The sequence below is a fragment of the Somniosus microcephalus genome, chromosome 10 (assembly GCF_052327205.1).
Source record: "Somniosus microcephalus isolate GS21.2 chromosome 10, FLI_Smic_1.0, whole genome shotgun sequence".
NCBI lineage: Eukaryota > Metazoa > Chordata > Chondrichthyes > Squaliformes > Somniosidae > Somniosus > Somniosus microcephalus.
Genome location: NC_140996.1, coordinates 179,148,221 through 179,292,399, shown reverse-complemented (window position 1 = coordinate 179,292,399; position 144,179 = coordinate 179,148,221). Strand labels below are relative to the sequence as shown.

Below are 144,179 nucleotides of genomic sequence, written 5' to 3'. Positions count from 1 at the left end.
TATCCTTTTACAACCTCTTTGCATCCTCCTCGTAGCTTACTTTCCCCACCTAAAAATAAATTGTAGTCAGCAAACTTGGGACATATTACTCTTTCCCCTCATCCAAGTCATTGATAGCACTAGTCCTTGCAGCACTCCACTAGTTACACTCTGCCATCCCGAAAATGACCAGTTTAGTCCTACTGTTTTGTTTGTTAACCAATCTCAATCCATGCTAATATATTATCCCCAATCCCAGGAGCCCTAATCTTGTGTAACCTCATGTGGCATCTTATCAAATGCCTTCTGAAAATTCAAATATACTACATCTATAGGTTTCTTCTTATCTACTGTGCTAGTTACACCCTCAAAACTAATAGATTTTGTCAAACATGATTTACTTTTTATAAAATCATATTGCCTAATCACATTGTGATTTTTCAAGTGCCGTGTTACCACATCCTTAATAGATTCTAGCATTTTCCCTACTACTGTCAGGCTTACTGGTCTATAGTTCCCAGTTTTCTCTCCCTCCTTTCTTGGAACATTTGCTACCTTCCAATCCATGGGGACCGTTCTAGAATATAGGGAATTCGATAAGATCAAAACCATTGCTTCCACTATCTCTGCAGCCACATCTTAAAATCCTAAAATATAGACAAGGTCCAGGGGGTGTCAGCTTTTAGTCCCATTCATTTCTCCGGTATTTTTTCTTTACTAATATTTTAAGTTCCTCACTCTCATTAGACACTTAATTCCCCACAATTTCCAGTATGTTGTGTCTTCTAATGTGAAACGATACAAAAAATGTTTGTTTAATGTCTGCCATTTCCTTATTCCCCATTTTAATTTCTCCTGTCTGCCTCTAAAGGACCCATGTTTACTTTCACTAATCTCTTCCTTTTCACATACCTGTAAAAGCTCTTACAATCTGCTAGTTTACTCATTCTGTTTTTTGCCCTCTATCAATTTCTTGGTCATTCTTTGCTGATCCTCAGGCTTACTACAAAAGCAAAATACTGTAGATGCTGGAAATCTGATATAAAAACAGAAAATACTGGAAATACTCAGCAGGTCAGGCAGCTTCTGTGGAGAGAGAAACAGAGTTAGCGTTTCAGGTCGATGACCCTTTTCCAGTTCTGACGAAGGGTCATCGACCTGAAACGTTAACTCTTGTTTCTCTCTCCACAGATGCTGCCTGACCTGCTGAGTATTTGCAGCAGTTTCTGTTTTTACCGCAGGCTTACTCTTTTTGGCAACATTGTAAGCCTCTTTTAATCCAATACAATCCTAACTTCTCTAGTTAACCATTGTTATACCACTTTTCCAGTGATGTTTTTAATTCCTCATGGGAATGTATATTCATTGAGAATTATTTATTTAAATTTTACCATTTCTTATTTACCATATCTTTTAATCTAATTTCCCAAACTACCTTAGCCAACAGCCTTGTACCTGTGTAATTGGCTCAGTTTAAATTTAAGACCGTAATTTTGGACTTGACCACATCACTCAAACTTAATATGAAAATCTATCATATTACGACCACTCTTCCCCAGAGGATCCTTTTACTACAAGATTACTAATTAAAGGTGAGGGGTCCGCTGATGCACACTTACTGTATTGGCTCATACATGAAGATATACCAGAAGATGACCAGCAGCCACAGAACCATGCCACAACAGTGTGAGCAGGGTGAAAGTTGGCAAAGAATGCACAAAGTTAATACAAAATGAGAGGCATAAAATTTATTTGAATTGGTAACAAAATTATGCCATGAACTCGTATGGAATTGGTTCCAGCAACTGTGGCTTATTAGCCTTGGTTCGTACGAAGTGTGCCTTTCTGGGCTCAGCAGGCTGCAAGTAGAAAATCACCACATTAGTTAACAGGTATTGATATTTTGATATCCAACCATATTGACGTTTGATAAATCAAGATTTGCTTAGACATGAGGCATGAAACGAGTATATCCAAATCATAAACCAACCTGCTTCAAAAAAAGTCGCTATATTTAGCTGCTATTTTTGTATATACAGTATTTGTGAATCAATGAATACCATACCTTTCTCCACTCCACCCCCCCCTTTTAATCATCCAAGTGTTCATTGAAAACATTCAGGTCTTGTATAATACAACCAGCTGCAGAGTAATGCTCTGTTATACAGTATAGTGTATTGCAGTGCCAGGAGTGGAATGTACTTCATGCAGAGAACGGGAACAAACATGCTGAATTCCCCACCACTGAAAATAGCACAAATTTAGTCCCCCACTGCGAATAACTAAATATTTTGCTCGGTTCCACACCGTTTTACCCTAAGCTACACTATGAATACAAAATATTTGAAACCGTGCATATTTAACAATTTTTAGTCCAGCGTTTCATTTGCCATCACCTCATCCTTCAATTTTGCATTACTGCCTTGAAATCAACCAACATGAAATTGGAGTAAAAAATTGTATGTCGCTGTCACACTTAGCCACAAGTGTTTTTCACCCTCTCTGTTGTGCTTAATAAAACTGATTCAGTCGAAGTTCATTTTTTCAATTTTCCTATAAAAAGGAAAACTTTTCATGTGCTTCGGCTCAAAGTCAAAAGATCCACTTAGTTCTGTAGTCTCAGGCTAGCAGTGCAGCTGTGTTCAGAAGTCAAAAATTCAAACACCAACCCCCGCCCCCCCTCCAAAATGATCTTCACATCATGCCAACACAACCAGGATCTCTTTCCCCAATATCAACAGGTAGACTTAAGTGATGAGCGAATACGAAGGCCATGCCTTCAGGCATCCGGGTGTGATGCAGACAATCTTCCACTTGTACTTCAGATGGTCACCTAAAATTGAAGTCACCTTGGTGCCCTTACCTGGCGCTTCAGATCAACCCAGGTCCCCTTCTCCTTAGCCTCTCTCTTTGCCAGTTCATTTGCTTGCACACGCAGCAGAAAGCTGTCCCTGCTTTTTGAATGCTTGATGTGCTCAATACGCACATTAATTCTTTTGGCAAGGATCTTGCCCCTAAGGTGCAATTCAAAGCAAGAGATTCAGAATGTCACTGGAACTAAAACCATTGTCTAAAATTCATAATTGAAATGATTGCCACCCTCTATGGTACAGCATAATATAAAAATGGTATTTTATTTTTAGGGACAGCATAACTGTACATTAGAAGTCCATTGAAGTTAATCAGCTTTAAATTGTAATGTGGATTTAGATTTATATAATCTCATGTGACACCAGTCCCAATGAAGCTCTTCATTGCAATGTCTTCTCAAATTTGAAGTTCCAATACCAGCATTATATTCATCATGCATATACTTGAATATTTTGGAAAAAATTTCCTTTCATACTAAGATGCATATTAAACTTACAAACACCAAAAATATACTCAATACTATTTAGAACTTCTTTTACAACTGTTCAAAATATACAAGTACAGTAGTGTCTCGCTCAATAAGTTGGATGGTACACTTATAATCCACTGCACTTTTTGAATAAAATTAAAAATTCAAGAAAGTATCACCTTGGGAGAGAGAAGCTTTATCAAAACAAGTTTTACAATCTAGGCTTAATGACAGACCAACAAGAAGCCACAGTAACTTTATTCAGTATTAAGTGTCTCCTCTGACAGGAACCAAGTCAAATATAATAACATGCTTGGGTTTTTAAAAGGACATTTTACTCTACCCCACTTGAATGACCAATAGAGACACCTGTCTTATTGGCAAAGTGAAGAGGGGTGGCATGAAATAGGTTACACAGCATCAAAACAGAGCCCAAGCCAAATAAATCTACTAAGTTATCCCTCTTAGACTTAAAAAAAAATTCACAGGATGTGGGCATCACTGGAAAGACCAGCATACATTGCACATCCCTATTACCCTTGAGTGGCTTATCAGGGGCAGTTAAGAGTCAACCACATTGACACATAGGAGTCACATATAAGCCAGGCCGGGTAAGAATGGCAAATTTCCTTCCCTAAAAAGGACATTAGTGAACCAGATGGGTTTTTACGACAATCCAGTATTTACCTGGTCACCATTACGGATACTAGTTTTTTTATTCCAGATTTTTTAAACTGAATTTAAATTCCCCAGCTGCCGTACTGGGATTTGAACTATTGTCTCTGGATTATTAGTCCAGGCTTCTGGATTACTAGTCAAGTAACATGACCACTATGCTACCATTCCCTATACTTCTGCAGTCTTTTAGACTGTCGACCATACAATCCTCCTCTAGTGTCCAGCTGACTGGGACTTTCCACCTCCTGCCCTGGTATTAATATAAGAGTTTTCCTTTATTTTTGTTTAATTAATTCCAATCGTAGCCAAAGAATCTCCTGCAATGACATCTCTTCCCGCACCTGTACCATTACCTCAGGAGTTCCCGAAGGAGCTATCCTTCACCCCCTTCTATTTCTCATCTTAATGCCGCCCAATGGCAGCATCACCCAAAGATATGACGTCAGATTCCACATGTACTCCAGCAATACCCAGATCTACTTCACCACCACCTCTAGGCCTTTCCACTGCTTTTGCATGGTCAGCCTGCTTGTTTGTCAACCAGTCCTGGACAAGCTGCAATTCCCTCCAATTAAACATTGGGAATACCAAAGCCATTTTCTCAGCACCAATTTCATCCACCTCCCCAGCCAACCACAGGTTGAAGCAAAGTATACACAACCTCAGCATCCAATATTACTGAGTTGAGCTTCCGACCCTGTATCTTCTCCATCACAAAGACAGCCTACTTCCACCATAACGCCACAAGTCCCACGATAAGCCCATCTTCAGCTGAAACTCTCTCACACACCTTTGTCACATACAGACTTGACTATTCCAACGTTCTCTTGGCCAGCCTTCCATTCTCTATCCTCCATAAACTTGAGCTTATCCAAAACTCTGCTGCTTCCTCCAGCCCTCCAAAACTCCATCTTACGTCACTTACGCATCCCCACTCCCTTCACCACACCATTGGCAACTGTTCCTTCAGCTGTCTAGGTCCTATGCTCTGGGATTCCCTCTTTAGATCTTTCTGCCACTCCACCAGTGTCCTCCAAGACATTCTGTAAACCAACCCCCCCCTCCCTCTTTGACCAAGCTTTTAAGTCAACCTCCCAATACTTAGCATTGGTGTCAATTTTTGCCCGATTATGCTTCTATGAAGTGCCAGGAGACATTAGAGGCACAATATAAATGCAAGTTATCGTAGCCAGACCATCTCCAGCTTCACTTCATGTCCTGCGACCATTACCAGGGTCCCTGAAGGATCTATCCTTGGTGTCCTCATCTACATGCTGCCCCTTGGTGACATCATCCAAAGACATGGGGTTAGCTTTCACATGTATGCCAGCTGACACGTAGACCCTTCTCTCCTGATCCACTTGCTGATGCGGCGAATGTTTGCCCGACATCCAATCTTGGACGAGCTGCAATTTCCTCCAATTTAATATTGGGGCGACCATCATCTTGCGGCCTCGACCACAAACTCTCTACCCTTCCACCAATTTAACCACACCACCCACTTTCTCAGGCTGAACCAAGCTGTTTGCAACCTCTGTTCTATTCAATCCCGAGCCGAGATCCAAAACAATTCCCATTATGAAGACCACCTACACCCAACTCCGTAACATTGCCCGCCTCTGCCCCCATCTTCCGCTGAAATCCTCAGCCATGCTTTTGTCCCCATCAGACTGGATTATTCTAATGTTCCCCTGGCTGGCCTTCCACCCTCCATCTTATACAAAATTCCGTTACCTATATCCCATCTTGTACCAAGTCCTGCTCACCCATCACTTCGCACTACTCAAACTGAAAATCTTCATTCCTGGTCTTCAATCCCTTCATGGCACCCCCTCCCCGCTGCATCGCCAACATCCTCCAGCCTTACCAAACTCTCCATTCCTGACTCTGACCTCTTGTGCATTCTCTCTCTATTGGCAGTCTCATCTTCAGCCTCTATGGCTCGAGAATTCACCTCCCTTTCCTCTTTTAAAAGCCCTCTTAAAAATCCACCCTGCTCACCAAACTTTTGATCAGCCTTCCTTTCATGGCTTGGTGTCCACTTTTTGATCAGGCCTCTGCAGTGCTTTGGGACTTTTTCCCAACGTTAAAAAGCACCATACAAGTGCAAATTTTTAACTTTATACTCACTTGACTTGCTTGTTGACAATAATGCCTACAGCATGCTGTGTAACATTATAAATTCTCCCAGTCTTGCCGTGGTAACATTTGTGGGGCATGCCCTTTTGTACAGTGCCCGTGCCCTAAAGAGAAAGACAGTTTAGCTCTTACCCCAGTGAGTTTTGAAATAGGGTCTAATCTATTAAGCATGGTTAATTAAAACCCAAATAGAAGAGTTTAATACAACCAAGCACAAAAGATGCTCTTTTTAAACCCATCAGTTTTTTCTGGTATCAAATATTGGTTGTACTCTGTGCAGGAAATGCAATCTCTGAAGATGGCTCAAAATCACTTCGCCGGTTGTACAGAAATACTTGCATGTAGGCTGAGATATAGGTTTTAAGCAGTGTGTGGAGGGGTGAAGAGGCCAAGTGGTTTGGGGAGGGAATTCCAGAGCTTAGGGCCTAGAGAGCTGAAAGCATGGCTGCCAATGGTGGGGCGCGAAGTGGGGGATGCATAAGAGGTCAAAATTGGAGGAATGCAGTGCTCTTGTTGCAATGCTGATTTTCACACTACAAGAATATTTTATATTAAAATGTAAAGCAATGAAGGGCACACTGCTGCTGTAGATTATTCCACAAAATATTGGTGTCACCTGGAAAGTCTTCTCATTTTCAGAGAAAACACAGGCAACTGTAGCCCCATTAGTCTTACTTCAATTCTAATATACACAGAATTGGTCGGTAGTATAGCGAACCAAACTTACAATAACTAGTAAACAGCAATAAACATGGCTTCAGAAGGGGGCAATCATGCTCGACAACCCGCCTAGATTTTTCTGTGGAAGTGACAAGCCGCATGGATCATGGGAAATCCTAGACTTCCAAAGGGTACTGGACCAAGTTCACAAAAGGCCACTAGTTAAGCTCAAAGAGATGGGAATTCAGGCTAAATCTTGGGAATGGTTATGTTAGTCAGAGTGGGAGGAGATTCTGCACAAGGTGCTGCAGAGTTTAGTGCTGTGGTCACCGATTTAAATCGCAGAGGTGACCTTACAGGAGTATGATAATTAAAGGAGTAGAAAATATAAACTCAATATTTTAAAATCAGGAAGTTATTCACAGTGATCAATATACTGAATGGATTGCCAGACAGAACAGCGGAGACAAAAACCATGGAATCATTTAAGAAACAATTAGATGCTTAAATTTGGAGATGGAAGGGTTTCAGCAACAGCAACCTAGGGTCTTTCTGAAATAATAAAATAAATCATCTGTCATTAGCTTATGAAGCACTACTCATGAAGTCACTCAAAAGTACTGATAATAGCAACACTATCAGTTTCCAGAATACACTGAACACTCCATTTTACTGTACAGTACTTGAAATCTAAATGAATTTTTGAATCAGAAATATTACAAGTGCCCACTTTTCAGTGATAATTTCTGCTGTAAAAGTAAACAATAAAATGGCTTATAAAACCAGCCTTAAGATTACATTGAACATCAAGACTGTGTAAGAGCAGTATATTTAATAAATACCTTGATGTCAACAATATCACCCTTCTTGTAGATATGGAAGTAAGTAGAGAGGGGAACAGGCCCTAAAAAAAAATACAATTCCATTTTTAATTTAACTCCCACAATTAAACAACTAAAATGAAGACAACACATTTTTATTAAAAACTCATGTATTCTATTTATACATAGCCTATGAATGTGGTACAACTAAGTTGTAATAGCCATATAGAAGAACCATAGGTTCAATTCCTGACCCATTCTGAATTAGCTAATCTCAGTCAGCATGGCAGTTGGGCTACTATGATTTGCCTTGGCCCACAGAAGGGAACAATCAGGCAGCATTCCAGCTCCCAATTGCTATCCAGTGATCTTTGCTAAAGTGTACGTTCGAACAGGATAATGCTCAGCTGTGACATTCCCCCATCCCTAAAGATGAACATCCTGACACCACCCATCTAGGTTTCTCATGGAAAATAGCCACTTACTTGGCTGTGGTCATTAGAATCATATCCCAAGATCAGTCAGGCCCTTCAGGAGGATTATAACCACTCAACCATTGATTGCCATGCCTTCTGTTGCCTAGGCCCCAAGCTCTGGAATTCACTGCCTAAACCTCTCCGCTTCTCTTTCTTTAAGACGTTCCTTAAAACCTCCCGAGTCACCTGCCCAATTTCTCATGTGGCTCAGTGTCAAATTATGTGTCTTATAATCCTCCTGTGAAGCACCGTGGGACGTTTTAAAGGCACTATATAAATATAAGTCATTGTTGAGAAAAATGATGGGGGGGGGGGGCGGAGAAAAGCTGTATTTCAAGAAGTAATTAATTGGTTGCAAAGTGCTGTGATGCCCTGAGAACACAATCAGGTGCTTATAAAAGATCTTTCATTAACTATTTTTACATTACCTCACTCCCCCTGCCCCCTCCATACAAGGAAATCAAACTAATTTGTCTAACTACACCTTTCAAACAAAATTAATCTAAAATTTGTATTGTACTAAGCAATTCTGGTGTGCTCTCAGTGCCGGTGAAATAACTTGCTCACCTTGCCTCATAGGGCAATCATAGGAGTTCAATCATCATTGAGCACCAAATACATCTGAAATCCACATACCAGCATAATCAGTTGAACATAATAAGCACATCACACTGAGATCTTATCCAAGAGTCAAGATTTCATGAAGGTCAACCATCCCTCCACCCCAGAACCAGAAATCTCCAAGTGCCATGTGGTGCAGATCGCAGTTTTACTTCGTCTGTTGAGTAGCAGATTTCAGCCAACAATGTAGAGTTGCACCGGACCCTACCGTCGCTGGGTTTCCACACCTGATCTCTAGCCATTAACTTCTGCTAGAAAATTCTCATAAGTGAAGATCAAAGACGGGATTCATTTGATTTACCCAAAATTCAATAATCAACCTATAGGAAGTCAGCATAGCCGATTCATAGCCCAGCAGCGGGTAGGAAGGGAATCAACACTTGGAAGAAATGTCTACATCAAGTAAATACTGCATCCATCAACGAAACAAATTTTCTAAACAAATAAATTCCGATTTAAGAAATCGGTGGTTGTAGAAAAATTGAAGGATTCTCACCATGTTTACGGAAGGGCCTTGCGAACATATATCGCGTTCCCCTCCTCTTACCCCTGGTGTTAGTCATCTTGAACCTTTACTAAAGAAAAATAAATTGTTATTTAATTTAACTTAACGTTCCTAAATATAAAACCCGAAACCACTGCGCGGAACGGATAGAGGATATTTAAATCCAAGCGGTTACGAGTGAGCAAATTAAATGAATTGTCGGATGCGGACAATACTTTAACCTCCCGTTTAAAACCTGCTCCTTAACCCGGACCCGATTTGACCCCGAATCGCAGCCCTGGTCATGGAACCCTATCCCAGTCCCTCACTTCACCCCACTTTAATATGAAGTTAACCATTTGAGTCTCTCTTTTCCCCCCGCCGCCACATGTGCAGGACGCGGCAGCTACGCCGCAACAAGGGCCTCGGGAGCGGGTCAGAGCTCGAGCGGCAGACAACCAATAACCCGTCCAACACCCGGCACATTATTCCGCCGCAACCCGCACTCTACAACATTATGGGCCGTGCGCGAGGCCCGGGACCCGACTGTCGCCGGGTTTTTTCCCCCCATTTTGCTGACAATCCGAGCGCAGCCTCTGCCGCCCGCTACCTGCAAGATGGCGGAGCTCGGCGGAAAGGGCGGCCGGGGGCCTCACACCCCTTACATGGCAACCGGGGCTGACTAATCAGTGCCTAATCAGGAAAACGCATTCATTTCAACGTTATTTCATCTATTAATAAATATATTAACATTGAATTCATAACTCCACAAATATGTAGAGGTGATGACCATTTTTTTTTAAATTAGGTGGCTAAATGATTTTAAGGACCCACAACGTTGAAGGTCACGTGACTCAAGGTCAGGCAAACAGGGAAGTTGAGCTCATTGGTTCAGTTATTAATTCATTGGCGTGGATCTGCTTTATATCGGATTCGAATAGTTAATGATATAACATGCTCAATATAGATTGATCAGTTTTACACAACTTGGTTCAAATTATGATTTTTTTCTTAAAGTTCAATTTAGTAACATTCTATCAAGTATAAATATTGCCAGCGTTTCCTCCATGCTGACAGATCCATGTGCAGTTCCTTAATATTTAAAGTGGAATTGTTTATAGTGAAGCAAATCAAATCTTTACTGATCTTTTTAATGGGTGCGAGCTAACTCTTAAGTTTAATTTCACGCCTATTGTGTAAATCAGTTATGTACAAATAGGAATGTAGGAAAGTGTTTCAAATTCATAACAAAATTAACTTATCGTCACTATTGTCAAACAAGCTTTTTCTGTGAAATTTCTCTGCCCCACGTGACTATCTTCATGCTTCAGCAGAGAATTCAACTGTGGGTGAGAGAAATCCCAACTGGGCACAATATGCTCTTGCAGATACATGCACTTTTTAAAATTCATTCCTGGGTTCAGGGCATCACTGGCAAGGCCAGCATTTATTGGCCATCCCTAATTACATTTGAGAAGTGGGTGGGGAGCTGCCTTTTTGAACCGCTGCAGTTTGTGTGGTGAAGGTACTCCCACAGCGGTTAGGTAGGGAGTTCCAGGATTTTGACCCAGCAACAATGAAAGAACAGTGACATATTTCCAAGTCAGGATGGTGTGTGACTTGGAGGGGAACTTGGAGGTGATGGGTGTTCTCTTGTCCTTCTAGGTGGTAGAGGTCAGGGGTTTGAGAGTTGGTGTCGTAGAAGCCTAGGTGATTTGCCTCAGTGCATCCTGTAGATAGTATACACTAGCCACGGTGCACCAGCGGTGGAAAGAGTGGATGTTTCCCAGAGGAGGCACTGGATAGCAATCAGGAGTGTGAATCCTGTCTGATCTCTTTCATTTCCTACCCAAGTACAAGAAAGACTTGCATTTATATAGCACCTTTCACATCCTCAGGATATCCCAAAGCGCTTTACAGTCAATGAAGTACTTTTGAAATGTAGTTGCTGTTGTAATGTAGGAAACACGGCAGCCAATTTTCACACCGCAAGGTCCACAAACAGTAATGAGGTAATGACCAGATAATCTCTGTGAGTGATGTTGGTTGAGGAATAAATATTGGCCAGGACACTGGGGAGAACTCCCCTGCTCTTTATCGAAATAGTGCCATGGGATCTTTTACTTTCAGCGGAGAGGGCAGATGGGGCCAGGGTTTAACGTCTCATTTGGATGATGGCACCTCAGAGAGTGTAGCACTCCCTCAGTACTGGAGATCCCAGCACCCAAAGTCCAAGTGAAATTGCTAATTACAGGCCTCAGACCGAAGGGCAGGCCAATGCTGAAGAAATTGTCTCTGCAATCTGATTGGTGGTACTTCGTGGTTCCAGATTACTGGGTTTGAAAAATTCAAGTAATTTGATTGACTGGTTTTGTGGCATTTGTTCATTGTTGATTGCAAACATTCCTATCTGCCTACGGAGTTCAACTGTTTTCTAATTGCTTCAATTTAGTGAATGGGATATTTGAATCAATCAGCGCAGATAACTGAGCAGAGAGTGGCTATTTGAGCCAATCACAGTTTTTTTGTCTATGGACATGCAACACTTTTTGAAACATTACCCGAGGCCACATTTTAGCTATAATGCTAGGGACTCCCACTAGACACAATGGCCCGGATTTCATGGCCCGGATTTCGTGGTCAGTAGTGAAGTGAGGGCACTTGGCGCTGACCTCAAAGAAAGCTGCCCACAAAGATCAAGTGCTCTCTGTGGCGTGGATTTCATTCTGGCATCACCTATAGGGGATCTCCAGCGTCCAGCAACAGTGATGTCATCAAGCAGGCTAGGCAGCTAATCACACTGAACAATTCTCAGAGAGGAAGTAAAAAGCACTGATTATCCTTCAGTTTTTAATCACTTTACAGAGAGTGAAATAAAGATTGGGACATACACATGGGATTAAGATAGAAGCTGAAATATCATAATCTTTATTATTTAAAAAATCTACAGGAGTTGTATCATAATGGAGAAATTTAATAATCCACATATATAAAATTAGTGTTTCAGGGCCAGAGAGGTTGTTCAGCAGTACGCTGTTAAAACTCAATTACACCTCATTAAACATAGCTTAACCTTTTTGGGAGCTTTTGCGTCGCGATTAGAGCGTAAAAAGTTAGTGTGTGTCAATTCAAGTGATTTTTAAGATTTTCATTTGCGAGGACTTCCACAGCGCACCCTGTGGAGCAGCGGGGGATCACCGACAACAACTTCTGGATTTATGCGTTTAAACGTGCATGTGCGGACTCCAGAAGTTGCTGTCAGTTTAAAAGAATAATGACGGCAAACACTAACCGTTTTCGCCATCATTACAATCACAAATTCTGGGCCAATGGCTTAAGATTTCTGCCTCCCCACAATGGCTTAGGTGTTCTGCCTCTTTGCACACCCACTCCTGTCAATTTTTCAGTAAATCGGAGATAGGCGGAAAGCAACTCAGGCATGTGTTCTGCTATGCCATCATCTAAACCATAGTTTTCCGCGGACCAGGATTGTCGGGCAAACTACAACCACACATATGCATGCGGGAGAATGGTAAAGACGTGCAAATGAGGGAAATGCGGCCTCCGCTGTGTTTCCCGCCATTCGCACACTTTCAACGCTGGATGCAGGGGCTGGCTGTTAGACTCCAGAATTCAGAGATTTACAGAGGGGGCACTGGGGCAAAATCTGGAGAGGGGCCTGTGCAAGTGCCCCATCACCTAAATTAAGAATTTTCTTGAGAAGGCAACATGCTGGCACCTCTAATTTCTGCTGCAGCAAACCCCAATGGTCTTCTGCAGCACGTGTCTGCCTCCCCAGCAGAGGTTGAAGAGCTCGTCTGCCATATGTAAATGACCCCAGGCCCAGAAATACAAATGGGGCATCACTGGGGTGGGTGGAAGTTCTACCCCCTTGGAGTTGTGCTCCAATCAAGGGTGGGAGGGTGGAAAGCCTAGACCAATATTTTTAATACAGATATATATATATATATATCTGTGAATGCTAATGTTTTTTGTACATCCAGGACTGCTACTGGTTCACTTCTGTTATATAGAAGCCCATTTTAAGGCCATAGTAAGAAAATTCTGTGAACAATTTTCTGCCTGTTTCTACATTTTTTTTTCTGCTGCCACATAGGTTTTCAGAAGCCTTGTGGCAATTGGTCTGCCCCTGCCTTTGTTCCCCTATAGATCCATTAATGCCACAATGAATCTCTCAATGGGAATTCTCCTTCTGGAGGGAGAAGAGGGGGACCAGTGAAGGGATGCAAGGCAGGTCAGGCTGTATCAGAGGTGTTCTGTGCTCACCCACCATTACCCTCACACCCACATCTACAGACAGAGGTGAAAATGCTTTGCTTTGTCAGAGGATTAGTGCAGCAGAGACTCCAATTCCCAAGGTAGGCTGTGACAACAGACCCCATGGCACAAAAGTGGTATGTAAAGGGCTGAGCAACCTTAATGCTAATGGTTCTTCAGAAGGACCCTAATCACGATGTGTTATGCTTTACATGGTACTGCACAAAAGAAGCCAGTGTAGGAATTGTCTCTAATTCCTATCTAAGAACCGAGTTCGACTCAGGCGTTCAAACAAACGAGTTTTAATGCAGAACTAACGAGTTTAAACAGTTTGCACAGGAGAACCACGAACACAGATCTTTGCTGGTCGGAGGCTCCACGAGGACTGCTAGGGCGGTCCCGTGGATGGCGTCATGACGTCATCGCGTTTACCTGCGCTTTGCCGCAGTCTTAAAGGGACCGCGCCCCGTGCATGCAAACAGTATGTACAAACACAGAAATCACTAACAGACTGGTACAGGCTTAGGTTGGAGTAAAACCTTGTTAAAGGGAATTATGTACAGTTGCTCAAAGCCCCTCAGTGGCTCCGTCACATGCGCCCCCCCCCCAGAATTCTCTTTTACGGAAAAAGTCAAACGGTGAGGGGGTCTAACAAGCCTGTCAGAACGACTCCTGTACTCCCGAAGCGGAGGCTGCTGGACGGCTGGCGGTCGAGCGGGCGATTGCACTTGATCCGGTTTGACGACGATGGGTGGCCGACCTCGTCTTGGCGGCTGTGCTGTCTCGACGGGGCAGTCGAGGTCCAAGTGTGCCGGCTTTAAACGGTCGACTGAAATGTGGTCCGGTTTAACCACGGACATCGACCTTGAAGGTTTTGTCTCCTGCCTCTAACACCCGGAAAGGACCAGTATACGGGGCCTTGAGCGGATCCCGGTGTGCATCGTGGCGGATGAAAACGTATTTAGTCCTTTTTAGCTCTGTGGGCACGTGCGATCTCTGAAGACCGTGGTGCGATGTGGGGACTGGCGCGAAACATCTGGCCGCCTCCTGATGACTGTGAAGCTGACCTGACGCAGACCATGGCTCAGTCGGCGTTGGCAGGAAATCTCCTGGGACTCGCAGCGGCTGACCGTAAACCAACTCTGCAGAGGAAGAGTGAAGGTCTTCTTTCAGGGCCGTGCGAAGGCCCAACAGAACCCACGGTAGCTTGTCTGCCCATCCAGCATCCTGGAGGCTGGCCCTCGGAGGCTTTCAGCGATCTGTGAAAATGTTCACAAGAGGCCATTCGCTTGCGGATGGTAGGCTGTAGTGCGGTGCAATTTGACGCCGAGTCCCTGAGCCACTGCATTCCAGAGTTCGGATCGAGGACCACAGTTTTCCTCCGAAGAAATGTCAGTGGGCACTCCAAAATGGGCGACCCAGGAAGAAATGAACACCCTGGCCACATCCGCCGAAGTAGTGGATGACAGGGGCACCGCTTCAGGCCATTTGGTGGTGCGGTCTACCATGGGTCAGAAGGTGAGAAAAACCATGGGAAGGTGGAAATGGTCCTACCAGGTCCACATTGACGTGGTCGAAACACCGTTCCGGAACCGCGAAGGTGGCCAATGGGGCCTTGATGTGGCGCTGCATCTTGGCCCTTTGACAGACGACGCAGGTGTTGGCCCAGTCACGGACATCCTTACGCATGCCGTGCCAAACGAATTTAGCTGACATGAGCTTCTGAGATGCCTTCGTTCCTGGGTGCGACAACCCATGAATGGCGTCGAAAACCTTGCGGCGCCAGGCAGCCGGCACAACCGGGCGAGGGTCCCGTACAGAGACGTCGCACAGCAGCGTGGTACCTGCCGAATGGAACACGATGTCGGCCAACTGGAGACTAGTGATGTTGCTTCGGTAAGCCTGCACCTCTGGGTCTGAGACTTGGTCCACTGCCACGAGGGCGTAATCGATACCCAGATGGACTGCATAGACAGTCGCGCGGGAGAGGCAGTCTGCCACCAGGTTGTCCTTACCAGCCACGTGCTGGATATCAGTAGTAAATTCGGATAAGTAAGTCAGCTGACGTTGCCGTTGGGCTGACCACGGTTCGGCGGTCTTGGCCATGGCAAAGGTGAATGGCTTATGGTCCACAAAAGCAGTGAAAGGACGTCCTTCCAGCAGGAACCGGAAATGGCGGACGGCCAGAAAAAGAGCTAGCAACTCCAGGTCGAAAGTGCTATAGGATCTCAGTCTAAGTTGTCGGCTGAAGAACGCCAACGGCTGCCACGTCCCATTCACCCACTGCTCCTGAACGGCACCGATTGCGTAGTCTGACGCGTCGGTGGTGAGGGCGATGGTGGCTCCTGGTAAGGGGTGTGCCAGCATGGTCGCGTTGGCGAGGGCGGTTTTGGTGTCGGAGAACGCTTGGTCCATGCCATCCATCCAGTCCACTGGGTCCTTGCCAGTCCTGCCCTTGAGGGCCTCGAACAGGGGCTGCATTAGCAGTGCTGCCTTAAAACGGTGATAGAAGTTTACCATTGCTAGGAACTCTTGCAGAGCCTTGATGTTCTGCGGGCGTGGAAAGGACGACACCGCCTCTACCTTCGCTTGCAAAGGGACCGCTCCCTCTGCGGTGATGCGATGCCCCAGGAAAATCGATCTGTTGCAGGCCAAACTGGCACTTAGCCGGGTTGATAATCAGGCCATGTTGGCTGAGGCGTCGAAAAAGGGTGCGTAGATGACAAAGATGTTCCTCTTTGGTGGGGCTGGCGATCAAAATGTTGTCCAGATAGATGAAGATGAACTTGAGGTCCCACAGCACGGAATCCATCAGGCGTTGGAAAGCCTGGGCGGTATTCTTTAAGCCAGAAGGCATGCGCAGAAATTCGAAGAGGCCGAAGGGGGTGATGACTGCGGTCTTCTGGACGTCCTGTGGGTGCACTGGAACCTGGTGATAGCCCCGGACGAGGTCGACTTTGGAGAAGAAGTTGTTTCCTGCCAAATGGGCAGAGAAATCCTGGATGTGGGGGATCGGGTACCGATCCGGAGTTGTGGCGTCGTTCATGCGTCGATAGTCGCCGCATGGTCGCCATCCGCCACCAGGCTTCGGAACAATGTGAAGGGGTGAAGACCAGGGACTACTCGACTGGCGAATAATCCCTAGACGTTCCATGGTGGCGAACTCCGCCTTTGCAACCGCCAGCTTGCCAGGATCCAGGCGCGCGCGTAAACTGGGGGGCCGTTGGTGGTGATGTGATGTTCCACACCGTGTTTCGTGGCTGTGGAAGAGAACGTGGGTCTTGTCAGGTCGGGAAATTCCGCGAGCAGACGGGCGAACTCATCAGGAGTTGGGAAAGCACAGGCCACGGTGCGAGACGTAGTGTTACTGCAGTAACAAGGAATGGAATGGAAGGTTGCCGCGTTGATCAACCGCCGGTTTTTCACGTCGACCAGGAAGCTGTTGGCGCACAGGAAATCCGCACCGAGACTGGGTTGAGAAACCTTGGCCGTAACAAACTCCCAGTGAAACCGTTGCCCCCCCGAAGCAAACTTCCACCCGCCGTCTGCCGAAAGTCCGAATCGCGCCGCCATTAGCCGCTTCAAGGGCGAGGCCGTGCCTTCCCGCCTGAACATCGAGGGGGGACGCTGGCAATATGCTGCACTGCGCTCCGGTGTCGCACAGAAAACGACGGCCGGAGAGTGAGTCGGTAATGAAAAGCAACTTGCCTGCGTTGCCGATCGCCATGGCAGCCGCGGGACACCCGTTAGACCCGTTCTTCATTATTCGCAGCTGTTTTTTGTTTTGGGGAAAGCTGCAGGGAGGGCGGCACGGTCGCGCCTTCACGCCGAACTGTGCATGATAGAAACACAGCCCTGTTGACTGACGAGCTGTGGCGGCGTCTGTGAGGGAGGGGCGCCTCGTGGCGGCTTCCATGGGGGATGGGCGCCTCGGGGTGGTGCAGTACTGCTGCGTAACTGCGAATATTTTGTCCGCCTCTGCCGCAAGTGCCACGCAGTCTTCCACCTCGGATCTGGCCAGGGCAGCTTGCACCTGTTCAGGTAGCTGGCTGAGGAATAATTTCCTGAAAAGGAAGCATTCCGGTTCGGAGCCCAGGAGTGTGAGCATTTGGCTCACCAATTCCGAAGGCTTGGAGTCCCCCAGGCCGGGCATGGCGAGCAATCGACGTGCGCGCTCTGATTTAGTGAGCCCGAAGACCTGCAGCAACTGCGCCTTGATGGTGTCATACTCGCGCTCCGTCGGAGGGTTCTCGAGGAGGCCGATGATCCGCGAGGCGGTGGAGCTTGCGAGTGCCGAGACCACGTAGAGGTATCTAGTTTGATCTGCCACGATGCCTCTCAGGGTGAACTGTGCTTCGACCTGGATGAACCACGAGGACGCCTGCTGCTCCCAGAACTGTGGCAGCTTCAAAGAAACGGCGTTGGCCTCGATGCAGTGTTCGTTTTGCGAAAACATTCGCAAAAGACGGGGTCACCAATGTAGGAATTGTCTCTAATTCCTATCTAAGAACCGAGTTCGACTCAGGCGTTCAAACAAATGAGTTTTAATGCAGAACTAACGAGTTTAAACAGTTTGTACAGGAGGACCACGAAAACAGGTCTTTGCTGGTCGGAGGCTCCATGAGGACTGCCAGGGCGGTCCCGTGGATGGCGTCATGATGTCATCGCGTTTACCCGTGCTTTGCCGCAGTCTTAAAGGGACTGCGCTCCGTGCATGCAAACAGTATGTACAAACACAGAAATCACTAACAGACTGGTACAGGCTTAGGTTGGAGTAAAACCTCGTTAAAGGGAATTATGTACAGTTGCTCAAAGTCCCTCAGTGGCTCTGCCACACCAGCATAGTTTAATTGGTCACACCTGGCTAGATCCCACCATATATGCAGGACCTGGTACACCTACCTGGCAAGTCATGGCAAACCATCTTCACAGATCATCTGCTGCAAGGATGACTGAAGTGAACATGAAGCACAGATTTGTTACAACTGGTAACACTGACAGTCTGTTGTGGCTTCAACATGTCTCCACCTCTTTCCAAGCATGCTGCTATGTTGACCTAGGGAGACTGTGTCCTGGAGTGGCAAACTTCCTTCTGCAACCACCTCATGCAACACCACCTTCACTTCAGCAGCCATTAAATAAGGAGGGGGTGGGGTCAGGTGCTGGGCTGCTTTGTCACTTGGCTATAGTCTCCATTTTGTATCTCCATATTGGGCTCATCTTGAATTTACTTTTTCCTTACCCCTCTCCCCTTTCAACTTTTGGCAAAGGCTACCAATAGATTCTAATGCCCTTTCACGCTTTCCAAAGACAGTAAGAATGTTTGGCTTCTTGTTCTTCCATTTCCCTTTAAATGTCACCTGAACCACAACTTTTCAGATTCACCACTAGACTGCCTCCTTGCGCAGATCCAATGCAGGACGGCTGCAGGCAGAATTTTCCTGTGGGGGGGGTGAGGGGAAATTATGACTTGCTGTCCTCATCACCTCCTTTGCCATCCCCTGCTGCTTTACCACATCCCTCTTGCTTCCTTCACACTTCTTTGCTTTCATCTTTTCTCTTAACACTTCGCTTTTCCAGTCAACTCTCCACTGCTCATTCCACCAACCCCTCACTCCTGTTGGCTCCCATAGCCCTTCCCCTTTGCACTACCATCTCAATTCATGGATTCTTCCCTTGCAATCTGCTCTGTTGCCTCCTCTTCATTTATTAATGAAGGAGGTGAAGATCCACCTTCATCCCAGGAGTCATTCATCAGCTAGCCAGCTCACTTCCTTTCTCCATTAGCGTAGCACCTAGAAGGAAAACTAGATTAGGCAAGACTTATATAATCTCAAGGGAAGCACCAGGAAGGTAAAGTGAATTTACAGCACACCAAGCAGTGTTAGGGTAATAAATTGTTTGAACTGCATTTCCACTTTGTGCAGAGAGTTCAATTATACTGGGGAAGATGTGTGCAACAGGAAATGAATGGATAGGCATGGGTGGTTGAAGTTAAGTAGAGGATAGTGGTGCTTGCTGCGGCTTTCATTGGGAACATGTATTGAGCAATGCTTGTGCCGGGTGATGGGCAATAATTTCAATTAAATGTCAATTAGTTGCAGCAGATATGCATTCCTTGCTGGAGCTCCAGTGCAGCTGGAAACCCATTTTTGTCATAGTCTTCAGGGCCTGCCTAACCCTTCTCTTCTTGTTAAGATTTAGTTGAACTTTTGTTTATTTACAGTCCAATTGGGTTTTTTGGGTTCAAACAAAAAGAGGACCCTTCTCTTCTGCTTGACCCCTATTCTGATAGTAAAATTCTGCAGCTTGCAATACACCACTATCATTTTGGATACTTTTGCAATAGGCTTGTCTATGCAGCAGAATCTTTGCTTCAGCATGCCTATGGTATGCTCTATTTGTACCCTTGTGTAGGCAAGTGCCTCATTACATTTTGTTTCAGCTGTGGTTTGTGGGTTTTGGTCTACTGTCAAAAATCACAGCTCAAGAGCGCATCCCTGGTTCAACAAGATCTATCCATCTTGTTTAGCTATTCCATTAAATAATGATGGCAACAGAGACTGGAATAAGATAAGTTCTTTACAGCAGCTTCCAGGGTACCGGACATCTACCTACAGGATGTGACGTCGATGGTGTGACGGTGATGGTCACACATAACCTGGATACATACAACCTGTATGTTTATTGAATGGTACACCTTCTTATTCATAAATGAAATAGCATTGGTGAAAGGAGCCAATATGGGTCTTATCAGTCGAGGCTCTCGACTCTTGGTAACCCAGCCCGACTGAAAAGGTGCAGTGCCTTCTTCTGTCGCTAACAGCTTTCTTTGATAAAAATTATAAAGTCATTTATCCTATGCCATGTCTCGGGATTTTTAACTATTTTTCCATGAAAGGATTCTTTCAGCTGCCTCTGCCGTGTCCCCCCACCTTCTCCTTGTCTACCAAGCCAAACACCCCCCCCCCCCAAAAGTTCCCCTCTGCCCAATCTCATAACACACACCTTTCTCTAGCTTCTCGCCAATATCCCCAATGCCTTCTCCAAGTTCATCCTGTTTATGAGGCCCACCTCCTGCTCCCTTGACCCCAGCTCTACTAAACTGCTGACCATCCAACTTCCCTTCCTCACCCCCATGCTAGCTGACATTGTAAATGGTTCCCTCTCCTCAGGTACTCTTCCCCTCCCTTTCAAAACTGCCACCATCACCCTCCTCCTCAAAGAAACACACCCTTCCTATAGCTTTGAGACAGTCAACCACACCATCCTCCTCCAACTCCTCTCCTCTGTTGGTCCAGCTGAGTGGGACTGTCCTTGCTTGGTTCCGCTCGTACCTATCCAATCCTTGTCCCCCCTTTTTCATCTACATGCTGCCCCTTGGCGACATCACCCCATGGTGTCAGGTACCACGTATAGACTGATGTCACCCAATTCTACCTCTCCACCATCTCTCTCGACCCCTCCACTGCCTCTGTATTGACATCCAGTCCTGGATGATCCGCAGTTTCCTCCAGTTTAACATTGGGAAGACCAAAGCCATCATCTTTAGCCCCCACCACAAACTCTGTACCCTTGCCACCGATTCCATTCCCCCAATTCACCTCTGGTTCTTTTGCCAATTACCTTAAATCTGTGTCCTCTGGTTACCGACTCTTCAGCCAGTGGAAACAGTTTTCCTTATATCCATCTTTCGGATGAGACGTTAAACTGAGCCCAGTCTGCTCTCAGGTGGACGTAAAAATCCAACGGCGCTATTTCAAAGAGTAGGAGAGTTATCCCCCGGTGTCCTGGCCAATATTTATCCCTCAACCAACATAACAAAAACAGATTATCTGGTCATTATCACATTGCTGTTTGTGGGAGCTTGCTGTGCACAAATTGGCTGCCACGTTGCCCACATTACAACAGTGACTCCACTTCAAAATTATTTAATTGGCTGTAAAGCGCTTCAAGACGTCCAATGGTCGTGAAAGGCACTATATAAATGCAAGTCTTTCTTTTATTTACTTAAGAAAAACCCTTCCAAGATTTTGAACACCTCTATCAAATCTCCTCTGAACCTTCTCTGCTGTAAGGAGAACAACAACAATTTCTCCAATCTGTCCACATAACTGAAGTCTTTCATCTCTGGTACCATTCCAGTAAATCTCCTCTGCACTCTCTCGAAGACCTTGACATCCTTCCTAAAGAGTGGTGCCCAGGATTGACCACAATACTCTAGCTGGGGCCTAACAGGTGTTTTATATAGATTTAGCATAACTTCCTTGCTTTTGTACTCTATGCCTCCATTAATAAAGCCAAAGATCCCAAATGCCTTTTTAATAGCCTTCTCAACTTATTCTGTCACCTTCAAAGACTTGTGTACGTACATCCCCAGGTCTCTCTGTTCCTGCATCCCCTTTAAAATTGTACCATTTAGTTTATATTGCCTCTCCTCATACTTACTAGCAAAATGAATCACTTCACACTTCTCTGCATTAAATTTCATCTGCCACATGTCTGCCCATTTAACCAGCCTGTCTATGTCCTGATTGCGCTTATACCTGTAATGCAGGACACCAGCATTATACAGATGGACATCAGGGACAGTTCTATAAAGAATACAAATGGATTTGCAGATATTGGCATATTAAAATCACTTCTTGGTCCATTGCAACAACCTACAAATGCAATGTCTAGATTCCTGCCAGACTGAGTAATTTATTTAATTTAACCTGGTTTTAACCCCACCTCTACTGTAACAAGAAAGAAAGAATTCAAGAGAATGGCCACCCTGCACTTAAACAGAGAATTAAGCAAAAAGAGAGAATTAAAAAGGGAAAAAAGATAACATTAAAATTTTAAAAAGGACAAGATTGAAAAATAAAACAATTCTGCTAACTAAATGAAACAAGATAACTTACCTTTATAGGAAAATTCACGCTTAAAGTGAAGCTCAAAATACACCAGGTTTTTACTTACCTCAACTGATAATGTCACTCTTCCAGGGAAAACCACACAATATGAAGGTAGGGAAGCTCCACTCTCATTTAACATAAAACTTGGATTTAATAACATAGGAAGGGGAGGTGGGGTGGCTATGTTAATAAAGGAAGGAATCACTGTAATACAGAGAAATGATATTGGGTCAAAAGATCAAGATAATGAAACAGTTTGGGTGGAGATAAGGAATAATAAGGGGAAAAAACACTAGTGGGCGTAGTCTATCGGCCTCCGAACAGTCGCAACACGGTTGGACGAAGTATCAATCAGGAAATAGTTGAGGCTTGTAATAAGGGAACATCTATAATTATGGGGGATTTTAACTATCATTTTAATTGGACAAAGCAAATTGGGCAGGGCTGCCTTGAGGATGAGTTCATTGAGTGTATTAGGGATGGGTTTCTTGAGCAGTATGTAACTGAACTGACCAGGGGGCAAGCAACCTTAGATCTGGTCCCGTGTAACGAGACAGGATTAATTAAAAATGTCCTAGTAAAGGATCCCCTTGGAATGAGTGACCATAACATGGTTGAATTCCATATTCAATTAGAGGGTGAGGAGGTTGTATCTCAAACAAGCGTGCTAAGCTTGAATAAAGGAGACTATGAAGGTATGAGAGCAGAATTGAGTAAAGTGGATTGGGAAAATAGATTAAAGGGTAAGACGATACATGATCAGTGGTGTACATTTAAGGAGTTATTTTACAACTTCCAAAAAAAGTATATTCCACTGAGAAAAAAAGGGTGTAAAAGAAAAGACAGCCATCCGTGGCTAAGTAAAGAAATTAAGGATAGTATTCGACTAAAAACAAGGGCATATAAGGTAGCCAAATCTAGTGGGAGGATAGAGGATTGGGAAAACTTTAAAAGACAGCAAAAAATAACAAAAAGATTGATTAAGAAAGGGAAGATAGATTATGAAAGTAAATTAGCAAAAAATATAAAAACAGATAGTAAGAGTTTTTATAGTTATATAAAAAGAAAAAGGGTGGCTAAAGTAAATGTTGGTCCCTTAGAGGATGAGACCGGGAAATTAATGGTGGGAAATATGGAGATGGCAAAAACACTGAATGAATATTTTACATCAGTCTTTACAGTAGAAGACACTAAGAATATCCCAACACTGGACAAACAGGGGGCTAAAGGGGGGGGGGGGGAGAGATAAACACGATCAAAATCACTAAGGAAGTGGTACTCGGTAAAATAATGGGACTCAAGGCAGATAAATCGCCTGGACCTGATGGCTTACATCCTAGGGTCTTGAGGGAAGTGGCGGTAGGGATTGTGGATGCATTGGTAATAATCTTCCAAAACTCCCTGGACTCAGCAAAGGTCCCGGCAGACTGGAAAACTGCTAATATAACACCCTTATTTAAAAAGGGCAGTAGACAGAAGGCTGGAAACTATAGACCGGTTAGCCTAACATCTGTGGTAGGTAAATTTTTGGAGTCCATTATTAAGGAGACAGTAACAGGACATTTGGATAATCATAATTTAATAAGACAAAGTCAGCATGGTTTTATGAAGGGGAAGTCATGTTTGACAAATATGCTGGAGTTCTTTGAGGAAGTAACATATAGGGTGGATAAAGGGGAACCAGAGGACGTAGTGTATTTAGACTTCCAAAAGGCATTTGACAAGGTGCCACACAAAAGATTATTGCTTAAGATAAAAAATCACGGGATTGGGGGTAATATTCTGGCATGGATAGAGGATTGGCTATCTAACAGAAGGCAGAGAGTTGGGATAAATGGTTCATTCTCAGACTGGCAATCAGTAACCAGTGGTGTTCCGCAAGGGTCAGTGCTGGGTCCCCAACTCTTTACAATCTATATTAACAATTTGGAGGAGGGGACCGAGTGTAACATATCAAAGTTTGCAGATGATACTAAGATGGGAGGGAAAGTAGTGAGTGAGGAGGACATAAAAAACCTGCAAGGGGACATAGACAGGCTAAGTAAGTGGGCAGAGATTTGGCAGATGGAATACAATACTGGAAAGTGTGAGGTTATGCACTTTGGCAGGAAAAATCGTAGAGCAAGTTATTATCTTAATGGCAAGAAACTGGAAAGTACTGAAGTACAAAGGGATCTGGGGGTCCTGGTGCACGAAACTCAAAAGGTTAGTATGCAGGTGCAGCAAGTGATTAAGAAGGCCAATGGAATGTTGGCTTTCATTGCTAGGGGGATAGAATATAAAAATAGGGAGGTATTGCTTCAGTTGTACAAGGTATTGGTGAGACCGCACCTGGAATACTGCATACAGTTTTGGTGTCCATACTTAAGAAAAGACATACTTGCTCTCGAGTCAGTACAAAGAAGGTTCACTCGGTTAATCCCGGGGATGAGGGGATGGACATATGAGGAGAGGTTGAGTAGATTGGGACTCTACTCATTGGAGTTCAGAAGAATGAGAGGCGACCTTATTGAAACATAAGATTGTGAAGGGGTTGGATCGGGTGGATGCGGGGAGGATGTTCCCGATGATGGGTGAAACTAGAACTAGGGGGCATAGTCTTAGAATAAGGGGCTGCTCTTTCAAAACTGAGATGAGGAGGAACTACTTCACTCAGAGGGTGGTAGGTCCATGGAATATGCTGCCCCAAAAAGCTGTAGAAGCTACATCATTACATAAATTAAAACAGAAATAGACAGTTTCCTAGAAGAAAAGGGAATTAAGGTTTACGGGGAGCGGGCAGGAATTTGGACATGAGTCTAGGTTCGGATCGGTCATGGCCCTGTGGGTAGCGGAGTGGGCCCAGGGGCCATGTAGCCTGATCCTGCTCCTGTTTCGTGTGTCTAATTCTGTTAGGACTATCTCCTGAATCTGTCATAGTGGATTGGCGGTTAGGATCAGATCAGCCATGATCTTATTGAATGGCGGAGCAGGCTCGAGGGGCCAATTGGCCTACTCCTGCTCCTATTTCTTATGTTCTTATACCTCATTGGACATGCTCGAGTAAATGTTCCACCATTGAGAGTCAGCAGCAACACAGAAAAATGTGGCCTGCATGATCTCAGCACTGAACAAATGCAAGGCTTACTCTTGGGATTTATGAGCTCTGCCAGTTGAGCACGGAGTTGTGGGCTGGATTAACTGGCCCCCCCTTTACTGGACTTGTTAACAATAAGCCTTTCTCTGCCAGTTCAAGTGCAATTTGGTGCTGGTTCTCCTCTTTCTCAGCTGGCCAGCTGCATTGACTCTCTGCTGCTTCTCCCTCATAATTGCAGTGTTACTTTTCCTTCCTGAATCTGAACTGGAAAAAACCTGTGAAGGAAACGTTGTAGCCCGAGCAAAACTGAAAATGTTGAAAGCCTGCAATTTATAGCCAAATATCCTGAAGTGCTGCAGAGAAGCCATTTCTGCCAGCAGATCATTTTTAAATCAGTGCTTGGGCCCCAGCTATTTACAATATATATCAATGATGATTTGGATGAGGGAACCAAATGTAATATTTCCAAGTTTGCTGACGACACAAAACGATTGAGAGTTGTGAGGAGGATGCAAAGAGGCTTCAAGGCGATTTAGACAAGTTGAGTGAGTGGGCAAATACATGGCAGATGCAGTATAATGTTGATAAACGTGAAGTCCACTTCGGTAGGAAAAACAGAAAGGTAGAGTATTATTTAAATGCTGCTAGATTGGGAAATGCTGATGTACAAAGGAACCTGGGTTTCCTTGTACACCAGTCACTGAAATCAAACATGCAGGTGCAGCAAGCAGTTAGGAAGGCAAATGGTATGTTGGCCTTCATTGCAAGAGGATTTGAGTACAGGAGCAAGGATGTCTTACTGCAGTTATACAGGGCCTTGTTGAGATCACACCTGGAGTAGTGTGCACAGTTTTGGTCTCCTTACCTAAGAAAGGATATACTTGCCATAGAGGGAGTGCAGCAAAGGTTCACTAGACTGATTCCTGGGATGGCAGGACTGTCTTATGAGGAGAGATTGGGTCAAATAGGCCTGTATTCACGAGAGTTTAGAAGAATGAGAGGGGATCTCATTGGAACGTATAAAATTCTGACAGGGCTAGACAGACTGGATGCAGGGAGGAGGTTTCCCCTGGCTGGGGGGGGGGTCCAGAACAAGGGATCACAGTCTCAGGATATGGGGTAGGACATTTAGGACGGAGATGAGGTGAAATTTCTTCACTCAGAGGGTGGTGAACCTGTGGAATTCTCTACCACAGAAGGCTGTGAAGGCCAAGTCACTGAATATATTTGAAAGGAGATAGATAGATTTCTTGACACAAAGGCATCAAGGGGTATGGGGAGAGAGCGGGAATATGGTATTGAGATAGAGGATCAGCCATGATCATATTGAATGGCAGAGCAGGCTCGAAGGGCCGAATGGCCTACTCCTGCTCCTATTTTTCTATGTTTCTATGTAAAGGAGGAAGATTTTATAGCTGTATTGCAATCAATCGCCATGTCAGTCAATGCTGGTCACATAAGGGCACCCTGTATTAATGATGAGGCAATTGAGCACCTCCTTGTGTTTGTGCTGCTCTTTTGCGGCCTCCAGTGTAAGCAGTTCGAACTGGTGTGCACAGGTCTTTCCTGATCTATATGGAAATCTCTTTCTTCCCTTTTTCTGCCAGAATCATCGTAACTATTGTTTTCTTCTGGTAATCTACTTAGATCTAAAATTTGAAAAACCTGTTTGGATTTGTAGGTTCTATTTTGTTCCACTTTAGCTCCCATCAAGTGTTATAATTTGGCACACTCCAGATATTTGTTTTCTAATGCCCAATGCAAAAAAAAACCCTTCCATAGGCAATCCATTGTCATTAGTGAACCAAAATGTGACCTTATCTGTGAAGTATAATCTGTGTGAACAATGGACCCATTTACTGATATGTGCACCCAAAGCAGTATGGGATGTAACCATATACTTGCGAGTTCTCCGACCGACAGATAAATAACACTGACAGACCACATACCTCAAGCTAGAAACTATAAATAACATTCATTAAGAAGCAAGAATAACAGGAGCTAGATTAAAGAAAACAGATTTGGCCAGTTTACAACACTTCACTTAATTTATCTCGGCCAAATTCCCTGGGGTCCATAGTGGTGAGCGGTGCGCTTGGGCAGAGCACCAGCATAGTGCTGCACCCAATGTCACTTCTCTGTGCCGAATTCACAGCTCATTATATTATAGTGGGTATTCCATGGGCAGGCACTGAGGTTTCTGATTGGGCAAAGTCACGATGGACATGAAACTGCACTGCTGCTTCATGCCTCCCTGTGGCTGCTTAAAGGGATTTGTGCATCTTTTTTGGGGGGAAAGCCTGTGAAGGAAACATTGTAGCCCAAGCAAAATTGAAAATTTTGAAAGCTTATATCCAAATATCCTGAATTGCCTCGGAGTAGCCATTTTTGCCAGCAGATCATTTTTAAAGTCAAAGTGCCAAGGAGGAAGATTTTATAACTGTATAGCAATCCATCACCGTGTCAGTCACATACGGGCACCCTGTTTTGATGCAGCGATGGAGCAGCTGCTGCAGGAAGTGAGCAAAGGAGTGATGCCCGGTTTCCCCACCATGGAAGGAAGGCTGTGGCACACAGAGCATGGCGAGAGGTGTCTGAGGCCATCAACAGCAGCAGCACTGCCCAAGGGACGTGGATGTAAAGCCAAAAGAAATTTAATGACCTCGCCAAGAGGGAGATAAAAAGTATGAACCTTTACACATATGTACAGCTGTTTGAGAAGCCCTTGGCAACAACCTACTGTATAATATAGCACAATGTCACACACTCATTTAAATTACATAATGTAAGTCTGCAGAGTCTTATGCCCACTTAGGCATATCTCCTTGGTCACTATCTGCATGCACTCCACACAAATACTTGGAAACATGAAAGAAGCAGCAACTTCAACCCCCATCTTGATGCACTAGGAGATGACCAAGCTGCTGCTGGTGGCTGTCCCAATGCTGCAGTTAGTAATGAAAATCTCAAGGGGGTGAAATTTGTCTTGGGTATTAGCACAAAATGGGCAATCGTAAATCAGGAGCCCGTTTTACACGTTGCTCGATTTCCTTTACCATTGAAGACCACAATAGAAATCTGATCTTATACCTGTTAGACCATTGCCTGTGGGGCGGTGCTCTAAATATGCACATCCTGAGATCAAATAGCAGCTTGTCTGCAAAAGATTTTTTCTCGAGATGCATCTTGTTCATTCGTAGGTTCTCTATTTGTTCAGTTGTGATTTGTTGCCATTTTATGAATATGAAATTAGAGCCAATCAGATGTAAATGTGACATACATTTTGCACACCTTCATATATGACTGAGGTGCGACAGATGCTTTGTTACAGTTTAGGCATTTTTCCTAACACAGCAAAGGGACAGTTTCTTTAAGTCTGCTATCCCTTATACATCCCATGCCTGAAATAGCATGCCCAGAATTAACAATTACCCTTTGATACAATATCAACCACTGGAGATCGCAGAGAATGCCATTGCTCTCTTCTTACTCTTCTCAAATGGGGAAGATCAAAATATATAGATTAAAACTAACAGTCAAATTTATGTACCATGAGAATACACAAAAGTAGTAAGACACAGCAAATCACAAAGTGTAATCAGTCCACAAGGAGTAAAAATATCCTTTCTAGAATTGATATCTTGCACAGATTCAGAAGCGACAGGATTATTGGATGAACCAGACTTTCATAAACCTTCACAATGTGAAGTTGCAGATGAAGGATACAAATGTCCAATTCACAAATCTCAGATCCCTAGATGGAACTGACACTGGATAACCAGAGTTGGATTGGTTAGGTTAGCATTTGATACCTTTACCTTTAAGTTATAACCATACCTTTGAAGCCCTTGGATAGCCTTAGAGCACAATAGATCTCACATTTTATGAGGAGGGTGTTAATGCTTGAATATTACCATCTTCCTGTACACACTTCTCTTTAACGGTTCAGTTATCAGAGTAATGAATTCAATTGATGTGCCTCAATAATCCCGAGACTCGATGTTAGCAAAACAAAACAAGGCTTTTATTAACTTAGAAGATAACACGCAGTGGAGAGAGGTATCTTCCCTGGAGGTCTGCAGTACTGGCTGTGAGGCCAGACTGAGCTGGCTTACATAGAGGCCAGGTATGGGCGGAGCCCTACACACAACACATTCCATACATTCCAATACACAATACAATGGTGAGGAGAAACCTGAAACCAACCACAGTCACAGGCAATACAATGGTAAGGGGGAACCTGAAACCAACCACAGTCACAGGCAGTGATGAATGGAATATTTCATCACATTCACCCCTTCTATAGATTTAGTCTGTTCGGGGGTTTGGTAGTCCTCTGCGACCGACGTGGCTGTTGTGGTGTCGCGGGTGTCGGCTGGGTGTCCCCGGTGGCCTCCTGGGTCTCTGCCGGGGGTGCCGCCAGGGTTGTTGAAGGGGTAGTTGGTGGGGGTGCCGTTGGTCGATGTTCTTCCGGGGGTGATGAAAGAGTAGTGGGTGGGTAAGAGTTGCTGTGGTCGTTGTTGCTGCTATTGCCGTGGTTGTTGTCGTTACCGGCTGGGGCGACGTCTTTTATTGACACGGTGTCCTCCCTTCCGTCGGCGTGCCGGACATACGCGTATTGGGGGTTGGCGTGGAGTAGGTGCACTGGCTCCACGAGAGGGTCCGTCTTATGGCCCCTCACATGCCTTCGCACGAATACCGGGCCCGGGGTGGAGAGCCATGACGGCATGGATACGCCTGAGGTGGATTTCCGGGGGAAGCTAAACATTCGTTCATGAGGCGTGGCATTAGTGGCAGTACACAATAGCGACCGTATCGAATGGAGCACATCTGAGAGGACTTCCTGCCAGCGGGAGATAGGGAGGCCCTTGGTCCTTAGAGCTAGAGTGACTGCTTTCCATACTGTCCCGTTCTCTCGCTCCACTTGACCGTTACCCCGGGGGTTGTAGCTGGTGGCACGGCTCGTGGCGATACCCCTGGACAGCATGTACTGGCGTAGCTCTTCACTCATGAAGGACGCCCCCCTATCCGTGTGGATGTAGCTCGGCATACCGAACAGGCAGAACAGGCTGTTGAGGCATTTAATGACCGTGGCGCTGGTCATGTCTGGGCAGGGGAAGGCGAATGGGAACCGGGAGTATTCGTCCACAATGTTCAGGAAGTAAACATTGCGGTTGACGGACGGGAGGGGGCCCTTGAAATCTAAGCTGAGCCGCTCAAAGGGCCGTGTAGCTTTGATTAAGTGGGCTCTATCAGGGTGGTAGAACCGAGGCTTGCACTCAGCGCAAGTGCGGCAGTTCCTGGTCAGAGACCGAACTTCCTCAATCGAGTAGGGTAAGTTGCGGGACTTTATGAAGTGGAACAGCCACGTGACCCCTGGGTGGCAGAGGTCATTGTGGAGGGTCTGTAGCCGATCCCCGGTGGCGCTGGCACACATCCCTCATGAGAGGGCGTCAGGGGATTCGTTAAGGGCCCCTGGCCGGTAAATGATGTCATACTCGAAGGTGGAGAGCTCGATCCGCCACCTAAGAATCTTATCATTTTTGATCTTCCCCCTCTGTTTATTATTGAACATAAACGCTACCGACCGCTGGTCGGTAAGTAGGGTGAAGCGTTTGTCGGCTAGGTAGTGGCGCCAGTGGCGCACTGCCTCCACGATGGCTTGGGCCTCCTTTTCCACGGAGGAGTGTCTGATCTCGGGCCCTTGGAGGGTCCTCGAGAAGAAAGCTACGGGCCGCCCCGCCTGGTTGAGGGTGGCCGCCAAGGCAAAGTCAGACGCATCACTTTCCACTTGAAATGGAGTGTTCTCGTCCACTGCCTGTAGCGTGGCCCGCTCAATATCCTGCTTAATGCTTTTGAAGGTGGCGTGGGCCTCAGCAGAGAGCGGAAAAGAGGATGCTTTCAAGAGGGGGCGGGCTTTGTCGGAGTAGTTGGGGACCCATTGGGAATAATAAGAAAATAATCCCAGGCACCTTTTCAGGGCTTTGGGAGTGTTGGGCAGGGGCAGCTCCCGTAGGGGGCGCAATCGGTCGGGGTCTGGTCCGATTTCCCCATTCTCCACCATGCTGCCTAGTATGCAGAGGCGCGAGGTGTTGAAAACGCACTTGTCCTCGTTGTCGGTGAGGTTGAGTTTTTGTGCGGTTTTCAGGAACCTCTCGAGGTTCGAGTCGTGATCCTGCTGGTTGTGACCGCAGATGGTGACGTTGTCGAGGTAGGGGAAGGTTGCCTGCAAGTGGTGGTCATCGACCATGCGATCCATCTCCCTCTGGAAGACCGAGACCCCATTCGTCACCCCAAAGGAGACTCTGAGGAATTGGTAGAGGCGTCCGTTCGCCTCGAAGGCGGTGTACGGGCGGTCCTCTGGTCTGATAGGGAGCTGGTGGTACGCTGACTTGAGGTCGATGGTGGAGAACACCCGGTATTGGGCGATTTGGTTCACCATTTCTGATATGCGGGGTAGCGGGTAGGCGTCTAGTTGGGTGTACCTGTTGATCATTTGGCTATAGTCGATCACCATCCGTTTCTTCTCGCTACCCCTTACCACCACCACTTGGGCGCGCCACGGGCTATTGCTGCATTCAATAATGCGCTCTTTCAGGAGCCTGTCTACCTCGGTCGCGATAAACCGCCTGTCCTCCCAGCTGTACCTCCTGCTTTTGGTCGCTATTGGCCGGCAGTTAGGGGTAAGGTTCGCGAATAGTGAAGGCGGCTTTACCTTCAGGGTAGCCAGGCCGCACACTGTGAGGGGCGGCTGGGACCCACTGTACTTGAGCGTGATGCTTTGGTGGTTGCACTGGAAATCCAGGCCCAAGATCATGCTCGCGCATAGATTCTTCATGATTAATACTTTAAAATTATCGTATACAGTCCCGTTAACGGACAATTGTACCGTGCAGTAACCCAGAATGGTCGATGTCTGGGTTTTATCAGCCATAGAGATGGTACCCCGAGTAGGGACCACCTTTAGGGAGAGTTGTCGTGCCAGTTCCGGGTGGATAAAACTCTCCGTGCTTCCACTGTCAATTAAACATTTAACCCCGCACCCGTTTACCTCGATGTCCACCATTGATTTGGATAGCGGGTGGGGCCTGGTCTGGTCCACTGTGACCGATGCCACTGTAGGGCCCTGATCGAGACAAGATGGCGTCCGCGCTGTCTGCTCACAAGATGGCGGACCCCACGAGGTCGGGCAAGATGGCGTCCAAGATGGCCGCTCCCACGGCGCACACGCGGCGGTGGCGGGTTTTGGTTTTCCAGCAGGGTTCCCTCTGCACACCTTCCCAAAGTGCCCCTTCTTACCGCACTTAAAGCAGGTGGTGCCTTTCGCCGGGCACAGGTTTCTGGTGTGCTTTGGCTGCCCGCAGAAGTAGCAGTTGGGTCCCCGACGCGTCGCGGCTGTCGTAGGGCTTCTGGGGGGAGAGCGGGGCCCCGACGGTGTCGGGCTGCCGGGCGGGGAAGATGCCTTCCAAGATGGCGGCGCCCTTGGTGCACACGTGGCGGCGTGGACGGCGCGGGCTGAAGAGTAGGCGTCCGAGTTTCTCTGGGCCACATCCAGGGATCACGCGGTGTCCGCAGCCTGTTTCAGGTCCAATCCCGTTTTTTCCAGCAGTCTTTGCCGGATGTAAGTGGAGCTGAGGCCTGTGATAAAGGCATCGCGAACAAGCTCGTCGGTGTACACTGCGGCTTTTACATCTCGGCACTTGCAGTCTTTGCCAAGCATTTTCAGGGTGCCTAGGAACTCCTCCACCGATTCCCCAGGTCGCTGTGCGCGAGTGGCGAGCAGATGCCTAGCATACACCTCATTCGTAGGCTGCTGGTAATGCGCCTTTAAGATGTCGCAGGCGGCCAGGTACGTGTCGGCGTCTTGGATGAGGGGGTAAACCCGGTGGCTTACCCAATTCCGCAGAATTCCGAGTTTCATACTCGCAGCGTCCGTAGCGTCTTTGACGGCTGCGGAATTGTCCAGGAAGAATTCCATACACATAAACCAGTGTCCGAAGCGTGCTGATGCGTCCGGAGCATGCTGATCCAAATCCAAACGTTCGGGTTTCAGGAGTTGATCCATTGTGTTGAAAAATAAGTTAATAAAATTGATGTGCCTCAATAATCCCGAGACTCGATGTTAGCGAAACAAAACAAGGCTTTTATTAACTTAGAAGATAACACGCAGTGGAGAGAGGTATCTTCCCTGGAGGTCTGCAGTACTGGCTGTGAGGCCAGACTGAGCTGGCTTACATAGAGGCCAGGTATGGGCGGAGCCCTACACACAACACATTCCATACAGTCCAATACACAATACAATGGTGAGGAGAAACCTGAAACCAACCACAGTCACAGGCAATACAATGGTAAGGGGGAACCTGAAACCAACCACAGTCACAGGCAGTGATGAATGGAATATTTCATCACATCAATAATCTGCAGACATTATCAATTCAAAACAGCCAGACCTAGCCAGCAAGCATGACTTAATTACATTTTGTGACCGAGGTGTTGATACAAAGACAATCCATGCAAAACAGGCATCTACCATTGCCACAGTCTCTGATTGTGCTGCCAGTAAACATAGGAACAAGAGTACAAAAGTAAAATACTGCAGATGCTGGAAATCTGAAATAAAAACAGAAAATGCTGGAGATACTCAGCAGGTCAGGCAGCATCTGTGGGGAGAGAAACAGAGTTAACATTTCAGGTTGATGACCTTTCGTCAGAACTGGAAAAAGTTAGAGATGTAACAGATTTTAAGCAAGCACGGAGGAGGAAAAGATGGGAGGGGAGGAAAGAACAAAAAGGGAAAATCTGTGATAGGGTGGAAGGCAGGAGTGATTAAGTGACAAAAGATATGATAGTACAAAACAAAAGGAGTAGGCCATTTAGCCTCTTGAGCCTGAACTGCCATTCAATGAGATCATGGCAATCTGTACCCTATCTCCATATGCCCACCTTTGTTCCATATCCCTTAATACCCCTGGTTAATAAAAATCTATCAATCTCAGGTTTAAAATTAACATTTGACCCAGCATCAACTGCTGTTTGCAGAAAAGTTCCAAACTTCTACCAACCTTTGTGTGTAGAAGTGTTTCCTAATTTCACTCCTGAAAGGTCTGGCTCTAATTTTTAGACTATACCCCTAGTCCTAGAATCCCCAACCAGCAGAAATAGTTTCTCTCTGTAAACCCTATCAGTTCCCCTTAATATCTTGAAAACTTCAATCAAATCACCCCTTAATCTTCTAAATTTCAGGGAATACAACCCTAATTTGTGCAATCTCTCCTCGTAATTTAACCTTTAGAGTCTGGGTATCATTCTGGTAAACCTATGCTGCACTCCCTCCAAGGCCAATATGTCCTTCCTAAGGTGTGGTGCCCAGAACTGCTCACAGTACTCCAGGTGTGGTCTAACCAGGGCTTTGTATAGCTGCAGCATAACTTCTACCCCATTGTATTCTAGTCCTCTGGATATAAAGGCCAGCATCTCATTTTTGTTTATTTTTTGTACCTGTCTATGACATTTTAATGATCTATGTACATGGACCCCTAAGTCTCTTTGGACCACCACTACTTCTACTGTTTCACCATTTAGAAAGTACTGTGATCTATCCTTTTTAGGTCTAAAGTGGATAAACTCACACTTGCCTATATTGAAATCCATTTGCCACAGTTTTGCCCATTCACTTAATCGATTAATATCACTTTGTAATTTTATGCTTCCATCTACACTGCTTACAATACCGCCGATCTTTGTGTCATCAGCAAAATTGGATATGTGGCTCTCTATCCCATCATTTAAGTCATTAATAAATACAGTGAAAAGTTGAGGCCCAACACAGATCCCTGTGGGATGCCACTAGTCACCACCACACCTATGCTGCGAATATGCAGTCTCCAGGGAATACAGCTGCAGCTGCTACACCAGCAAAGACATGCCAAACCAGGCTGACTTGAACAACCTACCACCAACCCATCATAAATCTAGAAGGCCATTTTGGACCGTCGCCGAAGCCCTTCAGCGATTTCCCCTCAGCCTCGATGACTGATGGCAAAACGCTTGGAAGAGCTGCGACATACTGAATGGATTCCTTATAGAGGACCCCACAGTACAACCTGAAGGATCAAACCTTCCTTGCAAACAGTGGACAACCATCAACCGCCTCAGAACTGGTCATGGTAGATGCTGCCACCTTCTCCATAGATGGAAGATTAAAGCATCCCCATCATGTGACTGTGGAGCTCCTAATCAGACTCTGGAGCACATCATTGAGCACTGCCCTCAGAGGAGATTCACAGGCAGCCTACAAGGTATCCACACTGTTACACTGGAAGCTTTGGCCTGGATATCTGACTTAGATATTGACATTTGATTTGCTTTACTACTACCATACGAAAGAAGAAGAATCACATCCTGCCAATTAGCATACCTGCCCATTATCCCGACTCTGGCTCCTGCCGCTCAGCCAATTTCCTAATCAGGTCAATAATTTGCCCTCAATTCTATGAGCTTCAACTTCAGCTAATAGTTTCTTAGGAGGGACTTTATCGAATGCCTTCTGGAAGTCCATATAAATAATATCCATATACATTCCTCTGTCCACAACTTTAGTCACCTCTTCAAAAAATTTAATCAGGTTTTTCAGGCATGACTGACCCTTTACAAATCCATGCTGGCCCTCTCTGATCAGCTGGAAATTGTTGAGGTGTTCAGTCACTCTATCCTTAATTATAGACTCTAGTAATTTCCCCAACAATAGATGTTAGGCTAACTGGTCTATAATTCCTTGGTTTCCCTCTCTCACTTTTCTTAAATAGCAGAGTGACATGTGCAATTTTCCAATCTAAAGGAACGGTTCCTGAATCGAGAGAACTTTGGAAAATCATAGTTAGGGCATCTGTTATGTTCTCACCTATTTCCTTTAAAACTTCCTGGGATGAAAACCATCTGGTCCTGGGGATTTGTCACTCTTTAGTGCCATTATTTTCTTCATTACTGTTAATTTGCTTAAATTACTACGGTGAGTTCCCATCCCTGATTCAATATTAGTTTCCTTGGGATGTCCGGCATGCTATCCTCTTCCTCTACTGTAAGTACAAAAGTAAAATGTATTAAATACTCTCCTTACTAAACAATGAGCTTCCTTTATAGATACAGTGGCTGTTCTCAATTATAGATCACATTTACCCTGTCTATCAAAACTTAAAAAAGATTATTACTGGTCCACACCTGAAACATTAACTTGTCTGTTCTCTCCATAGATGCTGCTTAACCTGCTGAGTGTTTCCTGTTTTTATTTCAGGTTTCCACCCCACCCTGCAAGTAATCCAAGCTTACTTGGATTGAACATGATCTGGGCCACCCACTACCAGAGCAACACTGAGGCCGATCTTCACAATCATCAATTCCAACAAATTGAAAGAAAGCCAACTGAAAACTCCTCAATCCACACAAAATCTGCAAATTTCACCCAATCCTGTCAGATGAATACTAGTGCAAGTCTAGTCATAAGGATATGTTCCAGCACACATTCCGGTCCTCCCCACAAATCCAGTCCTTCTGGTCAGAGGTCCTGGAGACCACCAAAGTCACGACCAGCTTTAAGAACACAAGATCAAACCAAAAATGAGAAAAGGACTCTACTCACAAGAATGCCCAGTCTTTGCTCCAAGCAGCAAGAGAGTGAAACCTTCAGCTTGAGTGCAACCCAACACCCCCACAAAGAACATAGCAGAGAAAGTGATGCACAGACTGTACTTGGAGATAGGAGAACACCATGAGATATGGGCCGGATCTTGCTGTTAACAACACATACCATTATTAATGTAAAAATTGGTCAGCAAATCTTCAGAACTTGCTGGTCGATTTATGCTACTCCACCATATGCTTTGTACAAATGGTATCCTGCCCTTAGACTCTGTTATTTTTAAGAACATGCTGGATTTGCACATTTATTGCCCATGACTGAAAGTTAAGTATGGTAATTAACTGCACAAGTACCTTTTTAACAATGTGACAATTGTTCATCCTCTTTTTGGGAAAACAAATACGTTAGACAAATAAAAACTGTAAATAAACCATTAAAACTTCAAATAAACCTTAAAAATCAAATTAAAATTTGGTTTTCCAGCCCAATTATGCACTCCAGTCCCCGCGGCACCCACCGGTCACGGAAGTGATCGAGCGCGCCGGCGGACACCGCGTGCTCCATCTCCAGGGCCACCCGGGCGCGAACATAGCCGCGGAAGAGAGGGAGGCAATCCGGCCGGACGACCCCCTCGATCGCCCGCTGCCTGGACCGATGTATGACTTTCAGCCAGGCCCAGGAGCAGACCCACAAGGAGGTCCTCCAACCTGCCTGCTCCCCTCCGCACCGGGTGACCGTAGATCAAGAACGTGGGACTGAAGTGCAACCAAAACTTGAGGAGCAGCCCCTTCAAATAATGGAAGAGGGGCTGCAACCTCTCACACTCGACGTACACATGGAACACGGACTCCTCCAGACCGCAGAACAAACAGGCGGTCTGGGAGTCACAAATGTTCATGTAATGCCAATCAACCTCTCTGGCCCAGAATGGGATCAATTTAAAGTGTTCAATCTCATTCCTGCATGAATTTAATTGTTTAGTTAGAGATTTTCTGTACCTGATTTAACTCTAATTTACCCACTCTAATTCATCCTCCCTCTCTTGTTCCTTTGTTTATTTCTCAATCCTTAATCTCATTGTTTAAGGAGATACACTGCTTGTCCTGCTGTTAACTAAGGTCCCAGATGTCCTGTTGCCCTCGCCACGCCATTATCAGCTCGCGCTTCCAGCAAGTTACGGCTGTACATTCTTTGAGCTGAATGGGTGTATAAAAAAGTCCAGCTAACAGCATATGCCATGAGATGGCCTGCTCCAGCAAGATCTGGCCCATGGTGTCTTTCCTGTAGGCCCATTCACCCAAATGACCAGTAGCCTGAAATTTGCTGCAATGGCGATATTGAAGGCAAACAGCAAAAGTTAGACTGTTGTGGTTCCTGATCCCCCCAGTGGCGAATTCACACCACAATTTGTTTGAAAAACAGCTAGAATATGCCGCAGTGAGCATTGAAGTGGATTGGGGACAGCATGCCCAATGTCTGATACACATTCAAGGTAATGGGGCCCGACACAGAATTGAAGAACAGTTAATTTAACAGAGATGCATATAGGAGCAATGGCTCCAATCTCATAATGTGGGGATGCATTGCAGTATATATGGACAGAAAGTCCAGGTTGGGCTTAATTTGATTGAGGCATTTGTACTAGAACAGTATAAAGATATAAATTGACATTATGAAGGGATCTGTATGCATAGGGTAGTCTCCCGAACTGCATGCAATCCTAGCCATATTCATTATGGTTGCAATCCATGCTCAGCGCACAAGCTCAATAAATAATATAAAAATATTAGTAGCGGGAAAATCAGAACATGCCTCGCTGTCAAATCTCTTATTATATTACTTAATTGAGGTTTAAGATTTCAATGAAGTTTGTAGAGCAAGTCAATAAAATGTTACCCTCAGGCAACCTGCTGAGCGATTGAATAGGTTACTGATTCTGAGCCCTCCAGTGCCACTCTGTAATGGTCTGAGTGGCTGTGGCGATCACAGCGACGTTAATTCAGCAAATGCGATCTTGCAGTTGATTTTAATGGGTGCAGAGCTACGATAATTAACTGTTCAACTTTTTCGGTGAGATTCTCTGTGGAGAAGTGCTAAAGTCCCAGTAAATTATGGTGTGGTATATGCCATAAGCTCCTGTAATTTCTGTACTATAATAATAGTGTACGCCGTAGATGTGCCATTACTATGGCGCAACTTTTCAACAAATTCAGGCCCCATGTAACTTGCAAAGCAGCTTGTACTCCATTATTCCATATTCTACCACAACCTGAGAAAGCATGTAAATTCCTGTATAACTCAATACTTAAATAAGCCAAAACACACCTTGGTGGGTTAACATTTTTTTGAATCAATATCCCCATGCCAATGAAACCAGGAAGATTCCAAGTTCAAGAACATGGAATCTGCAAGAAATGAAACCAGTCTAAATATAAACAAAACAGGAAAGGAGAGCATAGGAAAGAATAAAGTAAGGGAGGATATTGATGGCCAGGGAATAAATAGAGTTATAGAACAGGAGTGTAAAAAGATGGTTAACAATAAAGTGTGAGGAACTGCTATTAAAATTGAGTTAAACTGTCTGCACAGCAATGCACACAGTGTCTGTAATAAAACAGGGGAAGTGGAGGCAATAATTCATTGCAAGGAACCAGACATAGTAGGGATTACTAAGACATGGCTACAGAAAAATCAGGACTGGGAATTAAACATTGCAGGTTATAGCATATTTAGAAAAGATAGAGAGGGAAAAAGGAGAGGTGGAGTAGCTGTACCTATTAGGGATTACATATGGCAGTAGAAAAAAGTGACGCAGCTATCAGCAAGACAAAAATAGAATCCATGTGTACAGAGATAAAAGATAATAAAGGATCAATCACACTAATAGGGGTAGTCTACAGACCACCTAATAGTGGAAGGCAGATGGAGGAAGATATATGCAAACAAATTAAGGAAATTAGTAAAAAACATAGAATAATAATCACAGGGGATTTCAACTACCCCGATATTAATTGGCCAGAAGAGGTAGGTAAAGGGGATAAGGGAATGGAGTTCCTACAATGTGTACAGGACTCCTTTCTAACCCAATATGTAAGAAGCCCAACAAGAGAGGATTCGCTATTGAATCTAGTAATGGGGAATGAACCAGAGCAGATAAAAGAAGTAAAAGTAGGAGAACATCTCGGCAATAGTGACCATCATATAATACGAATTGAGAAGGACATAAGTATGATGAAGACCAGGGTAATTGAAATAAAGAATAGATTTGCCTTCCAAAGCTAGGCTTTATTAACTTTAAAATCTGCAGCACATCTTCCCACATCCAGTCCCAACCAAAGCTGGAAAAGAACTGAATTTAAGGTGGCCACAACACATCATGTGATCATCAACTACCAATGAGATTACAACATATATCCCAAGGCAGTTAACAAACAACCAATCACAATACTTTTACTAAACAAGGAATAATCACCACAGTAATAGATTGGAGAAAAACCAATTTTGCGGGGTTGAGACTAGAACTTGGGAAAATAAAATGAACAACAATATTGGCAAACAATGATGCAGAACGGCAATGGGAAACATTTAAAACAGTGTTCAACAGAGTCCGGGGGAAATATATTCCGCTAAAAAACAAGAACAAGCTAAACACTAATGAAACACCATGGATAAATAAAGATATAAGGGAAAAATTGAGGATAAGGAAAGAAACATACACTAAGTACATGGACAGCAGGGGAGAGCATGACAAGAGAGAATATGAAGAGGTTAGGAGAGAAGTCAAAAAAACAATTAGAAAAGCAAAAAAGAACTATTAAATTATCAAGGAACATAAAAGAAAAAAATTAATTATTTTACAGGCACATAAATAAAAAAAGGAAAGTCAGGATGGGAATAGGGCCACTAAGGGATGGACAGGATAACATCACAGGCAGCAATAGAAAGATGGCAGAAATATTAAATAATTACTTTGCTTCAGTATTTACCAGGGAGACAGAACAGGTGGACATGACATCGGATGATGAGATAACTACATTTAAAATAAAAAGAGCAGAAATATTAGATAAACTATCAAACTCAAGAGGATAAAACTCCTGGTCCAGATGGATTACATCCGTACATTTTAAAAGAATCTAGGGAAGAGATAGCAGAGGCATTACTACACATATTTAATAATTTGTTAGAACAAGGTGTACTCTTTTTGATGGGGTGTTTAAACAAATTGACTGTAAATTAATAAAACTTTAAATAAAACTTAACAAATTAAATTAAAATTTGGTTGGTCGGGTTGATGATGCACTCCAGTCCCCGCGGCACCCACCGATCGCGGAAGGCCTCAAGCGTGCTGGCGGACACCGCGTGCTCCATCTCCAGGGCCACCCGGGCGCGAACATGGCCACGGAAGAGAGGCAGGCAATCGGGCCGAACGACCCCTAGAACAAGGTGTAGTGCCAGAGGACTGGCAGATAGCTAACATAATAATACCTATATTTAAGAAGGGAGATAGAACATGTCCAGGGAACTATAGATCAGTCAGCTTAACATGGGTGGTAGGAAAAATAATGGAATCCTTACTAAAGAAGAAAATAGAAAAAACATCTAGAAACCAAAAATTAATAATGAATAGTCAGCATGGATTTCAAAAGGGAAAGTTTTGCTTGACCAACCTCATTGAATTTTTTGAAGAAGTAACAGAGAGTAGATAAGGGTAATGCAATAGATGTAATTTATCTAGATTTTCAAAAGGTCTTCAATAAGGTACCACATAATAGACTAATGAATAAGGTCAGAGCATGCGAAGTCAGGGGACAAGCAGCAGAATGGATAACTAGCTGGCTTCAAGACAGAAAGCAGAGAGTAGGGGTTGAGGGTAGCTATTCAGTGGCAGAAAGTGGGAAGTGGTGTTCCACAAGGATCAGTGCTGGGACCACTGTTGTTCACAATTTATATTAACGATTTAGACTTTGGAATCAAAAACACAATTTCTAAATTTGTAGATGACACCAAATTGGGGTGGGGGGGTGGGGAGGGGGTGGGGGATAGTCAATATTGAGGAGGACTGCAACAAATTACACATTAATAAACTTGAAGAATGGGCATATAATTGGCAAATGAAATTCAACACAGATAAATGTGAGGTAATGGGCTGGATTTTCCTAAGCCCCTGGAGTTGGGTTGGAGGCGTGCGGGCGATAAAAATCGGAGATCCGGGGGTCCCGACCCCATCCCGCCTCCATGTCAATTTCATAGGAGTCGGGTTGCCGACAAGTGCTGGAACCCGACTCCCAGAGGCGGGAATGGATTGAAGGCAATTAAACTGCCTGTTAACAGGTAGTTAACAGGTAGTTTTTTGCCTATTCGCGATTTTTATTGCTGGTTTGTGGGCTTCCCGACAGCTCCAAACCACGAAAAGTTTTCGAGGCGGGACGTGGGTCTGAGGTCTTGGAGGGGTCAAGATGCCCAGTGTTCAGGTGAGTGAGGGGTGCAGGAGTGCAAAGGTAAGTGTTTTGCAAGTGTTTAAAGTGTTTAAATAAGTTTAACTTACTTTTACTTACCTTTACAGGAGTCCTGCATTCCGGTGTCGGGAGTCGGCTGCAAGAACCACAGAAGCTCCGAATTTAAAAAAAAAATCAGCTTCTTGGTTTCTGCAGCAAAATGATTTTAAAGTTATCCTGAGAAAGGACTGAGGCTGAATTAGCAGTTTTTCAGTGCTTGACAGCTTCAAACAGCTGTTAAACACTGATATTTCATCTGCCAAAAGCTTTTGACAGATGAAATGTCAATCTCTGACGTCACCTGTTGCCGGGTGGCCCTTAATTGGCCTGCTGAGCCCACAGGGCGGGCTCAACAAGGTCAATCAGAGAAAAATCCAGTGGGTTGGCCACATCTCCATGGAGGCGGGACAACAAGCCCGAATGTGGGTTTCCCACCTCCAACCCGCCCCCGTAGCAAAATCCAGCCCATTACGTTTTGGTACTAAAAATAGGGAGGTCACATATTACTTGGAAAATACAAATCTAAATGGGATAGAAGAGCAAAGGGGTCTCGGAGTACAAATACACATCACTGAAAGTAGCAACACAGGCTAACAAGTCCATAAAAAAGCAAACCAAGCACTAGGGTTTATTTCTAGAGGGATTGAATTGAAAAGTAGAGAAGTTATGCTACGCTTGTATCGAACCCTGGTTAGACCACACTTGGAGTACTGCTTACAATTCTGGTCACCATATTATTAAAAGGATATAGAGGCACTGGAGAGGGTGCAAAAAAGATTTACAAGGATGATACCAGAAATGCGAGGGTATACCTATCAGGAAAGGATGAACAGGCTGGGTCTCTTTTCTCTTGAAAAGAGAAGGCTGAGGGGGTGACCGAATAGAGGTCTTTAAAATTCTGAAAGGTTTTGATAGAGTAGACACAGAGAAAATGTTTCTACTTGTGGTGAAGAGCAAAACTAGAGACCATCAATATAAGATAGTCACCAAGAAATCAAATAGGGAATTCAGAAGGAACTTCTTTACCCAGAGAGTGGTGAGAATGTGGAACTCGCTGGTTGAAGCGAATAGTATAGATGTATTTAAGGGGAGGATAGATAAGCATATGAGGGAGTAGAGGGTTATGCTGATAGAGTTAGATGAGGAAAGATGGGACGAGGTTCAAGTGGAGCATAAGCGCCGGCATGGACTGGTTGGGTCGAATGGCCTGTTTCTATTATGTATATCATATGTAATCCTATGCAAATATGTGTTTTGCTAGCTGAGTTCTGTTGGATCAGCGAGAGATATATTGCAGTTGGCTTCAATGTCCAGGGCTAGGAAGGGAACACAATCTGCCAGAGTTCTTGCTCCTGATTGCTATCCAGTGGCCACTGTTATAAGATATATTTTGCTTCCATATGTATGCTGATGACATCCAACTTTTCCTCTCTGCCACTACCTTGGACTATAAGACTGTTACTGTGTTGTCCAACTGTTTGTCTGAAATGAAACAGTGAATATCCTCCAACATCACCCTGACAAGATCAAACCCATCCAGTTCTATTCCCACCAGAAACTTCTCACCCTAGTCCTGCATTCTTTCCCTCCTCCCTACTTGCTCGTTCAGACAGAACCTGATGATGTGCAACCTCAATGTTCTGTTTGACTCTATAAGCTGAGGATCAAATCGTATACCACATCAATTTACATTTCTATAACATTTCCTGCTTTTGTCCCTACCTCAGCCTTCACCTGAAACTTTCATCCACACTTTATGCACCTTCAGGTTTAACTTCACCAGGGTCTGCTCATGAGTCTCCTGTGCTCCTCCCTACACAAATCCCACTTTGTGCTTGCTTCTTCTGACCTGGACCTGATAACTTACACGTATCTGCAAACTCCTCTCACCAGCAACAGTGACCTCTTAAGTGACTTAGCATTGACAGCAATTATATTTTTTGGCCTTAAAGGGAAAGGTTAGTTCAAACACAACTCCACTTTAACAACAGAATTGTGTATTGCATGGTATAATACTCCTGTCATTAGAAAACAATGCATCATCTGATTTACTGTGAAAAATGCAATGGGAGATCCGAGTATATATAACTCCCTATTCTTAGCTATATTTACACTATCATCTCTAAGTTCCCCTCCAAGTCACACACCATCCTGACTTGGACATGTATTGCTATTCCTTCATTGTAGTTGGGTCAAAGTCCTGGAACTCGCTACCTAACAGCACGGCGGGAGTAGCTTCACTACACAACTGCAGCGGTTCAAGAAGATGGCTCACCACCACCTTCTCAAGGGCAGCTAGGGATAGACAATAAATGCTGGCCTTGCAAGCGATACCCATATCTGAAGAATGAATTTTAAAAAGTGTGTGTATGCACAAAATTGGATTAATAGAGAGAGAGAAAAGAGACAGAAAGGAAAAGTAAGAAATACGTGTAAAAAAAATTAAATTTGACCTTTTTATAATCTCCTAAAACAATTCACAACCTGAAGGAATGAGATTCCATATTTAAAATTGTTTATTTTCTGGGCAAGAGAGGTAGATTTGCAGTCATTAACAATTATCACATCATTAAAAGGGTACTTACATTATTAATTACTAGACTTAACTTTCTGTGGTGAGTTTAATGGGCAGTAAATATGCTAATGCAGCAACTTCATGAAAATCACGGGGAGGTTAAACACGAGATGCTGTTTACACAAAGCTAACAGCGGAGTGGCGCAAATCGGCCAACAAATTATGGCGAATCGCAATTCACAGGGTCTCTCCCTTGCTACAAGTTGCTGACCGATTTGTGCATTATTAACGGTATGCGTCGTTCACACATGTTATTGTTTCAGCGTGATTAACTTCATGCTCCAGCAGAGAATTCAACTGTGTGTGCTCAGTTGGGATCTCTCGCACCCACAGTTGAATTCTCTGCTGAAGCATTATGATAGTCACGTGGGTAAGGAGAAAGTTCAAAGAGAAAGCTTGTTTTGTGTTATTAAGTTAATTTTGTTATGAATTTAAAACAGATTTTCTAACATTCACATTTGTATGCAAGTCAAATTTCATCTCTATTATGTAAATCAGTTAAATGTTGACTTGAATAAAGTCAGGATGGTGTGTGACTTGGAGGGGAACTTAGAGATGATAGTGTTCCATCAATTAAGTTACTGCTAGCCATTATCCCTTAATTAATACTTTAGAAGAGGAATCACACAGTATATTACCAATAATAAAAACAGAAAATACTGGGAATACTCAGCAGGTCAGGCAGCATCTGTGGAGAGAGAAACAAAATTAACGTTTCAGTTCAATGACCTTTTATCAGAGCTGGTAAAAGTTAGAGATGTAACAGGTTTTAAACAAGTCCAGAGGCAGGGCAAGGGGGGAAGTGGAGGAAAGCACAAAGGGAAGGTCTGTGATAGGGTGGAAGGCAGGAAAAATTAAATGACAAAAGGGATGATGGCGCAAGGCAAAAGGGAATGGTCATGGCACAAGTAAAGAAATAAAAGATGGGTCTAGAGGAGGTTAAATGGGAAAGCAAAATCATTTCCAACAACTGCTGTCTGAAAAAATGGGAGCGCTGATTATGACCTGAAATTGTTGCACTCAATGTTGAGTCCGGAAGGCTGTAAAGAGCCTCATTGAAAGATGAGGTGCTGTTCCTCAAGCTTACATTGAGCTTCATTGGAACAGTGTAAGTATACGTATGATGTATGCATGTATATTTTACTGTATGTGCACATGCATTTATATATTGGTGTACATAGAATCATCGAAATGTCAGTGTAGAAGGACACTGGATACAGCAAAGGCTATGGGCCCCGACAACATCCCGGCTATCGTGCTGAAGACTTGTGCTCCAGAACTAGCCGCGCCTCTAGCCAAGCTGTTCCAGTACAGCTACATAACTGGCATCTATCCGGCAATGTGGAAAACTGCCCAGGTATGTCCTGTCCACAAAAAGCAGGACAAATCCAATCTGGCCAATTACCGCCCCATCAGTCTACTCTCAATTATCAGCAAAGTGATGGAAGGTGTCATCGACAGTGCTATCAAGCGGCACTTACTCACCAATAACCTGCTCACGGATGCCCAGTTTGGGTTCCGCCAAGACCACTCAGCTCCCGACCTCATTATAGCATTAGTCCAAACATGGGCAAAGGAGCTGAATTCCAGAGGTGAGGTGAGAGTGACTGCCCTTGACATCAAGGCTGCATTTGACCGCGTGTGGCATCAAGGAGCCCTAGTAAAATTGAAGTCAATGGGAATCGGGGGAAACATCGTGGCAGGAGTTCCTCAGGGCAGTGTCCTAGGCCCAACCATCTTCAGCTGCTTCATCAATGACCTTCCCTCCAACATAAGGTCAGAAATGGGGATGTTTGCTGATGACTGCACAGTGTTCAGCGCCATTCACAACTCCTCAGATAATGAAGCAGTTCATGCCCGCATGCAACAAGACCTGGATGACATTCAGGCTTGGGCTGATAAGTGGCAGGTAACATTCGTGCCACATAAGTGCCAGGCAATGACTATCTCCAACAGGCGAGAGTCTAACCACCTCCCCTTGACATTCAACAGTATTAGCATCGCCGAATCCCCCACCATCAACATCCTGGCGGGTCACCATAGACCAGAAACTTAACTGGATCAGCCACATAAATACTGTGGCAACAAGAGCAGGTTAGAGGCTAGGTATTCTGTGGCGAGTGTCTCACCTCCTGACTCCCAAAGCCTTTCCACCATCTACAAGGCACAAGTAAGGAGTGTGATGGAATACTCTCCACTTGCCTGGATGAGTGCAGCTCCAACAACACTCAAGAAGCTCGACACCATCCAGGACAAAGCAGCCCACTTGATTGGCACCCCATCCACCACCTTAAACATTCACTCCCTCCACCACCGGCGTGCAGTGGCTGCAGTGTGTTACATCTACAAGATGCACTGCAGCAACTCGCCAAGGCTTCTTCGGCAGCCCCTCCCAAACCCGACACCCAGTGCGGAGGGGAGCGGGCAGGTTGGAGGACCTCCTCGTAGGACTGCACCTGGGCCTGGCCAAGGTTGCCATTAATAGGTCCAGGCAGCGGGCGGTCGAGGGGGTCGTCCGGCCCGATGGCCTGCCTCTCTTCCGCGGCTATGTTCGTGCCTGGGTGGCCCTGGAGATGGAGCACGCGGTGTCCGCCGGCACACTTGAGGCCTTCCGAGACCGGTGGGTGCCGCGGGGACTGGAGTGCATCATCACCCCGGCAAACCAAATTTTAATTTAATGTTAAGTTTTATTTAAAGTTTTATTAAGTTACAGTTAAATTACAGTTAATTTGGTTCAATAAAAAAGAGGACCTCCCAAACCCACGACCTCTTCCACCTAGAAGGACAAGGGCAGCAGGCACATGGGAACACCACCACCTCCAAGTTCCCCTCCAAATCACACACCATCCTGACTTAGAAATATATCGCCAATCCTTAATCGTCGCTGAGTCAAAATCTGGAACTCTCTCTCTAACAACACTGTGGGAGTACCTTCACCACACAGACTGCAGCGGTTCAAGAAGGCGGCTCACCACCACTTTCTCGAGGGCAATTAGGCATGGGCAATAAATTCTGGCCTTGCCAGCGACGCCCACATCCCATAAGCGAATTTTAAAAAAGCCCGTCATGCCTGGGTTAGTGTTTGCTCCACACCGAAGCTATATAATCTAATTCCCCTGCTTTCCCCACACAACTTTTAATATCTTTCCTCTTCATGTTCATCTAATTCCTTCTTAACTACCATATACACATGCATATATGTAAGCTCAGGAATCTCCCCCAACTACCACTCTGCCTCTCTAACTCTCTTTCCTCCTTTTAGACGCTCCTTAAAACCTACCTCTTTGACCAAGCTGCCCTAATTTCTCCTTATGTGGCTCGGTGCCAACTTTTGTTTCATAACATTCCTGTGAAGCACCTTGGGATGTTTAACTATATTAAAGGCGCAATATAAATACAAGTTGTTGTTGTCAGCAAATGCTGGAAATACACCATCGGCCAACATTCTGACACCTGCCATTTTTGACTGGGCCCCGACTCCACTAGGTGTATCGAGGAGGCTCAAGCACGTGGCGTGATCACATCCGAACTGACCCCCGTTCGGACGGAATTCCTCATCGGCGCGCGGCCCCGAAACCCCCCTCGGGAACCGGCGCCTCACAACTTGAGCCATCTCAAGGAAATACCCTCCGTGCCCTTTAGCTCTGCGCGGAGGGGTTTCCTGTATGGGCTGCTTCTGCACACACTCCACTTTGCCATCTTCGTCTGCCGTCCAGACATGCCTTGGTGTGCCATCTTGCCGTCCGGTGGAGGTGGAGGTCCCCATTGGAGGGCTCTCTACGCGGGAGTCCTCCCTTGTTCTATTGGGGACTTGGCCTGGAGGGTGTTGCACAGATCAGTCCCGTGCAATAAGTTTTTAAGTAGGTTCACGCACTCCCAGGCCGCCTGCCTTTTCTGCGGCCTAGAGGAGTCCGTGTTCCATACCTACGTTGAATGTGAGCGGTTGCAGCTCCTCTTTCAATATTTGAAGGGGCTGCTCCTTGATTTTTGGCTGCACTTCAGTCCCACGCTCCTGATCTTCGGTCACCCGGTGCGGAGGGGAGCGGGCAGGTCGGAGGACCTCCTCGTGGGACTGCTCCTGGCGAAGATGGCCATAAACAGGTCCAGTCAGCGGGCGGTCGGGGGGGGTCGTTCGGCCTGATTGCCTGCCTCTCTTCCGCGTCTATGTTCGCGCCCCTGTGGCCCTGGAGATGGAGCACGCGGTGTCCACCGGCACGCTTGAGGCCTTCCGCGACCGGTGGGCGCCGCGGGGACTGGAGTGCATCATCACCCTGGCCAACACAATTTTGATTTGATCTGTTAAGTTTTATTTAAGGTTTTATTGATTTACAGTTGATTTGATTAATCAAAATGTTGACTAGTGCGATCAAAAGAAGCACTTGCCGTTTCTGTTTACGGATGCCAACAAACGCGCTGTGTGTTTCTAAAATGTTCTGTTTTTTTTACATCTACAATAAATGCATTTACGAATGTACGTTCGTGAATGTGTGTCCAGGAGGTCGGGCCGCATTCATCTTGCGGGCGCTAGGACCCCGCGGTCTCCGCGCCGTCCACCCCGCCCCCAGTCGGCGCTGAGTGAGCGGATGAAACATGGCGCTGGACGGATGGAAATACTAATGACAGTCGGGAAACTCGCTTCCATTTGTACCATGGTAGGTGCCCAGCGGGGAGGCCCCGCAGCTCGGGGAGGGGGATCGCTCGCTTCTCCTTCTGCAACAGCCGCAGCGGAGGGTTTTGTCAGCGGGTTTCCCCGTGGAGAGCGGCGGCGAGGGGGAACCCGAGACTACGGCGCCCGTCCCTGCCTGCCGGCTCACCGTTTTATCCCCATCCCCGGGCTCCGTTCCGGCCTGGTGCTGCTGTCAGGCCGAGGAAAAAAGGGGAGGCGAAAATATTCATTAAAATGAGATGGAGGAGCGAGGCCTCCGCCTTTTGGAGCCGGGCTCCCCCGCACACCGCCTCTTCCCCACCGTGCTGCAGTGGCGGCCGCTCGGAGCGGGCCTTCCCTGGGCCGGCTGGGCGGCGGCGGCAACCTTCCCTGATGTAGGTGCGGTAAGCGGGCGCCGAGCAAGCGCGGTGGGCTGTGTTTGCAGCCCCGGGAAACCTGTGCCTCCTCCGCCGCCGAGAGTCTCGCTGCTCCTCCTTCTGTCTGCGACTCTCATGGTTTGAACTCCAGTGTGTGGTGCATTCTTGTATTTAGTCTCATTTCATTCAAGTGGCGTTTAAAAAGTGCACGGGATTTCTCTCCGGGTTTAGTAAAGCGCAGGAGTTGTGTGTCACTTTTGTCCAAGGAACCACCCCAGTCAAGCCCTTCCTGAAGCCTTACTTTTGTATTGAGTTTAATAAAACCTTGAGATTTAATTGGAGACTACCTGTGATAGCTTTTGTGTTTTCACCTTAAATGTGAAATTCACTATCGCAGTATGGTGTGTCTTGGGATTTATTATTGAAATTCTTGTTTAATTTGACAGATATCACGTTTATTATTATGCAATAATTTTGCAATCTTGTCAAAAAGATTAGTTTTCACTTATTGACCTGTGGTAGTACCGTCCTCTTCAATTATTGTAGTGAAAATTCAATCTTTGGTAAACTCGCTTTGTAAAATAAAATAGCTTCTATTTTTTGTGTTTAAAAAGAACACCATCTCCCCAAAGTGGCCAGTGTGAATGGATCTGTAAGTACCTGCTCTATTTGTAGGTGTCAAAAACTGCATTATTAGAAGATAATATGGTGGTTTTACCAATGTGTTGTCATGGAGAGGACACATGGTTTGCTGTAGTTCAACCTACAGGACACATCCTGAGAATTTCACACTACAGCGTAACATTTCTTATTAATTTCTCTGTTCACTGACACTTTAGTTTTAATCAGCAGCATGTTTTAAAGTATCAATATTTTGTTTCAGCCCATCTAAAAGTGAAGCAGTTTCCAGTTGGTTACTATAATAGCGGATTGTATATTTGGCACATGCTTCCCACACCAGCGCTATAATTTAAACTGATTTTAAACGGTGTTTGTGAGCTGAGTGCTAGTGGACTGCCCAAGGAGCTGTTAAAGTAACCAGCTGGAAACTTGCTACACTCCTAAAAGGGTTGAGAGTAGCAGAACATCAGTGCTTTCAGACATGATGCTGATTAAAATTAAAATGCAAAATAAGGGGAAAAGTTGACAAGAGAATGCAAGAACAGTATCCCTCATAGCTGCTTGCAATTCTAAACATTTTTCCTGCAACTGTTTTGCAATTTTCAACAATTTTGCAATGGCAAATCACTTACCTAGCTACTGACTATGATGTGGGCTCACGATCGGTTTCCTATTTTGTCTGAGTAAGGCTGGCCACTTCTTGGAGGAAAAGAGAATGGGCATGCAAGTTTCCATCATCCACTGTTTACAGATCCTAGTGGGCAATTATGAATTGGCATTTGTAAAAAAGTAGCAACTTGTTGGTGTCAACTTGCTTAGCTATGAAATGGTGTGTAGCATTTGAAACCTAAAACAGATAGAAAAAAAATAACGTGAAATTGGAAGTGGGGGGTTGGATTAGGAAAGTATCAGGTGATGAGTTTTATTAAATTGATGCTCTTGAGGCCACTGCAACCATCTTTTACGCACAGAACAAATCCGTTTAACTTTATACATTTTCAAACCAATATTTTGTGTGTGCATTTTTACATCCATTTTTATATAAATACATATTTGAAGCAAAGTGAAAATTTCCATTTATGTAGCACCTTTCATGTCCTCAGCAGTGACCCAAAAGTGTTTCACAGCCAATGAATTAGTTTTGAAGAGTAAGCACTGTGGTTATGGAGGAAAACACTGCAGCCACTTTTGGCATTGCAAGATCCCACAAAGAGCAAATGAGCTAAATGATCAGATAATCTGTTATAGTTGTGTTGGTTGAGGGATAAATGATGGACAGGACACTGGGAAAACTCCCTGTTCTGTTTTAATTAGTGCCATGGATCTTTTATATCCACTTGAACTGGTAGACAAGGCCTTGGTTTACTGTCTTATTTGAAAGATAGCACCTCTGACAATGCAGCACTCCCTCATACTGTACCAAAATGCCTTCCTAGATTATGTGCTGGACCGGTGCTTGAATCCACAGCCTTCTGACTCGGGCAAAAGTGATACCACTAAATCAAGCTGATGTGTACACTTCCTGCAATCACCTCACTTCCTGCTGTGCTTATTTCTGTCACTCAACCTTTTCTGTCACAATCAAACTCACCTTTTAATTTTACTTATAAGAACATAAGAAATAGGAGCCATTCAATAAGATCATGGCTGATTTTCGACCTCAGCTCCACTTTCCTGCCCAGGTCCCCATATCCCTCTATCGATCTCAGCCTTGAATATACTCCACGACTAAGCGCCCACAGCCCTTTGGGGTAGCGAATTCCAAAGATTCACCACCCTCTGATTGAAGACATTTCTCCTCAACTCATTCCTAAATGGCCGACCCCTTATCCCGAGACTGACCCCCTAGTTCTAGACTCTCCAGCCAGGAGAAACAGCCTCTCCGCATCTACCCTGTCAATTCCCCCTCAGAATCTTGTATATTTCAATTAGACAGAACTGTCATGACTGGACCCAGGACTCCATCTATGCTCCCTGGAGCTGCATTCTGGCCATTATTAGGAACCGGTTTGAAGTTCCTGAACTGCATTTTCAGCCATTTAAAAATATAAAAGTGTTGAGCAAACACTTCAGAAATTTAAGGTGGTTTTCAGGCGCCCATTTTTGGCAGAGTATATGGGAGTTTGAAGGAGAGGGTGATGGCAGAGGTAGGAGGAGGTACCAGTCATGGGGGGAGGGTGAATTTAAGAGTTTTCAGCAGCAGTGACCTGGGGAAACTTGCATTATATTTTAAATACTGAGCTAAATTTCAAATAATACAAGTATCACCAGGTTACTGATGGGAGAATACGTTTAAGAAAGCCCACCAGCACTGAGCGCTCGTACCGCACCAGTCTGCCACCTCCCAGCAATCCCATCCCCCCATGCTGAGCACCAAAACCTTTTCCCTGCTGTCAACATGCACTTTTATCAGTAACACCCTGCAGTCCTCTTCCCAGTATTCCCAGGTCTGGCAATTCCCCCTTCCCAATGCTCCCATACAGCCTATTACCATCCCAGGGCTGCCACCGCACCCAAGCCCCTCTCCCATCACTGCTATATCCAGCATCTGCTTCCGGCGCTCCTCCCACTTCTACAAGACCCTTGTACCTTTTTCCCAGTGTTCCTAAACACCATGATTGCCCCTAACGGTGTTTCCATATTTTGCAAACTCTTTACGCCCCCCCCGTTCTCTCAGACTGTAACAGCCCCATGCTCCCTAACCTCAGGCCACCTTTCGAATGTTACTGACCCACATGGCTGTAACCATTGCTATGCAGGTACCTGCAAAAAGCAGAAGAACAAATTTTATTACAATTATAATGAGTGGAAAAAAATATTCATTACAAATGTAATTACTGTTAAATATACACATTTTACTTAGGGATGTAGAATGACGGTGTTCTCCATTTTTGTGTTCCTTTATAACAATGCCTTCATGCCTTGTACAATGGGGACATGAAGGCAGTAGCTTCATTTGGAATGTTCCTGCAAAAATCCCGAACAAATGTATATGGTTAATGTTTGCCAGAAGAAATGGAGGTGCTTTGTCATTACATTGTTTCTAGTTTTGTAATTGTAAATGTACTGTAAATTTTAAAGGCCTTACGATTGCAAATGCTTTCAGTAACTTGGCACGTATGTCAGCACCAAACTAATTGCCTGATTATAATACATGCACTGTTCACGTGCAGTACAAATATTTTTGTTTCTCTTAAATTGTACCTTTTTGTTTTTTCCAGTTGTGCCATTATCACTGGCTTTGATGATTGGCTTGTAGATATTTCCTTCACAATATTTCGGTGCTGTACTCGGGTTGATGTGTGGCACAGCATGTTGGTAGCACGCAAGTTTGCTGCTGTCATTTCTGTACTCCGTGAACATCTCGGCTATATTGTGGAGGAATGGTGAGGCATTTATCTGGAATGGAGGAAAGGGAAATTTGGATGCCACTTCAACTCTTGCACTTGCCAGTTTACTTAGGGCAGCGCTGAATATTCTTCAGTTTATCGTCTATCAAACCCTTCACTCCAGCTTTCATAAAGGGAATGAGGTTAATTCCTGCTTCAGCAAAGAGGGCTAGGTGTTTGGCATGATTAAAAAAAGAAAGAAAAAATAACTTTAAAAATAGAGTTTAATCCATATAAAGAACTGTACTAATTTGCAAAGCTGAAATCCTGGACTTCAAAACAATTAGATTTTAATAGATCAGTATTTTGCAAATACTTGGCTGTGGACATCCTATGAACCAGGGTGGAGGTATTTTTCCTTTCTGTAAATTGATAATATTACACCCCAGTAAGATGAGACAGATGATGTGCTGACTATGTCTGGAACCATATTTTTCTCTTTCCTTGTATGAGGAAAGGGAGGGGTAAAAATAACAGTTACAGTGTGACAGTGCTCCAGCTGTACCATCTGTCAACAGACATTATACACTCCTTTGCCTTGTGCTACAGCTTCATGTTAAAGCCACAATAAAATGAATTGCCTCTGTATCATCCTCCTGGGTGTGCCCAAGTAAAGGGGCAGAGGTGCATTCATATTGCTCTTTGCTTTCATGTAAAGAAATCTCCACGAAAAGTAGAAACTGACTTCTCAGCAGAAGATCCACAAAAAATGAAATCCCTGGAATTCAGAAAAACTTTTATCTAAACAATTCTTGAGTGTAGTGCATTTTTGAGGTAAGCTAACATAACCTACTTGAGTGAAATATTATGTCACATACAGTACCTGTTTTAAAAAAAAAAGATAAAACTCTAAACAGCTTTTCTTCTATATAATCTGTTTCTAAAATTAATATTTAAAATATCACATTTTACAGTGAGTTAAAAGCTGTAACTTTATCTCCAAATTTAGATGACATTTGTCATGTGCTTAGGCTTCACATTGGTGGTTTCTGAAATTATTTTAACCCTTCTGAGCTTACTTCAGTTATTTGGTTAATATTTCAGAAACCGGTTGTTACTAAAATACAAAGTGCAGTACTGCACAGAGAAATTGAAGTTATAATCTCTTGATTTATATAATCCTTGTATCTGTTTCAAGGCACACAGGTAAGGGTGGCATTGACCACGTCACATCATTAACTTTGCCTTATTTGACCTTATTTTAAAAATGATCAATAATACTATGATAGTTCATGGGAATACTGAACATCTATTGTATATACACGGTGCATGTAAGGTTCTTTGGAACCTCTTAACTTCTTTGAGGTGAATCTCAACTTGGTTATTTAAAGCTAAGCATGAAAAAGATGAATGTCTGACAGCATATTGAAATGACTTTGGGGATCTTTCTGTCTTTCTGCAAACTAGTATTCTTGGTTTTTTTTTAATAACCTTTACAAATGTGAAATAAGTGGTCTAAATTCCTGATGCTGAATATGACCTTTGTGGCTTAAATTGAATACCTTCCATTTCTTCATGTGATAACAAATTGTTCATTTCTGGCCTGACCTTCATGACTCACTGAAGTACTAGCAGATTATGATACTAGAAGGAATATCTTCTGTAACTCAGTCTTGGTGTATTTGCTTTGGAACAAAAATTGATTCTAAATTTTTATCTAATGGAAATAATTCTGCAAAGTACAAGGTATTTACTGTGAAGCAACGTGGCAAAATATCAAACGTCACCTTTGAAATTCTATGTATTTTACCAACAGCTAATTTAGGACTTGGTCAACTGTAGTAGAGAAGTTAGGATATTTTTCTTTGTAAACATTTCCATTTTTTCTAAAAGATACATTGCAGCAGTGTATGTAAATAATTTGACATCTAAACTGTTTTATAAATAAGCTGAAAAAATAGCTAAAACAGCTAAAACCGTAGCTGTCAGCTAAGATGTGACACAATGAGTTTTAAAAAAAGAACATTTTCAACATGCAACATTTTCCACTATTTGAATTCACAGTGCGACTACTAGTGTCTGAGGCATGCTAGAATATCATTTCTGAATGTATTGCAGTTTGATAAATCAATAAATATTTAACACTGCAACCATATTTCCCCTCACTATGCACACGAGAAAGGAAGTAATTGGCACCTCCTAGGGGCCTCCTTGCCTAGTCACATAATGCACGGTGCCATTTGTGTTTCAGTATGAGTCGGAATGTTTCAGCTTTTTTTTAATGAAACCTAATTTGGGTTTGGCCGTTTATCTTTATACCGCTTAGTTTATTGACTAATTCTGTTCACTGCTAAGCTCTGCATTCATTAACATAAGCTTTGGCTGGTGTGAATTTTGACTTATGTTGTTTAACTTTTGTGTGTGTGTGCGTGCGTGCGTGCGTGCGCGCGCGCGCGTGCGTGCGTGCGTGCGTCCGTCCGTCCTATCTTTATGGTTTCCCTAAGGTATGCAATATGCCAGCCAAGAGGCCACGTAGGCAGGCGACCTCTGAATATATGCTGGTGCCTAGGTGTGCAAGAGTGGGCCAGGATGATTCACTTTTTTTAAACCCTCTTCACACCCTAATCTAAGTTCCACATGGGTGTTTTGTTCCAACAGAGGGAAAGAAAAGCTAGCATGGTTGGCATTTGTATTGAGCAAAGAGAGACCAAGATAAAGCAGAACAGCATTTTTCATCTAGTCTGGCTATTTAAAATAAGTAATATTACACATTTTCTTTGAGGATATAGGTAATTGTAAATCAAAAATCTGGAAATAAAAAAATGCTGGTACAAATAAAAATGACCATTAAGCTGTTGTATTGTCGCAAAAACCCCACTGGTTCACTAATGTCCTTCAGGAAAAGAAACCTGCCATCCTTACCCAGTCTGGTCTTTGGGTGACTCCAGTCCCATACCAACTTGGTTGACCCTTAACTGCCCTCTGAAGTGACCTAGCAAGCCACTTAGTTGTATCAATGCAGCAGTTCAAGAAGGCCCACCACCGCCACCACCTTAAAGGCAACTAGGGATGTGCAGTAAATGCTGGCCTTGCCAGCGATGCCCACATCCTAAGAATGAATAAAAAATAATTGAAATTAAAAAAAGTATACTGTCAATGGAATGGCTCAACGATGGTTTAATTCCACACATGGTGGCCTGACTTTGATGGGGATGGGAGATAATGGCCCAGAAATTCCAGAACGGGGCTTGCAGCGCGTGCAAGCCCCGTATTTACACTTACCCCGCGCTACTGACGATCAGCTCCAGGGACGCCTGGACTTGGTGAATGAAAAAGAAGAATCCCGGGCAGCGTATGACGTCACGCCGCCCAGGAGTGCAGCCAGCGCGAAGCCAGGAGCGTGCAGTGTAAGTGAGACACGCCCCTTGAGGTCTCAGTTTCACTGGACACGCCCCCAATGTTTCTGTCAAGCTGCTAAGCATTTTTACATGCAAAGCAGCAGTTTAAATAGGTTTTTGGAAGTTCTTTGAAGATTTTGGTAACTTTTATAAACTTTTTAAAATGTTTACATTATTTTGAGTAATCTGAAGTAGTTTTAAAGAGAATTAAAGCAATTTAAAGACTTTTAAAAGCCCTAAAAGAATTTTTTTAATTCCATTTATTTATTTAGCAATGTCGTCGTCATACGTGTCTTCACACTGTTCCCTTTGGGGAACTGTATGAAGTGGTGGAAGGATTTATGGCCGTGATTAACGCTCATTCCGTGACCGTAACCATCTTTGAACCAGCCATTAGGGCGGTTAGTCCTATGGCGGGAGGGTTTTACGGGCTCCCACAAGCTATACAAGGAGGGGGGGGCCACCCACACCCACGGACGCAAATATCCCACTGGATGTCAACCCAGAATTTAGAGCCGGAGCTCCGACTCCACTTGCCGGGACTGTCTGGAGCGGGGTTCGAAACCCTACCCTGATCTGGCCCAGCGGCGGGGATCCTACCGCTATGACAAAGGCCCAATCTGATTAGCAACGTGAAATGGCAGCATAGGGCTCCAGTCACGGGGAGGGAAAAGGCGCAGGAAACGTATGGGTGTCACCTTTTGTGCGGAGTGGGCCTTTTGCGTAGCAGTAAGCATCCCCGCCGCTGGGCCAGAAGGAGTAGGGTTTTGAACCCCACTCCAGACAGTCCCGGCAAGTGGAGTCGGAGTTCCAACTTTAAATTCTGGGTGGACATCCAGCGGGATACTTGCGTCCGTGGGTGTTGGTGGCCCCCCCCTCCCCCCTCAGATGGGTTGTGGGAGCCCGTAAAACCCTCCCGCCATAGGACTAACCACCCTAATGGCTGGTTCAAAGATGGTTACGGTCACGGAATGAGCGTTAATCACGGCCATAAATCCTTCCACCACTTCATACAGTTCCCCAAAGGGAACAGTGTGAGGATGCGTACGATGATGACCTCTTGCGCAATGCACCTCCTTGGACCCTCAGTCGCAGATGCGAGGGGGCAAGTCGTGCAATTGTTAAATTTTTCATTTTAGTGACATGTAAAATGTTGGCCCAGTAATTCCCTTCCAACTGCGCGAGTACGGTCGGGGTACTTACGCATCTGGCCGGATGAAATGCCGGTTTTCAGCATGCACAGTGCTTTTGGGGAAAACCGGCATTTCCTGTCCTCTGAACGAAGGGGTTCAGAGGCAGAACGCGTGCGACTGCACAGGCAGCGCGTGCGCAGTATAATTCGCCGCTTTCATTACTGCTTTCAGTGAGGTCAAGTCCTTACAACTTACACATGAAAAAAGCATGGGTACAGTTGCTCCAGAGGCTGCGGAGGAAGATATTTCTTATCGTGGAGCTTCTGAAAGTATGTATGTCTGTATATATTCCTTTGTGTGTTATGTATATATTCCTTTACTTATGTGTATGAATGTATTATTTAATTATGACTTTCAGAGAAAGTAACTTATTTGAAAATCATAATTAAAAACATACATTCATACACATTAGTAAAGGAATATAAAACATACATACATATACGTAAAGGAATATATGTGGACATACATACATAACTCATTCTCACATTCCATTCACACAGCCACAATTGCTCCTTCTACCTACCGTTCTGAAAACCCTTTTTCTTTTTAAAAAAAAAAAAAAAAAAAAAAATTTTAACTTTAAAACTTACTTAAAATTTCTTAAAATAACTTCCCTCCCTTTCCCAAACAAAAATATTGCATTTCAGAAGCTCCACGATAAAATGTTTCTTCCTCCGCAGCCAATGAACCACTTTACACTTCCTTTTTTCAAGTGTAACTTCTGAGGACTTACCCTCACGGATTTCATGAATTAAATCTACGAAGTTCACTGCGCAAGCGCTGCCTGTGCAGTCGCACGCGCTCGAGGTCTGGAAATGCCGGCGTTCCCCGCATGCGCTGTTCATGCTGAACGCCGGCATTTCCAACGGCCAGATGCGTGAGTACCCCGAGCGCACTCACGCCTTTGGCCGCGAATTTCTGGCCCAATGAGTCAGAGCCTCACGGTGATAAGGAAACAAAAACAGAAAATGCTGAAAAGTCAGGCAGCATTTGTAAAGAAAGATGTTGGCATTTAAGACAACCTTTTCATCAGAACTAGAAGATATAGTACTGATGAACAGCTTATAAAATGGAACAGAGCAAGGGAAAGTGGGGCAGGGTGGCGGGGAGAGAAACACACAAGAAAGGAAAAAGAATGACCTGTAAAGTGATTAGGTGGAGAACAGGGATGGTTAAATGACAGAAGTGATGATAGTGTAAGACAAGATGAGAGACATTAGAGAAATAAAAGACCTATGAAATCCAGAGAATGTGTGAATAGTTAAAGCAGGATAAATTGAAGATGGAGTATTAAAAACTGGTAAAATGGAGCAGGCTCAGTAGCCCAGGAGTCTGGTGGAAGAACAAGGCAGGTCGACACATGGGATGCAGACCACTCCGTCGGCAGTGTACCGATAGGGATCCTCATCCCAGGTACCAACCTGTTCCCACCCCCATCCTCAGAAGCATGAATACACCCATCCTACATTACCAGCACCTACTATAGAGAAACTGGGAGCTGTGGTTTGAAGTTGTTGAAGTCAATTTTAAGACCAGATGACTGAAAATTGCCTATAGACAGATGAGCTGCTGTTCCTTTAGGGAAAATTGGGTGAGTTGCCTCTCTTCATGAACCTCCAAATGGCTAGTTAAAGTGATATTGTCATAGACCGAGTAGAAAATCAACTGTCCATTGTGGAATGGTGGGTGCTGCATGTGGCCTAAATAAAAGCAATAAAATTATTTTGCATCCCATACCAAACATCATGAGTAAGGATTGTAACAATATCTTCCCTCGGCTGGTAACTATTTCTAGTACTCATTGGTGATGTTTTACAATCATCTTTATGTACAACAATACCTCTATGTACAGTAAGGAGGAACATTCTATTTTCACTCTAGTGTAATTAACTGCTTTTCTGAATTTAAACTTTCACTTGTTTTACTAATAATGCAGCAGGTGTAAAGGTTCTTCGACCATCACTTGAGTGTATTCATCAGTTGACTGCTTTGTTCAGTTTTTCTACTTTTTGTTCTCATTTTCCAGAGCTTGCACTATAAATATCCAAAGTAGACATTGGGTACTAAAAGAACAGACTGCAAAAAAGCTAACTTTAATTTTGTGCAAACTGTGTTCCCTTAAAAAAAAATGCTGTGATGAAGAATTCAAACTGAATTGAGACAGTGGAAAGAGAGTAGGGGAGAGCGGAGAGTGAGTAGGGGAGAGCAGAGAGTGAGTAGGGGAGAGCAGAGAGTGAGTAGGGGAGAGCGGAGAGTGAGTAGGGGAGAGCGGAGAGTGAGTAGGGGAGAGCGGAGAGTGAGTAGGGGAGTAGGGGAGAGCGGAGAGTGAGTAGGGGAGAGCGGAGAGTGAGTAGGGGAGAGCGGAGAGTGAGTAGGGGAGAGCGGAGAGTGAGTAGGGGAGAGCGGAGAGTGAGTAGGGGAGAGCGGGAAGACACATGCATAAGGAGGGGAGTAGAAAGACTTTGAGGTTCAGCTGCACAATTCTTTAAAAGTAGGACGACAAGTTGATGACGCTTTTTTAAAAAGAAAATGGGATCTGAGGTTTTCTAAATAGAGGTATTGAGTACTAAATCAGAGAAGTACTGCTAAACCTATACACATCATTGATTAAATCACAGTTGGAATATTGTCCAGTTTTGAGCACCCTACTTTAGGAAGGACATAAAGGTCAAGCAGAAGGTGCAAAAGAAATTCACTAAGATCCTACCAGGGATGAGAGGCTTTAGTTATGAGGAGAGACTAGAGAAACTAGGGCTATTTTCATTAGAACAAAGAAGGTTAAGAGGAAATCTGATAGTGGTGTTCAAAATTGAGTGGTTTCGATAAGATAAATAGTGTAAAATTATTTCCACTGGTCAGTGAGTTGTTAATGAGAGGGCATAAATTTAAGATCATCACCAAAATAACAAAGGGAGAATTTTATTTTGCAGAAGGTCATGACATGGAACACCCTACCAGAAATAATGGTTGAAGCAGAATCCATAATAGCTTTTAAAAGCTAAGTGGATAAATATTTAAAAAATACAAATTTCAAAGTGGCTGTGAAATTCCATGATTCTGTGTGATGACAGAAAACTGCATTGATAGGGAGAGGCAAGGGGCAATGTCAGGTGAACAAGGAAGAGATTGGAACAGATAAACAAAGTACTGTAGTGATTAAAAATGGTTAGTAGTTAAACATGAGCAAGATAGAACCTGACACATGAAATTAAGGAATGGGACAGCATCAAGAGATAGAGGGAAAACAAAAGCATAGTTGGATGCTACACAGAGCAGATCCTGGCAAGTAAAAACAAAGATCAGGGTGGAGTGAAGTAAGGAGATTTTGAATTACACAGGAAAACATGTCAAGTTTTAATTTTGCACAAATTAAAACGTGCTTTTTAACCGAGTTTTTTGGTTGGTAACAGAATAAATCTCATATAATGTGGTACAAATGAGAAATTGCTTCACTCAGAGGGTAGTGAACCTGTGGAATTCTCTACCACAGAAGGCTGTGGAGGCCAAGTCACTGGATATGTCTAAGATGGAGATAGATTTCTAGATGCAAAAGGCATCAAGGGGTATGGGGAGAGAGCGGGAATATGGTATTGAGATAGAGGATCCGCCATGATCATATTGGATGGTGGAGCAGGCTCGAAGGGCCGAATGGCCTACTCCTGCTCCTATTTTTCTATGTTTCTTCTAGCCCCACCCATGTTTTGCCTGTTACAAAATGCTGCCACCTGAAGTTAACATCTGGGGTGGTATCACTGTCATTCTGTTCTGTTTTTGTGGCCAATATGGTCAAAGAATTTGGTCACTCTGATGGTTATCTACTGTATATGACTAACAATTGGAAGAACATACAGAAAGCGACAGGAGAAATCAGGACCAGAAAGAAGTGGAGGCAGAAAAATAGAGAATAGTGTCACGAGAGACATGAACAGAAATATTAAATGCATAACTTAAAGTAGGTTTAAAAAATAAAAAAATTGTGTAAGAAGGAATGGCCATGAATTATGAAAAATATTCCAGCATTTCACTGCCGATGCTCCTTTTATCTTACTCCCCTTTGGGAAATACAGCATTGCTTCATTTTGAACGACATTTTGTTTGCAAGTGTTTGAGTGCACGAGAAAAGTGTTGAACAAAATGTACACAGCTGGTAGCATAATCCCCAAAGAGAAAAAGACTTTCACCTGTAACATGCTTTCAGAGCAGTTCATATGAAAAGCGGTTGAAAAATGGCGACCAGTTATTACAACAACAACTTGGATTTATATAATGCCTTTGACGTAGTAAAACATCGCAAGGCGCTTCACAAAAGCGTTATCAAACCGAATTTGACACCGAGCTACAGAAGGAGATATTAGGACAGATGACCAAAAGCTTGATCAAAGAGGTAGGTTTTAAGGAGCGTCTTAAAGGAGGAGAGAGAGAGAAGTAGAGAGGCTTAGGGAGGGAATTCCAGACCCGAAGGCACGGCTGGCAATGGTGGAGCGATTACAATCGGGAATGTGCAAGAAGATAGGGTGGGGCGAGGCTATGGAGAGATTTGAAAACAAGGATGAGAACTTTAAAATCGAGGCACTGCCAGACTGGGAGCCAATGTAGGTCAGCGAGCTCAGGGATGATGGGTGAGCAGGACTTGGTGCAAGTTAGGACACAGACAGCAGAGTTTTAGATGAGCTCAAAACTATGTAGGGTGGAAGAAGGGAGGCCGCCCAGGAGAGCATTGGAATAGTCAAGTCCAGAGGTAACAAAGGCATGAATGAAGCATACTACATATGAATAGGGAGTTAATGCCATCAGAGCAAAATTAAAAATCATTTATGTTTAAACCATGCAGCTGGGCTGGATCTGTTTTGGGCGCTGTACTTTGCTAAAAAGTTTCACTCGCTTCGGTCAAAAAAAGTTAACATTTGATCAGTTTGATTATTCATGATAGAAATCTTTCAAGGGCTGAGTTTGGCAGCTATGTAAATGAATAATCACTGGCCGCTTATCCTTTTTGTACGCTCTGTAAGTAGCTCTATCACATACTTAAGTCTTAAAGTCCTGTGCAGTAATGATAAAATAAGGTTCATAAGGAAGTGCACACATTTGCAATTTAATGGACCAGCATGACTCTAATTATAGTGCAGCAGGAACCTAAAGATTCTGCCTAGACTGAACCCTGGACTTCAGATTCTGTGAGGATGCCAGCAGAGGGTTACAAATTCTGTGTTAACTGTTACAGCGTTGTATGTAAAACAGTCTGCTTACACTTCCCTTTTCAGCTTCACTATTGTTTGCAGCAGATGAGCACATAACATTTAATTATTTTCCCTCTTTTTACCAGGGCATCAATGCCTCTGCTTTGGAGAAAGAGATTGGGCCAGAACAGTTTCCAGTCAATGAGCATTATTTTGGTTTAGTCAATGTAAGTATCTGAAATTTCAAAATGGCGCCAACAAACCAATGTTGATTAGATTATTCTGATTTAAGTATTTTTTAAAGCAATTTGCTGACTATAATTTTATAAATGGCTAAATAGTGAGTTCTTAAAGTATTTGATTCCATTCAATTCAACATTTTGCATTATTATAATTAGGGCCAGAGGTTTAATAAACAAAGTCTTTAGCATAGAGGGGAATTGTAATTCAGTCACTTAAAAGTTCGCAACTATTTCTTTAAAAAAAGTTACATTTTAAAATACAACTAAGGAGGAATTGAAAAGCATGCTAAAAGTTGGCAGTCTAGTGATTTTTCACTGGAGCTGCAGAACTGCATGTCCAGCATCCTGTATACGAACTACTGTTGTGCAGGAGTGTACACCCCTCAGTACATAAAGAGGTTATGAATATGAGAAGTACTAGCCCATTTCTCTTATTTGATAATAAATGATCATGATCCAGTAGGCAATGATATTGTTTTAATATATTTTCAGTCTTCTATAGGTTTGCCATTTCAGGTCTCTTTCCAAGTGTCACGTAATGGTTTGTTTGTTTTTTGGAGCAGAACTTTAGACTGGCCTGAAGGTGCCCCACCCTGTAGAAATCTCTGCCTGCTAGATTCTCCCGTGTACTTAATTAGTTGTGATTTTTCTAGGATTGGTTGGCATTATATAGGTTTCCGTTGAGACTTAAAGTGCTAGATCTTTGCTAAAAATCAAATGGAGCAACTGCAGGGCATTCTGGCTACCCTTCCTCATAGTACTTCATTAGAGTAGATTTGGAGGAGAGCAGACCTCCTGAAATGAGCCTCCATGAGACCACAAATATGCTACTAAAATGAGGATATATCCTAATAGGTAGGAGATACCTTGATAATTCCCTGCAAAACTCCAACATCATCTCCCTTTTGAAGGCAGTTACTTGAGCTATGGTGCAGTTCAATGGGTGCCTGCAACCCTCCAGGACTTTCCCCAAGTGCCCATTTTTCATGTGTGAGCAAGGTGGCAAGTCTTTGATGACAACAGGCATAACAGCAGAGCCTGTTCTGTCCTCCCCTGATATTCACTGTTGTAATCTCATCATTGATCTCTGAATTTAATCTGCAGCAGGCACTCTGGCTGATTCCTCCCCTGATGCAGGAATGCTATGATCAATTCCACTGTCCCCATCGTTACCATAGCTGAGATCAGTACAGACCAGGGATCAAACTTGGGACCTTCTTGGTTAGTATAGCTAAGTACCATACAATGTAATGTATTTACCCATTGAGCCATCAAGGAAGCCTTGTTAAATTTTGTTTAAATTGAGGGAGATGGGGAACTACTTTGTACAGAAAACACGGAAGTGGTGGAAGCGGACACACTCCATGTTTTCAAGGGGAGACTGGATAGGCACGTGAGGGAAATAAACTTGCAGGACTACGGGGATAGAGCAGGGGAATGGGACTGACTGGATTGCTCTACAGAGAGCCGGCACGGACTTGATGGGCTGAAAGGCCTCCTTCTGTGCCGTTATGACTGTGACATCACTAACCTATATTCCTTTAAAATGTGGCTTGTATTTTGATCCATCCGTTAAATACAATCAAACCTAAGTAAGAGCAACTCGGCCTGGCGTTTCCACTAGGTTGCAGTGGTTTTTTCCGCACAATTCTCCTAAAATCGGCCAAATCAGCACAAATCGAGTTTCCGCAATCTTTTGTGCCAGTTTAAAAAAAAACAGCGCGCTGGAAGCCGGCACTGCCCACAAAGCTGGCCACGCCCCCAGATCGAATTAATCACCATGGCAAGTTTCCGCTAATTGCATCCGTTTGTAGGCCTTCAAGGAGGCTCTTAAATTAAGCTGTTTTTTAGGCACAAGGACACTAATAGATATGTTTTACAAGCTTTTAAATATTTTTGTTAATTTAAGAAACTTACGACTACACTAATGTAACTAGTAAATGGTTCCGTATAGTTTTTTAAAGTCATTTTCAGTTATTTAAAATTGGGCTACTCAGGTGGTGGACTTCAGACTCTGGCAGCACGGTGGCATAGTGGTTAGCACTGTTGCCTCACAGCGCCAGGGACCCGGGTTCAAATCCGGCCTCGGGTGACTGTCTGTGTGGAGTTTGCACATTCTCCCCGTGTTTGCGTGGGTTTCCTCCGGGTGCTCCGGTTTCCTCCCACAGTCCAAAGATGTGCGGGTTAGGTTGATTGGCTATGATAAAATTGACCCTTAATGTTAGGGGGATTAAATACGTGGGGTTATGGGGATAGGGTGGGATATGTGTCGGTGCAGGCTCGATGGGCCGAAATGGCCTCTATCTGCACTGTGGGGTTTCTGTGATTCTGTGATTTAAAAATGCTTATTTTTGTAATTAAACCCATTTTCAGCTGTGTTAATCAAACTGCACCAAGTTACCACTCTTAAATATATCAAGCAACATTTTTTAAAAGCAAAATTACATTCTAAAACGCTGCCCAATTGCGCTGGTTCATGGCAGATTTTACGTTCGGCGATATGCAAATGATTTTGAACAGAAACTTGAGAAGACAAACACTTCACAGTTTGCGCCTGGATTGCTGATTGCGCCCAAAGTGAAATCCACAGGCCCTCATATTTTTCTAATTAATCTACACTCTTAAACTTTTGCTACGATCTAACACTTTAGGACACTATGGAGACCAATACAGAGCCAACCAATCCTAGGAAAATCACCAGTAGTGATTTAAGAATGTTGTTTAATTAGAAAATAAGATACTAGAAGAATGAATACTGTGATATGGAAAAAAGGAAATGTCCAGTGTACCCTGTAATTCCATAGCATCACTCGCTATGGCAGCTGTTGCACTTGTAACAAAATGCAAATAAGCATCATGGAGGTTATGTTACTAGTCTCCGATTTGAGTGCAGCAGTATGGAGACAACTGCGATGTTTACAGCCCAAAACTAATAGCATTATCTTTCAGGCACAATGTTATTTTCAAATTTGGTTGGGCTTTTTAATCATGCAGAATGCTAAATACATTTTAATTTATCTTTCTTGTAGGCTCTGTTTTAATTGAATTTTAATTTAACATTTTAGCGATAGAGTTGGTGATATGATTTATTGTCCAAAAGTCTGCTACATTAATAAATAAATATACATATATATATTTAAAATATTTCTTGTGCCTCTAGTCTGCTGGCCATCATGACCATCAAGCCATTGGTTTATTTTCTCCCCATTATTGGCTAAACATTTAAGTCTGTTTTTCTTCTTCATTAGTTATTTTGCACTTTTGTTATTCACCAATCATATTATGTAGAATCTTCCACCCCAGTTGTGTTACGCCAAAGTAAACTGTACTGATTTTTAATGCTGATCTTTAATCAGGATCTTTCACAGATCCTGAAGGGCGAAGAAAATGGTGCGCTAATTTTCATGCCTTTCTACCAGAACATGCAAGAAATGTTCTTTGCATCACAGACATTACATAGAGAGGACTGATTTATAAATCAGTCGACACAAAGCTGGGTGGGCGTGTGTGCTGTGAGGAGGATGCCGAGAAACTACAGGATGATTTGGGCAGAAGCATGGCAGATGCATATTAACATGGATAAATGCGAGGTTATCCACTTTGGTGTCAAAAACAGGAAGGCAAATTATTATCTGAATGGCAATAGATTGGGAGAAGGGGAAGTGCAATGAGACCTGGGTGTCCTTGTGCACCAGTCGCTGAAGGTAAACATGCAGGCGGTTAAGAAGGCAAATGGCATGTTGGCCTTCATAGCGAGAGGGTTTGAGTACAGGAACAAGGATGTCTTGCTGCAGTTGTACAGGGCCTTAGTGAGACCACATCTTGAGTATTGTGTGCAGTTTTGGTCGCCTTATCTGAGGAAGGATATTCTTGCCATGGAAGGAGTTCAGCGAAGATTCACCAGGCTGATATCTGGGATGGCAGGAATGACGTATGAGGAGAGATTGGGCTTGTACTCGCTGGAGTTTAGAAGAATGAGAGGGGATCTCATTGAAACTTATAAAATACTGGCAGGACTGGACAGACTAGATGCAGGGAGGATGTTCCCGATGGTCGGGGAATCCAGAACCAGGGGTCACAGTCTAAGGATAAGGGGTAGGCCTTTTAGGACAGAAATGAGGAGGAATTTCTTCACCGAGAGTGGTGAACCTGTGGAATTCTCTACCACAGAAGGCAGTCGAGGCCAATTCATTAAATATATTCAAGAAGGAGTTGGATATATTTCTTAAGGCTAAAGGGATCAAGGGGTATGGGGAGGAAGCAGGGACCGGGTACTGAACTTGGATGATCAGCCATGATCGCATTGAATGGTGGAGCAGGCTCGAGGGGCCGAATGGCCTACTCCTGCTCCTATCTTCTATGTTTCTAAATATTCCTGAAAGGGATTGAATCATTAAAGGCATTTTTATGTGTATTTGTGCACTTAATGATGAGTGGTAATGGTGCTGGCATGGGGAGTCAGCTATCTTTCCTCTTGTTAAGCGGTGACAGCATTTAGTACATCCAGGTCAGTTGGATGAGATGCAAGAGATGTAGAGCTCCTTTATGTTGTCCTGACAAAATGCTTAATATACCTTATTCTCAACAACAGTGTCTCTGCACTTCACACATTTCTCACCCTATCTCCTTGTAGTTGGTCCAAGTAAGACGGCTATATTAGTGTCAATTGTATATTTTAGTGCACTCTCATGTTGTGTATATCTAGGAACCAAGATGAGTGTCAGCTACTCAAATGTAGTTTGCTTAAGACCCTTAATAGCCATCTAAAAGAGATTTTCACCAACTACTATTGGTGGGAGAATCAATTTTCCAGGCAGTTTTTCTTTCTGTATTTTCCTCTCCCACAGTCATTGCTGATAATTTGCTATATTTTAGCAATCAATCTGGAGACTGGAATGGGGGCAGGATCGGAGCTCATGGTCAATCTCTAAACAAATCAGTTCAATTGATCAATAATTATGAGCAGAAATACTGGAAAAGGTCATCGCTGGCTTACATAACCCAAGTATCTGCATCACACTTTAAGAATGAAATGGAAATTATACAAACATTTAAAAAAGTGATTTTTTTTCTTAAAACAGACCAGATGGTTTATGTTAAGTACATAATATTTACCTATAGAGCTGATTTTTGATTTTAATTGGTTCCAGGCTGGAAAATCAATAGTTGTACAGAATGGCCAGGAAATTCCTGGAAAGATTCGGCATAACTATGGTGCAAGAACGGAGTTGCACCATTTGTTTGGAGGCAATTTCTATGTAATTGATTTACGGTGGTTTTATGCGGAAATATGCTATGCTCAAATGTCCATGATCACTTGCACTACCTCCCCCAAGTGTTCTGCCTTTTATTTACATAGCTCGGCTCCCATGCAAAAGAACAACTCGGGTTCTTGGGTTTACACGAATAATGCACTGCTGTAGATTTATGTGCAAACATTTAGGTGCAGCACGGCCTGAGGTCACCTAATATCAGCATAACTGAGATTTCTTGAGTTTGATCGCAATTTTTTCTGCAGTCTTTTATTAAAAAATTCCTACTGCAGCCTGCACTATACTTAACCAAAGAGCTGTCAAGCCTCCGTGCACCTGAAAATTTTCAAACCCCACCCACCCCCTTCAAAAGGATTAATCAATTTAGTTGCCTTCCCATTGGGCATTCCCCAGTTTTACATAATGGCAGAAGCAAGAGGCTCAGAGTGAGGGGACGTGGCAGAAAACAGCAGGCCGATATATTTCTCCTATTTGTGGCAGTGTTTGTGTTCATTTTCACGACTTTTACGTTCCAACATAAGCAAATAAGCTTCATAGGAAATTTGGGTGCAAATTCCTGTCGGCAATATCAGCGCAGAAACCGGCCTAAATTTTGATACAATTTTTGCGTATGTTAGATTCAGGAAATTCTGGCCCAATTTTAAAATAATTCTGAAACTTACAAAATTGAAGAATAATTTGATAATTTTTTTTGTGCATGTACACACAGTAATATGTAACAGTACCTCTAGTTATTTTAAAACAAAAAATAACTTTTGTACTCTAACGCTACCTGGGTTGGAAGATACAACAAAAAGTTACAGGATAACATTTTGCTTAATAGATAAAATATCTGTTAAAATTGGTATCACGTCAGAATGACTAGGAAGTTCTGATCATTTATTCATACAATTGCGTAAAAAGTTTTATTTTTCTGAATTTAAAAACAGAAAATGTTTTTATTTCAGATTATCAGCATCCAAAGTATTGTTTTTTTTATTTTCCTGAACTGTTTTTGGATCTACCTTGTGACTGACTTCAACTTGTTTTGTCCTCTCTTGTGCTATTAGTTTGGGAATACCTGCTACTGTAATTCAGTCCTTCAGGCACTTTATTTTTGCCGTCCATTTCGAGAGAAAGTTCTAGCCTACAAGAATCAGCCCAGGAGAAAGGAAAACCTACTCACGTGCTTGGCAGATCTCTTCCACAATATAGCTACACAAAAGAAGAAAGTTGGTGTAATACCTCCCAAAAAGTTTATAACAAGACTACGAAAAGAAAATGGTAAGATTTTTAAACAAGGGAAGCTAGATCAGTCTAATTTGTGAACAAATGTCAAAGATGTAATGGCCCGGATTTTGCGAGAGGAGCAAAGTGACGACGCTCGCCGCTGACCTCAAAAAAGAAAAAAAGTTGTCCACAAGGATCTAGCGATCTCTGTGGCTTGGATTTCACCTTTCCCAACGTTAATTTCATTCTGGCGTCCAGCAACAGTGATCAGTGATGTCATCAAACAGGCTAAGCAGTCAATCACATTGAAGAATTCTCACAGACAGGAAATAAAATGCACTGATTATCCTTTACTTTTTAATAATTTTACAGTGAGCCAAATAAAGATTGGGCCATACACATGGGATTAAGGTAGAAGCTGAAATATCATAAATGTAATTTTTTTTTTTATTATTTTAAAAATCACGGAATTTTATCATGTAATGTAGGAAATGAGACGTCACATATAAAAATTAAAAATTTTTTGGGGGGGGCCAGAGAGGTTTTTCAGCAGTAATTATGACTTAATACGCCGTTAAAATCAGTTACACCTCATTAAACAAGGCTTAAATCTTTTAAGGGTTTTTACAGCGAGAATAGAGCGTAAAAAGCTGAATTCACGTCAAATCAAGTGATTTTTTTTTAAAGATTTCCGTCTGCGGGGACTTCAACAGTGCACCCTGTGGAGGAGCAGGGAATCACTGACAGCAGCTTCTCAATTTCCGTGTTTAACTGCACGTGCGGATGCCAGAAGTTGCTGTCAATTTCACAGAGTAATGACGGCGAACGCTGACAGTTTCACCAGCATTACAACCGCAAAATCCAGGCCATTCAGTCTGATAAGACCTCAGTGATTTTAAATGCTGACACTAGGGGCACCTAACAAAATGAGTGGAGATGGTTGATCATTGTAAGGTAGGTAAATGTTGGGCAAGTCAACATGGAGAAGGCTAACAATTTGTCCATTTTTTTGCCTTGCAATAGTATTCTGACATAGAAACATAGAAGATAGGAGCAGGAGTAGGCCATTCGGCTCCTCGAGCCTGCTCCGCCATTTAATGCGATCATGGCTGATCATCCAAATTCAGTACCCGGTCCCTGCTTTCTCCCCATACCCCTTGATCCCTTTAGCCTTAAGAAATATATCCAACTCCTTGAATATATTTAATGAATTGGCCTCTACTGCCTTCTGTGGTAGAGAATTCCACAGATTCACCACTCTCTGGGTGAAGAAATTCCTCATCTATCCAAAATGGCCTACCCCTTATCCTTAGACTGTGACCCCTGGTTCTGGACTCCCCGACCATCGGGAACATCTTTCCTGCATTTAGTCTGTCCAGTCCTGTCAGAATTTTATAAGTTTCAATGAGATCCCCTCTCATTCTTCTAAACTTCAGCGAGTACAAGCCCAATCGACCTAATATCTCCACGTACGTCATTCCTGCCATCCCAGGGATCAGCCTGGTGAATCTTCGCTGAACTCCTTCCATGGCAAGAACATCCTTCCTCAGATAAGGCGACCAGAACTGCACACAATACTCAAGATGTGGTCTCACTAAGGCCCTGTACAACTGCAGCAAGACATCCTTGTTCCTGTACTCAAACCCTCTCGCTACGAAGGCCAACATACCATTTGCCTTCTTAACCACCTGCTGCACCTACATGCTTACCTTCAGCGACTGGTGCACAAGGACACCCAGGTCTCGTTGCACTTCCCCTTCTCCCAATCTATTGCCATTCAGATAATCTGCCTTCCTGTTTTTGCCACCAAAGTGGATAACCTCACATTTATCCACGTTATATTGCATCTGCCATGCTTCTGCCCAATCACCCAACCTGTCCAAATCATCCTGGAGTTTCTCGGCATCCTCCTCACAGCACACACGCCCACCCAGCTTTGTGTAGTCTGCAAATTTGGCGATATTACATCTAGTTCCCTTGTCTAGATCATTAATATATATTGTGAATAGCTGGGGTCCAAGGACCGATCCCTGCGGTACCTCACTAGTCACTGCCTGCCACTCGGAAAAAGACCCGTTTATTCCAACTCTTCGCTTTCTGTCTGCCAACCAGTTCTCTATCCAAGTCAATACCTTGTCCCCAATCCCATGTGCCTTAACTTTACACGCTAATCTCTTATGCGGGACCTTATCGAAAGCCTTCTGAAAGTCCAAATACACCACATCCACTGGTTCTCCCTTATCTATTTTACCAGTTACATCCTCAAAAAAATTCCAGTAGATTAGTCAAGCACGATTTACCTTTTGTAAACCCATGTTGACTTTGTCAGATCCTGTCACTGTTTTCCAAGTGCTCTGCTATTACATTTTTTATAATGGACTCTAGCATTTTCCCCACTACCGATGTCAGGCTTACCGGTCTGTAATTCCCCGTTTTCTCTCTACCACCTTTTTTGAATAGTGGGGTAACATTAGCCACCCTCCAATCCATGGGTACTGTTCCAGATTCCATCGAATATTGGAAGATGATCAGCAATGCATCTACTATTTCTAGGGCCACTTCCTTAAGTACCCTAGGATGTAGATTATAAGGCCCTGGGGATTTATCGGCCTTCAATCCCATCAATTTCCCGAACACCATTTCCCTACAAATACTGATTTCTTTCAGTTCCTCCCTTTCATCAGATCCTATGTTCCCCGACATCTCTGGGAGGTTATTTGTGTCCTACTTTGTGAAGACAGAACCAAAATATGTATTTAACTGGTCTGCCATTTCTTTGTTCCCCATTATAAATTCCCCTGATTCTGACTGCAAGGGACCTACGCTTGACTTCACCAATCTTTTTCTCTTCACATATCTATAAAAGCTTTTACAGTCAGTTTTTTATGTTCCCTGCAAGCTTACTCTCATATTCTATTTTCCCCTTAATTAATGATTTTAATATTTGGATGGCATAATAATTAGAAAATAAATCACAGCATATACAGATTATCTGAATATTATGGAATATCAGTACTGTAATTCTTGAATGGAAAAACAGTTTGACTGTCTTTGTATAATTAACAATGTTTCATTTGTTTTCAATTTTCTTTTGTTTTCTCTCCTCCACCTTTCCTGAAGGTGTTGACATAAGGTCCTTTTCAAACTCAAGCTGAGATTTCGACCCCATATTCTTTCCATCACAAAGACTGCCTACTTCTAGTACTGTAACATTGCTGGTCTTCACCCATACTTCAGCTGAACTGCTGCCGAAACCCTCATCCATGTCTTTGTCATCTCCAGACTTGACTATTACAATGCTATTCCGGCCAGAGTCCAATCTTTCAACTTGCGTAAACATCAGCTCATCAAAACTCTGCTGCCCATATCCTATCTTGCACAAAGTCCTGCTCACCCATCAACATTGCCATTGTTGACCTACATTGGATTCTGATCCCTCAAACCACAAATTTAAAATTCTCATCCCCTTAAATGGGGCTGTGAAATTTTCATGTGCCACCATCAGTCCCATCGTGGACATTTAATTTCCTGAGGGAAAGTTCTGAACCTCAACGCTCCAAAATATTCATCCCTTATTTGCTCCTGGATCACAAACTTCTACCAAAACATTCTTTCCCTCCACTTCAGCGACATGGCTGCTGAAATCAGTACTTCCCTGAGCCAAACACTGACTGAAAGCAAAATTATCTTGTCATGGTATATCAGACGCTTCCAGAACATAGCACTGTTACACTTTTCATGAGAAGGCATTACATTGTTTCAGTACAATTTACTTTCAGTATGTGTTGAAGGCTGACAATCCTGGACTCATTCTCTGGCACTCCCACATCACCCTCTGTTATTTTGATTACTGGAATTGGCTGATAGCTTCGATAAGTCTACTATTTTATTACGCGGATACCAGTGTAAAGATCACAATTAGGAACATAACATAAGAAATAGGAGCAGGAGTAGGCCAATCGGCCCCTCGAGCCTGCTCCGCCATTCAATAAGATCATGGCTGATCTGATCCTAACCGCCAATCTACTATCACAGAACCATCTCCTGAATCTAACAGAATTAGACACACGAAATAGGAGCAGGATCAGGCTACACGGCCCCTGGGCCCGCTCCGCTACCCACAGGGCCCCTGGGCCCGCTCCGCTACCCACAGGGCCCCTGGGCCCGCTCCGCTACCCACAGGGCCATGACCGATCCGAACCTAGACTCCTGTCCAAATTCCTGCCCGCTCCCCATAACCCTTTATTCCCTTTACTTCTAGGAAACTCTATTGCTGTTTCAAATTTATGTAATGATGTAGCTTCTACAGCTTTTTGGTGCAGCATATTCCATGGACCTACCACCCTCTGAGTGTAGTAGTTCCTCCTCATCTCAGTTCTGAAAGAGCAGCCCCTTATTCTAAGACTATGCCCCCTAGTTCTAGTTTCACCCATCATCGGGAACATCCTCCCCGCATCCACCCGATCCAACCCCTTCACAATCTTACATGTTTCAATAAGATCGCCTCTCATTCTTCTGAACTCCAATGAGTAGAGTCCCAATCTACTCAACCTCTCCTCATATGTCCATCCCCTCATCCCCGGGATTAACCTTCTTTGTACTGACTCGAGAGCAAGTATGTCTTTTCTTACGTATGGACACCAAAACTGTATGCAGTATTCCAGGTGCAGTCTCACCAATACCTTGTACAACTGAAGCAATACCTCCCTATCTTTATATTCTATCCCCCTAGCAATGAAAGCCAACATTCCATTGGCCTTCTTAATCACTTGCTGCACCTGCATACTAACCTTTTGAGTTTCGTGCACCAGGACCCCCAGATCCCTTTGTACTTCAGTACTTTCCAGTTTCTTGCCATTAAGATAATAACTTGCTCTACGATTTTTCCTGCCAAAGTGCATAACCTCACACTTTCCAGTATTGTATTCCATCTGCCAAATCTCTGCCCGCTTACTTAGCCTGTCTATGTCCCCTTGCAGGTTTTTTATGTCCTCCTCACTCACTACTTTCCCTCCCATCTTAGTATCATCTGCAAACTTTGATATGTTACACTCGGTCCCCTCCTCCAAATCGTTAATATAGATTGTAAAGAGTTGGGGACCCAGCACTGACCCCTGTGGAACACCACTAGTTACCGATTGCCAGTCCGAGAATGAACCATTTATCCTAACTCTCTGCCTTCTGTTAGATAGCCAATCCTCTATTCATGCCAGAATATTACCCCCAATCCCGTGATTTTTTATCTTAAGCAATAATCTTTTGTGTGGCACCTTGTCAAATGCCTTTTGGAAGTCTAAATACACTATGTCCACTGGTTCCCCTTTATCCACCCTATATGTTACTTCCTCAAAGAACTCCAGCAAATTTGTCAAACATGACTTCCCCTTCATAAAACCATGCTGACTTTGTCCTATTAAATTATGATTATCCAAATGTCCTGTTACTGTCTCCTTAATAATGGACTCCAATATTTTACCTACCACAGATGTTAGGCTAACCGGTCTGTAGTTTCCAGCCTTCTGTCTACTGCCCTTTTTAAATAAGGGCGTTACATTAGCAGTTTTCCAGTCTGCCGGGACCTTTGCTGAGTCCAGGGAGTTTTGGAAAATTATTACCAATGCATCCACAATCCCTACCGCCACTTCCCTCAAGACCCTAGGATGTAAGCCATCAGGTCCAGGCGATTTATCCGCCTTGAGTCCCATTATTTTACCGAGTACCACTTCCTTAGTGATTTTGATCGTGTTTTTCTCCTCCCCCCCCCCCCCCCCCCCCCCCATAGCCCCCTGCTTGTCCAGTGTTGGGATATTCTTGGTGTCCTCTACTGTAAAGACTGATGTAAAATATTCATTCAGTGTTTTTGCCATCTCCATATTTCCCACCATTAATTTCCCGGTCTCATCCTCTAAGGGACCAACATTTACTTTAGCCACCCTTTTTCTTTTTATATAACTATAAAAACTCTCTCTATCTGTTTTTATATTTTTTGCTAATTTACTTTCATAATCTATCTTCCCTTTCTTAATCAATCTTTTTGTTATTTTTTGCTGTCTTTTAAAGTTTCCCCAATCCTCTATCCTCCCACTAGATTTGGCTACCTTATATGCCCTTGTTTTTAGTCGAATACTATCCTTAATTTCTTTACTTAGCCACGGATGGCTGTCTTTTCTTTTACACCCTTTTCTTCTCAGTGGAATATATATTTTTTGGAAGTTGTAAAATAACTCCTTAAATGTACACCACTGATCATGTATCGTCTTACCCTTTAATCTATTTTCCCAATCCACTCTACTCAATTCCGCTCTCATACCTTCATAGTCTCCTTTATTCAAGCTTAGCACGCTTGTTTGAGATCCAACCTTCTCACCCTCTAGTTGAATATGGAATTCAACCATGTTATGGTCACTCATTCCAAGGGGATCCTTTACTAGGACATTTTTAATTAATCCTGTCTCGTTACACAGGACCAGATCTAAGGTTGCTTGCCCCCTGGTCGGTTCAGTTACATACTGCTCAAGAAACCCAACCATAATACACTCAATGAACTCATCCTCAAGGCAGCCCTGCCCAATTTGCTTTGTCCAATTAATATGATAGTTTAAATCCCCCATAATTATAGATGCTCCCTTATTACAAGCCTGAACTATTTCCTGATTGATACTCCGTCCAACAGAGTTGCAACTGTTCGGAGGCCTATAGACTACGCCCACTAGTTTTTTTCCCCTTATTATTCCTTACCTCCACCCAAACTGTTTCATTATCCTGATCTTTTGACCCAATATCATTTCTCTGTATTACAGTGATTCCTTCCTTTACAGGTAGACTACCCTTTATCCGAACTTCCGAAAACCGAAACCCTCTAAAAACCGAAGGTTTTTTCGGTCAGCGTAAGTCGTGCGCACGACATGACCAGAGTGGCGCACGACTTACACTGAGCAGAGGGTCAGCGTAAGTCGTGCGCACGACCCCCCGCCGACCCCCCCGCGGAACCACCTGACTCTCTTCCAAAGGCTCGAAAGCAACGAGAGCTCTGAGCCCGCGGCGGTGCCGGCCCCTGTTCCGACCGAGCATGACGACCTGTTGGTGGAAATGCGGAACTTCATTGCATTCCAGGCTAGCAGCGACGGACAAGCCACGACCGCGGACCCCCGCCCCCACGGACCCCCGCCGACCCCGACCCCCGCCGACCCACCTTCTGAAATTTTCCGAAAACCGAAACACGGCTGGTCCCGAGGTTTTCGGATAAAGGATAGTCTACCTGTATTAACATAGCCAGCCCACCTCCCCTTCCTTCCTTCCTGCCTGTCCTTCCTGATCGTTAAATAACCTAGTATGTTTAATTACCAGGCATTGTCACCCTGCAGCCATGTTTCTGTAATGGCCACAAGATCATACCCATATGTAGTTATTTGTGCCATTAACTCGTCTATTTTGTTACGAATGCTACGTGCATTCAGATAGAGAACTTTCAAATATGTTTTGTGACACTTAGTTCCTGCTTTTGCCCTTTTTATTACTTTACCTTTTACTCCATACCTTCTGCCCCTTCCTGACACGCTCTGGTTTTTAATTTCCCCACTGCTACCTAAGCCTATGACCTTCTCTGTTGTCATTTTTATTATTTGCTCTCTAGGAACCTCCCCCCCACTAGTTAGTTTAAAGCCCTCTCTACAGCCCTAGTTATATGATCCGCCAGGACTCTAGTCCCAGCACTGGCCAAGTGAAGCCTGTCCCAACGGAACAGCTCCCTCCTGCCCCAGTACTGGTGCCAGTGTCCCAGGAAGCAAAACCCATTTCTCCCACACCAGTCTTTGAGCCACGCATTTAACTCTCTAATTTTATTTGTCCTAGCCAAATTCGCTCGTGGCTCGGGTAATAATCCAGAGATTATTACCCTTGAGGTTCTGTTTTTTAATTTGACCCCTAGCTGCTCATACTCCTTTAACAGAACCGGCTTCCTAGTCCTATCTATGTCGTTTGTACCAAAATGGACCACAACAACTGGATCCACACCCTCCCACTGCAAGTTTCTTTCCAGCCCAGAGGAGATGTCCTTAACCCTGGCACCGGGTAGGCAACGCAGCCTTCGGGACTCTCGCTCTCGGCTGCAGAGAACTCTATCTATCCCCCTAATAATACTATCCCCTACCACTACAACATTTCTATTTACTCCCCCCTCTTGAATGGCCCCCCGTTCCACGGTGCTGTGGCCAGGTTGCTCATCCTCCCTGCAGTCCCTGCTCCTGTCCCCACAGGGAGTAAGAACCTCGAACCTGTTGGTCAAGAGCAAGGGCTGCGGCTCCTCCAGCTCTACCGACTGGATCCCCGTACCTGCCTCACTCGTAGTCACACCGTCCTGTCCCTGACCATGGGCTACATCTGAATTACTTAACTTCATGGGTGTGACCACCTCCTGATACACAGAGTCCAGGTACTTCTCCCCCTCCCTGATGTGTCACAGTGTCTGAAGCTCAGACTCCAGCTCATCAACACGGAGCTGGAGTTCCTGTAGCAGCAGACACTTGTCACAGACGTAATCACCGTGAGCCTCAATGGGGTTCACCGGCTCCCACATCTTGCAACAGTAACACATCACCTGCTCCATTCTATGTAATTAATTAAATTTTTTATTGTTAGCTATGGACACCCTCTGCCTGATTTTAGATGCTGGTATCCCCTTTAATTAATTGGATTTAAATTAAATCAATCCCTCTAGTTACACCAGTTAAATGGTTTACCAACAGTCACTCTGCACCAGAAAGGCCTTGGTACACCACAGCAACCTTAAAACTATAAACCACAGACTTAAAGTTTTAAAACGAGAGAAATACTCCAACCAATCACCTACCTGTTTTGTGGTGACGTCACACCTTGAATACTTTTTACCTCTCTCCTTGCCTGAGATTGGAGATTGGTACGCCTACCTGAGCCTCTGAGGCCTCTTGTAGTCGCGCTGCTCCGCCTCCACCCGCTGCCGATGCCTCACTGAGGCCTACCTGAGCCTCTGGGGCCTCTTGTAGTCGCGCTGCTCCGCCTCCTGCCGATGCCTCACTGAGGCCTACCTGAGCCTCTGGGGCCTCTTGTAGTCGCGCTGCTCCGCCTCCCGCCGCTGCCGATGCTGCACTGAGGCCTACCTGAGCCTCCGGGGCCTTTTGTAGCCGCTCTGCCGCACTGCTCTGCCTCCACCCGCTGCTGATGCCGCACTGAGGCCTACCTGAGCCTCTGGGGCCTCTTGTAGTCGCTCTGCCGCGCTGCTCCGCCTCCACCCGCTGCCGATGCCGCACTGAGGCCTACCTGAGCCTCTGGGGCCTCTTGTCGCTCTGCCACGCTGCTCCGCCTCCACCCGCTGCTGATGCCACACTGAGGCCTACCTGAGCCTCTGGGACCTCTTGTAGTCGCGCTGCTCCACCTCCACCCGCTGCCGATACCGCACTGAGGCCTACCTGAGCCTCTGGGGCCTCTTGTAGTCTAAATTGAGTAGCTTGTTCTAATTGGAATTGTATTGCAGCATATATTATGCTCCCTATTAATACAGACAAAATTGTTCACACGCATCTTAACTGTTTTTTATTTCAGAACTTTTTGATAATTACATGCAACAAGATGCTCATGAGTTCCTGAACTACTTGTTAAACACCATTGCTGATATCCTGCAGGAAGAGAAAAAGCAGGAAAAACAAAATGGACAGCTACATAATGGCTGTATTAATGATGACAATGGCAATGGCAATGACATACCGGAACCAACCTGGGTGCATGAGATGTTTCAAGGAACATTAACTAATGAAACCAGATGTCTTAACTGTGAAACTGTAAGTTCAGCATTCAACAAACTTAATGATTTCAAAATTTGTCAACTTTATTATTTGTAAGTCTTGTAATCATGTTGAATTTGTTCAAAATACAAGGAAATTTTGGGGGGGGGGAATGTCAACAACATATTGTGACTAATTTGCTATATAACAGTAGTAATTAGCTTTTATTTTCCACTCCTTTCATTGTCTGTGGTAGCTTGAACTGTGGAGGATGTCATTTGATCCGTTGTGCCAGTGCTAGCTCCACATCAGAATATCATAATCATAATCTTATTTCCTTGCTCTTTCCCCATATTCTTTAATTTTTTTCTTGAATTCCCTTTTAAATGTGTGGTTGACGCAGTTTGAATAACCACTTTTGGGTTTTCTTTTTTGCTTTAACAACGGAATCACATTTCTATTCATTTAAACTATCCACTGCAGTCCCAGAAAGAATAAATCTCTTATTACATTCGTATGTTGTATTTCATCATAAACTGCTTTCAGATTATTGTATTACTGCTTCCTGCTATTAGTAATTTTAAATTGTCCCTACTTCACAGGTAAGTAGCAAAGATGAAGACTTTTTAGACCTTTCTGTTGATGTGGAGCAGAACACTTCAATTACACATTGCTTGAGGTATGCTGAGTAAAATGTTAAAAATGATATCTAGCTTTGCAATTGATTTTAAAAAAAACAATTTTTACTAATTTTGCATGTTAAATGATCAGACTTAATGATTTATAGGTGTCCTTTTAAAATAAAGTTAATTTTCATCTTAAAATTGAATTTATTGATGAATATTGGAGATTAACGTGAAATTTGCCTTTTTTTGCACAGGGGGTTTAGTAATACAGAGACACTGTGTAGTGAATATAAATACTACTGTGAAGTGTGCTGCAGTAAACAAGAAGCTCAGAAAAGGTAATCTATAATATGCTGGTTTGTAAAAACATTGTGTTTTAATACGTTATAAAATAGGTACAATGACTATTGGAGTTGATAGTTGGGATTTATTTCTGATGAGAGACTGTATCTTGGTATTAACCATGGAGAGGGAGCTGCAGTAGCCTTTTTGCATCAAAAAGGTGTAGGGGGTGGTGGTGTGTGTCAGCTTCACCTCTGACTGACTTATGAGCGGTTCGAATTGCTCCCACTCCCTTGGTTCTAGATCTTGGACTTATTTGGGGGTTGTGACAAAAGTGCAGCAGACAACTGGTTTTGGTGCAAGAAACTTTGATCTTTATTCAAGAGAGAAAATATAACACAACAATCTTAACACTCCAATAAAATGGGGTACACTTCGATACACACGAGGGAAATTACAGTAGAAAAATACCTCACCCCTCCCAATCCCACTTTACTAGCTAAGTTGGGCTCTAGAGGACCAGGGATAATGCTCACCAAACGAATCCTTGACAGTTGAGCTGGTTCGCGGTTTCGGGGTTCGCTGGATGTGTTGGTTGGTGCCTGCCGTACCCGGTTGGTTGTTTCGTAAGGCCCTTGTTGCCGCGAGGTGTCTGATGGTCACTGAAACTGTTGCTCTGGTTTCTTGTGTGTTGACCTGCTTCTAGAACTGTGAACTTCTTCGAACTCGAACTGCTGAAAACTGTAGAGCTTGTAGAGAACTTGTAACTGCTGAACTGAACTGTTGAACTGTACTGTACTGTCTTCTTGAGAAAACAGGCCTTCAGTTATACTAATTGGGGCCTCCTAATCTGCACGCCAAATCAATCCCGGTTTATTGTAAGATTTTGGCGGGCTCGTTAATAGTAATGTATGAAGTGGTTTCGGGATGGTTCCATGAGCTGTTGAGCTCTTACTTGATTGTAGTTGTTGTGTTCAGGTTTCAAGTTTCCTGACTGGAACTGAGAATTCTATGGAGTTGGGCAAGGTGATTTGTTTTATGCATGTTTTGGATGGGTCCTGTAATTTGGGTGGGGACTGCTCTTCCGTGGGTCTATTGTTAGAATATAAATTATCTGATAGGGGCTGAGTGACGTTGGACAGCTCCCCAGACAGCTTGATTAACTCCAATTCTCAAACTGCCTATTACAGAGGTTGACCCCATCTCCTGTTGCAGCCTTTCTCCTTTACAAGCCCAAACATGCCTTTTTAAAATACCAAATCTTGGTTTTTGACCTTGAATCTCCCTCTGTTAGGCCCAATACATTTGCTCACCCTGAAGTGGTTAGAAAAGAGTCCAAAGTCCTTTTCTTTAGGGTTTTTCTCTTGAGTTTTGGGGGATCTGTGAATTTTGAGAATCTTATAAAGGGAAATGTATAGTTGCAGTATTTTGCAGTTTTCTGAGAATACTGTTCCTAAAAATTTGCTTTATATTATTCATTGTTCCAAATTAATGAAAATCAGATGATGCGTGAATGAAGAGAGGAGCTCAAATGTCCTTTTTGGAATGGAATGGCTCTAAAGGGAATTGAATTGCATATAATCATGGAACCACTGTTATTAAGCTCATCTGTGTTGCAGATTGCTTTCCTTAAATTTATTTTCTAATGAGGAACTGATGTATGTAAATGCATACTTAACTTGAATATGTGCCTGTCTGTTCTCGTTTCGTGTAATGCAAAGTGCAGCTTTTAGTTTTCTTGTCTATACCACAAGATTCTCTTTAGGTCTTCAGACAAAAGTGTTCTATTAGTTTTGCCTGCCAGAAATAAACCCTGATTTCATTGTCTTAGATCCACAAATCTGTAAAATGATGGGGAGGAAATGTGGCTGGCAATGAAGTGGTGCAGTACTAAGTGCTCATTTAATTAATTCCCAGTATTTTGGTTTTGTGCAATTGCTATGAGAAAGTGAAGAACTTTCACTCCATTCAACCAAGAAGGTTCTTGGTTCTGCACTGGTTGTCATTGCTTGCTGCAGACTATTTGCCCTTTGTTGTCACCAGATGTTGTTGATGTGGAACAGAATACACTGCAAACTGATAAACAAAACTGCTGTACTGTATTAAATATTCATTACTTGCTTCATATGTCACAATTTACAGCAAGATGTTTCCAGAAATCCTGTCAGGAGTAAAAGTGATTCCTCCAGTTCCAATTTCAGTCATTTTTGAGTTGTCTTAGGTAGTTGTATTATAGCAATTGCATTTGTACAGTTGACCCTTAAAGTTAGAGAAATGCTTATTGTACAGTCTACTCTTAATTCCAAGTGGCTTAATTCAAATGATCTGAATGTAATTTTAAGCATTAAATTCCCACTATACTGTTACTTACATTGCTTAATTCAAATTATTGGATAATTCAATGTTTTAATGCAAAAATTATCAGGAGCAAACTGTATGTGATTATGCAGTATTAACCCTTGAATTGCTGGTAGTTCCATTCCAGCCTTCTTAGGCTGGCCATTTTCTTAGTTTAGCTTTATTACTGTAACATTAGCCATATATAATTAAATAAAACTTTCTTTTAAGTAAGAAATTTTAAGCAATTTAGCTTGCCACATCTTTTGCTTTTGTCCATTTTCTTGCTCTCCTTTTTATTAATCTAGCTTTATTTCTATTTAATATATTTAGTTATATTCCATAACTTTTTTTTTTAAAGTATAAATTATGTACAGGAATCCCTCCCCAACCGCGGGGGACACGTCCCTGTAAACCCCCGTGGTCATAGAGTCATAGAGTTTTACAGCACAGAAAGAGGCCCTTCGGCCCATCGTGTCTGCGCCGCCCATCCCTCCCTGTCCAGTCTAATCCCATTTTCCAGCATTTGGTCCATAGCCTTGTATGCAATGGCATTTCAAGTGCTCATCCAAATGCTTCTTGAATGTTGTGAGGGTTCCTGCCTCTACCACCCTTTCAGGCAGTGAGTTCCAGCTTCCAACCACCCTCTGGGTGAAAAAGTTCCTCCTCAAATCCCCCCTAAATCTCCTGTCCCTTACCCTGAATCTGTGCCCCCTTGTTATTGACCCCCCTACTAAGGGGAAAAGTTCCTCTTTATCTACCCTATCTATGCCCCTCATCATTTTGTACACCTCAATCAGGTCCCCCCTCAGCCTTCTTTGCTCCAAGGAAAACAACCCCAGCCTGTCCAGTCTCTCTTCATAGCTGAGGCGCTCCATCCCAGGTAACATCCTGGTGAATCTTCTCTGCACCCTCTCCAAAGCAATCACATCCTTCCTATAGTGAGGCGACCAGAACTGCACACAGTACTCCAGCTGTGGCCTCACCAGCGTTTTGTACAGCTCCATCATAACCTCCCTGCTCTTATATTCTATGCCTCTGCTAATGAAGGCAAGTATCCCATAAGCCTTTTTAACCACCTTATCTACCTGTTCCGCTGCCTTCAGGGATCTATGTACATGTACACCAAGGTCCCTCTGACCCTCTGTACTTCCTAGGGTCCTACCACTCATTGTGTATTCCCTTGCCTTATTTGTCCGTCCAAAATGCATCACCTCGCACTTTTCCGGGTTAAATTCCATTTGCCACTTTTCCGCCCATCTGACCAACCCGTTAATATTGTCCTGTAGCCTGAGGCTTTCCTCCTCGCAATTTACCACCCCACCAATTTTCGTGTCATCCGCGAACTTACTGATCATACCCTTTACATTCTCATCCAAATCATTAATGTAGATCACAAACAGCAAGGGACCCAGCACCGATCCCTGAGGTACCCCACTGGACACAGGCTTCCAGTCACAAAAGCAACCTTCGACCATCACCCTCTGCCTCCTGCCACTCAGCCAGTTTAGGATCCAACGCGCCAAGGCCCCCTGGATCCCATGGGCTCTTACCTTCTTGACCAGTCTCCTATGCGGGACCTTGTCAAAAGCTTTACTGAAGTCCATGTAAACCACATCCACAGCATTTCCCTCATCCACACACCTAGTCACCCCCTCGAAAAATTCAATCAGATTGGTCAGACATGATTTACCCTTGACAAAGCCATGCTGACTATCCCCGATTAATCCTTGCCTCTCCAAGTGGAGACTAATTTTGTCCCTCAGAATTTTTTCCAATAATTTCCCTACCACAGATGTTAGGCTCACTGGCCTGTAATTCCCTGGTTTATCCCTGCTACCCTTCTTGAATAATGGTACTACATTAGCTGTTCTCCAGTCCTCTGGTACATCCCCTGTGGCCAGAGAGGTTCTGAAAATTTGTGTCAGAGCCCCTGCAATCTCCTCCTTTGCCTCACACAACAGCCTGGGATACATCTCGTCCGGGCCTGGGGATTTATCCACTTTTTGGCCTGCTAAAACCGCTAGTACCTCCTCCCTCTCGATGCTAATATGTTCAAGTATGTCACAGTCCCCTTGCCCGACTTCTATATCTACATCGTCTTTCTCCATAGTGAACACTGAGGCAAAAAATTCATTTAAAACCCCACCTACTTCATCTGGCTCTACACACAGATTGCCACTTTGGCCCCTAATGGGCCCTACCCTTTCCCTGGTTATCCTCTTGCCCTTAATATACTTATAAAACATCTTAGGATTTTCCTTTATTTTGCTCGCCAGTGTTATTTCATGGCCCCTCCTCGCCCTCCTAATTTCCTTTTTAAGTATGCCCCTGCACCTCTTATACTCCTCTAGGGCTTCCACCGTCTTTTGTCTTTTGTAACTGCCAAAAGCCCCCCTTTTTTTCCTAATGCATTTTTGTATATCCGGTAAAACCGCAGTTGGCAAATTCACTATAAACACAATAAAAAAGAATATAAAAAGCATATAAATAGCATAAAAATCATGTTTTTTTACCTTGTTCCTAAATTAAAAACCGCGCATATGCGAATTTCACTGCCGCGGTTGACAAAAATTGTCGCAGAGTGGAAACCGTGTATACGTGAAATTCGCTTATGACAAACCTGCGGTTGGGGAGGGATCCCTGTATCTACTTTCCTTGTCTTCCAAGACTCGCCTGAGACGAACATTGACTGACTGAAAGCCAGTTCTAAAATTCATTTTTCAACCCTTTGAGACTTTATTATCTGAAGGTTGTACATTGTCATGATTTTCTAGTGTCCAAATACAGGAGTTGGCCATTGGATGAATTACCTCGTCTACATTGTCGGGGTCTAATATCGCCTGAATGAACTAGTTCTTCAATGGTGCACCATAAACTTGTATATTGAAAAACAAAGTTTCATAAATTAGTGCAGTTTGATAGTTGGGCTGATTGAAACAATTTTTCAAATTTAGATTACTACATTTGATTTAAAATTATACTGTTGATCAGCTACTCTCCTTACTACAGGAGCTTACCCAATCTCAAAGGGGAAGTTTCTTCCAGCTAGCTACACACTGAAGGAACAGTCAGCATAGGGCAAATGCAGAGATTTCAGGGACATCACAGTATTTTCTCTGATCTCCCTGTGCTGTGCACTAATTGCAGCTGAGAAAGTAGATGGATGATCTGCTCCTAAGTCTTTACCAGTGCCATATTGAGCTGGCTGACAAGTTTATAGAACTTGCTTGAAGATATGTGTCGCTCTGATTTTCCCTCTTCCTTGCAAGGGAGGCAGTTGGGCATAGCAGCACAGATGAAATCAGAAAATTGAGACTGGAGGATCAAGCATAATTTCCTCAGTTCTGTGGTGCTTTTAAAGCTTTGAACTCGAACAAATTGATTTGATCTCTGTCTATCCAGTACAAATGTAATGTCTGTATTCCTGAGCTTTATAAGTATTTCTAAACTTGGCCATTAAAATAAATATCAATTTAATTTTCTATATAATAGATTTTATGCTATCGTATACTTTGTACCAAGGAGTTTTTCTTCCTGGGATGTTGGCGTCCATGGCAAGGCCAACATTTATTGTCCATCCCTAATTGCCCTTGAGAAGGTGGTGGTGAGCCGCCTTCTTGAACCACTTGCAGTACTTGTGAAGGTACTCCCACAGTGCTGTTAGGAAAGGAACTTCCAGGATTTTGACCCAGCGACGATGAAGGAATGGTGATATATTTCTAAGTCAGGATGGTGTGTAACTTGGAGGGGAACTTGCAGGTGGTGGTGCTCCCACCTGCCTGCTGCACTTGTCCTTCTAGGTAGTAGAGGTCGCAGGTTTGGGAGGTGCTGCCGAAGAAGCCTTGGCGAGTTGCTGCAGTGCATCTTGTAGATGGTACGAGTTGCTGCAGTGCATCTTGTAGATGGTACACACTGCAGCCACGGTACGCCGGTGTTGGAGGGAGTGAATGTTTAAGGTGGTGGATGGGATGCCAATCAAGTGGGCTGCTTTGTCCTGGATGGTGTTGAGCTTCTTGAGTGTTGTTGGAGCTGTACTCATCCAGGCAAGTGAAGAGTATTCTATCACACTCCTGACTTGTGCCTTGTAGATGGTGGAAAGGCTTTGAAGGTAAAGGAGGCCTGAAGGCCTTGTGTCTTAATGCGAGGAGCATTCATAATAAGGTGGATGAATTAGCTGCGCAAATAGAGGTAAACGGATATGATATGATTGGGATTACGGAAACATGGCTCCAGGGTGACCAAGGCTGGGAACTCAACATCCAGGGATATTCAATATTCAGGAAAGATAGGCAAAAAGGAAAAGGAGGCGGGGTAGCATTGTTGGTTAAAGAGGGGATTAACACAATTGAAAGGAAGGATATTAGCTCTGATGATGTGGAATCTGTATGGGTAGAATTGAGAAACACCATGGGGCAGAAAACGTTAGTGGGAGTGGTATACAGACCCCTAAACAGTAATGCGGAGGTTGGGGATGGCATTAAAAGGGAAATTAGAGATGCGTGCAATAAGGGCACAGCAGTTATCATGGGTGACTTTAATCTACATATAGATTGGGCTAACCAAATTAGTAACAATACTGTGGAGGAGGAATTCCTGGAGTGTATACGAGATGGTTTCCTGGACCAATATGTCGAGGAACCAACTGGAGATCCGGCCATCTTAGACTGGGTATTATGTAATGAGAAAGGATTAAGTAGCAATCTTGTTCTGCGAGGCCCCTTGGGTCGGAGCGATCATAATATGATAGAATTCTTCATTAAGATGGAGAGTGAAGTAGTTGACTCAGAGACTAGGGTCCTCAATTTAAATAAAGGAAACTACGATGGTATGAGGCGCGAGTTGGATAGGATTGATTGGGGAATGTTACTCGAAGGGTTGACGGTGGATAGGCAATGGCAAACATTCAAAGATCGCATGGGTGAACTACAGAATCTGTTCATCCCTGTTTGGCATAAAAATAAATCAAAAAAGGTGACTCAACTGTGGCTAACAAGGGAAATTAGGGATAGCATAAGATCCCAGGAGAAGACATATAAATTGGCCAGAAAAAGCAATAATCCTGAGGATTGGGAGCAGTTTAGGATTCAGCAAAGGAGGACAAAGGGATTAATTAAGAGGGGGAAAATAGAGTATGAGAGTAAGCTTTCAGGGAACATAAAAACTGACTGTAAAAGCTTTTATAGATATGTGAAGAGAAAAAGATTGGTGAAGTCAAGCATAGGTCCCTTGCAGTCAGAATCAGGGGAATTTATAATAGGGAACAAAGAAATGGCAGACCAATTATTAAATACATAATTTGGTTCTGTCTTCACAAAGGAGGACACAAATAACCTCCCAGAGATGTCGGGGAACAAAGGGTCTAATGAGAAGGAGGAACTGAAAGAAATCAGTATTGTTAGGGAAATTGACGGGATTGAAGACCGATAAATCCCCAGGGCCTGATAATCTACATCCTAGGGTACTTAAGGAAGTGGCCCTAGAAATAGTAAATGCATTACTGGTCATCTTCCAAAATTCTATAGACTCTGGAACAGTTCCCATGGATTGGAGGGTAGCTAATGTTACCCCACTATTCAAAAAAGGTGGTAGAGAGAAAACGGGGAATTACTGACCAGTAAGCCTGACATTGGTAGTGGGGAAAATGCTAGAATCCATTATAAAAGATGTAATAGCAGAGCACTTGGAAAACAGTGACAGGATCGGACAAAGTCAACATGGATTTACAAAAGGTAAATCGTGCTTGACTAATCTACTGGAATTTTTTGAGGATATAACTGGTAGAATAGATAAGGGAGAACCAGTGGATGTGGTGTATTTGGACTTTCAGAAGGCTTTCGATAAGGTCCCGCATAAGAGATTAGCGTGTAAAGTTAAGGCACATGGGATTGGGGGCAAGGTACTGACTTGGATAAAGAACTGGTTGGCAGACAGGAAGCAAAGAGTTGGAATAAACGGCTCTTTTTCCGAGTGGCAGGCAGTGACTAGTGGGGTACCGCAGGGATCGGTCCTAGGACCCCAGCTATTCACACTATATATAAATGATCTAGACGAGGGAACTAGATGTAATATCTCCAAGTTTGCAGACGACACAAAGCTGGGTGGGCGTGTGTGCTGTGAGGAGGATGCCGAGAAACTCCATTATGATTTGGACAGGTTGGGTGATTGGGCAGAAGCATGGCAGATGCAGTATAATGTGGATAAATGCGAGGTTATCCACTTTGGTGCCAAAAACAGGAAAGCAGATTATTATCTGAACGGCAATCGATTGGGAGAAGGGGAAGTTCAACGAGACCTGGGTGTCCTTGTGCACCAATCGCTGAAGTTAAGCATGCAGGTGCAGCAGGCGGTTAAGAAGGCAAATGGTATGTTGGCCTTCATAGCGAGAGGGTTTGAGTACAAGAACAAGGATGTCTTGCTGCAGTTGTACAGGGCCTTGGTGAGACCACATCTTGAGTGTTGTGTGCAGTTTTGGTCGCCTTATCTGAGGAAGGATGTTCTTGCCATGGAGGGAGTGCAGTGAAGATTCACCAGACTGTTACCTGGGGGGAGTGCAGTGAAGATTCACCAGACTGTTACCTGGGATGGCAGGAATGACGTATGAGGAGAGATTGGGTCGATTGGGCTTATTCTCACTGGAGTTTAGAAGAATGAGAGGGGATCTCATTGAAACTTATAAAATTCTAGCAGGCCTAGACAGACTAGATGCAGGAAGGATGTTCCCGATGGCGGGTGAGCCCAGAACCAGGGGTCACCGCCTAAGGATAAGGGGTAGGCCATTTTGGACAGATGAGGAATTTCTTCACCGAGAGAGTGGTGTACCTGTGGAATTCTCTACCACAGAAGGCAGTGGAGGCCAATTCATTAAATATATTCAAGAAGGTGTTGGATATGTTTCTTAAAGCTAAGGGGATCAAGGGATATGGGGAGAAGGCAGGGACAGGATACTGAGTTTGGATGATCAGCCATGATCTCATTGAATGGCGGAGCAGGCTCGAGGGGCCGAATGGCCTACTCCTGCTCCTATCTTCTATGTTTCTATGACATTTGCCGCAGAATACCCAGCCTCTGACCCGCTCTTGTTGCCACAGTATTTATGTGGCTGGTCCAGTTAGGTTTCTAGTCAGTGGTGACCCCCAGGATGATGTTGGTGGGGGGTTTGGCGATGGTAATGCCATTGAATGTCAAGGGGTAGTGGGTAAACTCTCTTGTTGGAGATAGTCATTGCCTGGCACTTAAGCGGCAAGTAACATTCATGCCACACATCAGCCCAAGCCTGAATGCCATCCAGGTCTTGCATGCGGGCATGAACTGCTTCATTATCTGAGGAGTTGTGAATGGAACTGAACACTGTGCAGTCATCAGCGAACATTCCCACTTCTGACCTTATGATGGAGGGAAGGTCATTGATGAGCAGCTGAAGATGGTTGGGCGTAGGACACTGCCCTGAGGGACTCCTACAGTGCTGTCCTGAGGATGAGATGATTGACCTCCAACAACCGCAACCATCTTCCTTTGTGCCAGTTATGACTGCAGCCAGTGGAGAGTTTGCCCCCTGATTCTCATTGACTTCAATTTTACTAGGGCTCCTTGATGCCACACTCGGTCAAATGCTGACTTGATGTCAAGGGCAGTCATTCTCGCCTCACCTCTGGAATTCAGCTCTTTTGTCCATATTTGGTCCAAGGCTGTAATGAGGTCTGGAGTTGAGTGGTCCTGGCAGAACCCAAATTGAGCATCGGTGAGCAGGTTATTGGTGAGTAAGTGCCACTTGTTAGCACTGTCGACAACACCTTCCATCACTTTGCTGATAATTGAGAGTAGGCTAATGGGGCGGTAATTGCCTGGATTGGATTTGTCCTGCATTTTTTGGACAGGACGTACTTGGGCAGGTTTCTACATTGTCAGGTAGATGCCCGTGTTGCAGCTGTACTGGAACAGGTTGGCTAGAGGCGCGGCTGGTTTTGGAGCATGTCTTCAGCATGACAGCCGGATGTTGTCGGGGCCCATAGCCTTTGCTGTATCCAATGCGCTCAGCCGTTTCTTGATATCACGTGGCGTGAATCGAATTGGCTGACGACTGGCTTCTGTGATGGTGGGGACCTCGGGAGGATGACGATATGGATCATCCACTCTGCACTTCCGGCTGAAGATGGTTGCAAATGGTTCAGCCTTGTCTTTTGCACTCGCATGCTGGGCTCCGCCATCATTGAAAATGTGGATATTCCTGGAGCCCCCTCTTCCTGTTTAGTTGTCCACCACCATTCACTACTGGATGCGACAGTGTAAGTATATGCTAATGCTGATTACATAAAAACACATCTGCCTGTTAGTTGTATAATAAGTGAGGAATCATTTACTTACTTAAAAGTCCAATGTACTAAATAATAACTTTTGATAGGAGATAGGGTCCCTTTGTTGGAAACCAATCTAACCTTCAGAACAATGTTTATCTGTTAGATATAGAAGGAAATATACATGAAGTTTTATCTGTGCAAGAGGAGTTCTCAAACCACAGATATAGGCTAGCAGCATACACTCTTGAACAACCACACGGTACTGACATGTCACTTGGATGAATTAAAGTTGGGTGAGGAAGAGGGCAGGGACCTTGGAAAAGTTTATAATCTAGTCAGTAGGTGGAAAAATTAGCTCTATAACTAAAACATGCAAATAAGAAGTTTGAGCCTAATCTGCTAGCTCTAAAACAGATTATATTATCAAAATGGAACTGTATGCTATTTGTATTGTAACATTTGTCACATGTCCTTTTGCAGGATGAAAGTAAAAAAGCTGCCTATGATTTTAGCTCTTCATCTGAAGAGGTTCAAATATATGGATCAATTGCATCGATACACAAAGTTATCCTACAGAGTAGTCTTTCCTTTAGAACTCCGACTATTCAACACATCAGGAGATGCCACCAATCCAGACAGAATGTATGACCTGGTTGCTGTGGTGGTGCACTGTGGAAGGTAAGCACTCGACGTACCATTCACATTTAAGAATACAAAAAAAAGCATAGAACAAGAAAAATCCATCAGAAGCATTCCTTTTTCATCCCGATATACTCGACAGTGTCTTGGACTCTGTCCAACCCATTTCATCTCCTGAAGAGAGGGTCTGAAAAATTCTCACTAATACACCCCCCCCCCCCCCCCCCCAACCACCAAAAAAAAGTAAAACAAGTAAAATTCCAGAATAGCGCTCTAATATTGCATCCCCCAGCTGGGCAATGATGGAGCAGTATAATTGCATTCAGCATCTCCGAGTTAGGAAGGGGGAAAAGCAACCTGGATTCCTGCTTCTCATAATCCACTGAGCTCTGCTAGAAAATGCACATCCGTGAATGTAGGGTGAGGATATGATCAGACACCGCTTCCTGCAGCCTCAATAGTCAACCTTTACTGTGAGGCACTCTTGGGCATCTGTCATGGGACTGTATCTCGGCTTTTGTCGCTGCCAAAGTACAGGGGTTTATGAGAGCTAGATTTTTGTCTGTCCCACCTGGGAATAAAGTAACGGCTGGGCTGAGCAGAGTGGAGAATTGGACAGGGAGGAATGCACACTGATGACTGAAAGCGCCCAATTTTTCTTCCATTTAAACGAATAGAAGAAAAATTAGACAGGCTCTGTTAACAGGCGTACATTTCTCTCTGTTCGATTTTCCTTTCTGTATTCTACCCAGGCAGTAGAGACAAAACTCTCACCCAATGTATTTAGGATGATGTGAGCATACTGACATGTTGCTCGTTCAGTGTGAGAATTAAGAAAAAAATGTTAGTGGTTCTGTTATTGCACTGCATTGTGTGTATATTGTTGTGAAATAAATTATTTTTGATCAATAATTCTGAACTGACAGATGCATACACACACTCAGTCTCCCGTGAGGTTGCACATCGAAGCTCAAGAGCAAGTGGAATTTTTCAGGTTAAATAGAGTTAGAGGGCAATGGGTAATTAGACTAGGGCTGAGAGAACTGTAGTGCTGGAGGCGGGAGGGGAAAGGTAGAGCAAGGGTACAGGGGAGGGGGAAGGTAGAACAGGGTTAGAGGTGGGAGAAAGGTAGAGGAGGGTTAGCGGTTAAGGGGCACAGTAAAGCAGGGTTATATTTGGGGGCCGTGCAGTAGCTAGAGAAGGGTTAGAGGCCAGGGGGTGTAGAAAGTAGAGCAGGGTTAAAAGTCAGGAGAGAGGGGAGAAGAGGAAGGTAGAGCATGGTATGAGGCCAAAGAAGAGTTAGAGTTTCGGGAATGTGGGCACGGAATTGAAAGCTACCCGAGTGGGGTTGCAGTTCGGAGGAAGTGCCCACATAGCTGCAACCAATGACAGCAATATGGTAATTGATGCCAGATTGGAGAGGGGAGGAAGGAGGAGCAGCTAGAGCAGAGCTGGGAAGTATGGGAGGTGGAGCGAAGAGATAAAAGTGATGAGAGAGATAGAGAAGAGGCAAGCGGAGAGGGGGAAGAGCAGAGTACGATGGAGAGGGGGAAGAGGAGGCGGGGATAGGAGTGGGATGGGGTATGAGAGAAAAAGGGTTGAGAGGCTAGGAGGAGGGAAATGAATTGCGTAGCTGGAGAGAGGGGTGGGGAAGGGGATAGTAGGAAAGGGATGGAAGCTGGGGAAATGCAGGGGGATCAAGAAGCTGGTTCATTATAGTCTTAAGTATTAATGAATTCTCTCTGACCCAAGATTCAAAAATTCACATTACTGATGTGTAATGAATAGTACAACAGCAGACGGGTTTAACTTCATATTATAATTGTCGTTGCTTTTATTTGTGTATATGCATACAGAAATTTGGTAATGCCTGAGCAGGGTATCCAATCTTTTTGTCAGTTGAGAAGAATGTACTTGATCCCAAGTCTTGTTTGTAAATTTATGTCTAATATATAAATAAAGGACTATGGGCCACAGAAGCCGTCGATCTGTCACTAAAACTACCACAATAACTGGATGAGTTGCAACCTGCTCATGACAACAGGAAGTCATGTGGCATAGTTAGGAAGTGTGCGCAAACATAAGATTTTTAACATATAGGCTGGAATTTGCTGGAATAGGGCATTTTGCAGCGTGCCCAGTTAGTTAGACTTTTTCCTGCACATTTCAGCTCAAAAATCTTTTTCCCTGTAAGTTGCTGGAAATGCAAGCTGATAACGGCATGACAGGAGCACTTGGGATCTTGGTGAATGACTGGACCAACAGAGTGTCTCCTTAACCAATGAGATTTAAGGATTGAGCAAGAAACAGGAAGAACTGAGGAGGGGGGTAAATTAGAGTGGTTGAATTCAATGTCAAATCAGGCACAGAAAGAGGAATAAAGAGAAGGGGGAAAAAAATTAGATATAGACAGAAAGGAAAAATAAGAAAACATTTTTTAACATTTGACATTTTTAAAATCCAGCAACAATTCACTACCGGAGGGAATGGGACTCCACACTTTTAATTGTTCACTCTCTGGGCCAGAGAGGTTCAAAGGGTACTTGCGCTATTAATTACTAGACTTAACTTTCTGCGAGTTTAATGGGCAATTAATGTACAAATCCAGCAACTTCAGGAAACTAATGGAGAGGTTAAGAGTGAGATGCCGTTATTGCAAAGCTAACCGGAGCGGTGCAAATCGCCCAGCAACTTGTGAAGATTTGCAATTCACAAGATATCTCCTCTTCACCACACATTGCTGGCCGCTTTGCACGTTAATAACGTGTGTCGTTCACACGATTATTTTTTTGGCAAATTACGGCCCATTATAAATATTAGTCAAATCTCCTGTGGCATTGCACGAGGTAGGTTGGAGAATATGGTTACTCTCTGATGTCTTTGTGCTTTGTTTCTCTGTCTCTGTTTTGCTTCTGTGTCTCTTTTTCCCTTTTCTGCTTTTCTCCTCTTAGCTCTTTTTGCTTCTTGTTTCTTTTCAGATGGGAGGTGAAGGGTAATGTGGTGTGATCTGGTGGGAAGAAAGCCACCACAGGCTGGATTTGGGGTAGGGATTGTGGGAAAAATGTGGCCTTCAGCTGCTCCTCTCCCATCCCCTACCCCAATCATGTGCTCCGGCCCCTTCTCCTTTAACCTTCCCCCCACCTCTTCCTCATTCTACCACCTTGTCCCATCACTATTCCTACCTCTTCCCCTTTGAAGTAAGCTGCTCAACCTCTGTATCTTCCCGTTCCCTTGGTCTCTTGTCACATCTTACACTTAATCCTCCAGCCACTCTGAATTGCTCCCTGAATCAGCATAAATGGGATCAAGGAAATTAGAATAAGGAAAGAAACTGTCAGTCTCTCTCTCACTTTCATTCTGTCTGTCTCTCAGCCTACCCCTCTTCCTCTTTTAACCTTGCGCTCTCTCTCATGACCCCATCTCTCAAGTCAGAGACCTCTTCACCTTCAGCCAGTTCCTCCTCCTCCTCCTCCAGTTTGTTTCCCTCAGAGGATTTGTCAAAATTCAGTTTGTTTAAAAAAAGAAATCAACTCCGGAATTTCCTGGAACTTTTTAGTGTAACTACGGGTTTTTGTGAGGAACTTCACACGTAACTATGCCTGTTTTACACAGAAACATCAGTATGCATGAATTTCCTTGATCGTTTGCATTACATTTGAGATACGTCCACTGAAATCCTCTGCCAATCACTTGGGTAGCTCTGATCCCATGCAAAAGACCAGGTCATGCGAGTTTCCTGCATTTACTCCAGTAATGCGCTGGCGTAGATTTACACCCCAAATTTTCTGGGAACCCTGTTCTGCATAATAATGGAAGAGGAAAAGCAGTGGCAAGAAGCTCAGTGTGGCAGAAGACAGACCAGTCGCTATTGCCCCTATTGGTGGCGCATCATTTGTGCTTGTTTTTACATTCCAGTGTAGCCATAAATGCTTTGCAGGAAATTTGGTCCTAAATTCCCGTCGGCAAGATCAGCATACATTTCGGCATAAATGGGATCACGGAAATTCGAGGAAATTAGAATAAGGAAAGAAACTGTCAGTCTATCTCTCTCTTTCATTCTGTCTGTCTCTCAGCCTACCCCTCTTCCTCTTTTAACCTTGCGCTCTCTCTCTCATAACCCCATCTCTCAACACCTGCCCCTCAACGTCATAGAACACAAGACAAAAGATGTGTAGTCAGTACATTGTCATTTTTTAAAATCACTTGTTCAAAGACATACACAAACCTTTATACAAATTTGAAATTTGGTGATTGAATTTCACAACTAGCCTCTTCATATTCTCTGTAAACTGTGGTATTTAAAGTCCAGATATATTCCTTTATTTATGTATATATTTAATTATCCCATACCATTTTACATTCTGAGAATAGACAGCAAGATGGAAGCCAAGATGTACTAGCTGGAGGTGAACACTGGCATTTGGTAGTACTTGGGAACAGGAGTGGGGTTTCATTGCACTAAGGGCAATGTTGGGCTTTCATAGTGGTGGGAATGGTTCTGTGGTTTGGTAGTGCTAGGGAATGGTCCTGGAGTGTGGTAGCACTGGGAAATGAACCTGGGGTTTGGCAGAACTGGGATGAGGATCCAGAAGTTTGATGGTATTGAAATTGGGCTGCTGGTTTGGTAGCATTGGGATCCTTTGAACTCGCAGCACTGTGAAGGAGGGAGCCTGGAATTTAGCACAACTATGGAAAGCCCTATTTATAATAGAAACTACTTATGTAACCTCGTCATGCTGTAATAACACCTTGTCCCTATTCTTGATGCAGCACCTCCACTGCACTGGGGGAGGATGTAATTACATTGTGATAAGTTTAAAAGGCACTTTCTATTATAAATGTGGACATAGGAATTTAAAATGGCAAAAGTTGCCAGGAAGTACATGCAAATGTGAGATATATAACATTTTACAGGAGTATGAGTTTATTTGGATAAAATGTTTTCAGAAATTACAATTTTTACGCTTAAATATACAGAGATAGTTTTGATGCATCTACCTAAGGAACACATTTGTAAACTCGTACTCGTGCAAGTAAGTTAAATAAATACTATAATTTTATATCTTTCAAGTCATTCATGAGTCACCTGTGGATGTTTTCAACTCCCGCTGTTGCAGGCAAACCTGACTGTACTGCTCCAGACAGGGGAATGAGCAATGCACTCAGGATTTCCCTGCAACATTGTGAATCGTATAGGTGATCCAGAATAAAAACAGAAAATGCTGGAAGTACTCAGTAGGTCAGGCAGCATCTGTGGTGAGAGAAACAGAGTTAAAGTTTCAGGTTGTCAGAAAGGTCATTGACTTGAAACGTTAACTTTGTTTCTCTCTTCACAGATGCTGCCGGACCTGTTGAGTATTTCCAGCATTTTCTGTTTCTATTTCAGATTTTAAGCATCTGCAGTATTTTTGCTTTTATTTAGGTGATCCAGAACCTTCTCAATCAGATCTGAAATAATTGAAAGTATATTATTTTGTAGGTCCGAAAAGCTTATTCAAAAGACAACTTAATTAAACAGCAACAGCAACTTGTATTGATATAGCACCTTTAATGTAGTAAAACGTCCCAAGGCGCTGCACAGGAGTATTTTAAGACAAAACTTTTCTCACCAATCCACATAAGGATAAATTAGGGCAGGTGACCAAAAGCTTGGTCAAAGAGGTAGGTTTTAAGGAGCGTCTTAAAGGAGGAAAGAGAGGTAGCGAGGCAGAGAGGTTTAGGCAGGGAATTCCAGAGCTTAGGGCCTAGGCACAGAAGGCACGGCCACCGATGGTTGAGCGATTATAATGAAGGATCCTCGAGGGCAGAATTAGAGGAGCGCAGATATCTCGGGGGTGGTGGGGGAGGTTGTGGGGCTGAAGGAGATTAGAGATATGGAGGGGTGAGGCCATGGAGGGATTTGAAAACAAGGATGAGAATTTTGAAATCGAGGCGCTGCTTAACCGGGAGCCAATGTAGGTCAGCGAGCACAGGGGTGATGGGCGAACGGGATTTGGTGCGAGTTAGGACACGGCAGCCAAGTTTTGGATGACCTCAAGTTTACATAGGGTGAAATGTGGGAAGCCAGCCAGGAGTGCGTTGGAATAGTCAAGTCTAGAGGTGACAAAGGCATGGATGAGGGTTTCAGCAGCGGATGAGCTGAGGCAAGGGCGGAGATGGGCGATGTTACGGAGGTGGAAATGGGCGGTCTTAGTTATGCTGTGGATATGTGGTCGGAAGCTCATTTCAGGGTCAAATATGACACCAAGGTTGCGAACAGTGTGGTTCAGCCTCACAGATGTTAGGGAGAGGGATGGAGTCAGTGGCTAGGAAACAGAGTTTGTGGCGTGGACCGAAAACAATGGCTTCGGTCTTCCCAATATTTAATTGGGAAAAACCTGTATGACTTGTTTGCCATTTTCTTTCTTTTTAATGTAAATGGGAAAAATGCTCAGGAGCTTTCTTATAAATTTAGATTAACTACTGTGGTATGGAGAAGTGTAGTGAATCAGTTTAAAAAAAAAATAAAAAAAAATCATCTTTTGGAAAGTATATGTATTGAAAAAGCGTGTTTATATATATGTCTTTTAGAATAACATTTTTTTTTTAAATTAGAGCAATTACAGTAACAAAAACAGCTCGGCCAGGATCCCAAAGCAGTACTGTTGCTAGGATTTTAGTAAAGCGTAATGTCGGATATATGAAATGTTCATGCGGCAGTACTGTAGATGTTCTCCTGCACTTCCTGCCCCATTCCAGCCCACTAATAATTCAGTATAGTGTAATGATGGATGAGAAATGTTTGTGATATATTCATTCGAAGTTTGAAAAGCACTTAACAGTAGAGTTATAGATATTATCCTTCTAAACTTGGGTTGTGTCTAAAGAGAATATTTTCAGCTATGTAACACACTGGTGAAATACTGCTGGGTACAGATCTGAAGCCGGTGTAGAAGTGTGAGCAATTTTAGGTGATGAGTGAAGAATATCACAAAGCACTTTGAAATAGCTTTAAAACATCATGTCCTTATAGCATATTGGTACCAGTTTACAAAATAAGCTTGGTTCTTAGCAAATTAGTTCTTTATTAGCTGAGAACTGGATCAAAACCTATTGGAGCCTTCCTTTATGACTACCTGTAATCTAATATTTTGTTAAATACAGTACATGTTGGCTGTATATTATACAGTCAGCAGTAGCCTTTTGAGAATTGAAAATATCCTTCATAGCAATTATTTTTTTGTGCAAAGCTGATTAAAGCTGTGAATTGTGGATCATTATACACTGGCTCCTTGCCAGATTTACGGGCAAAATGTAATATGAGCAGAGTGAAAAAACCCCCACAGAAAATGATGGATAGGCAATTTCATCTTCGATGGCTAGAATTCTGCTGCAACTCTTCTCAATCCTTTTTGTTGGTAAGAAATTTATCTGATGCTACGAAAACATTGAAAGGAACTTTTGTGCTAATGCTAATTGTTTCTCTTGTTTAGTGGCCCTAACCGTGGGCACTACATTGCAATAGTAAAGAGCCATGACTTTTGGTTGCTGTTCGATGATGATATAGTAGAGGTATGTTTATTTGAAGTTATTACTGAATTTAAGTTATTTAATACTATTAAAGTTTGTTTTCTAAAATTGTTTTAATGAAAGCTGTAAAATATTAAGGGTATTCAATAATAACTTTCAAAAGGGAATTGGATATATACTTAAAAAGGAAAGATTAGCAGAGCTAAGAGAGCAGAGGAGTGGGACTAATTGGTAGTTCTTTCAGAGAGCCAGCATAGGCACGATGGAACGAATGGCTTCCTTCTGTGCTGTATGATTATGTGCCCCTGCAGTTTTTTTTTGTTTTAAATCGTTCTGAGGTGGAAGTAGCTGAACTGAAGAAGTGCAGCTTTTCTGTGGTTTGGCAACCATTCAAAGCATAGTTCTAAACTCACTTGCAGGTTAAATTTGGAACAGTGAACAAAACTTGCCAGACTTTCTCATCTCTGGCAGGAATTCATATAGTGCATTTAGAAGTGATCCCTTTGTGTTAGAATCATAAAATTTTGTTTTTCTTAAGTGAGAGAAGATGGGAGAAAAGATTGTAAGATGCATGTTTTTAAAGAGTTTTATATTCTGTTGAATTACTTCATAATTCCTAAATGTTAAACATCTGTTTGTTGACTACTGTCTTTTAGATGTCCCTTGTTACTATGGCCGTTGTTATGCTTTAGTACTGGGTAGATGCAGAATACCCACTGGAGATTCATGATGTCACATGGGGAGGGGTTTCTGATCCTACACTGCCTCTAGCCAGCAGTTTAATAGCATACAGCACAGCAGCAAGGCGAGACTGAGGCACAAAACGAAGTGTAGCTTTACTTTTCTGTATAATGTTTTGGAGCTATGGTGCAGTTTAGTTCAGCATAAGAACATAAGACGCAGGAGTAGGTCATTTGGCCCCTCGAGCCTGCTCTGCCATTCAATAGTATCATGGCTGATCTGATCTTGGCCTCAGTTCCACTTCCCTGCCTGCTCCCCATAACCCTTGACTCCCTTACCATTCAAAAATCTGACTATCTCCACCTTAAATATATTCAATGACCCAGCCTCCACAGCTCTCTGGGGAAGAGAATTCCAAAGATTCACGACCCTCTGAGAGAAGAAATTCCTCCTCATTTCCAATTTAAAAGGGTGACCCCTTATTCTCTGCATCTACCCTGTCAAGCTCCTTCAACATCTTATCTGTTTCAATAAGATCCCCTCTCATTCTTCTAAACTCCAATGAGTATAGGTTCAACCTGCTCAACCTTTCTTCATAAGACAACCCCTTCATCCCCGGAATTAACCTCGTGAACCTTCTCTGAAATGCCTCCAATGCGAGTATATCCTTCCTTAAATAAGGAGACCAAAACTGTACGCAGTACTCCAGGTGTGATCTCACCAAAGCCCTGTACATTTGTAACAGGATTTCCCTGCTTTTATACTCCATTCCCTTTGCAATAAAGGCCAACATTCCATTTGCCTTCCTAATTACTTGCTGTACCTGCATGCTAACTTTTTGTGATTCATGTACAAGGACCCCCAGATCCCTCTGTACCTCAGCATTTTGTAATCTCTTCCCATTTAAATAATAATTTGCTTTTTTATTTTTCCTACCAAAGTGGATAACCTTGCACTTTCCCACATTATACTCCATCTGCCAGGTTTTTGCCCACTCACTTAGCCTATTTATATCCCTTTGGAGATTCTTTGCGTCCTCCACACAATTTGCTTTCCCACCTATCTTTGTATCATCAACAAATTTGGCTACATTACACTCGGTCCCTTCATCCAAGTCATTAATATAGATTGTAAATAGTTGAGGCCCCAGCGCTGATCGCTGTGGCACCCCACTAGTTACAGTTTGCCAACCTGAAAATGACCCATTTATCCCGACTCTCTGTTTTCTGTTAGTTAGCCAATCCTCTATTCATGCTAATATATTACCCCCAATCCCATGAGCTCATATCTTGTGCATTAACCTTTTATATGGCACCTTATCGAATGCCTTCTGGAAATCCAAATACACGACATCTACTTATTCCCCTTTATCCACCCTGCTCGTTACATCCTCAAAGAACTCCAGCAAATTTGTCAAACATGATTTCCCTTTCCTAAAACCCTGCTGACTCTGCTTCACTATATTATGATTTTCCAAATGTCCTGCTACCACTTCCTTAATGATGGACTCCAACATTTTCCCAATGACAGATGTTAGGCTAACTGGTCTATAGTTGCCTGCTTTCTGTCTCCCTCCTTTCTTAAATAGGGGCGTTACATTTGCAGTTTTCCAGTCTGCTGGGACCTCTCCAGAATCCAGGGAATTTTGGTAGATTACAACCAATGCATCCACTATCTCTGCAGCCACCTCTTTTAAGACCCTCGGATGCAGGTCATGGGGACTTGTCCACCTTTAGTCCCATTAGTTTGCCTAGTACTTTTTCTCCAGTGAGAGTGATTGTTTTAAGTTTTCCCCCCACCCCACCCCAATAGCCCCTTGATTATCCATTATTGGGATGCTTTTAGTGTCTTCTACCGTGAAGACCGATACAAAATATTTGTTCAAAGTCTTCGCCATTTCCCTGTTTCCCATTATTAATTCCCCAGACTCATCCTCTAGGGGACCAATGTTTACTTTAGCTACTCTTCCCTTCCTTTTTATATACCGGTAGAAGCTCTTACTGTCTGTTTTTATATTTCTTGCTAGCTTACTCTCATAAGCTATCTTCTATCTCTCTATCATTTTGTTAGTCGTGCTTTGCTGGTTTTTAAAAATTCCCCAATCCTCTGGCCTTCCATTATTCTTCGCAACATTGTATGCTTTTGTTTTCAATTTGATACCATCCTTTACTTCCTTAGTTAGCCACAGATGGTTCATCCTTCTCTTAGTCTTTCTTTCTCACTGGAATATATCTTTGCTGAGAGTTATGAAATATCTCCTTAAATGTTTGCCACTGCTTTTCTACAGTCTTACCCTGTAATATATTTTCCCAGTCCACTTTAACCAAGTCTGCCTTCATACCTTTGTAATTACCTTTATTTAAGTTCAGGACACTAGTTTGAGACCTAACTTTCTCACCCTCAAACTGAATTTGAAATTCTACCATGTTATGATCACTCTTCACTTCAAGATCATTAATTAATCCAGCCTCGTTACACATTACCAGACCTAAAATAGTCTGCTCCCTGGTTGGTTCCACAACGTATTGTTCCAAGAAACCATCCCGCATACACTCTAAGAACTCTTCCTCAAGTCTACCTTTGCCAATTTGCTTTGTCCAATCAATATGAAGATTAAAATCTCCCATGACTTTAGCCGTACCTTTCTTACAAGCCTCTATTATTTCTTGATTTATACTCTGTCCTACAGTGTGGCTACTGTTTGGGGGCCTATAGGCCACTCCCACCAGTGACTTCTTACCCTTATTATTTCTTATCTCCACCTAAACTGACTCTACGTTTTGATCTTCTAAGCCAATATAATTTCTCACTACTGCACTGATCTCATCCCTTATTAACAGAACTACACACCACCTTTTCCTTTCTGGCTATCCTTACGAAATGGCAAGTACCCCTGAATATTCAGTTCCCAGCCTTGGTCACCTTGCAACCACGTCTCTGTAATGGCTATCAGATCATACCCATTTATTTCTATTTGTGCTGTCAGCTCATCTATCTTGTTACAAATGCTGCGTGTGTTCAGATATAGAGCTTTTAATTTTGTCTTTTTACCATTTTTCCCTACTCCGACCCCTCTTTCTGATACACTCGTGTGTGTATATGCTCTGTCACTTCCTGTCACACTCTGGTTATTATTACCCCTATCGCTACCCTGCACTTTTGCCTTCTCATTTTTCTTTGACTTTTTAAATTTCCGCTCAGCAGACCCACCCCCCCCCCCCCCCCCCCCCCACTACAGGAAACTTTGTGTTATCCGGAGGCTAAATGTCCAGCAAGCTCGAGCCACCGGCAAAAATCAGGAGCTGTTTTTTTTCTTTTCGTTGCTTTTTTCCTCAACAGTCAAGCTCTGCAAGGTCTGTAGCTAAGCAACAGCTTCAGCTAGAGACGCTTGCCGACTGTTTAGAAGCTGTTGCTAAGCAACAGGGTTTGTTGATTCACACGGAGCTGAAAATCTCCGTATGTTTCAACATTAGCGCTGGAGTGTCCAGCGGTTTTGAGGGAACGGCAACAGCTCGGTGCCGGATAGCACAAAGTTTCCTGTATTTAGTTTAAAGCCCTATCTACAGCCCTAGTTATTCGATTCTTTTTTAAAAATTCATTGATGGGATGTGGGCGTCGCTGGCTAGGCCTGCATTTAGTGCCCATCCCTAATTGCCCTTGAGAAGATGGTGGTGAGCCGCCGCCTTGAACCGCTGCAGTCCATATGGTGTAGGTACACCCACAATGCTGTTAGGAAGGGAGTTCCAGGATTTTGGCCCAGCGACAGTGAAGGAACGGCGATACAGGTCCAAGTCAGGATGGTGTGTGGCTTGGAGCGGAACTTGTAGGTGGTGATGTTCCCATGCGTCTGCTGCCCTTGTCCTTCTAAGTGGTAGAGGTCGCGGGTTTGGAAGGTGCTGTTGAAGGAGCTTTGGCGAGTTGCTGCAGTGCATCTTGTAGATGGTACACACTGCAGCCACAGTGCGCCGGTGGTGGAGGGAGTGAATGTTGAAGGTGGTGGATGGAGTGCCAATCAAGCGGGCTGCTTTATCCTGAATGGTGTTGAGCTTCTTGAGTGTTGTTGGAGCTGCACTCATCCAGGCAAGTGGAGAGTATTCCATCACACTCCTGACTTGTGCCTTGTAGATGGTGGAAAGGCTTTGGGGAGCCAGGAGGTGAGACACTCGCCGCAGAATTCCCAGCCTCTGGCCTGCTCTTGTAGCCACAGTATTTATATGGCTGGTCCAGTTCAGTTTCTGATCAATGGTAACCCCCCAGGATGTACCAGGACACTGGTCCCAGCCTGGTTCAAATTAAGCCAGTCCTGACGGGAACAGCTTCCTCTTACCCCAATACTGGTGCCAGTGCCCCAAGAATCGAAACCCATTTCTCCCACACCAATCTTTGAGCCACTTGTTCATCTCTCTGATCTTATTTACCCTATGCTAATTTGCACGTGGCTCAGGTAGTAATCCAGAGATTGTTACCTTTGTGGTTTTGCTTTTTAATTTAGCCCCTAGCTGCTCATACTCTCTCAGCAGAACCTCTTTCTTTGTCCTACCTATGTCGTTGGTACCTACATGGACCATGACAACTGGATCTTTCCCCTCCTGCTCTAAGTTCCTCTCCAGCCCAGAGGAGATGTCCTTTACCCTGGCACCGGGTAGGCAACACAGCCTTCGGGACTCATGCTCTTGGCTACAGAGAACAGTGTCTATCCCCCTAACTATACTGTCCCCTACCACTACCACATTTCTTTTTGCTCTCCCCACTTGAATGGCTCCCTGTACCACGGTGCTGTGGTCAGTTTACTCATCCTCACTGCAGTCCCTGCTCTCGCCCACACAGAGAGTAAGAACCTCATAACTGTTGGACAAGAGCAAGTGCTGAGGCTCCTCCACCACTACCTCCTTGGTCCCCATACCTGCCTCGCTCGTAGTCACACCAACCTGTCCCTGACCACGGACGAAATCGAAGGGGTGTGACTGCCTCCTGGAACACAGCGTTCAGGTTACTCTTCCCCCTCTCTGATGTGTCGCAGTGTTTGAAGCTCGGACTCCAGCTCATCAACACGGAGTCGAAGTTCCTCAAGCAACCAACACTTACTGCAAATATGGTCGCTGTGGACATCAATGGTGTCCACCAGCAGTAACACATCGCCTGCCTTGCCATCCCTAATGTATTTAATTAATTAAGTGTTTAAGTTTTGAAAGTTTCATTTTTAATCCCGGCTCTTAATATATACCAATGCCCAAGAAAAAGAGAGAAATACTGACCAACCAATCACTTCCCTGCTTTCCTGTGACATCACACTTTGAATCTTTCTACTTCTTCTCCTCCCAGGTTGGTTGGTGCTGCTCCGGGCTCGCCCTCTTGAAATCCCGCTGGTCGGCTCAGTCGTGCCCTTTTATCTCCGGCCCGCTCTCGCGCTCTCTTGTAACCCCGCTGGTCGGCTCAGTCGTGCCCTTTTATCTCCGGCCCGCTCTCGCGCTCTCTTGTAATCCCGCTGGTCGGCTCAGTCGTGCCCTTTTATCTCCGGCCCGCTCTCGCACTCTCTTGTAATCCCGCTGGTCGGCTCAGTCGTGCCCTTTTATCTCCGGCCCGCTCTCGCGCTCTCTTGTAATCCCGCTGGTCGGCTCAGTCGTGCCCTTTTATCTCCGGCCCGCTCTCGCGCTCTCTTGTAATCCCGCTGGTCGGCTCAGTCGTGCCCTTTTACCTCCGGCCCGCTCTCGCGCTCTCTTGTAATCCCGCTGGTCGGCTCAGTCGTGCCCTTTTATCTCCGGCCCGCTCTCGCGCTCTCTTGTAATCCCGCTGGTCGGCTCAGTCGTGCCCTTTTATCTCCGGCCCGCTCTCGCGCTCTCTTGTAATCCCGCTGGTCGGCTCAGTCGTGCCCTTTTATCTCCGGCCCGCTCTCGCGCTCTCTTGTAATCCCGCTGGTCGGCTCAGTCGTGCCCTTTTATCTCCGGCCCGCTCTCGCGCTCTCTTGTAATCCCGCTGGTCGGCTCAGTCGTGCCCTTTTATCTCCGGCCCGATCTCGCGCTCTCTTGTAATCCCGCTGGTCGGCTCAGTCGTGCCCTTTTATCTCCGGCCCGCTCTCGCGCTCTCTTGTAATCCCGCTGGTCGGCTCAGTCGTGCCCTTTTATCTCCGGCCCGATCTCGCGCTCTCTTGTAATCCTGCTGGTCGGCTCAGTCGTGCCCTTTTATCTCCGGCCCGCTCTCGCGCTCTCTTGTAATCCCGCTGGTCGGCTCAGTCGTGCCCTTTTATCTCCGGCCCGCTCTCGCGCTCTCTTGTAGTCCACTTGTAATTCTGTTGTAACAAAATGAGTAATACATCAATTAAATTTTGTTTGAAGAAAGATCACAGTGCTGACATTGAGATGTAGGCCCCGTTTATTCAATCACTGCTTCTATTTTATCCTTATTTTTAGTGATTTACAAAAAAAATTCCTTAAGTCAATGGATATAGATCAACGGTGGGCAAATGGAGTTGAGGTATAGATCAGCCATGATCTATTTGAATAGCGCAACAGGCTTCAGGGGCTGAATGGCCTACTCGTATTCCTATGTTCCTAATAAACTACATTATACACATTTTTTTCCAAGTCCCCTTAAGTGATGATTCCATCAACTTTATAAAAAAAAAAAAAAAAAAAAGTCCTTTTTGTTTAATGCATATTATTTGTACTTTTCAAATATTTGCTCCTGAATTTCCATAGTGGTTCTCCTGGTCTCCTGCCAATAATTCGGTGGGAGATCTGTGGAACCCCCAGAGAAATGGCATAGCTGGCTACAGTAGTTAACATCTGGTCTGTACATACTGTTGCTATACTTTGGTGAATAAACTCTTAAAGCATTCGGCACAACAGCTGGTTTGGTAACATTGGAGTGTTTATTCAGCAGTGCAAGGATTAGAAATAGTTTGGCAAAAACATTATGTGGTGAATAAAAAAAAAAGTCAAGAAACATTGGGGGTGAAATTCATCTTGGGCGATAACGCAAAACGGGTGACAGCGAATCAGCAGCCCGTTCTACACTCTGTCCAGTCAATGTAAAACGGACCGCCGATTTGCTATCCCTCTTTTGCGCTATCGCTGAAGATGAATTTCACACCCATTGACTTGTTAAATAGAGAATTCCCCCACCCCACAGGGTAGGTTGTTATCCAGCTATAGTAAGTGAGGGCTTTTGACAATAATCAAGACATGTACACAGGTAGTTCTGTATTTACTGTGCAGGATGTTTACTACTTGGGCAAAAGCTTTGACTTTTCTGTGAGACATTCAGGATCATTTGTTTGATCGACAGAGCTATTAGAATTGAACAAGACTCTGTAGCCTTTTTTCTCCATTGTTAACCATGTTTATGTTGTCTACTGCGCAGAAGATAGATGCACAAGCCATCGAAGAGTTCTATGGATTGACGTCTGATATCTCAAAGAACTCCGAGTCTGGTTATATCCTTTTCTACCAGTCCAGGGATTAAATGGATCCAGAGTGCAGGAGAACAGTTCCACCTCATTCACTTCCCAATGCTCACCCTTGCAGGAACAAGGCACTGAGATCATGCAAAAGAAACAGAAGATGAGAGAACTTTTAGTCTTGTTTGCAGAGCTTGGGTCACAATAGAGTAATACTAATTGTAATGGCAAAGCAAAGATATCCATGTAAACAAAGCGGCTTTACTCATTGTGAAATCACATTGAAATAAAGCTGTAGCAGCTGTGTATAAGGCACACTTGTGTAAGTAGCGCTGAGCTGAGGCTATGATGTCAGTTCCACAGCTGCAATTGACATAAGTGAAAGTGATGGATGCTAAATGCATATGTATGAAACCAAAGTGAACTGATGTTGGCTTATCCTGTTGGCATTTTAAGTTATGTAATTTTTACATCCTGAAATTTGGGTACTACTGGGATTAGATTTGTTTTCCTTTTAAAGTAAATGACCAAAAACAATGACAGTTGATATTAACAAATCTGAGCAAAATTTCCCACCAAAGAGGAACATGACATTGTATATTATGTAAGGTTTCTACACCTCTTAGAAACCTATTTGACTGACATCTAGCCCTGCAATTGTGACGACTTTCAATTTCCACAAAGTAAATATGTAATATTCCAGCAGACATGGTGTTAATTTGCATTAAATTCAAGTATTTATTTTGTTTCACCATCTGTTCACACATTGGCACTCTTTATTCACAAAAAATCTGGTGCTGATTGCAGGAAAGTTACCTAATGCACAAGAAGCATCAAATATGAGTAGATGTTAAATGCAGGGCATGAGCAATGGCAGGCAAAGAGTTGTAGAGCCTTGTAAATACAACAGTGAAACAATTTGTTAGTGTCAAAGAATTAAATACGTTTTGTAAAGTATTTTTGTTATCCCAGAGGAACTGTAAAGTGGCAAAGTGTTATAAAAGTAATTCCAATTTGTTTTTTGACTTGATGCATCATGAAAAAGTAAATAGACCATATTTTAAATGTCTCGCTAGAAACACCCCACTGTTCTGCCATATTGGAGTGTGCACTAATTATTTTCTGTTGTGTGTGTATATAGTATATAAATAATGTGAGTACACATTTTAAGATTCATTAATTTCTTTATAAACCATTTCAGTTCCTATAAATCTTTGGTTGCTCACTATTATGTACAATATAATTATTCTTTGTTGTAACATCTTAGAATTTCTCTTGCATTGTTGAGTCTGCATTGCTTATCTGATCCAGCACACTTCAATATAGTAATTGAAGTAACTGAATATTTGCCTGAAAAATATGGTCTGTGTTCCCATGCACTTAGTTGAACTCACAGTCACAGATGAATGTAATATCTCAAGCCCCTGTTTACACACCATGTGTACATTCAGATTTGTTTTGCATTTCTGTTTATGGGAATCAAAGCACACTGTTCATATGGTACCCATAAATTACTTTGGCAGTTTTGTGTAAAAAAAAAAAAAAAGTCCTACCTCCCCATATTAATTTAAAATTGGATAATGAATTTAAATCAAACTGAGGTAATTTTATGAATCCTTGCTTGCCGCCTCCTCATGGTGCACACCAGCCCATGCCTCTGACGTAAGGTTTGATATAGTCTGATTAATTGTCCTGGTTTAAAACAGCGATGTGTAAATGGGAGGTAGATTGGCTGCAGTTCAGTTCAGCAGAATCTAAGCATCCATGCTGACTGGTGATGTAGATGAATATAGTAGACTCTGGCAACATGAATTTTAAAGTGGCCTGCATAAGCTTTAAAGTAGGGTTTAAGACCAGAATCACTGTTCTGAATCCAGGTGGAGAACTTTGCCACCTTTCTCTTGTACAGTACTTCATATCAATACTTTGAAATCCTGTGAAGAATGTCTATCTGCTGCTAAAACAAACTTTGATTCATCAGAGAACATTCTGTAGCTTTTAGAATAATGCTTTTTGACTTTTTGGCTCAGGAAATGCTGTGGTCTTAACATTTGATGCCATTTAACCCTTAGCATTTACCTTTTGTTTTTTTTTAAAGGGGAATAGTATCATGTCATTGGGGCAAGGTGTAAACTTGTGGGGGGCAGGAGTTCAGACTGATTGCTTCTAAGTAGATAGCTTAAGTGCCCCAAATTTTTTTTTAAATATTTTTTTTATTGAAGCCCTTTAGGCTTTCCCTACAGTGCTTTAATCAGTTCCCTTGTATCACCTGCATTAAAACACATCTTGGGATTCAGGAATAGAGAAGCCATGTACATTCTGTTGAATGTTTTTTTTGCCTCCTCTTTGCCTCCCCACTTTCATGTTTGGAAGGATATATACTTAATAGTCGATATAGTTTTAAAAAAAGAATGCTTCAATCATAAAAAAACAAAATAATCAGTGGTTGAGTGAGATATCATTAGAATATTGCAGCATTATGCATTTGTTCCTGTTATGCTCGGGTTTTGTAAAAAGAAATGTTTTTGGGTGTGGATTTTAGTGAATATTAGGAATTGATTTGGCTATTGTGCAGCAGTCAAATGGTGCATAGTTTGATAAATTTGGATATTTTAAATGCTACAAAATTGCATTTTAGCCATCAGAAATCAGGGTGTTGGGGGGAAAAGTAACCAGTAAATAATGGAACTGATTCATGTCTTTATGTCAAGAAGTTCTTTGGGACACAGCAGCCGAATATTTTGTATATTGGGTCAGAAATTTCTACAGAAAAAAAGTATGTTCTTTGATAGCATAATATTGTATGTATATATATTGAAAAATTACTCTAAATTATAAATTGTTGCACTTTTGATACTGATTTTTAGGTGTATTTAAGGGGTTACTTGAGACAGCCTGTTGTTTAATTATGTTTTTGTCTTACAGAAATAAAAAAAGATAATTTACAGGCCTAAGGAGTGCTTGAATTTTATGTTTAACTCTCTGTGGTAATTACACAGATTATTCTTGAAGTAAATCTTTTTAACTCTAACTGTATTATATTTGACAAGGAAATATTTTGTAAGTTCTGTTTTGTTTAACCCCTACTTTAGATACTTACTCAGCACCAGCATTACTTTTACATTTTATCATGGTTGTCAAATGACTTCTTGACAACAGTGGGACTAAGATGTATATTTCAAAGATCTCTGTGACTTCATATTCAGAGGAAAAATCAATATGGAATTGCATTCAATGTCAAAGTTCTACAGCATACACAGCTTAATGCTCATTGCTTAAATCTATTATTGCTTTGGCATATACTAGCAGATCTCATGGTGTTGCTTGCAGTGAGTCACGTAATGTATATAATGTAATATATATAAAATATATATAATAAAAAACATATTGCATATACCACGCACTTCCTGTCCACAAATCTTATCTGTTGTAACACTTCTTACTGTGAACTAGTTAATCTCCTCTGTTGTACATTGGAATCAAGACCAAGTATAGTCTCTAGGTGAAGCAATATTATAGGACAGGAGCTAATTCAAGCAGAGCACACAGCTGTAATTCAGTCCCCATTTTAAAATCATATATTGTCTTTTTTTCCATTTCCAATATAAATCCCTATGTCTACATTTATAATGGAACTATTTATCTAAACATGTGCTGTAATGGCACCCTCCCGCCAGTGGTAGTGTTGTAGTGCCTCCCCTGGGAGGTTTGATGCCGGGGTGGGAATTTAGAATGAAAAAATGTCAAGGCTTTTAATATATTACAAGTTGATCTTACTTGGCAATGCACATGGGCAGTCAAATGTGGTCTTTCTGTAGACAGTTTTAGACTGCAGTGATAATTGGACCAGGTGTGCAGATGTAATTCAGTCGCCATTTCAAAGTCATACATTCTGTCCTTATTTTTATATTTCCATTATAATATCCTATATTCACATTTATAATGCAAACTTGCCATGATGTAATTACATTCTCCCAGCAGTGATGGTGCTGTAGTGTCTCCGCTGGGGGGGAGGGTGTAATTACAGCCTAATGACTTCATAATGAATGTAGACAGGAATTGATACTGGAAAAGATTGACAGAACGGGATATGCAGATAAAAGATTTTAAATCTAGGTATTTATAATGGAAACTTAATTTGTAAACATTAACAGGATTCTATATGCAAACATTTAGCAATTTTATCATGGGAAAACTATGTAAACCTTTAGCCATCATGGTTTGTTAATGAACCAATTGACTCAAAATGCTTTTAGGCGGAAAAAGTTGCCTTTTTTCAGCAACTGAATTTCTAAAGTTCAAAGTAAAGTTTAAAACAGAATTTTAAAAAATACATATCTCACAACATGATTGGATTTATCCACTTATTTTATTACTGTTTTTAAAACCTTCATTAAGGTTTTTTACTTCAAGGCCTCTCCCAAAAGCCTTGCCTTAGACTTGAAAGTGACACCATGCTAGGTAAAAAATGTGTTAGCTGAACACAGGTCTGGCAGTCTGGACGTGTGTACAGCTTCTCGGGTTGCATCAATACATTTAAGATGGACAAATGATAGAATGCTTCTCTCAAATTATTTGGGGGAAAAACACTGGAGAAAAAAATTTCAAAAGCTTTATTAGGTAAAAAATTTTTTTTTTTAAAGATGCTCTTTTTTTGTGCAATAATAGAATAAAACACTACTGATTATATGCATGTTGCAGCTTTAGTTGTTATTTGAATTTTAAATAAACTTAAAGTATTATGTTGAGGGGAAAAGACACATCCTAACTGCTGAAAGGCAGCAGGAATCCTTCAGTGTGTGGAAACCCCATATTTTGCCTTGCGGTCCTACCAAACTCCATGTTCTCCCTCCACAGTGATGTCCGACCTAAGGTTCTCCCCCTGCCGCCCCCCCCCCCCCCCCCAAATCCCAGCAGCCCCACCTAAGTTCTGTCAAAATCTAGGAGCACCCCCAGTGCTACCAAAGCATAGAACTGTCTCCTGTACAGCTAAACTCCATTTCCCCTACCAGTACTGCTAAATACCAGATATCAAACTCTGACTGATGCATAATGTATACCATCTTGCTATGTATTCTCAGTTTTAAAACTAGTAAGGGATTAAAAAAATATATATATATTTAGCTAAAGGAAAATAAAAGCCGCTCATGTACAGGTTCTTCAGAGTAATGGAGAGTTGTGGAATTCAATTCCCAAATGCCAGTAAAAATCCCAGAATACAGTTTAATACAAATTGAATTTGATTTATTCAGTCACTAAATCAGTGGACCTGATGTTCTCTACATGGCGTAAGCACCTATGGTTACAAAACTGCATATCCTTCAACTCATTGTGAGCAATGCCACATGAGTTCTGCTAGTATGTGTTATGGCCAGTAACACACGATGGGGGAGAGACTGGGATTTAGCAGTAGTGCAAAATGAGCAATAATGTAAACAGACACTGAGACATACAGTAGGAGGAGGGACTTACAAAAAGATTGATGGAGGAACGAGTCAGATACAAATAGCACAATGCGAAAGTGTGCAAGAGCCATACAGAGAGAGAGAAATATGGAGCGATGGGAAAAATTCATGGGAAAGCCCCATAGAAACCATGAAAGGAAAAACAATTTTGTTTTATCCAGGGCACTGCCATGAATGTTCAACTTTAATATGTAACACATGGGGTGAAATTGGTCTTGGTCAGTGTAAGTCGGATGGGGTGTAGAATGGGCTGCCGATTTGCTATCCATTTTGCGCCACTGGCCAAGACCAATGTGTTACATATTAAGTTGAACATTCATGGCAGTGCCCTGGACAAAAGAAAACTCTTTTTTTCCTTTAATGGTTTCTATGGGTCTTTCCCAATAAATTTTCCCCGTCTCCCCATATTTATTTCTCTCTCTGTGGCTCTCACACACCTTCTCATTGCGTTATTTGTATCTCTGTGTCTGACGTTCATTCCTCCATCAATCTTTCTGTATGCCCTGCCTTTCGTCTCTTCTGTATGTCTCACAGTGTTTGTAATGTTGCAGGTAACATGGGGGCAGGCTATTTGAGAGCTGGTGCAATCCATGCATTTCAGAGAGAAAATGGGGCAAAGGTGGCTGGAAAGTCGGGGGGGAGTGGGGGGAGGCAATCTGGGGCCAACAGTGGACCAGAGTGTTTTTTTGTGGCATTCCTGCTTTTCCTCGACCCAATTAAAAATTTCCTTGGCCATTTTTTGGTCCCTTTAAGGACCGCTGGTTAGGCTGCTCAGTGCCTGGTACAAACTGGCAATCGGGGTCCTACAACTGGCATAAGACCCCCATTTGCATATTTAAGCAACCTTACACCTGTTTCAGGCAGGCTGCTGGCCCATTGACAGGCCAGCCTGAAAATTGCATCTGAGAGGTGGATGGAAGTATCTGTGAAAACATTTTTTTTTTTTTTTTAAAAGCACCACTGTTGTAAGATTAAAAGTGCCTATGAAATACAACCTTCTGATCACTATTTAAACCTGGCTTGACACTGCACTGGAGTTAGAGGTGTCAAGCTCAAGTGGTGGAAGGTGACTTCAAGACTTTCTGACACTGCTGCATTCCAGAGCCACTTTTGCTCCACAGCAAATCAAAAGTGGTAGTCTACATACAGCCTCTGTGTCTAAATATGAAAAATATGCAATAATAACTGGCTCAGCCAGATAAGGTGCAGTTGGAGTAACACTTAATCATTTACTGTAATATTGGTGATGGAGGATGGTGCAGTGACGCAATCTATTGTGCACCATTCTTTGCCACAGCAAGGTAGGTTGCAGGTTTCCACTCACTAATTTCTTATAGCGCAAGTTCTAATCTTGCTCATGTCACCAGGAAGGAGACAATAATTAACAATTGACACAGGCAATATTTTAACACTAAATAATCCTTATGGACCTCTTAAAACTTGTAGCAGTATTTGCCAGCTGATTTAAAAAAATAATGGCCCGGATTATGTGGTCAGAGGCGTTCGGACGATGCTCACCGTTCATTACGCTTATAGCTGCCCACAGACTTTCCATGGGGTTTTGCATAGCAACTTATGGTCATCGGGAGTGGATCTGGGACGGTGTGGCCAGGGCAAGCAAAAACAAATCAGATTGAAGAATTCTTACTGAGCTACGCAGAGTCCAAGCCAGGAAGTGTAAATTAGAATATTTAATTCAATATAAAATCATGTACAGAAAGCAAAATAGAGGGGGAAAGAAAGATGGGATTAAGAGAGAGAAATGAAATAGAAAAACTAAAAAATACTTTATTTTAATTTTTACATTTTTAAAAATCTCCAACAATAATTAAAATCTGAAGGAATCAGACTCCACACTTTTTTAAAAGTAAATTTTCAATGCCAGAGGTTGATTAATAACATAAGAAATAGAAGCAGAAATAAGCCACTTGGCCCCTCGAGCCTGCTCCGCCATTCAATAAGATCATGGCTGATCTTGGGCTCAAAGCCACTTCCCTGCCCGCTCCCCATAACCCTACAGTCCCTTATCTTGCAAAAACCTGTCTATCTCCACCTTAAATGTATTTAATGACCCAGCTTCCACAGCTCTCTGGGGCAGAGAATTCCACAGATTTATGACCCTCTGAGAAGAAATTCCATCTCATCTCAGTTCTAAAAGGGCGACCCCTTATTCTAAAACACTGCCTCCACGTTCTAGATTTCCCCACGAGGGGAAACATCCTCTTTGCATCTACCTTGTCGAGCCCCCTCAGTATCTTATATGTTTCAATAAGATCAACTCTCATTCTTCTAAATTCCAATGAGCATAGGCCCAGCCTGCTCAACCTTTCTTCATAAGTCAACCCCCTCATCTCTGGAATTAACCTAGTGAATCGCCTCTGAACTGCCTCCAATGCAAGTATATTCTTCCTTAAATAAGGAGACCAAAACTGTACGCAGTACTCAAGGTGTGGTCTCACCAATACCCTGTACAGTTGTAGCAGGACTTCCCTGCTTTTATACTCCAACCCCTTTGAAATAAAGGCTAACATTCCATTTGCCTTTTTGATTACTTGCTGTACCTGAATGCTAACTTTTTGTGTTTCATGCACAAGGACCCCCAGGTCCCTCTGAACTGTAGCATTTTGTAATCTCTCTCCATTTAAATAATTTGCTTTTTTATTTTTCCTGCCAAAGTGTATAACCTTGCACTTTCCCACATTATACTCCATCTGCCAAATGTTTGCCCACTCATTTAGTCTGTCTATGTCCCTTTGCAGGTTCTTTGAGTCCTCTGCACAACTTGCTTTCCCACGCATCTTTGTATCATCCACAAACTTGGCTACATTATACTCTGTCCCTTCATCCAAGTCATTAATGTAGATTGTAAATAGTTGAGGCCCCAGCACCGATCCCTGTGGCACCCCACTAGTTACCTTTTACCAACTGGAAAATGACCCATTTATCCCGACTCTGCTTTCTGTTAGTTAGCCAATTCTCTATCCATGCTAATATATTACCCCAATTCCGTGAGCTCTTATCTTATGCAGTAACCTTTTATTTGGCACCTTATCGAATGCCTTCTGGAAATCTGGATTGGTAGTAATTAAGACTTATCATGGCATTAAAAATTCACTTACACTTGAATGGACAAGCTTTAACTTTTTCTGCCGTGTTTAGTGGGTATCTAGTGGGTAAGTACAGCAACTTCACGGCCTTCATGTGTTTGAGGCCGGGTCTCTCGGTGAGGTATGGAGGAGCAGGGCAACTCTGACAGTAACTTCCTGATTTCTGAGATTAACTGCACATGTGCGGACGTCTGGTGTTGCTGTCCGATTTATTCCTTAATATTCCAAAATCTGGGCCAATAATATACCCACTTTTGAGGAGGAGCAATCTGTCTACCCCCTTTTTGCATAAACGTGGATAAATGCGTTATCTACTTTGGTGGCAAAAGCAGGAAGGCAGATTATTATCTGAATGGCAATAGATTGGGAGAAGGGGAAGTGCAACGAGACCTGGGTGTCCTAGTGCACCAGTCGCTGAAGGTAAGCATGCAGGTGCAGCAGGTGGTTAAGAAGGCAAATGGTATGTTGGTCTTCATAGCGAGAGGGTTCAAGTACAAGAACAAGGATATCTTGCTGCAGTTGTACAGGGCCTTGGTGAGACCACACCTTGAGTATTGTGTGCAGTTTTGGCCGCCTTATCTGAGGAAGGATGTTCTTGCCATGGACGGAGTTCAGCGAAGATTCACCAGGCTGATACCTGGGATGGCAGGAATGACGTATGAGGAGAGATTGGGTCGATTGGGCTTATACTCGCTGGAGTTTAGAAGAATGAGAGGGGATCTCATTGAAACTTATAAAATTCTGACAGGACTGGACAGACTAGATGCAGGAAGGATGTTCCCGATGGTCGGGGAGTCCAGAACCAGAGGTCACAGTCTAAGGATAAGGGGTAAGCCATTTAGGACAGAAATGAGGCGGAGTTTCTTCACCCAGAGAGTGGTGAACCTGTGGAATTCTCTACCACAGAAGGCAGTTGAGGCCAATTCATTAAATATATTCAAGAAGGAGTTGGATATATTTCTTAAGGCTAAAGGGATCAAGGGGTATGGGGAGAAAGCAGGGACAGGGTACTGAATTTGGATGATCAGCCATGATCGCATTGAATGGTGGAGCAGGCTCGAGGGGCCGAATAGCCTACTCCTGCTCCTATCTTCTATGTTTTACTGGCATAATCCTTTATGTTCCTAGCATCACTTCCATTCGTATTGCATCTACATTGTCACAAGTGATGTCTTTCTTCAAACAAGAATTATGTCTTTATTGTTTTCTGCTAAGCTTTGACAGGACTACTAGATTTTAAGTAATACACAGTCTACAGATAGTCTTTCATTATTGTATGTCTGATGGCCATGGGTTTTACCACAGTTGCCCTCTACTTGATCCGAATGTCATCGCATATGAATTTACATGGATTGCCAAAAAAGAATGAGAAAAAGCTTCCTCAGCTGTCATCTTTCAGCTGTGGTAATGGTTGGCACAAAAAAGTAATCAGCAGGATCACAAGTCAACTGAAACATGACTCTTCTTCCTGTACTTTTGACAACAGACATAAGGTGCCATTCGTCATGACTCATCCTTTAGTACCCCAAGTAGCCTTTCTGTCAGAGATAAGTACAACTCGGATGAAGGAAGCAGTACCCAAGAATTTCATCGCCACCCTGAAAAATATCACCATTTGCTTTGGTGTCTGGCCCGAGTAGTTTGAGAGATGTATCTCACTATCCTCACAGAAAAGCCCACCCACAGCTTTCAGAAAGTGAGTCTAAACTTTCACAATCAGTGAGGATCCAAAATAATGGACTAGAAATTGGATCATGCTTAAATCGAGGTGCGATCCCAGTGCCGTGCATGTTGCAAGCACCTAATAGGCTAGCGGTGAGACCAGGGAAATTGGTTCGCTGGCCTCATTAGGATAGTACAGGATGCCATTTGTGATCCCAGGGGCAGCTCGCCGTTTTGGTGGGGAGCTGCTAGCTCCACAATAAGGTAGTGAGAGAACCATTAACTTAGCTTTGAGGTGGCAGCCTCCAGTAGTCCAGACTGTTAGTGTGGCAGCTGAGCACCTGAAGAAACTGACCGCAACATACATGATGCCAAAATAACAACAGAAAATGCTGGAATAACTCAGCAGGCCAGGCAACATCCGTGGAGAGAAAATAGAGTCAACGTTTCGAGTCAACCTCTTTGTCAAGACTGGAAAGGCACAGGAAATGAAATAGATTGAGAGGCCAGGCTGGGAGAGAACAAAAGAGAAGTGAAGAGACATTAAGAGGTATTCAAAACGAGACGAGATGGTGATAGGACTAATGGAGACAAAAGACGGCTCTAGATTAGGTGTGAAATGCGCTGGCAGAATGAGAGACAGCTGCCATGTGGGAGAAAGAGAAAAAAAAGGGGGTAAAGGGCCAAAACAAAGGTGGGGATAAAAAATAAGTAAAAATGTAATGGGGGCCGAGGTTATGATCTGAAATTGTTGAACTCGATATTGAGTCCGGAAGGCTGTAAACTGCCTAATCGAAAGATGAGGTGCTGTTCCTCGAGCTTACGCTGGGTTTCCGTGGAACAATGCAAGAGCCCGAGGACGGTGAGGTCTGAGTGGGAATGGAACGGTGAATTAAAATAACAGGCGACCGGAAGCTCGGGGTCATCCTTACGGACTGAACGGAGGTGTTCCGCAAAGCGGTCACCCAATCTGCGTTTGGTCTCCCCAATGTAGAGGAGACCACTCTATTTTCTCTCCACGGATGTTGCCTGGCCTGCTGAGTTATTCCAGCATTTTCTGTAGTTATTTCAGATTTCCAGCATCCACAGTATTTTGCTATCATACATGATGCCACCTTTCTTGGCTGTGATTGTTTGTCCCGATTTTAGTGGCAGAATTACCCAACATTTTGAACTTTACCATTACTGCCTGAACAGAATTTTGTCAATTTATTATTTTCTAATATCATTAACCAGCAGACATGGAACGAGGTTGCCCTTGGTGATTTGAAGTGCGAATTAACACTCCACTGAGAGAAATGCTAGTCCTAAAACTGCTTATCAGTGTAATTTAGTTTGTAGTTTTGAAACAATGGGATAACCATAGGTGTCAATCAGTTGTAAGTTAGACCAACATCAAAAGCAGTTCTCATTCAATAGGCCCAAGAGAGGGCTTAGCTTAACAGCGATTTGGATATCTTTGACTATTACATCAATGTGGTAACTTGACTGACAGCTCAGTGGTCCAACGCGCCCCCCCCCCTCCCGACCCCCAGACCTCACCTTCTTAAGGAACTTTTTTTCTCCCTCACTCTGAAACATCAGAATGGTAGAGTAAATCCATGCTGCCTGTAACTGAAATATAGTACAGTTACTTTGGGATTAATTAGGTTAACTGGGCTTTTGCCCAGCAATGTCAGCAGAGTTTTCATTTTTTAATTATTTTCCTGGAATGAGGAGCAGTAGGAATTTGATGGATTTCACTGTTTTCTGTTCAATCATGTATTTTATGTAAAATAAATCAAGTTGTTGGTTTGCAATCACGTCTCTTCTTGTTAGAATGCTCTTCAGTTCTCCTTACATAAAGACAGAAGAACATATGTGGCAGCAGGTGCAAGATTACAGTAGCTGGTGCATGCAGTAAGGGTTATATGTTGTAATCCCTGGGTCATGCTCTTGTTTATCTAGATATTGGACAGAAAAAGGTGCAATCTGCTTACGAGAGTCACTGGTGATGCTGAATCCAAGAGAATATCAAGAGTAAAACCTGAAAATTTGTAGCATAGATTAAAGGCTAACAGAAAAGTCACAAAGACCATGAACATTAATGACTCAGCCTCAAAATTGCCCTTTGAGGTAAAATTTCCTTCTCAGCAAATTTAAACATTCACATTCTGGTGCAGACGTGCCCATAGAAAAGATTTTGATGCTGCTTAAAAAGTTTTTATCATAACTGAGTAGGCCATATACCCATTGTATATATAAAGTACCTACAATTTGAAAGATGATCTCTTTTTTAAATTAACGCATATTAAATCCTGCATAAATAGATTGGACAGTTATAATTGAGGCTCGCTCCAAGTACTTATGCTCCATTCAATAGTCATATTCCATAGGCAAAATATGTTGCCTATGAACCAAAACCTGGCCCAATCCAAAGTATCTAGGATAGCAGACCTCCAGGTGAACACTTTATAGTTGATATGTACAATGGAAATAGTACATAATACCATCATATACTTCTGATCTCTCTGAACTTGGTGGAAAGTAGACAGACCATATGATTCAGACTGGAAACTATTAATCTGTTTTTATTAAAAGACATAAACCAGACTGAAGCAAAATGGATCAACCTGCAGAATGAATACTTGATTTCACAATAATACTTTAAAAGCATTTCCTAACAAAAGTGCCGGGGCATTGTAATTCTTGTAATCTTGAACTACAAGTACATGAAGAAAAAGGTTTTGCATGAGAAAGACAATCTACCGAGTCCTCTGCCTTCGGCCCCTTGTAACAGTAAAGCATGAAGGGAACTAAAGAACATTAGGCACTCTGCTAGTTTAGAAGCCTCTCTTTCCTTTTGATGTCAAGCTGATACAAAAGGAAGATGAAAAGGTAGCTTCACAATTAATCAAAACCACCAATCAAGAAACGATTTCAGAAAGCAGCAGGGCAGCCTCTCAGCATCTCGATAAGCAATTCACATATCTTCAGGATAAAGCAAAATTGCAAGAGTAATGCTCACAGAGCCCCTGATGAGACAATTGCACAGGCTATAGACTGTAGCTGTGGCAGATGAAAGCCCCGGTGATCAATATTAAGTATTTTAATGACCTGGATTAACTTGGCACTTACTATCCTTTGTTCGGCAGAATGAATAGCTCCGTGCTAAATAACATATCTGCTCACAGTCAAACTATTTTATTTTCACAGAGGAGCTGCATCTAGGCAGTTGCCATAAACTGATATGAATCATTTCCTTTTGGGAGCTGCAGACCACTTTGTGTTTCCATACATACCCCCATACTGAGACTTGTTAGATCCGTGTATTTTGATGTTGTGTGTCCTTCAATAACTAGACATGAGACTGCAGGGAACAATCAACAGGTATTTACTGGATGAGGGTTACTCTAAAACTAAACATACAGGTCCCTACTCAGGGTTTATAGACAGGTGTGGTCACTGCCGGTACTACAGTATACAGGAGCTGTAAGAAGTAGTTCTCCCCTTAAAGGTACATACACTACAATTCCTCCCCTTTTAGATTGACAGTACCATAACATTCACTTAACAATTAACACTTTTAACATGCACATTAACTGAAAATAGTCCATTTATAAATTCAGTCTTTGGGGCGGCTTCCTGATCCTTTCTGGATAGCGCCTTTCCTGAGTGTCTTGTTCTGCATGTGGAGGCCCCCTGTCGTCAGTTGGTTCATCAGCTTCTGATTCTACTGTTTCTGGGGTAGATGCTACCTGTATGTCGGGTTCATCACCAGGTGCGCGAGACATGGGGTTGACTCGTTCCTGTGACTCTAGGATCTGGTCGACATGGCGTCTCACAATGTTCTCCCCAACATCCACTGTGTACATTAGTGGCCCCTGCCGTGTGCATATCGTTCCTGGTTGCCATTTCTCTGTTCGGTAGTGGCGGGCCAAGACTGGTTGCCCTACATTGAAGCTCCTTGTCGGCTTCTCATTGATGTGCTGGAATTGCTTATTCTCAACATCTCTTCGTACATTTGGTCTGAGCAAATCCAGATGAGATCTCAACCTTCGGTTAAAGAACATCATGGCCGGTGTCTGGTTGGTGACTGCATATGTCGCATTTCTGTAGGCTAACAGGAAATTGTCCACCTTATGCTGCAGTGGAATGTCGTCATCGCACATGGCCCTTACTGCTTTCTTAAAGGTTTGTACGAACCTCTCAGCCAATCCATTTGTGGCTGGATGATACGGGGCGGATGTGTAATGCCTTACCCCATTCCTTTTCATGAATCTTCGAAACACTTCGGACACAAACTGTGGTCCGTTATCAGAGCAAATCTGCTCTGGCAAGCCGTTCCTGGCAAATATGGTCCGTAGGACTGCAATAGTTTTCTCCGTGGTGGTGGACGACATTTTGATCACCTCAGGCCATTTCGAGTGCACATCCACGGCTATTGGAAACATTGAGTCCATGAATGGACCAGCAAAATCAATATGCACCCGTTGCCATGGAGATGAGGGCCACTCCCATGGGTGTAGAGGGGCATGTGGTGGTGCATTTTGGACCTTCTGGCATCCTGAAAAGCTCTTTGTCAGGTCCTCAATTTGCTGATCGATCCCCGGCCACCACACATAAGCCCTAGCAAGGCTTTTCATTTTCACCCCTCCCAGATGGCCTTCGTGAAGCTCATTTAGCACTCTCTCCCTTAACTTGGGTGGAATTACCACTCGGGATCCACACATCAAGGTCCCCTGGCATACTGACAGCTGTTCTCTTCTGGATGAGAATGCTGGCAACAGTGAGTCGCCATGTGTTGGCCATCCCTTCACCGTCAATTCATATACCTGAGACAGTATCGGGTCATTTCGGGTCTCCTTCTCTATATCAGCGTTAGTTACTGGCAAGCGTTCAATTATAGTCGAATAAAATATTTCGACAGGGTCCACTGCTGGTGCTTCCTCCGCAGTAGGCAGTGGCAGGCGTGATAGCCCATCAGCGTTTCCATGCTGTTTCGTGCCCTTATACTGGATTTCATATTGGTTCGCCCCTAGAAAAAGGGACCATCTTTGTAGTCGTTGCGCAGTCATTACCGGCACGCCCTTCTTTGGATTAAAGATGGAGACAAGTGGTTGGTGGTCAGTCAGCAAGGTGAACTTCTGCCTGTGCAGATAGTGGTTGAACTTTTTCACTCCCCACACTAGGCTGAGGGCCTCCCTGTCAACCTGGGCATAGTTACGCTTGGCTGAGGTTAGTGACCGAGACGCAAAGGCTACCGGCCTCTCCGAGCCGTCCGGGAACTTGTGCGACAGCACCGCTCCAATGCCATAGGGTGATGCATCACACGCTAACCGAATTGGTAGTGCTGGGTTGAAATGAGCCAACACCTCTTTTGATGTGATCAATTCTTTGCACTTCTGGAAAGCTTGTTTACATTCGTCATTCCACTTCCATGGTACCCCCGTTTGCAGTAGGGTGTTCAGTGGGTGTAGTACTGTAGACAAATTCGGCAAGAACTTATGGTAGTAGTTCACCAGCCCGAGGAACGACCTCAGTTGTGACACATTTTCCGGTGCTGGAGCCTTGACTACTGCCTCAATCTTTTCAGGGGACTTATGTAACCCCTCTTCATCAATAACGTGGCCACAATACGAGATCTGCTTCTGGAAAAACTCGCATTTGTGGCGATTAGCTTGGAGCCCATATTCCTTCAATCTAGTGAGCACCTGCTCCAGGTTGGCAAGGTGATCACTGTCATTTTCGCCCGTGACCAGGATGTCGTCCAAATAACACTGGGTCCCTGGAATCCCTTGCAGCACTTGATCCATTGCCCTTTGCCAAATAGCCGGAGCTGATGCTACCCCGAACACCAGCCGGTTGTATTGGTAGAGACCTTTGAGTGTTGATCATGAGGTACTGTTTCGAGGCTTCTTCTACCTCCATTTGCAGGTACGCCTGGGCCAGATCAATCTTAGTGAAGCATTTCCCTCCAGATAGCGAGGCGAAAATATCTTCAATCCGCGGAAGCAGATATTGTACCGTGTGAAGGACTCGGTTCACTGTCACCTTAAAGTCCCCACAGATGCGAACCTTCTTTGGTTCCCCAGGCGTATTACTCAACGACCTCTTCATTACAGGAACGATGGGTGTAGCCCACTCGCTCCAGTCCACTTTGGACAGTACTCCTGAACGTTCCAAACCTTCCAGCTCTGCTTCGACGGCTGGGCAGATCACATAAGGCACCGGTCTGGCCTTAAAAAACTTTGGGCTTGCATTTTCCTCTAGTTTGATCGTCGCTGTTATGCATTTTAGTGTTCCAAGTCTCTCCTGGAACATTTCTTGTGCGTCTGTTAGCATTTTTGACAGTCGTCCAGGTGTGGCGTCGTCATCCTTTTTGGCATCTACAGTCAGTGCTTGTATGGAATGCCAATCTAGCTGTATCTTCCAGATCCATTTACGTCCTAGTAGTGGTGGTCCTCCATCTGGCAATACATATAGGTCCATTTTTGGTGTTTCCTTACCATTATATACAACGTTCACCCTTATTTTTCTTTTGGGGTAGACTTTTTGCCCCGTGTACGTCTTCAAGACAATCTCTGTATCTCTCAAGGATATATGTGAGAATAGCCGGTTGTAGTTCCTTCGGTTTATGACTGTTAGGGCTGATCCTGTGTCCAATTCCAATTTCACTTGGACTCCAGCTATCTTGAGCATGACCCAGATAGTTTGGTGATCCTCCGTTTGGATCACCTTATGTAGTTTCAGACAACCCAGCTCCTTGCTTCCGGAGTCTGTATCACTTTTCTGTTTGTCTGAACTACTCTCCGTCACCTTATGTACCTTCTTGTACTTCTCCTGTGGAGATTTCTTGCTGCTGGTTTTCTTTCCCGACCTGCAGACTCCTGCTATGTGTCCTATTTTTCCACACTGTCTGCACACTTTGTCCTTGAACCAGCAATCATTATGGTCGTGTGTTGTTCTGCCGCAGTGATAGCACTTCACTGTTCCGTATGACATTTCATTTGTGCCATATTCTTGCGGTCTCCGTTGTATCTCTGCAGCGCCCTGTGCGGCTGCTTCGTGTGATACTGCCATGCTGAAAGCCTTGTCCAGCGTAAGATCCTTTTCTGATTGAAACCGTTTCTGGGTTCCTTCACTTTGAAGCCCACACACAAACTTGTCCCTTAAAGTATCTGCTAGTCCCGTTCCAAACTGGCAGTGTTTCGATAGCTTGCGCAGTTCCGTTAAATACTCAGCATTACTTTCATCTTTATGCTGGTTCCTTTTGTGAAACTTAAATCTTTCTGCTATCAGCAGCGGTGTGGGGTTTAAGTGGTTCTGTAGGATTGACACTATGTTTCCAAAATCCTTTTCCACTGGCTTCTCTGGGGTTACTAGGTTTCGCAGTAAGCCATACGTTTTTGCACCCATGGAATTCAACAATACCAGCGCTTTCCTATCATCTGGCACTTCATTCGCCTTGCAGTACACTTCTATGCGTTCGGCATATGTTGTCCAATCTTCGACTTCATTGTCGAACGCTATGATACTGCCACTCTTCGGCATCCCTGGGTGTGGTTAGACTGGCTCAAAATGGCGTTTTCCCGCGCTCTCCCTTCTTCTCCGCTGCAGCTGCTCGGCCCTTGAACACCGGCTACGCTCTGCGTATTTCCCTTTCTTCCCCGCTGACGCTGCTCGTCCCTTGAACACCGGCTGCGCTCTGCGCGTTTTCCTTCGCGCCTCTCTCTCTTCTCCCATCTATGCCATTCGGTCCTGAACACCGGCTGCGCCCTGTGCGCTCTACCCTCTCCCTTCTCCCGTTGACGCTGCTCAGTCCTGAACACCGGCTGCGCCCTGTGCGCTCTACCCTCTCTCTTCTCCCATCGACACCGCTCGGTCCTGAACACCGGCTGCGCCCTGTGCGCTCTGCCCTCTCTCTTCTCCCGTCGACGCTGCTCGGCCTTTTCTGTGCCGTCGGTCCGCTCTAGCCGGCGCTGTCCGGGAAGGGTCTGCACCGTACCTTTTGCCAGCCCGTTTTGCTGGACCACTGTGACTGGAGAACCAAGCCCAGCTCTCAACAGCCTCCCCTGCGATGCTCAAATCTCCGCTGGATAACTGGGCGGTTGCTCGTTGTCGACGCCCGTGCTTCTGAACTCGACCTTCTTGCACTGTTCTCCAGGAGCGAATCCCTGGGAGGTGATGCAGAGTTGCAGGTAGGTTCGAATCTGCCTTGTCGCCAATGTTAGATCCGTGTATTTTGATGTTGTGTGTCCTTCAATAACTAGACACGAGACTGCAGGGAACAATCAACAGGTATTTACTGGATGAGGGTTACTCTAAAACTAAACGTACAGATCCCTACTCAGGGTTTATATACAGGTGTGGTCACTGCCGGTACTACAGTATACAGGAGCTGTAAAAAGTAGTTCTCCCCTTAAAGGTACACACACTACAAGAATATAACCAGCCCTCCATGAAACCAGACACAGCAGATTATTAAAAAATGTTTCACAGTACCGGCAAGCTACAAATTCCTATACACATACAGCATCTATATATATAAAAGGATACTTCTGTCTGTCATTCCGTCTGTCTGTCTGTCTTGAATTAACTCGAAAGTTATAGAGCGTACCTACACGTGCGTTACGTCGAAAGAAAGCTGACGATTCCAGAACCGTCCTAAACATATTTACGTTTTGGCCGGACAAAAATTGCACCCGCAGTATCCAAAAAACGTTCAACATTCCGCTCATTATCCGCTCATTAGCATCGAGTGACGTCGAGGTCGACCAATCGTACGGCGGGTTCCTGGCGCATGCGGCCGGGCCCTCCTACGGTCGAGTGATGGGACGATTGACCAATCCTACGCTTCGGTGACCTGATGGTCCACCAATCGGTGCCTGTGTGGGCGGGCCTTATCGTTCTGAACCAAGGTGAGTCGCCGCCATCTTGATTCCAAACTTTTCATTTCTTTTTCCCGCTTTCTGCGTCTTAAAAAAAAGTTCCTTTTAAAACAGAAATTCTTTTTAAAAAAAAGTTAATTACTTTCAGAAAATGTTTTAAAAAAAAGTTAATTACTTTCTAAATCTTTTATCTAATCTCATTAATTTTCCTACCTTTCCCCGTTTTTGCAGGTAGGCCTCTAAGCCTGGGCGTCTGTTGCCAGCCATGCTGGACCCTAGGCAATTGTTTTGTGGCAAGCTCCTCCCACCCCTCACCCCCCCCCCCTTCGGTCTCCCCCATCACGTGATGGTTGACCAATCCTATGGCGTGTGTGGGCGGGGCCTGATGCTTAATAAGACAGAATAAATAAAAGTTACTTTAGTCTTCGCGAGCACTGGAGTGACTGCAGCAACTATTGCAACGTAAGTGAAGAGATAGAGAATAAATAATTCAGTTTTTATATCTTCTAACTTTATATCTTCTTTCCTTAAAAACTTTCGGTTTTCAAAAGGCGAAAGTTTTTTAAGGAAAGAAGATATAAAGTTAGAAGATATACAAAAACCGAAAGTTTTTCACGAAAGAAGATATAAAGTTAGATGATATACAAAAGCCGAAAGTTTTTAAGGAAAGAACATATAAAGTTAGAAGATTTCCGATTTTGTACCTTGCAGCTACTTTTTTTAAAAGTAAAGAAATTTTGCAGTTTTTAATTAAGAATTTTTTTTTTTCCGTGCTTCCAACCGACATGAGAAAATGGCCGCCGGCTTCTTCACGCACCTTCAAGGCTGGCTGCACCCGCCCTGAAGGCTGGCAGACAGCTTTTTTTTCTTTCTGCCCCCGCCCCCTATCCCCTCTCCCCCCCCGCTCTCAAGGGTTAACCCGGCAACCGGCTCTGGAGATCGGGAGGGGAGGAGGGTTTCCCCGGCAACTGGGCCCGGCCATCTTTCATCCTGGCAGCAGTTCAATGCAGCGACACCACAGCGCCATATTTGATCCTGGCGGAACGGCAATTTCCTCATGACGCCATCTTTGATCATGGCGGAACTTCAATGTGGGCCCGAACAGCGCCATCTTTAGCCTGGGCTGCCCGGTTTCTTCCTCCTTCCCCCTCCCTCCCTCTCTCTCCCCCCTCCCTCTCTCTCCCCCTCCCTCTCTCTCCCCCCCTCTCTCCCCTCCCTCTCCCTCCCCCTCTCTCCCTGCCCCCCACTCTCCCTGCCCCCCTCCCTCCCTCCCCCTCTCTCCCTCCCTCCCCCCTCTTCCCCCCAGTCGCTCTCTCTCTTCCCCCCAGTCGCTCTCTCTCTCTCCCCCCCCCAGTCGCTCTCTCTCTCTCTCTTCCAACAACAACATGCCCTCGAAAAAGCCTCGGCACCGCCGGGCACTCCAGCAAGTCTATATATATAAAGGATACATCTGTCTGTCTGTCTGTCTGTCCTTCGGTGTGTCTGTCCGGCTATACACTCTAAAGTTATAGAGCGTACCTACACGTGCGTTACATCAAAAGAAAGCTAACGATTCCGGAACGGTCATAAGCATATTTACGTTTTGGCGAGACAAAAATTGCGCCCGCGGTATCCAAAAAACGTTCAAAATTCCGCTCGTTATCATCTCATTATCCGCTCATTAGCATAGAGTGAAATAAAGGTCGACCAATCGTACAGTCGAGTGACCCGACGGTTGACCAATCACTGCGTGGTGGGGGCGGGTTCATCTCGCGTGCGGGCGGGCCCTCCTAGAGTCGAGTGACAGGACGATTGATCAATCCTACGCTTCGGTGACAGGACGATTGACCAATCGGTGCATGTGTGGGCGGGCCTTATCGTTCTGAACCGAGGTGAGTAGCCGCCATCTTGCTTCCATTCTTTTTCCCGCTTTCTGCATCTTTCTTTTCAAATATACATTTCCAGCAAAAAAAAAGTTGCTTTTAAAACACAAATTGTTTTTTAAAAAAGTTAATTAATTTGTAAATCTTTTCCCTAACCTCTATAATTTTCCTACCTTTTACTGTTTTTCCAGGCCCGAGGCCTAGGCTTCTCCAACTGCCAGCAGCGCAACTCTAGTCCCAGGCTCCCGGCCTAGACAGAAACAAACACTGGCAGAGGGGAGAGGGTGTGCTGCCTCAGCTCCATTCCCGGGGTCAGTAGGTGAGGAGGCTTCATAAGCAACTGGGGTAGGTCAAAAGCCCCGAATAATAATCTGAAGATCCTGTGTTTGCAGCTGAGGAAATTTCTTCTGCTGACAGCCCCAGGTTAACGGCAGCCATCTTTGTCAAGGAGGGTGAAAAGTTTCAGTGCGACACCATTTTAATTCAGTGTGTAACAGAGTGCATGCGTGGCCATCTTAGTACAGGAACATAGAGTGGGTGGGGCTTCTGTGCTCCCAATCGGGTCCTGGTGACCGAGACAGACAATCGACTGTGTGGGCGGGGCCTAATCTTTCCAACTGAAAAGCAAGCGGGGGCCATTGTTTGTGATACAACACACTGACAGGTCAGGACCCCTTTTTTAATAAAAAGATTGGTGAGGTTGTAAAGTGTATGTTATAGAAAGATTTACCAAAAATGTTTTATAAGTACTTTAAGTTTCATGTTTCCCCACCCCTTGCTCCCCCACCTTTCAGTGCAGGGGCCCGAGGCCTAGGCTTCTCCAACGGCCAGCAGTGCAACTCCAGTCCCAGGCTTCTGGCCCAGACAGGGACCAACACTGGGAGAGGGTCTGCTGGCTCCCCCCTCCCTTCCCCCCCCTCACTTTCCCCCGCTCCCTTTCCCCCCCTCCCTTTCCCCCTCTCCCCTCCCTCTCCCCCCTCCCTTTCCACCCTTCCCCCCCACCCCCCCAGCCCCCCTTCCCCCCCACCCCCCACCCCCTTCCACCCCCACAACCCCCACCCCCCACCCCCTTCCACCCCCACAACCCCCACACCCACCCCCCTTCCCCCCCACACCCCCTTCCCCCGCCACACCCCCCCCACACCCCCTTCCCCCCACACACCCCCACCCACCCCACCCTTCTCCCCCCCACCCACCCCACCCTTCTCCCCCCTTTCTGCCCCACCCCTTTCTCCCCCACCCCTTTCCCCTTTCTCTCCTTCCCTCTCTGTCTCTCTCTCTCTCCCTCCCTCTGTCTCTGTCTCCCCCTCTCTCTCTCTCTCATTCCCTCTCTCCCTCCTTTGCTTTCCCTCTCTCTCTCCTTCCCTCTCTCTCTCCTTCCCTCTCTCTCTCTCCTTCCGTCTCTCTCTCTCCTTCCGTCTCTCTCTCTCTCCTTCTGTCTCTCTCTCTCCTTCCCTCTCTCTCTCCTTCCCTCTCGCTCTCTCCTTCCCTCTTGCTCTCTCCTTCCCTCTTGCTCTCTCCTTCCCTCTCGCTCTCCTTCACTCTCTTTCCTTCCCTCTCTCCTTCCCTCTCTCTCTCTCTCTTCTCCCCCTGTCTCTCTCTTCCCCCCCAGTCGCTCTCTCTCTTCCCCCCAGTCGCTCTCTCTCTTCCCCCCAGTCGCTCTCTCTCTTCCCCCCAGTCGCGCTCTCTTCCCCCCCAGTCGCTCTCTCTCTTCCCCCCCAGTCGCTCTCTCTCTTCCCCCCCAGTCGCTCTCTCTCTTCCCCCCCAGTCGCTCTCTCTCTTCCCCCCCAGTCGCTCTCTCTCTTCCCCCCCAGTCGCTCTCTCTCTTCCCCCCCAGTCGCTCGCTCTCTTCCCCCCCAGTCGCTCTCTCTCTTCCCCCCCAGTCGCTCTCTCTCTTCCCCCCAGTCGCGTGCTCTCTTCCCCCCAGTCGCGCTCTCTCTTCCCCCCAGTCGCGCTCTCTCTTCCCCCCAGTCGCGCTCTCTCTTCCCCCCAGTCGCGCTCTCTCTTCCCCCCCAGTCGCGCTCTCTCTTCCCCCCCAGTCGCGCTCTCTCTTCCCCCCCAGTCGCGCTCTCTCTTCCCCCCCAGTCGCGCTCTCTCTTCCCCCCCAGTCGCGCTCTCTCTTCCCCCCCAGTCGCGCTCTCTCTTCCCCCCCAGTCGCGCTCTCTCTTCCCCCCCAGTCGCGCTCTCTCTTCCCCCCCAGTCGCGCTCTCTCTTCCCCCCCAGTCGCGCTCTCTCTTCCCCCCCAGTCGCGCTCTCTCTTCCCCCCCAGTCGCGCTCTCTTCCCCCCCAGTCGCGGTCTCTTCCACCCCAGTCGCGCTCTCTCTTCCCCCCCAGTCGCGCTCTCTCTTCCCCCCCAGTCGCGCGCTCTCTTCCCCCCCAGTCGCGCTCTCTCTTCCCCCCCAGTCGCGCTCTCTCTTCCCCCCCAGTCGCGCTCTCTCTTCCCCCCCAGTCGCGCTCTCTCTTCCCCCCCAGTCGCGCTCTCTCTTCCCCCCCAGTCGTGCTCTCTCTTCCCCCCGTCACGCTCTCTCTTCCCCCCCAGTCGCGCTCTCTCTTCCCCCCCAGTCGCGCTCTCTCTTCCCCCCCAGTCGCGCTCTCTCTTCCCCCCCAGTGGCGCTCTCTCTTCCCCCACAGTCGCGTGCTCTCTTCCCCCCCAGTCGCTCTCTCTCTTCCCCCCCAGTCGCTCTCTCTCTTCCCCCCCAGTCGCTCTCTCTCTTCCCCCCAGTCGCTCTCTTTCTTATCCCCCAGTCGCTCTCTCTCTCCCCCCCAGTCGCTCTCTCTTGCCCCCCAGTCGCTCTCTCTCTTCCCCCCCAGTCGCTCTCTCTCTTCCCCCCCAGTCGCTCTCTCTCTTCCCCCCCCAGTCGTTCTCTCTCTTATCCCCCAGTCGCTCTCTCTCTTCCCCCCCAGTCGCTCTCTCTCTTCCCCCCCAGTCGCTCTCTCTCTTCCCCCCCAGTTGCTCTCTCTCTCTCTTCCAACAACAACATGCCCTCGAAAAAGCCTCGGCACCGTCGGGCACTCCAACTAGTATATGTATAAATATATCCGTATGATCAAACAAAATAGATCCTGGGTCTGTCACATAGACAGATCAACCTGACGTAGACAGAAAAGAACTGGTAAGTGTAGCTTTTTCCATCTTCACGATGCTTCCTCTTAATGCAAGTTCATTTTTTGTTAACAAAGAATAATGTGCCTCAAGCCAGTTAAGTTGCCTCTTGTGATATAACTTGGCAGTGAAATAGTTACTATTGTAGTGTATGTAACCGTCTACCTTTAAGAGACTATTGTATGTAACCGTTCACCTTTAAGAGAACTATTTTAGGTGTGGCACTACTTGTTTGGCTTCTGTATACGGTAATACCGACGGTGACCACACCGGTATATAAGTGCTGTGGCATGATTTATAGGGCAGATTCGCCCTGACCTTCGAATAGTAAAGTCCTGTTGTATGTTACTCCTGAAGTCTGTGTCGTAATTAACTGCACAACCCACAGACTTTACAACTATGTTTCAAGAAGACCTCAGAATTGTTCTTCTGAAATTTCTTGGCAAGAGATTTTGTTTGAATTATCTAGGCATGTTTAGATTCCAGGGGCCTTTAAATTATTTAACAAAATGGACCACAAGAGTTAGGTTTAATTAGTTTACTACAGTTTGCAAGGCCATTAGAATCAAGTACGAATGAGTTTGAGACATCAACATATTTAATAACTTTGGATGTGTTTTTTAATGAGTCACTATCTTGACCTAAAAGGAATTCACCATATGACGTACAAAGCTTTAGAGTTTTTAATGATTTATTTTCAAATGATCTATTTTTGTATGAGTATAGCACACGTAAAAGTTAGTCGTTTCCATTCCTTTAGATGGTAAAGCTAATATTAGCTAAACACGAATTAGTGCCACCTTTCTTAAATAACCCATCTAAGCAACCTTGCTTATTGTGAGGTTGTAAAATATGAACATATGTTTCTCTCTTGAAGGTGCTGATCCCTGCTGGGGTGCAGTTCCATGAACACCAGTAGCCTCCCAGTACATTGCCTAAATGGCTACTCCTCATGCATAAGCTCAGACAGCGAGCACTGGCAGGCTACATAGAATCATAGCAATTTACGGCACAGAAGGAGGCCATTCAACCCATTGTGTCTGTGCTGGCCAAAAAAGAGCTATCCATCCTAATCCCACTTTCCAGCTCTTGGTCCGTAACCCTATAGGTTACGGCACTTCAAGGGCATATCCAAGTACTTTTTAAATGTGATCAGGGTTTCTGCCTCTACCACCCTTTCAGGCAGTGAGTTCCACACCCCCACCACCCTCTGGGTGAAAAAAGTTCTCCTCAACTCTCCTCTAATCCTTCTACCAATTACATTGAATCTTCGCCCCCTGGTTATTGACCTCTCTGCTAAGGGAAATAGGTCCTTGCTATCCACTCTATCTAGGCCCCTCATAATTTTATACACCTCAATCAAGTCTTCCCTCAGCCTCCCCTGTTCCAGAGAAAACAACCCCAGCCTGTCCAATCTTTCCTCATAGCTAAAATTCTCTAGTCCTGGCAACATCCTCGTAAATCTCCTCTGTACCCTCTGTAGTGCAATCTTTCCTGTAATGTGGTGACCAGAACTGTACACAGTACTCTAGCTGTGGCCTAACTATTGCTTTATACAGTTCAAGCATAACCTCCCTGCTCTTATATTCTTATATTCTATGCCTCGGCTAATAAAGGAAAGTATCCCGTATGCCTTCTTAACCACCTTACCTACCTGTCCTGCTACCTTCAGGGATCTGTGGACATGCACTCCAATGTCCCTCTGTTCCTCTACACTCCTCAGTAACCTACCATTTATTGTGTATTCTCTTGCCTTGTTAGGCCCTCCTCAAATGCATTACCTCACACTTCTGCGGATTGAATTCCATTTGCCACTTTTCTGCCCACCTGACCAGTCCATTGATATCTTCCTGCAATCTACAGCTCTCTTACTCACTATCAACCACACAGCCAATTTTTGTATCATCTGTAAACTTATTAATCATGTCCCCTACATTGAAGTTTAAATCATTGATGTATACCACAAAAAGCAAGGGATCGTAGAGCCTTGCAGAATCCCACTGGAAACAGCTTTCCAGTCACAAAAACATCTGTCGACCATTACCTTTTGCTTCCTGCCACTGAGCCAATTTTGGATCCAACTTGCCACTTTCCCCTGGATCCCATGGGCTTTTACTTTTCTGACCAGTCTGCCATGTGGGACCTTGTCAAAAGCCTTGCTAAAATCCATGTAGACTACATCAAACGTACTACCCTCATCAACCCTCCTTTCCCTAACAAATGACTGTCCTAGATTAATCTGTGCCTTTCTAAGTGATGATTAATACTGTCCCTCACAATTTCTCCCAACAATTTGCCCACCACCGAGGTTCGGCTGACTGGCTTGTAATTACTCAGTCTATCCCATTCCCTCTTTTTAAACATTGGTACAACGTTAGCAGTCCTCCGGTCCTCCAGTACCACACCTGTAGCCAGAGAGGATTGAACAATGATGGTCAGAGCCTCTGCTATTTCCTCCCTTGCTTCTCATAACAGTCTGGGATACATTTCATCCGGGCCTGGCGATTTATCTACTTTCAAAGATGCTAAACCCCTTAATACTTCCTCTCTCACTATGTTTATCTCATCTAATATTTCACATTCCTCCTCCTTAACTACAATGTCCGCATTATCCCTCTAAGATAGACGCAAAGTATTCAGTAAGAACCATACCCACATCTTCCGCCTCCACACACAAGCTTTCTTTTTGGTCTCTAATAGGCCCGACTCTTTCCTTGGTTATCCTCTTGCTCTTTATGTATTTATAAAACATCTTTGGGATTTCCTTGATTTTACATGCCAATATTTTTTCATGCCCTCTCTTTGCTTTCCTAGTTTCCTTTTTAATTTCACCCTGCACTTTCTATACTCCTCTAGGCTTTCTGCAGTATTTAGCTCTCGGTATCTGACATAAGCTTCCCTTTTTTGCCTTATTCTAACCTGTATGCCCCTTGCCATCCAGGGAGCGCTAGATTTGGGAGTCCCACCCTTTTTCTTTGTGGGAACATATTTGCTCTGAACCCTCATTATCTCCTCCTTGAATGCCTCCCACTGCTCTGACACTGATTTACCTTCAAGTAGCTGTTTCCAGTCCACTTTTTACTAATTGACATTTCAGCTTAGTAAAACTGACCTATCCCTAATCGAGAACTTTTACTCCTGATCTATCTTTGTCCTTTTCCATAACTATGCTAAATCTAACTGAATTATAATCACTACCACCAAAATGCTCTCCCACTGATACCCCTTCCACTTTTCCAGCTTCATTCCCTAAAACATCTGACTGAGGAGGGAAAAACTTGATTCTGTTCACACCCAACACCCACACACACGCACCTTCCTTCAGTGGTCACTTGATGACCAGGAGCAGGCCTCCTGGCTGTTTTTTCCCCCTACCCTAGCACATGGTACTTGACCCGAGCAGAGCTTTGATCTCCACATCCTCTCCATCACCAAGACCCCCTACTTCCACCTCTGGAGCATTGCCTACATCTGCCATTACCTTGGCCCATGAACTGTTGAAACCTTCATCCATGCCTTTGTCACCTCTTGACTTGACTATTCTAATACTCTCCAGGCTGGCCTCCCATCCTTCACCCTCTGTAAATTCAGCTCATGCAAAACTCTGCTTCCCTTATCTTATCCTGCAACAAGTCCCAGTCACCCATCACCCCTGTCCCCACCAACCTACATTGGATCTCGGTCCCCCAATGCCTCAAAGGTAAAATTCTCATCCTCATGTCTCTGTAACCTTGAGCCCTATAACTCTTACCCCCCACCCCCCCCCCCCCCACACCATGTACACTCTGTTCCTCTGGCCTCTCATGTATCCCCTCTTCTCTTTGCCAGTATTGGCAGCTATGCCTTCAGCCGCCTCTGCGACCTCCTCTCCTCCTTTCAGGCCCTCCTTAAAACCCACCTCTTTGATCAAGCTTGTGGTCCCCCAACCCAATATCTGCTCCTTTGGCTTGCCTTCCATTTTTTTGATTACACCTCTTTGATGTGCCGTGGGATGTTTTTCTACATTAAAGGCACTATATAAATGTATGGTCATGGTAAGTTTCCTGCCTTGGTTGCCTGATAATGCTATTGAATCTTATCTCTGCACGTGAGTAATATTGTCGGCCCCAGCTTTCCAGGGACATTTTGTAAGACAAGGAGCTAGTGAAATACAACTAGACTTCCATGTTCTGAAATAAGTTGATTAAAGCCTTGTTTTATGCTCAAATCAAGTGCGTAGTGAGTTTTATTACGTCAATTTAATCAACTTGCTATCGACTCCACGCTTTGAGTGATTTCGGGAACAGCCAGCTACGACTCGAACCGTAGAAGGGAACTCAGACAAGTAATCATCCATCATGAAGAAACTACTCAGCCCCGCCCGTCTCGACCTGGACCCGAATTCACTTACAGCTGCTAAGGTATGGAAACACTGGTATCGTACCTTTAGCAACTTCCTCAGGGTGTGTGGTAAAAATGTTCCTGATAAACTAGAGGTACTTGCGAATTATGTACCCCCTCAGGTGTTTGATTATATCGAAGACTGTGTAGACTATGACGCCGCTATCCAAATACTACAGCAGCTATATGTCAAGTCCCCAAATGAAATTTTTGCTCAGCATCTACTGGCCACAACTCGACAACAACCCGGGGAATCACTTGACAAATTCCTTCAGAAACTTCGCAGGCCCAGCAAGGATTGTAATCATAAAGCTGTTACAACTGAGCAGTACCAGGAGGAATTCATTCGTGATTCCTTTATTAATGGGATTGCATCTCCCTTCATACGCCAGCATCTGTTGGAGAATAAAACCCTCAAGTTACAGGCTGCCTATGACCAGGCATGTTCTCTGGACTTAGCAAAGAGGAATGCAGATACCTATCTTTCACCACGTGCATGGGCTGCTGCTATCACTTTTAGTGACGCCTTCGATAGGCCTCGGGTGGAAGCCCTCACGGATGATGACTCCAACCTGGCTGATGGCAACCCTACCCTAGAAACCTACACTGATGATGACCCCGCCCTAGCGGCATTTTGGCAATCCAGAAGGAAGTGTTTCTTCTGTGGAGGTGCGTTCCATTATAAGAAATTTTGTCCTGCTCGTAACGCAATCTGCAATCATTGCAGCAAGAAAGGTCACTTTTCTAAGGTATGCCAGTCAAGAGCCACTGTTAGTAAGAAATGCCACTTTCCTAAGGTATACCAGTCGAGAGCTCCTGTTAGTTTTGCAGCTACTATCTATAAAACTGCTCCTCCCCCAAGAGCCACTACTAAGGTTACAGCTGCAATCTATAAAACTGCTCCTCCCCCAAGAACCACTACTAAGGCTACAGCTGTCAAGGGTAAAACTGCCCCTCCTCCCATCACAGCTGTTTTTCCCCAAAGTCTGTCCCATGCAGCCATGAAGGTTTCAGTAAATGGACACATTTTGAGTGCACTAATCGACTCATGCAGCTCTGACAGTTTCATTAGTGAGCGGGCTGTCAGTAAGTTAAAACTGCGTATTTACCCCTTGGACAGGGAAATTGCAATGGCTCTGACGACACTGACCACCAATTCTTCCGGCTTTTGTCTTGTCGACCTTATCCTCAATGGCCGCACTTATTTCTCCACCCGGCTCGGGGTGCTCAAGAACCTATGCAGTGATGTGCTCCTGGGACAGGATTTCCAGAAACAACACAAAAGACTCACTTTTGAGTTTGGAGGGCCAAAGCCAGAACTTACTATTTCCAAAGTACCGTTTTTTGCGCTTTCGGCGGCTTCGCTCGACGAGCCCTCCTTGTTTGCCAATCTTTCCCCCCGATGTAAGCCCATAGTCACTAAATCACGACGTTTCAGCCAAGATGATCGAGCCTTTATCGAGGCAGAAATCTCTCGCCTTCTAGCTGACGGTATCATTGAGCCATGTTCATCTTCCTGGCGGGCTCAAGTCGTCATTGTTAAAAATCCTCTGAAGCAACACAAGAAACGTCTTTGCATCGATTACTCGCAAACTATTAACCAGTATACCGACCTGGATGCCTACCCACTACCACGCATCGATGATATGGTCAATAACCTTGCCAACTACAAGGTATTTTCAACTTATGATTTAAAGAGCGCATATCATCAAGTACCGTTAAAGGACTCTGACAAAAAGTATACAGCCTTTGAGGCCAATGGTCGGCTTTACCAGTTTTGTCGCTTTCCATTTGGGGTCACCAATGGGGTGGCCATCTTTCAACGGGCAATGGATAGCCTAGTCAAACAGGAGAACTTAACGGACACTTTTCCATATCTGGATAATATCACCATTGCTGGTCATGACCAGAAGGAGCATGCTGCCAACCTCCAGAAATTTTTTGACTTTCTCCGTCATCACAACTTAACCTTAAATGAGTCCAAATCTGTGAAATCAGTACCATCAGTCAACATCCTTGGCTACTGGGTGGGCAACGGTGTCATCAAACCGGATCCGGAGCGACTTTATCCACTTCAGGAGCTCCCTCCCCCTACGAATCTCAGCTCTCTTCGTCGGGCACTCGGCATGTTCGCCTATTATGCGAAATGGATACCCCACTTCTCCGACAAGATCCAGCCCCTGCTTCACGCTAAGTCATTTCTATTGGAGGCAACGGCTATTTCAGCTTTCAACCTCCTCAAGCGACAACTGGAAAAAGCCACGCGTCGTTCCATTGATGAAAATCTTCCTTTCGTGATCGAGCGCGATGCATCGGATGTGGTGATCTCTGCTACCTTGAATCAAGGTTGTCGACCCGTTGCATTTCTGTCCAGAACTTTGCAGGGTAGCGAGCTCCATTATTCTCCTGTCGAGAAGGAGGCTACAGCCATCATCGAAGCGGTACATAAATGGAGTCAATTTCTCGCTCGTCGCCATTTCACACTTATAACCTATCAGTGCTCCATGGCCTTTATGCTGGATAACCGGAAACGCACTAAGATCAAGAATAACAAAATACAACTCTGGAGGATGGAATTGGCTGCCTTTGGATACACCATACGTTATCGACCCGGTAAAGAGAAAGTGGCCCCGGATACCCTCAGGCGGGCATTCTGCTCTTCTATGTCAACTTTGACTCTGGCGGATCTTCATACTGACTTATGCCATCCTGGCGTTACCCGTATGTTGCACTTTGTGCGATCTAAAAATCTCCCATTTTCTACGGAAGATGTGAAAAGAACGTGCGCTCCCCGTGGGATGGCCACCCCGGGCCAGGACGCCGGTCAATCCCCGGCTAACCAATGGGACGAAGCCAGTTCTGCGCCTGTGGGGACCCGCACCCGGAGTCATGATCTCCCCAGCCACCCTCGGGTCGATCAGAGCAACACGGGCCCTGTTGATCCACCGGTACGGATCAAGCGGCCCAGGGACCAAGACACGGTCCGGGGAGACGTGCCCTCTGGCCATAAACAAAAATCTAAAAGACTGTGGCTATTCGTGGTCCACCTAATCCGTTAAGAGGAAGTTGTCGGTCTTCCAAATCTTTTAGGCAGGAAGAATGTTATAAATCTCCTCATCATCAAGAAACTACTCATGAAATAACGCTGGACGACCAGCTGGTGGTGCCGTCCAAGGAGTATAAATACTCGGGCGGGGGCCCAGCTTTCCAGGGACATTTTGTAAGACAAGGAGCTAGTGAAATACAACTAGACTTCCATGTTCTGAAACAAGTTGATTAAAGCCTTGCTTTATGTTCAAACCAAGTGCGTAGTGAGTTCTATTACGTCAAGGCCTTCCTCCTAGTTACCCTGGGCTGCTCTTCTTGGAGACTTCGGCTGTTTACTGCTGAACAGGGACCACCTCACTTCCCCAAGGAGAATCTTCTTGGCCCCCTCAGAGAACCAAGCCGCTCTGTGGCCCCTCTCCTAGAGGTTGGGCTCCCAATCAAAGGCAGTTTCCATGTCTGGCGCTTGCATGTCAAATCTAATTAGGCTGGCCCAAGAAATTCACAAGAGTCAGCACCTTTCAGGTCAGGAGGGTACTGTTTAACTTACATTTGAGATTATGCCTGTTCAACACAACAACTTGGGCAAGAAATCACCTGCTGCTCCAAGATTTAAAGTCCTGCAGCATTTTAAAGAGGCAAGCATTAAGATTGGAACAATTTATAAAGGAAGGGAGTTCCTGGTGGAAAATTGTCCAAAAAGAGTGGAGTTAGACCACAGAGGATTATTAGAACATCGAATGCTTTACTACAAGTGGGTACTGAAGCAGAGAATATAACATAATTTTACAAGGAACTGGATAAATATTTGAAAAGGAAGAATATTTAAGGGTATGGGAAAAGGGCAGGGAAATGGGATTAGAGTAGAGAGCTCCAATTGAAAAGCCAACCTGCTTCTGTTCTATGGTACTATCGGAGTGGAACTCTTCTGAGCAATCACCTGGAATTTTCATAGGGTTTCTATGATGGGAGAGTGTGGAAAAACGACGTATATGGCTAAAAACAGCAGTTTACATTGTTTCTGCACAAGTTTCGTCAGTCTCCCACTAAGGTTACAGCAAGAGATCAGGAGAACCATGGGGAAAGTAAGGGCCAATTTGGCCTTGGTAATGTCTAACTCAAGCATTGTATCTACAGAGTACAGAAATAGACATTTGAGAGATTCAAGCAGATGGTTCAAGATATCTCTTCTCTTGATCCCCTGACATCAATGAGGGCTGCTAGATCTCTGATTCAGATCCCAGAAACTAAGCATGTTATCTGTTGATAGAGCTCATTCTTCAGCTGGCGCTGATGTGACAGGGGTTCGCCAGTCACCGGCCTAGACATTCATTGGCGCCGCACCTGTTTTTCATTCGCAAAACACTCGCTTAAGCATCCAGTATTGAGGATGGCACCTGCATTCACATTCCATGCCAGAAGTGAGCTGCCCACTATATTGCCGACAAGGTGGCACAAACCAATTTCTAAGCCACAGTCTTCTACTAGTGGGCAGTCGCTGGAGTGAGGGAAATTATGGCATGAGGATTAGCCAGACACATTTTATAAGTTTGGGGGTATTGGATAATCTGGCATTTCATTCTTTGTATTTTCTTCAAACTAAGGGCTCATAAATCTAAAGGTTACAAGTGTATAATAAATAAGACACACACTTATCCCTCTTTCATGTAGATTATTTGAAGATTGTATTCATGTTGATATGTTTGTAATACTACGTGCCTTTTTGTACATAGACTTATTACAAACAAATAGATTCCTGTAGCATTGCTCATGGGTAGTCTGAAAGCTGGAATGTGATCTTTCATGCTTACTGCTGTTCCATGGCAGCCTAAATATAACAGTCATTGACCAATTGCTGTAATACAGCTGATTTACTGAAGCAATATAGTGTATGATTGACATACGGTAAAAGTATTACATAGTTTACTGAAACTGAATGATACATGCCTCACAGAAAAACATATTTGTCATACTCTTTACTTGACACTTTACAAAACTTGTAAAAGTCAAATTCTAATTCCCTCCAACGCTCTTAAAAGCTACTGGTGGTTATCAGCAACATAAGTGCTTCAAAACAGTTCACAATATTTAATGTCTTATTCCGAACCTAGACTCCCCTCCATTCCCAAAGGATACCGTACTAACCCTGACCTCTGAATGGTACATGATAGATAGGCGATTTTTTTTTGTGCTCTGTGCCTATGGTAAAGTAATCACCCTGCTACAGTAGGCCATCCTAAACTGCCAGCTTAAACGGATTTACATATCTTGCTGCAACTTAGACTTCATGAATATATGGTGGGCCTATTGAGAATTCTGGCACCATAAGTGATTGCTTATACCTCCCTCAAGAAATGTGGGGTGTTCTGAACTCAAAGGGATCTGCAGCAGAGAGTAGGAGAGCTAGGCATTGAAGGAAGTGCTTGGAAAGGCGCTGAAGGGCCCTGTTCCAAGCTACACTTAAACAAACTGTCACCAAGTGTAGAAAAGCTATTCAGTCATATGAGGGTAAAATACTGTATAAAACTTGAGAACCTTATCTCATGAATCCAGCATCAACAAGCCTGGAGCATTTGTAGGAATTATGGCAGTGCACCTGAAGGAAAAATAAAAAGCACATGTACTCCATGAATGGTGTTGAAATAGCTAAGGGTAAAGTTGAAAGAGACGTAGGAGTCTTAGTAGACTCATTGTTCAACATGTCCAACCAATGCAGAGCAGCTGTCAGCAAAGCCAATAGTGAACTATTTACCCAAAGCAGTAGAATACAAGTCAGGGGAGAAATCACAATCATATGGTATAGTGCTTTGGTCAGACCATACCTTGAGTACTGTGTCCACTTTTGGTCACTAAGACACAGGGAGACATTCATGCATTGGAGGCAGTGCACAGAAGAGCCACAAGACTGATCCCTAATGTTAGAGGTCTGAATTATGAGAGAGTTTTGGGATTTTCAACCTTGAAAGGAGGCATCTGAGAGGTGATCATATAAAGGTACGTAAGATTACCTTTTCCATACAACAGTATGCAAAAAATAAATCTGAGAAATTAAATTAAATCATGGTTAGTATGCAGGTACAGCAGGTGATCAGGAAGGCCAATGGAATCTTGGCTTTTATTGCAAGGGGGATGGAGTATAAAAGCAGGGAAGTCTTGCTTCAGTTATACAGGGTACTGGTGAGGCCACACCTGGAATACTGCGTACAGTTTTGGTTTCCATATTTAAGAAAAGATATACTTGCTCTTGAGGCAGTTCAGAGAAGGTTCACTCGGTTGATTCCGGAGATGAGGGGGTTGACTTATGAGGAAAGGTTGAGTAGGTTGGGCCTCTACTCATTGGAATTCAGAAGAATGAGAGGCGATCTTATCGAAACATATAAGATTGTGAGGGGGCTTGATTGGGTGGATACGGTGAGGATGTTTCCACTGATGGGTGAGACTAGAACTAGGGGGCATAATCTTAGAATAAGGGGCTGCCCTTTCAAAACTGAGATGAGGAGAAACTTCTTCACTCAGAGGGTAGTAAATCTATGGAATTTGCTACCTCAGAGAGCTGTGGAAGCTGCGACATTAAATAAATTTAAAACGGAGATAGACAGTTTCCTAGCTGATAAGGGAATTAGGGGTTACGGTGAGCGGGCAGAGAAGTGGATGTGAGTCTAGATTCGGATCAGCCATGATCCTATTGAATGGCGGAGCAGGCCCGAGGGGCCATATGGCCTACTCCTGCTCCTACTTCTTATGTTCTTATGTTCTTATGAGAGTAGAACAAAAGGTCACAGGTTCAAACTAGTAAAAGGCAAATTTAGGACTGATACCAGGAAGTTCTTCACATAAAGACTGATCAATATATGTATCTGACTTCCAGATAGAGTAGTGCAGATGAGAACCCTGCAATCATTTAAGAACCAGTTGCATGCTGTAATGGATAAGATCATTCTTGAAGGACGAACTAAGCTTGGCCAAATGGTCTTCCTTATCTGTAACTATCTGTAATTATCTTGTGATCTTATGATATGCAAGCTCTCCACTAACCCCACTGTGATCAGCAGATTTCACAACTTTTACACTTTCCTCTACACCTTGAAATCCTAGGAGGCTGATAGGAAATGAAAGACTCATAAGGGGTAATTTTTTGACTTCATGATCCCGAGAGGGAGCCTTGCCCACCAGTGGGAGGGCACGTCATTTGAATTGGGCTGCCAGGCACCTATGGCACTGCAGATGCATCCCTGGTGCCACCTGCCCCATTCAGTCTCCAATCCCAAGGTCCCAGCACATCGCCTTTAGCACCCTGTGCAAGGGTGCCAATTTAATAATAAGTTTAAAAAAACACTCACCTTTTCTTCAGGGGTCCAGACCATTTCCCTTACCTCGATCCTCTGTTGGGGTTCATTTCTGATTATCTGGAGGCTGGTATTCCTCATCTCACTTGGCGCGCTGGCCTCTGGTCTAAAGCTGGCTCCCGACTGAATCGGGGAAACAAAAGTCCCTGCCCTGGGGCTGCTCCTATGGTGTCATTTGCCTTGTGAGCGGTATCTG

General features: G+C 44.1%; 2 protein-coding genes and 2 non-coding genes across 4 annotated transcripts; 1 reads left to right on the top strand and 3 right to left on the bottom strand.

The window, feature by feature from the left end:
- Positions 1-1,712: 1,712 nt before the first annotated feature.
- On the bottom strand, positions 1,713-9,846 carry rpl21 (ribosomal protein L21). Its single transcript, XM_085999267.1, has 6 exons — positions 9,809-9,846; positions 9,211-9,289; positions 7,639-7,700; positions 6,128-6,240; positions 2,843-2,993; positions 1,713-1,838 (listed from the first exon to the last, which is right to left on the bottom strand). The coding sequence occupies exons 2-6, from the start codon at positions 9,275-9,277 to the stop codon at positions 1,749-1,751; spliced, it is 483 nt and encodes a 160-aa protein (XP_085855393.1). The 5' UTR covers positions 9,278-9,289; positions 9,809-9,846; the 3' UTR covers positions 1,713-1,748.
- On the bottom strand, positions 3,589-3,718 carry LOC147111888 (small nucleolar RNA SNORA27). Its single transcript, XR_015079879.1, has one exon. It is a non-coding gene; the product is annotated as a small nucleolar RNA SNORA27 (small nucleolar RNA).
- On the bottom strand, positions 8,629-8,704 carry LOC147111887 (small nucleolar RNA SNORD102). Its single transcript, XR_015079878.1, has one exon. It is a non-coding gene; the product is annotated as a small nucleolar RNA SNORD102 (small nucleolar RNA).
- Positions 9,847-49,664: 39,818 nt separating the features above from the next.
- On the top strand, positions 49,665-111,093 carry LOC147111885 (ubiquitin carboxyl-terminal hydrolase 12-like). The gene is made up of 9 exons (XM_085999266.1): positions 49,665-49,809; positions 64,044-64,124; positions 70,462-70,675; positions 80,198-80,433; positions 80,979-81,055; positions 81,257-81,340; positions 92,399-92,596; positions 100,030-100,108; positions 108,107-111,093. Exons 1-9 carry the CDS (start codon positions 49,741-49,743, stop codon positions 108,206-108,208), a joined length of 1,140 nt encoding a protein of 379 aa, XP_085855392.1. The 5' UTR covers positions 49,665-49,740; the 3' UTR covers positions 108,209-111,093.
- The last annotated feature ends 33,086 nt before the right edge of the window (positions 111,094-144,179 follow it).

Bases quoted from the DNA above. Each gene is read 5' to 3' on its own strand.
- rpl21 (XM_085999267.1), bottom strand. From the start codon at position 9,277: ATGACTAACACCAGGGGTAAGAGGAGGGGAACGCGATATATGTTCGCA. The intron at 7,701-9,210 runs GTGAGAATCCTT...ATTTTTTTTTAG, and splicing joins AAGGCCCTTCCGTAAACATG to GGCCTGTTCCCCTCTCTACT. The intron at 1,839-2,842 runs GTAAGGGCACCA...TTCTACTTGCAG, and splicing joins GGGTTGATCTGAAGCGCCAG to CCTGCTGAGCCCAGAAAGGC.
- LOC147111885 (XM_085999266.1), top strand. From the start codon at position 49,741: ATGAAACATGGCGCTGGACGGATGGAAATACTAATGACAGTCGGGAAA. The intron at 49,810-64,043 runs GTAGGTGCCCAG...TCTTTTTACCAG, and splicing joins TCGCTTCCATTTGTACCATG to GGCATCAATGCCTCTGCTTT. The intron at 92,597-100,029 runs GTAAGCACTCGA...TCTCTTGTTTAG, and splicing joins GTGGTGGTGCACTGTGGAAG to TGGCCCTAACCGTGGGCACT.